Here is a 144,179-nt window from a genome sequence, read left to right as displayed (position 1 = left end):
TTGCATCCTGGGACACAAGATTAAGGACCCCAATGGAAATAAGTTAGACAGTCTTCGATGACACTGACTTTTTTGGGCTATCCTGGGTGGCAAATCCTCTGGGGTTAATTGTTTCTTGGTATTCTCAATAAGCCACACCAACAACAGTGCTACAGCAGCAGCAGCAGCAGCAGCAGCTGACGATGTTACAGCAGCAGCAGACGATGCTACAGCAGCAGCAGCAGCAGACGATGCTACAGCAGCAACAGACGATGCTACAGCAGCAGCAGACGATGCTACAGCAGCAACTGACGATGTTACAGCAGCAGCAGACGATGCTACAGCAGCAACTGACGATGTTACAGCAGCAGCAGACGATGCTACAGCAGCAGCAGCAGCAGACGATGCTACAGCAGCAGCAGCAGCTGACGGTGGTACAGCAGCAACAGACGATGCTACAGCAGCAACAGACGATGCTACAGCAGCAGCAGACGATGCTACAGCAGCAGCAGATGATGCTACAGCAGCAGCAGACGGTACTACAGCAGCAGGAGCAGCTGACGGTGGTACAGCAGCAGCAGCTGACAGTGCAGCAGCAGCTGACGGTGATAAAGCAGCAGCAGCAGCTGTACCACCAATAGTAGCGATGGTTGATTGGGGTTTATTATACAACCTGGCCAGCTCGGAGACACGCACTCCACTTTCATACTTATCAATGATCTTTTTCTTCATCTCCATAGTAATTCTCACCCTTATTGCTGTAGGGTTGGCACTAGAAGCTTTCTTGGGGCCCATGGTCACTTATTTTCCAGAAAAAAATCACCAAAAACATTGTAATAATACAAAATGTTCCGATTGTATGCTTGGATGTTACCGCGGAGGCTGGCTGGTAAACAATGCCACCCGCGGAACATGTGAACGTGGCTCAGGCCGCACATTGGACGCGTCTCGGACGAAGGCCGCTGAGCGGGTTTTTGGGCGCTATGCGGGGCAAAATTTTAGCGATCAAAGCGTCCGCTATGCGGATTGTCCATTATGCGGGGGTCCACTGTACTCACTCCAGCATAAACAAAGCCACACTGACGATGTGTCAACCACTTCCTCCACCACTGCTTCAACCCTCGTATTTTTGTACAATTTCCTTCTTCAATTCTATCGTATTATTATTATTATTATTATATTAATATTAATATTATTATTATTAGCAGTAGCAGAAATGTTTGATTCTTTGCTGTGTTCAAGAGTAAACACATGATGTCACCTTCCAATACCTGTCCGAATAGCCATTCTAATATGCAGTCATGGATGGGTTTACATTATTTATACTGTAGTTTAATAGCAAATAATGAACAGCAAATAATGAACAAACAAAACACTCACCACACAGTGGTGGGAGGGCTGGCTGCCAGTTGCAGGGGTCGGAGGGAGGGTAGTAAGGACTCGTGGCGGTAAACTTAAATATGATTTGGCAGTTGGGAATTTGGCGGTTGGGAGTTCGCGAATGTGTGAAGCCCGCGAAAGTTGGAAACACGAATGTTGAGGGAGACCTGTATTTAGTGCCACAGGTGTACAGTGACTCTCAAGCTGGTCCTAGCGGCATTAAAAAACAAAGAAGGGAAGTAACCCCGGAAAAGGACTTGGTACCTGAAGTATTTATGGATGGGGATTCTCCTTCCAAACAGTAATTAATCCAACCTCTCCCCTCCTCCAGTCTTCCATACACTAAAAAGAATCGCTAATAAAGGTAAGTGTTATGCTGTTAATGTTTCATTCTTCATGTCTCATTGTTTTCTGTGTATGTACATCTACAATTCAAGTAAAAAATTATTTTGTTTTAATACTTCTGGGTGCCTGGAACAGATTAATTGTATTTCCAGTACATTATTTCTTATGGGGAAAATGGTTTCGCAAATCGTCAATTTCAATAATAGTCACATTCTCTGGAACGGATTAATTACGAAAAACAAGGAACCACTGTAATCTGTTAAGTTTAGACTGCCCACAATGCCAAGGCATGAGAGTGGCTCTCTTTGCACTACAAATAATTATAAACCCTCACTGTAAACTACCTACGAATATAAACTTCCTACTATTGTCAACCACACTGTAAACTTGCAAGGAAATAAAAAAAATTCTAATTCTAAGGTAAAGTGGAAATAGTCAGATGAACTACAGGTCGGCCATCACTAATCCGGCAATCAGTTATCCAGTTCCGTCAGCAATCCGGCACTAATTTCAGCTAGCATAATTTCAAATTGCATCATTATACAGCTGCAAGCCGCAGCTGCAAGCCAGTGGAGGAGAAAGCAGTGATGAAAATGAGGAAGATGTAGCAGAAAGAGTCTCTATTGATAGGTTAAGTGCACTTTAACCTAACCACTCTGTAATCCGGCAAACTCACTGATCCGGCACACTACAGGTCCCAATGATGCTGGATTAGTGATGGCCGACCTGTACAATAGTATCAGTAGGCTAATTAACCTGTTTACCATCAAACCACCCGGTAATATTTTTGCTCACCTCAAATGATCCTGATATTAACCTTTTCAGTGTCGAGACCCCTGCTCTCAGACTTGCTCTCAGGGTTGAAGAATTTAAAAAAAAAAATTATTTTATCTTATGAAACGATAATCTCTTTTTGAAGGTAATAAAGAAAAAAGTATGAAATTCGATGGAAAACTTACGGAATTATGCTCTCACAAAGTTAGCATTCTCGGCAATGTTTACGCATTGGCAATTTTGCCCACTTTGCAATCTATTTTTGGCCAATTCCATTATTCCAGTCCACCATACTCAAAACTATTTTGGTAGTATTCCTTCTATTCTATTGACTGAGCACAAGAAATTGCCCATTTACCTATTTCAGTTATCCAATAAAGTGATCAGAAATTGGTAATTTGGCCAATTTCATACAAATTCAAAAACTGCTATTTTAAAAACAGGGTCCAGAATAAACAATGTAGACATTCCTAGCAAAAAAAAAAAAAAAAAATCCTCTGTTCCTTAGTCATGCCTCCTGGTCCTTCTTATATTACACTTGCTTTTCATCTTGAATTTTTATTCACACAAAAAAAATAGATTTACTGTTATGCAGACTACTGCATTATAATTGTATAAATAATGTCAGTGCATTCCTAAGTGCATATTAGACTGGCCAACTGGATGTGTATTGGACAAGTGACATCATTTGTGTACTCTGGAATATCAGCAAAAATTGAACACTGCAACATCATGGGATCTTGATACAAAGAATTCTTCAACTTGTCCAACCTTTGGATGAAGACCTACTTAGACTAGTAGATGGTTCCACTATGACCCCACCTCCTCCTACTTTGCCTCACCTGACTACAGTATACAGTGGGCCCTCGACTAACGCTATTAATCCGTTCCTGAGAGCTCATCGTTAGTCAAAATTATCGTTAGTCAAGTTAATTTTCCCCATAAGAAATAATGGAAATCAAATTAATCCGTGTAGGACACCCCAAAGTATGAAAAAAAAATTGTTTTTACCATATTAATTTTAATACACACAAACTGAAGAAGACATGCACAGTTACAGGACACTTACCTTTATTGAAGACCAGGTGATGATTGATGGGATGGGAGGAGGGGAGAGTGTTGATGGTCTTAGTGTTTAGAAGGGGAATCCCCTTCCATTAGGACTTGAGGTGGCAAGTCCTTTTCTGGGGTTACTTCCCTTCCCTTTAAATCTCTCAAACCAACCTTTGCTGGCCTTAAATTCACTCACATCACCACTAGTTGCTGGCATTTTTTTAATTAAATCATCATGCAACTTCCTAGCTTTTTCACATATGATCGCTTGAGAGATGCTATCTGTTTTTTGTTTATCCACACCAATAACAGTCTCTCAACATCTTCGAGTACTTGCAATCTCAGTTTCGAAAACTTAGTTGCACCTTTGGCAAGAACAGCTTCCTTGATTGCCGTTTTCTTGTCCACAATAGTAGTGATGGTTGATTGGGGTTTTGTGTACAACCTGGTCAGCTCGGAGACACGCACTCCACTTTCATACTTGGCAATGATCTCTTTCTTCATATCCATAGTAATTCTCACCCTTTTTGCTGTAGGGTTGGCACTAGAAGCTTTCTTGAGGCCTATGGTGACTTATTTTGCAGGTGTAATCACTAAAAAGGCTGTGATAATATGAAATGTTCAGATTGTATGCTTGGAAGTGACCGCGATGGCTGGCTGGCTTGTAAACACTGGCCAGAAGTGGATGCGTCTCAGATGGAACGAATAGTGTTGGTCGAGTTTTTTAGCGCTAGTCGAGGCAAAATTTTTGCGCTAACATGTATCACGTCGGATTTATCGTTAATCGATGCCATCGTTGGTCGAGGGTCCACTGTATAAGCCAATTCTACAGTCCTATGCTGTACTTTCTACAAGATTGATGGAGTGAACACATCGACTCCAGGCTGAGGGACTGATTACCTCAAACTCCTCCTCTCCTTACACCTTTCTGTTTTGTATTGGACCAATGAAGCCACTGTGTGACGAAACGTTTCTTCAATAAAGATTCCCGTATGTTGCATAAGTGTCTCAATCTTCAACTTGTCGGTTTTAAACCACTTATCACACTTAAAGCAGTCAATAAATATTTCCTCGGTCATCCATGCTGACTGGTTTGACTTCCAAATTAAGGTGTTTTTATCTACACCTTTCAAAGCACGAGGATTCTTAAGAGTGGTAAATAACCCTGGGCTTACACTTGAAATCACCTGATGCATTACTGCAAAGGAGCAAGGTGAAGCAATCCTTTGCTGCCTTGAAGCCTGGTGTAGCCCCACAGAGACAGTGGTCTCACCCACAGCCAGGCAGCAGCCTGAGGTAGGGAAATATCCCACAGGTGACACTCCAAATTTTATCCCCTCCCGCAAACCGAATCATGTTAAGTTGATTTTATGAAGTGTCATATAAAATTATGCCACAATTTTTCAATACTGTAATAACCAAAATGTGCCAAATAAATCTGTGTAATATGAAGGTTTACTGTGTATCTCTATGTAGTGGATTTTGTTGGAAATTTTCAAAGGAAATTTTCATACAAAATTATCTGATCAAAATTTGTAGCTTGTGAATAGTTATACAGTATTGTAGTTTTTTTTGTCATTGGGATCTTCATCTTTGAAAACCTGAATGATCCTAGATCACCTACGTATGTCTTAGAATGCCTTGGATTTGAGTGATTTGAATATTAAAAAGATTACACATTATATTTCTTAAATTATTTTATGAAATTTACTTCTGGGGGAGAGGCAGGAGGTAAGTACTGTACGTACCTTATAATAGTTAGAACAGTTGCCTGTAAGATCATTTCTGACATAAGTTTCACTGTCTGGGATGTACAAGAGAAAGTACCACCTACCTTTTGTTGGGCCTACAGTTGTGAATTGTTCCATATCCAGGAATGTTAACTGACTTACATGTAATAAGAAAGTATTAACAAAATTCATTATAAACATTTCAACATCTAATTGCTTATTTCAAAAGTATTGCATACCTGTGTGACCATGAAGTCTAAAAGTGACCTGAGAAGATATGATGACAGATCATCTGGCGGTGTTTTCTCTGTGCTGGGAGGAGGAATAACAGGCGATGGCTCCAAGCATGTAACTCCCCCATAGCCCAGGTCAGGTGGGAGAGCTGACGGAGGAGGTACTGGAAACCCTGGTACCAATGATGCAAACATGCGATCCATTTCTGCTGTTTTGCACTCCCCAACAATCATATACCAAATCACAAACAATCTGTTGAATTGATCATATATAATTATTCTCAGGTTCTTCATATCACTACATTCAAAACTATAACATTAACAACAAGGCATAATGGACACAGCTGAAGCTGAACATCATAAAGAGCAATCACAATGTTTCTAATGATGCACTGAAGTGCTGTATGTGCACAGCACAACAAATACTGCAATGGAAAGTTACATCAAATTCAACAGGAACAATGATTACCGCATGGCATCTCGTCGTAGGCGCACAATATTTCCAGGGTGAAGGATCTTCTTGAAAATGTGGGTAAGAGCATTGCACTGCCATCGTTTCTCAAACCTTTCTGGTAGAAGGCAAAGGAGGCGGTCCAACACATATAATGAACACTCCAAATCTTCTTTATGACTCTTTTGTACAGCAAATGTTCCTGTAAAACATGAAAAATATGAAAAAATATTTTATGTAAATTGCTAGGCTCCAGCCATATACTAAAAAATTTAAATATAATACTTTAGTTTTTTCAGACACAGTCATTTTTTTTTTTTTGTAAAACTAAAAAATGGTTATTCACAGAGCTCTAGACAATAGGCAGGCATATTTCTTACCCTTTTGTTTAAGATTTCCCTCAAAGGTGATGAATGCCTCATAGAAGACATGAAAAACTAGGCTGTAGTTAACATCTAGAAAAGACTTTAATTCACCAGCATCTGTATTGTCTAAAAGAAAACACAACAGTTACATGTTAGAATATATAAAGTATATGTTGTAATATTAATAAAACAATGTAAATTGTACATGGTAAAACTTTCCTTCATGTATTTTAATTAATTATATATTCAACTCTTTTTTAGATGCAAAACTGTGAAATGTCACAAGTGAGCACATCCAATACATTCATGTGATTTCATCTGTTTTGTACATAAACAACATACATCTCTTATATACATGGTCCTGCTCCTCCATGTGGCTTATTTACTCTATTATATCTATACAATATACATATATGGATAATGTTCTTTATCTTCACAGGTGCCTCAATGCACCATTCACCTTTTCCCCCTCATCAATTCTATGGTTCACCTGGTCATTCAGGGACCCATCTGCTGACATGTCCACTCCCAAATAACTGAACACATTTATTTCCTTTATATTCCCTCCCTCCAATCTGATATCTACTCTTTCATTACTGATATCCAATCTGATACACAATCTTTTTCCCCCCTCGTCAATTCTATGGTTCACCTCGTCTTTCATGGACTCATCTGCTGACAATTCCATTCACATATATCTGAACATATTCACTTCCTTCATATTACCTCCCTCCAATCTCATATCCAATTGTTCATTACCTAAATTTTTTGTTACCCTCATCATAGGAATGAGCACGGTGATGAGGGTGAGAAAAAATTTAGGAAATGAAAGACTGGATATCAGACTGGAGTTAGGGAGTATGGAGGAAGTGAATGTGTTTAGATATTCGGAAGTGGACTTGTCAGCAGATGGGGCTATGAAAAACGAGGTCAACTGACAAGGGAAAGAAGGCAAGAGGTGCACTGAGGCACCTGTAAAGTCAAGGAACGTTTTTCATAGAAGCAAAATGGGGAATGTATGAAAGTATATATAAGTGTGAAGTACAGATTATGAAAACTGAAGTAAGGAGGAGGTTGGAGGCAGTGAAGGTGTCATGTCTGAGGGCAATATGTGGTGTGAATATTACACAGAGAATTCATAACTTGGAGATTAGGAGGAGGTGAGCGATTACTAAAATTATTATCCAGAGGGCTGAAGAAGAGTTGTTGAAGTGGTTCAGACATTTAAAGAGGATGGAACAAAATAAGATGAGTTGGAGAATGTATAAATCAGTGGTGGACAAAAAGCAGGTTAGAGATCATCCTAGGAAAGGTTGGAGGGAGGGGGTGAAGGCAGTTTTGTGCGCTAGGGGCTTTGACATCCAGCAAGTGTGTGTGAGCATATTAGATAGGAGTGAGTGGAGGCAAGTGGTTTATATGACTTGACATGCTTGTGGAGTATGAGCAAAGCAACATTTATGAAAAGATTCAGGGAAACAAATTAGCTGGACTTAAGTCTTGGAGGTGGGCAGTACATTGCCTGCACTCTGAAGGAGGGGTGGGAATATATGCAATGTTGAACTGTAGTATCAGCTCCCCTCTGGCAAGACAGTGATCGAGTGAATGATAGCGAGTGTTTCTTCTTTTTTGTGGGTCGCCCTGCCTCTGTGGGAGATGGCCACTGTGTTAAAATGTAAATCTTTTCTTCTTTCAACAAACTGGCCATATCCCACCAAAGCAGGGTGGCCAAAAAAGAAAAACAAAAGTTTCTCTTTTTAACTTTAGTAATGTATACAGGAGAAGCAGTTACTAGTCCCCTGCTCCCAGCATTTTAGTTGCCTCTTTTGACACACATGGCTCATGGAGGAAGAATTCTGCTCCACTTTCCCATGGAGATAAGAGGAAACAAACAAGAACAAGAACTAGCACGAAAATAGAAGAAAACCCATTATGTAAAACAATTACAGGTTTCCGTTTTACACTCACTTGACAGGACAGTAGTACCTTCCTGGGCGGTTGCTGTCTACCAACCCACTACCTAGGTAGTAGGGAGTAAAGCAGCTGGGAATGATGGGATAAAGATAGAAATGTTTAAAGCAGGTGGAGATATAGTTTTGGAGTGTTTAGCATTTTTATTTAATAAATGTATGGAAGAGGGTAAGGTAACTAGGGACTGGCAGAGAACATGCATAATTCTTTTGTATAAAGGCAAAGGGGACAAAAGAGAGTGTAAAAATTATAGGGGAATAAGTCTGTTGAGTATACCCAGTAAAGTGTATGGTAGAGTTATTATTGAAAGAATTAAGAGTAAGACAGAGAGCAGGATAGCAGATGAACAAGGACGTTTTAGGAAGGGTAGGGGGGTGTGCAGACCAAGTGTTTACAGTGAAACATATAGGTGAACAATATTTAGATAAGGGTAAAGAGGTTTTTGTGACATTTATGGATTTGGAAATGGCATATGATAGGGTGGATAGGGGGGGCAACCTTTGAAGAGTTTCGAGGATTTCACTACTCTCAGAGCCCGGCCATGGGCCAAGCTCATCTGGTGTTTGCCTGATCAACCAGGCTGTTACTGCTGGAGGCCCACTGCCCAACATATCCATTACAGCCTGGTTGATCTGGCACCTGGTGAAGATTTATGTCCAGTTTCCTCTTGAAGGCTTCTACACTTGTTCCAGCCATGTTTCTGATAACTTATGGTAAGATGTTGAATAGTCTAGGACCCTGGAGCAATGTGGCAGATGTTGCACATGTATGGAATAGGAGGTAGGTTATTGAAGGCATTGAAGAGTTTTTACGAGGCAAGTGAGGCTCAGGGTAGAGAATGAAGGAGAGAGGGAGATTAATTCTCAGTAAAAGTAGGTTTTAGACAGGGATCTGGGATGTCACCATGGTTGTTCAATATATTTATAGATGGAGTTGTAAGAGAAATGAATGCTCGGGAGTTGGCAAGAGGTGTGGGGTTAAAAAATGAAGAATCTAACACAAAGTGGGAGTTGTCAAACTTGCTCTTTGCTGATGACACTGCTTTTGGGAGATTCAGAAGAGAAGTTGCAGAGGTTGGTGGATGAGTTTGGTAGGGTATGTAAAAGAAGGAAATCAAGAGTGAATATAGAAAAGAGTAAAGTGATGAGGATAACAAAATATTAGGTAACGAAAGATTGGATATCAGATTACAGGGAGAGCATATGGAGGAGGTGAATACTTTCAGTTATTTGCGAGTTGACTTGCCAGCAGATGGGTTTATGAAGAATGAGGTTAACCATAGAACTGAAGGAGAAAAGGTGAGTGGTATGTTGAGGTAACTGTGGAGACAAAGAACGTTATCCATGGAGGCAAAGAAGGGAATGTATGACAGTACAGTGGTACCAAAACTCTTATATGGGTGTGAAGCATGGGTTGTAAATGCTGCAGTGAGGAGGCAGCTGGAGGCAGTGGAGATGTTGTGTCCAAGGGCAATGTGTGATGTGAATATTATGTAGAGAATTCATAGTGTGGAAATTAGGAGGTGTGGAGTTACTAAATATATTAGTCAGAGGGCTGAAGAAGGGCTGTTGAGGTGGTTTGCTCATTTAGAGAGAATGGAACAAAGTAGAATCACATGGAGAGCGTATAAATCTGTAGGAGAAGGAAGGCGGGGTAGGGGTCGTCCCCGAAAAGGTTGGAGGGAGGGGGTAAAGAAGGTTTTGTGGGCAAGGGTTTTGGACTTCCAGCAAGCATGCATGAGCATGTTAGATAGGAGTGAATGGAGACAAATGGTTTTTGGGACCTGATGAGCTGTTGGAGTGTGAGCAAGGCAATATTTTGTGAAGGGATTCAGGGAAACCAGTTAGCCAGACTTGAGTCCTGGAAATGGGAAGTACAATGCCTGCACTTTAAAGGAGGGGTTTGGGATATTGGCAATTTGGAGGGACATCTAAGCTGTTGTATCTGAGCGCCTCTGCAAAGACAATGATTATATATGAGTAATGGTGAAAGTGTTGAATGATGATGTTAATTTTTTCTTTCTTTTGGGTCACCCTGCCTTGGTGGGAAATGGCCGATGCATTAAAAAAAAAAAGTTTACAACAATTTAATAATAAACAAACACAATGAAATATATTTTTTTCATTAGCATCAGAATGATTTTTGTGAAATTATTGCATACACAAATTTTCGCTTGCCTTATTCGGCAAGAAGAGCATCACTAGTTAAGCCAAAATAGCAAGTTTTACCTATTCGGCACAACATACACATACAGTGGAACCTCCACTTGCGAGCACATCCATGTGCAAGGTTTTTCAAATACAAGCAGTCGCTCGGTTGATTTTTAGCTTCCATACGTGAGCGAAATTTCCATAAGTGAGTGGGCCTCAAGGGAGGTTCCTTGACACCGGTGATGGGGTCATGCTCTTAATCTAGAGAACTGAATCTCATTTGTTTGTTGAGCTATCTTATTGAAACTTGGGCAATGTATGACAGAAAGATGCTTCTTAACGTACACCAAAAAATGAAAGAAATCGGACCATAAATAATGGAGTTCACTTCTAAGCCATTAGGCACCCCTTAGCGGTATTTTTGTATGGTTTTTATGGTTGTATTCTCATTTTTTTGGTCTCATTTGATAGAATGGAAGATATATTACAGAAACAGATATGATTTTGATTGGTTTCACAACGAAAAGTACAGTAGAACCTCAAATATCAAACTTTCTTCGTTCCAGATGGCTGTTCGAGTGCCATTACCAAACGAATTTATTCCCATCAGGAATAATGTAAATTAGATTAGTTCATTTTAGACCCTCAAAAATACACTTATAAAAGCACTATAAAAATACACTTACATAAATTGGTTGAGTTGGAAGCAGTTCAATATTTGATTTTCCACTGTACCTTGAAATTGAGCTCAAAGTAGCAGAAATGTTCGATTCTTTGGCGATGTTCAAGAGTAAACAAATGACATCACTGTCCATTCCAATGGTTTGACATTATTTATACAATTATTACAATAATGCAGTAGTCTGCATAACAGTAAATCTTCTATTTTTTGTGTGAATAAAAATTACAAATTATTTACTTTTTTTTTTATTAACACACTGGCTGATTCCCACCAAGGCAGGGTGGACCGAAAAAGAAAAACTTTCACCATCATTCACTCCATCACTGTCTTGCCAGAAGGGAGCTTTACACTACAGTTTTTAAACTGCAACATTAACACCCCTCCTTCAGAGTGCAGGCACTGTACTTCCCATCTCCAGGACTCAAGTCCGGCCTGCCAGTTTCCCTGAATCCCTTCATAAATGTTACTTTGCTCACACTCCAACAGCACGTCAAGTGTGGAGTTAATAAAAATATTAGTCAGAGGGCTGAAGAGGGGTTGTTGAGGTGGTTTGATCATTTAGAGAGAATGGATCAAAGTAGAATGACATGGAGAGCACATAAATCTGTAGGGGAAGGAAGGCGGGGTAGGGGTCGTCCTCAAAAAGGTTGGAAGGAAGGGGTAAGGGTGATTTTGTGGGCGAGGGGCTTGGACTTCCAGCAGGCGTGCGTGAACGTGTTCGATAGGAGTGAATGGAGACGAATGGTATTTGGGACCTGACGATCTGTTGGAGTGTGAGCAGGGTAATATTTATTGAAGGGATTCAGGGAAACCGGTTATTTTTATAAAGCCGGACTTGAGTCCTGGAAATGGGAAGTGCAATGCCTGCACCCTAAAGGAGGAGTTTGGGATATTGGCAGTATGGAGGGATATGTTGTATATTTTTATACGTATATGCTTCTAAACTGTTGTATTCTGAGCACCTCTGCAAAAACAGTGATTATGTGTGAGTGAGGTGAAAGTGTTGAATGATGATGAAAGTATTTTTTTTTGGGGGGGGGATTTTCTTTCTTTTTGGGTCACCCTGCCTCGGTGGGAGACGGTCGTATTGTTAAAAAAGAAAAAATAATAATAATAATACTATTAATACGTATAATAATAATATGTAAAATAATAATACAATAATAACAATACATATAATAATAATACATGTATAATAATAATGTACAATAATAATAATAATAATTATAATAATAGACGGCTTCAAAAGGCCGTCACTGGATGGCAGTGAATACCACAATAATGCAGGAGCGGTTGTGGCCATCTCCACCTGTCACATGACATATTTTATTCATTCTAGAGTATATATCAAGTTTCTATGTTATTTATATTGTTTATGTCTTTCTAGATGAATTTTGATAGATAAATGAGCCATAGAGTTCATATTAGTGAAATTATTTAACCCTTTCAGGGTCCATGCCGTAGATCTATGGCTTTACATTCAGGGTCCACACCGTAGGTCTACGCCATGAGCTCAGCTCACTCTTATAAGCTGAGAGTGGTAAATTTGGGCCTAGATATGAGAGAATACATCTATGTGGTATGTGTGCACCACATAAAACAAATCCTTCAGCACACAGTGTATAATGAGAGAAAAAAACTGAGACCGTGATTTTCGATTAAACCAGCGACTTTGCAGTGTTTTTTCGTATGTTTTTTATAGTTGTATTTGCAATTTCTTGGTCTCATTTGATAGAATGGAAGACATATTACAGAAATAGAGATGATTTTGATTGGTTTTAGCACTGGAAATGGCTTGAAACTGAGCTCAAAGTAGCGGAAATTTAAATGTTTGCCAATGTTCAAGAGTAAACAAACGACCTCACACGTCTAATACACGCCAGCTGGTGGATCTAATATACATTCACAAAGGTGGTGATGATATTTATACAATTACATGTATTACAATATTGCATAACAGTAAATCTTCTATTTTTTGGTTTGAATAAAAATTCATTATGTGAATAAAAAATAAAAATGGAATTCATTTGCAAAGCCTCAAAACATAACTAATGAACAGAGGAAATGTTAGTTTAGTGCCAGGAATACCTACATTGTTTATTCTGGACCCTATTTTGAAATTGGAATATTTTGAACTTTGTGTTAAATTGGCCAAATTACCAATTTCCGATCACTTTATTTTGTAGTTGAAACAGTTGACTTGGCGATTTCTTGTGCTTAATCAATAGAATAGAAGTAATACTAGTAAAATAGCCAAGAATTTGGTCGACTGGAATAATGTAATTGGCCTAAAATGGGAGCCAAAGTCAGCAAAATCGCCAATTCATAAATATCGCTGACACATCAAAATTTGCGAGAGCATAATTTCGTCAATTTTCCATCAAATTTCGTACTTTTTGTTTTATTACCTTCAGAAAAAGATTCTCTACCATTTCATAAGTAAAAATAACAATTTTTTTTTTTTTAAATTCTTGGACCCTGGTGCGCACTTTGAAATTTGGCCTCTGGACCCTGAAAGGGTTAAGGAGTATTTTGTCCGGTCTCCAGACAAACTCACGTCTGCCACAGACGATACCACTACATGAATGACATATTTTATGCATTTTAGAGTATATATCAGGTTTCTGTTATTTATTTTGTTTAATGTCATATTATTTGAATTGTGATAGATAAATAAGCCGTAGAGTTTATTATTATTAGCACACCGGCCGACTCCCACCAAGGCAGGGTGGCCCGAAAAAGAAAAACTTTCACCATCATTCACTCCATCACTGTCTTGCCAGAAGGGTGCCTTACACTACAGTTTTTAAACTGCAACATCAACACCCCCTCTTCAGAGTGCAGGCACTGTACTTCCCATCTCCAGGACTCAAGTCCGGCCTGCCGGTTTCCCTGAATCCCTTCATAAATGTTACTTTGCTCACACTCCAACAGCACGTCAAGTACTAAAAACCATTTGTCTCCATTCACTCCTATCAAACACGCTCACGCATGCCCACTGGAAGTCCAAGCCCCTCGCGCACAAAACCTCCTTTACCCCCTCCCTCCAACCTTTCCTAGGCCAACCCCTATGCCGCCTTCCTTCCACTACAGACTGATACACTCTTGAAGTCATTCTGTTTCGCTCCACTCTCTATACATGTCCGAACTACCTCAACAACCCTTCCTCAGCCCTCTGGACAAGTTTTGGTAATCCCGCACCTCCTCCTAACTTCCAAACTATGAATTTTCTGCATTATATATTCACACCACACATTGCCCTCAGACATGACATCTCCACTGCCTCCAGCCTTCTCCTCGCTGCAACATTCATCACCCATGCTTCACACCCATATAAGAGCGTTGGTAAAACTATACTCTCATACATTCCCCTCTTTGCTCCAAGGACAAAGTTCTTTGTCTCCACAGCCTCCTAAGTGCACCGCTCACCCTTTTCCCTTCGTCAATTCTATGATTCACCTCATCTTCCATAGACCCATCTGCTGACACGTCCACTCCCAAATATCTGAATACATTCACCTCCTCCATACTCTCTCCCTCCAACCTGAGTAAGGTTATGTTATCCTCATAACCTTACTCTTTCCTGTATTCACTTTTAATTTTCTTCTTTTACATACCCTACCAAATTCATCCACCAACCTCTGCAACTTCTCTTCAGAATCTCCCAAGAGCACAGTGTCATCAACAAAGAGCAACTGTGACAACTCCCACTTTATGTGTGATTCTTTATCTTTTAACTCCACGCTTCTTGCCAAGACCCTCGCATTTACTTCTCTTACAACCCCATCTATAAATATATTAAACAACCACAGTGACATCACACATCCTTGTCTAAGGCCTACTTTTACTGGGAAATAATTTCCCTCTTTCCTTCATACTCTAACTTGAGCCTCACTGTCCTCATAAACTCTTCACTGCTTTCAGTAACCTACCTCCTATACCATACACCTGCAACATCTGCCACATTGCCCCCCTATCCACCCTATCATACGCCTTTTGCAAATCCATAAATGCCACAAAAACCTCTTTTAGCCTTATCTAAATACTGTTCACTTATATGTTTCACTGTAAACACCTGGTCCACACACCCCCTACCTTTCCTAAAGCCTCCTTGTTCATCTGCTATCCTATTCTCCGTCTTACTCTTAATTCTTTCAATAATAACTGTACCATACATTTTACCAGGTATACTCAACAGACTTTATCCCCCTATAATTTTTGCACTCTCTTTTGTCCCCTTTGCTTTTATACAAAGGAACTATGCATGCTCTCTGCCAATCTCTAGGTACCTTACCCTCTTCCATACGTTTATTAAATAATAACACCAACCACTCCAAAACTATATCCCCACCTGCTTTTAACATTTCTATCTTTATCCCATCAATCCCAGCTGCCTGACCCCCCTTTCATTTTACCTACTGCCTCACGAACTTTCCCCATAGTCACAACTGGCTTTTCCTCACTCCTACAAGATGTTATTCCTCCTTGCCCTATACATGAAATCACAGCTTTCCTATCTTCATCAACATTTAACAATTCCTCAAAATATTCCCTCCATCTTCCCAATACCTCTAACTCTCCATTTAATAACTCTCCTCTCCTATTTTTAACTGACAAATCCATTTGTTCTCTAGGCTTCCTTAACTTGTAAATCTCACTCCAAAACTTTTTCTTATTTTCAACAAAATTTGTTGAAGTATTTTGTTATGCCTGGAATTCCACTGGAACGGATATATTGCAATTCAATTAATTTGAGGAAAATTCACTCTGCAAACGAGCAAATCTTGATGCAAGCAAGGTTATGGAACGGATTAAACTCGTGAGTAGAGGTTCCACTGTATACAGTGGAACCCCAGTTACAGGTCCTCATGGAAATCAGCCGATTCAGAAATCGAGGACTTTTATGGGACCATTGACAAAGTCACAGTGTGACTTTGTCAATGGTCCAAGTCGGACCGAAACGTCGTCGTAAGCTTCTCTCTTTTATGTGCGGGTTATTTGTGTATCGTTCCAGTCACGGTATTGTGCCTTTTTTGTTATTTAGAAAATGGAGTGTTTGTGAGGCTAACCACACTACATCACTAGTTTCATACAGGAACACTGAAAAAAAGTTATTTCTTCAGTGTTTAAGGACACGTGCAAAGTGGAGTAAGTTGTAAAGTTTTGTGGAGAATTATCACTCTAACAAAGCTGTTGCAAGTCGTGACAAAACCTTGTCCCACTTCAGGCAAATCTTAAAGACGCCAAAAACGGACCTCTCTGGACAGATTTTTTGTGTGACAGGGGTACAGTGACTCTCAAGCTGGTCCTAGTGCCAGTAAAAGACAAAGAAGGGAAATAACCCCAGAAAGGACTTTGATACCTGAAGTCCTTATTGAGGGGGATTCCCCCTCCAAACAATAATTAGTCCTCCCTCCCTCCTCCTCGCCTTATTCCATATGCCAACAAGTCTTTAATCCAATTAATCCATTTCAGACACCCAAAAATAGTATTAACAAAAAATACATTTTATAGAGAATAACTATAGTTTTATATTTAGAAAAATGAGAAATAAATATGAGTGACTAATTTTAATGGATAAATGAACATTTAAATCACTTTTACATTTATTGAAGAGACTTACTGGTGTATGGAAGACAGTGAGGAGGGGAGAGGGAGGAGAGGTTATTGCTTGGAAGGGGAATCCCCCTCTATAAGGACTTCATGTATCAACGCCCTATCCAGGGTTACTTCCCTTCTTTGTCTTTTATTGACACTATGACCAGCTTGAGAGTCACCAGACCATGCAGACACAGCTTGCAACAGCCTTGTTAGGGTGATATTTCTCCACCAACTCTTCCATATCCTAGCTATACGATATTTAATGCGACCCAGAGCCAAAGTATTACCATCAACATACCATGTTCACTGAGTTTAATCGTTTCTAATGACTACCTTTAGATGCCATCACAAACAAAGGGAGAAGTAATGAATAATTCATGCCGAGAATTGTAAACAAAAGCATTATGTATTAAGGGTGGTGACTGGGCCAACGCAGATTCGTACACATTTTCTCTGATGCTGGACCAGAGAAAACGTAATGTTTTCCCTTTGCCTGGCTAGCACACCACAGCATATAAACATTGCATGTTTATATGCTATGTAAAGTGTTTCTTTTATAATAATGAAGAAAATATCATAGATGGATTAATGAAAATGTCAATACAGTGGACCCCCGCATAACGATCACCTCCGAATGCGACCAATTATTTAAGTGTATTTATGTAAGTGCGTTTGTACGTGTATGTTTGGGGGTCTGAAATGGACTAATCTACTTCACAATATTCCTTATGGGAACAAATTCGGTCAGTACTGGCACCTGAACATACTTCTGGAGTGAAAAAATATCGTTAACCGGGGGTCCACTGTATTAACCTAAAATAAGACATTTAATGTGCCCAAGAGTGGTTATTATTATGTATTAGCATCACAAATGTATGAACGGCCCAGGCAGACGCATCTGGTACGGACAATTTCTGAGTGGATGTACGAAACCTGGGGTAAAAATTCACCAAAAAAAGTGGTTGAAATCCGAACTGTGCGATGTTCAGACTGGACGAAAACCAGGGCTCCACTGTATATATATAAGTGTTTTGCATATATATATCTCACCATCCAAAACATCTTTTGTACGTACCAGTATAGGGCAATAAGCCTACTGCAATGCACTGCTGTTTTTAGAATGTGTGCATCAATGAATGCTCCAAACACTTAATTTGCCTCGGTGAGGAGCCAACTCACATTTTATTCTTTATTTTTAAGAATAAGGGAGAATTTCGTTTCAACTACCATTGGAGATGTTAGGGTTTTGGTACTATATTATCTTGTAATTTGGCTCTAAGACTCTCATTTGTACAAATTCCTGATCTCTCCAGTACTAATAGTACTATAGGCTATTAGTTGCCCCTGGTGTGTGAAAAACTGGTTGGTTGTCTTGAATTTCCACATATCTCTGCACTCCTTTTTCTGTTTTCTTTTTTTTTAGATCACTTCTCCAAGTTTAAGTAAAATTTTTTGGCACCTATATTCTAATATTTTCTGGCCTGCAGTGATAATCTGCACATCTCAAGGTGAAAATAACTGCAATCTTTATCACAACAAAACTGTCCTATATGTAACATATTTAAACACTTCCTAATGTGTGGCTATCTGCATTCTACATTCAACAAATTCCTGGCAGAGTACCTACAAAATACACTTAAATCATTGCTTTTTTTTCTTTTTCTTTTTTTCTGTGGGAGTTATATACCGCTTTGTTTATTGTGGGATATTCTGAAACTTTCTCTTTATATTGCTCTGAATACAGAATTTCTTTTGTGTCACTATTTTGCATTACTTTTTCTGTCTCGCCTATGCTAATCTGCAAGTGTGATTCTACCTTATTGCTGTGTAATCTGTTTTTTAAATGTTTCCCATTTTTTATGCAAAGTAAGTAGCAACACATGGTATAGGAGAACAAATTCCATCACTGATTGAGGTATGGCTGACAAATATGCAGTAAAGCAGCAGGCCGACTGGTCTAAACATTTTATTAACGTTACAAAATATAAACAAAATGTTCAAGATAAAATACAATAAATTAATGATGACAACAAAACTGCTCAGTGCGGGAGGAAATGTGCAAGGCATTAAACAGATAGTTCAGTGTGTGTTTAAAAAAGAAGATATAGTACATGTATTTTATATACAGTAGATTTAAAATCAAATAGATAGTTGAATTAGAAGCCACAATAATGAGATAACTAAGGAAGTACAGTAGTATATAAATTATTACTTGATGTTGACAAAAATACAAATAAAAGGACCAGATGAGATATTACTACGGGTTATAAAAGAAATCAGAAAATCGAGCTATTCCTCTGGAAAATTTTAAGAATTCACTGAAAAAGGGTAAACTTAAAAACAAATGTAAGATGGCTAATACTGTGCCAATATTTAAGAAAAGTGACAGAGAAGATCCTCCAAACTATAGGTCAATTTTGCTGATATGTGTTACAATGACTTAACCTTGGCTATCCTTATCCTATATGTATTTGGTTATAATTGATGAATGCTCCTTGGCAGAAACCAGACATTTAAAATATTACAATGTGAACAGATAAAATAAGATTTTGTTCGGATTTTTAACCCCAGAGGGATAGCCACCCAGGATAACCCAAGAAAGACAGTGCATCATTGAGGGACTGTCTGTCTTATTTCCATTGGGGTCCTCAATCCTGTCTCCCAGGATGCGACCCACACCAGTCGTCTAACACCCAGGTACCTACTTGCTAGGTGAACAGGACAACAGGTGTAAGGAAATGCATCCAATGTTTACACCCCTGCCGGGAATCGAACCCGGACCCTCAGCGTTTGCAGCGAGAGGTTTGCCAGCCAGGTCACAGGGCCCCATCTACACTATGAAAAATAATAAATTTGCAGCCTGGTCAATCATGGCGAATATACTAAAAAATGCAGCAGAAGTGAACAACTTAACATTGTACAATTTAAACCAAAATAAAGTGTTGAAACTGGCTGAAGAGCAGTCTTCAATTAATGCCAAATTCTATACTATTTATAAGAACAGCTGAAGTGTCTATATATGTGATGTCATGTTTGCAATCTACTAGTAATGTTACAGGGAATTTAAGCTCAAAGCATGTGTATTCATTCCTCACAAGTAGCCTATAATGTAAATAAATTTTATATTTATATAATTAAAATTTATTAATGTGAAACGAACTTTAAAATATCACAAACAGTATAAGTTATCAACAAAAACTATCATATCAATAGATACTGAGTTACATTTCCATGAAAATATTTTTCTCAGTTTAAGAACACTTAGTAAAAAATCAAATAAGTAAGTTTATTTAGGCACAGGTACACATAAGTATTAATATCATATATTAAAAGCCAAAGTAACTTGCACATTCTAAAGTAACATACTACATGTCCCTTCATAATAAAGTGTTGGTGGCTGGCCAGTCTGAAAGCATTCTATGCAATTAAGTTTTTTGTTATACTACCCAATTTTTACTGTTATTAGTATAGCAGATATTGTGGTGAAAGAATCAAAGTGAACATGCGTTTCATTTGACATGTGTCATATTATTCAAGATGACACAGTTGTCTTAACAATGACTTCAGCAGATATAAGAGATAGATTAAAAATCAAAATTGCTGAAATCAAGTTGACTTTCCAGTACAGCATAATGATAAATGGTACACTGGCTGGTTGTCTACCCCTGGCTCCAGCCTACTAGGTGCCACAGTGACCTTTGGCACCAGAGTGCTTCTAGGGAGGATAGTGGCACTAGTAAAACAAGATGGTGATGGTATTAATAATGATGAAATAAGTCTCACCCAAGACTGTCCGCAGATGCTTGAGACGAGTGGGCGTATCTCTCTTAGTGTCCAGACATTTGCTTAGACTCTTCTTCACGTCCGACGATGTAGCGTTCTTTTTGAACATGTTTCAATGTTCATAGTAGGTGTTGGTGGTCATGAAGGCCGCAAGGAGCACCCAAACTGAAAGATGACCTAAAATTACGCGATAATCACCGTCCACAACAAAGGTTCACAAACACTTTGCTCCAGCGGATACTTCGACCAGACCCACACAATTTACATTTAATCCTACAAAAAACTATTATCTTAAATTTAAGCAAGTAAATTGAAACTGAAGCATATAAATTTCTAACGTATTTATGATTCTTCAACAAATAAGGAAATATACTCCGTTATGAAATTTATTAAGAGTATTGTAGTTGAATGCGCCTTTGATGTGCCTGGACCCAGACATCTACGGAATTACAAATCAGATTTTGTTATGTATATTTCATCTGTCTCTTGTGATATCTCAGACATGAAAACCAAACTTTAGTATATTATACCCTGTAGTCTTGTCTCATACTGCAACAAAGACATAACTAAACGGTGGTACTGTTAGAAAACTATCAGTACAAAATGTATATAAGAAAATAGCCAAAAAGTTATATTAAAATGTACCCCTGGATAGCCATACGTACATGTATATGTACATACGAGCGTGCGTACATACATAAATATACATATACACCCATACAAACAATCAGTAATAGAGACAATACTGGGTTTAACTACAATATCAGATCTTTAAGCAAACATTTCGATGACCTCATAGCATTACTAAATTCCCTGCATTCCAGTATATCCATCATTACACTAACTAAAACCTGGCTAAAGCCTGATACTACAGATGTCTATGCCATTCCTGGTTACACAGCCATACACAACTGTAGGCCAGACCAACAAGGGGGTGGCACAGCTATATACTACTCAGACCAACTAGAATGTATCACTAATACTTGCACAAGGGATGAACATGGGGAATATATATAATAGCTAAATTCAAATCCAAATACCTACAAAAACCTCTCACAGTGATAAACATCTACAGAGTACCACAGTCAAACATTAGTCACTTTAGTGAAAACCTAGGAAGTATGATAACTGATGCACGCATGAACAAAGATCACTTACTACTCTCAGGTGACTTCAATATAAATCTCCTGCAAGACCAGGTCCCACACGTTACTGAATTCACAAACACTATGAGTAACTGCATGTTGCTACCAACAGTAACAAAACCTACAAAAGTTACAGAGACTAGTGTTTCCCTACTTGACCACATCTGGACCAACACCATATCCCCCTTAAGATCATTACCTTTGTAACTTGTGAGCTCATTACCTTTGTACCTAGTTCAGCTATCAAAACTTTGGGGGCCCAGTCCCTGGACCCATTACGTACCTCTGTAATCTGTAAATACCTTTGTAACTTGTCATGATTGTGACCAGACTTACCTGGAGTTCATTACCTTTGTAAATTGTGAGTTCATTACCTTTGTAAATTGTGAGTTCATTACCTTTGTAAATTGTGAGTTCATTGCCTCTGTAACTTGCTCAGCTGTCAAAACTTTGGAGTCCAGTCCCTGGACCAATTATGTACCTCTGTAATCTTTTGACTACCGCCCACAGGATGGGTATGGGGTGCATAATAAACATATTAAACTAACTAAACTAACTTAAGATCAGGCATAATTACAGATAATACCACAGACCATTACCCTACCTTCCTCATAACAAACCTTGGCAAATTACCCCTAGACACTACTAGTCACTTTCCGACTTCACAATGAGGCAGCCATTAATAACTTCACAGCAGCAGTGACAAACATTGACTGGCACACTGAGCTAGAAATCTATACAGATATTGACGAATGTTTTAATAATTTTCTAAAAAAGACCCAATATCTCTATAACAAGCACTGCCCTAAAAAAAACTAAACAGATGACTGCAAAGAGACTGAACAGTCCCTGGCTAACACCCAGCATTCTCAAATCCATAAATACAAAGCACCTATACGAAAAACAGTACAGAATGGGTCACATAACCAGAGACCAAACAAAACGTTACTCGTCAATTCTAACCAGCCTAATAAGAAGGGCTAAAAAATTGTATTATGAGAACAGATTATCCAACTTACGAGGTGACATAAAAAAGACCTGGAAAACCCTATCAGAAATACTAGGAACAAAAAAGATATCACGAAATAGCGAAATTGAATTAACAAAACCAGTTGAACCCCAATTCCCACTTACTGAAACAGCAGACTCAATGATTTCTTCTCCACTATAGGAAAAAACCTTGCCAATAAAATCCCAAGCTCAGATACCCCACCCAATGACTACCTCACTGGCAACTACCCGAACACACTGTTCCTAGCTCCGACTAACCCAACTGAAGTCTCCCTTATTATCAACAAACTAAAAAACAAGACAGGAGATTTAAATACCTAACCACCCATTATATACAAAAAAGTGTCACAGGTACTATCACCAATCATTGCAACACTTTAACAAACCCATTGAATCCTCTAACTTTCCTACAGTTCTCAAAATAGCAAGGGTCACCCCGATCCATAAAGGAGGAGACCACACAGACTTGAATAACTATAGGCCAATATCCAACTTACACCCTCTCTCTAAAATCTTTGAAAAATTAATCCATAAGCGTATCTATTCCTACCTCATCTCCCATAACATACTCAACCCCTGTCAATTTGGGCTCAGGCCTAATAAAAATACTAATGATGCTATTATCCACATGCTAGAACATATTTATACACCAATAGAGAAAAAAGAAGTCCTACTGGGGATCTTCATTGACTTACGTAAAGCTTTCGATACAGTTGACCATGACTTGCTCCACGTAAAATTGTCACACTATGGTATAAGAGGGCACTCCCTCAACTACCTAAAGTCATACCTCAGCAACCGAAGCCAATATGTGTGCACAAATGGGGCAAACTCTTCCGCACAACCAATTACAGTTGGTGTCCCACAGGGAAGTGTCCTAGGCCCTCTTCTCTTTCTCATATACAAAAATGACCTACCAAATGCATCGCAACTACTCAAACCCACACTATTTGCAGATGACACTACATACGTCTACTTTCACCCGAGCCCAGTCATGCTAGCCAATAATGTAAATACCGAATTACAGAAAATATCAACCTGGATGAGGACCAACAAACTTACTCTTAACATTGACAAAACCTACTACATTCAGTTTGGTAACAGAGCTGCAGATGTTTCTCTTAACATAATGATAAATGGATCACCTATCACAAAACTCACAGAGGGAAAATTCCTAGGAATCCACCTTGATAATAGACTCAAATTTCAAACACATATACAACAAATTTCCAAAAAAAATTCCAAGACCGAAGGCATACTATCGAAGATACGGTAATATGTTCCACAGTCAGCCCTCCTGGCCCTATATCGCTCATTTATTTACCCCCTATCTCACCTATGGAATTTGCGCATGGGGCTCAACAACAATAAACCATCTCAGACCACTAATCACCCAACAAAAGGCTGTAGTCAGAATGATAACAAATTCCTACTACAGACAGCACACTCCACCAATATTCAAAACTCTAAACCTACTCACAATACAAAACATCCATACTCATTACTGCACCTGCTACATACATAGAACACTTAACTCTGACATAAACCCTCCCCTCAAACATCTTACCAACCTCAACAGAACACATGATAAACCATACCCCGGCCGGGATTGAACCCGCGGTCAGAGAGTCTCAAAACTCCAGCCCGTGTCATTACGATTTCGTGAGTCAGAACACATGACTATAACACAAGGCACAGATCACTCTTTGATGTTCCTCGTGTCCATCGCACGCTATGCAAAAACTCAATGCACATAAAAGGCCCAAAAACCTGGAATTCATTACCTGTGAATATAAAAGAAACACTGTCTGTTTATAAATTCAAGTCTCTTCTCAAAAATCACTTACTCACCCACAACTAAATAAATACTGAATAATTGTATCTCATAAATTGTATCTCATATATGTATCTCATTATTGTAGCTCATAAATGTCAACCTGTGACCTAATCAAACTTTGTTACTATTTAACTTCATTACCTAACAGAATACTCCATTCTCCTGATTACACAACAACACAGTAAATGACCACATGACCTGTCTTTGTAATACTCATTTGTATTAAATTGTTATCTGTTTTACAATAATTTTTTTACCACTGAATATATCATTGCTTAGTTAATCTTAAGTTAATTTTAAGCCTGCCCATAATGCTCTGCATATAAGGGGCTCTGGCATGCTGCACTTTAAAAATTGTATTCCTTGTACTTCTCTGTATCATGTTCAAATAAATAAATAAATAAATAAATAAATAAATAAATATTTCATATGTGAGTGAAAATGAAAAAAAAAAAACAGACGAGGACATGAAAAAGGCTGCAAATGTATCTAGACAAACTGCAAGACTTGGTCAGATACGTTGCTTGAATTCAACCCCAGCAAATAGATTATGAAGATCGGGGAATGAGATAGAAGACCGGACACGGAGTATAGTCTAGGATGGACAGAGGTTGCAGACCTCACTCAAAGAGAAAGACCTAGAGGTGAGCATAGTGTCTACCTTGTAGCCAGAGGATCCTGTTAACAGAATATCCTCTGCAGACAGTCCTCGTCTGGCAGATGTAAGTATGGCCTTCAGGCATCTCATCCAAGAATCTTTCCGGGGATATTATACAACATATGTCAGGCCCTTCTTGGAGTACGCAGAACCAGAATGGAATACACACCTTAGGAAACAAGTTAAGACGCTGGAAAAAGCAGTGCAGAAGTATGAAACGGTTTGTTCGTGAGTTAAGGGGCATGAACGTTGAGGAGAGGCTAATGGAAGTCAATTTATAAAGCAATCCTGGACGATAGAAGAACCAAGGGAGATATGATAATAACTTCCAAAATACTCAAGGGAATTAATAGGATAGATAGGAACAGGCTGTTTAAGAGGCAAGAAACAGTAATTAAGGGATATGGCTCTCAATTTATTTATTTATTGAAGTACACCTAACCAAAGATAAGCCACATGTAGATGGCCTTGTGAAAACATTTACTAAATTTGTAAATAATTATTTCTTACAAACTTGGTTATGGCTTGTGATGTAACATTGCTTTAAATTTCAAGTAATGATTTTTTCTTGAGAAAATTCATCATATACTCGTATGAAGAACTGTAAAAAAAAAAGTGAAATTTTTTTATTTATTTGATAAAAGCCAAGATATACTTATCATTTAATATGGATGTCAATTTCGCTTCCTCTCCCGCACTGTCTTGTTTGTATATCTGTCAACTTTTTTTTTTTTTTTTCCTGTAGTCTTGGGTTACAGAGATGTTATCCTTTGACTATTCTCTTTATTTTCCATGGGTCCTTTGTCTTTTGTACGTTTTTCCGTGTGTGTGTGTCTGCTTGCTTCTCTAACTCTGTGTACGTACCTATCTGTACTCACCTAGTTGTAGTTGCAGGGGTCGAGGGATTTATCATACCTCTTCTTAAAGCTATGTATGGATTCTGACTCCACTACATCATTTCCCAGACTGTTCCTCTTTCTGACAAGTCTGTGACTGAAGAAATACTTCCTAACACTACGAAAGCAAAAGACTTGGCAGACGATGCACCATCCCCCCAATGAAAAGCAGGGGTGTCACTAGCACGTTAAGAGACCATACAATAAGTGTCAGGGGCCCGAGACTGTTCAACTGCCTCCCAGCACACATAAGGGGGATTACCAACAGACCCCTGGCAGTCTTCAAGCTGGCACTGGACAAGCACCTAAAGTCAGTTCCTGATCAGCCGGGCTGTGGCTCGTACGTTGGTTTGCGTGCAGCCAGCAGCAACAGCCTGGTTGATCAGGCGCTGATCCACCAGGAGGCCTGGTCACAGACCGGGCCGCGGGGGCATTGACCCCCGAAACTCTCTCCAGGTAAACTCCAGGTAACATCCCTGTGATTCATCTGAGTCTTTAGCTTCCAATTGTGACCCCTTGTTACTGTGTCCCATCTCTGGATCATCATGTCTCTGTCCACCTTGTCAATTCTTCTCAAAATTTTATATGTCGTTATCATGTCGTCCCTATCTCTCCTGTCCTCCAGTATCGTCAGGTCGATTTCCCTTAACCTCTCCTCGTAGGACATGCCCCTTAGCTCCGGGACTAGTCTCGTTGCAAACCTTTGCACTTTCTCTAATTTCCATACGTGCTTGACTAGGTATGGGTTCCAAACTTGTGCTACATGCTCCAATAAAGGCCTAATGTACACGGTGTACAGGGTCGTTATTGAAAAGTCGGAATGTTATTCTTAGGTTTGCTAGGCGCCCGTATGCTGCAGCAGTTATTTAGTTAATGTGTTCCTCAGGAGATGTGCTTGGTGTTATACTCACCCCAAGATCCTTTTCTTTGAGTGAGGTTTGTAGGCTCTGGCCACCTAGACTGTACTCCGTCTGCGGTCTTCTTTGCCCTTCTCCTATCGTCATGACTTTGCACTTGGAGGGGTTGAACTCCAGAAACCAGTTTCTGGACCAAGCTTGCAGCCTGTTCAGATCCCTTTGTAGTTCTGCCTGGTCCTCGTTCGATTGAATTTTTCTCATCAACTTCACATCATCCGTGTGTGTTTGTCTGCTTGTTTCTCTGACTCTGTACTCACCTAATTGTTGTTGTAGGGGTCGAGACTCAGCTCCTGGCCCCGCCTCTTCACTGAGTGCTACTAGGTCCTCTCTCTCCCTGCTCCATGAGCTTTATCATACCTCGTCTTAAAGCTATGTATGGTTCCTGCCTCCACTACCTCACTTGCTAGACTATTCCACTTCCTGACTACTATTTGACTGAAGAAATACTTCTTAACATCCCTGTGACTCATTTGGGTCTTCAACTTCCAATTGTAACCCCTTGTTTCTGTGTCCCCTCTCTGGAACATCCTGTCTCTGTCCACCTTGTCTATTCCACGCAGTATTTTGTATGTTGTTATCATGTTTCCCCTAACCCTCCTGTCTTCGTAGGACATTACCCTTAGCTCTGGAACTAACCTTGTCGCAAACCTTTGCACTTTCTCTAATTTCTTGACGTGCTTGATCAAGTGTGAATTCCAAACAGGTGTACTCACCTAGTTGAGGTTGCAGGGGTCGAGTCCTAGCTCTTGGCCCCGCCTCTTCACTGGTCGCTATTAGGTCACTCTCCCTGAACCGTGAGCTTTATCATACCTCTGCTTAAAGCTATGTATGGATCCTGCCTCCACTACATCGCTTCCCAAACTATTCCACTTCCTGACTACTCTGTGGCTGAAGAAATACTTCCTAACATCCCTGTGATTCATCTGTGTCTTCAACTTCCAACTGTGTCCCCTTGTTGCTGTGTCCCATCTCTGGAACATCCTGTCTTTGTTCACCTTGTCAATTCCTCTCAGTATTTTGCATGTCGTTATCATGTCCCCCCTATCTCTCCTGTCCTCCAGTGTCGTCAGGTTCATTTCCCTTAACCTCTCCTCGTAGGACATACCTCTTAGCTCTGGGACTAGTCTTGTTGCAAACCTTTGCACTTTCTCTAGTTTCTTTACGTGCTTGGCTAGGTGTGGGTTCCAAACTAGTGCCACATACTCCAATATGGGCCTAACGTACACGGTGTACAGGGTCCTGAACGATTCCTTATTAAGATGTCGGAATGCTGTTCTGAGGTTTGCTAGGTGCCCATATGCTGCAGTAGTTATTTGGTTGATGTGTGCTTCAGGAGATGTGCCTGGTGTTATACTCACCCCAAGATCTTTTTCCTTGTGTGAGGTTTGTAGTCTCTGGCCCCCTAGACTGTACTCCGTCTGCGGTCTTCTTTGCCCTTCCCCAATCTTCATGACTTTGCACTTGGTGGGGTTGAACGCCAGTAGCCAATTGCTGGACCAGATCTGCAGCCTGTCCAGATCCCTTTGTAGTTCTGCCTGGTTTTCAATCGAATGAATTCTTCTCATCAACTTCACATCATCTGCAAACAGGGACACTTCGGATTCTATTCCTTCCGTCATGTCGTTCACAAATACCAGAAACAGCACTGGTCCTAGGACTGACCCCTGTGGGACCCCGCTGGTCACAGGTGCCCACTCTGACACCTCGCCACGTACCATGACTCGCTGCTGTCTTCCTGACAAGTATTCCCTGTTCCATTGTAGTGGCTTCCCTGTTATCCCTGCTTGGTCCTCCAGTTTTTGCACTAATCTCTTGTGTGGAACTGTGTCAAACGCCTTCTTGCAGTCCATGAAAATGCAATCCATCCACCCCTGTCTCTCTTGTCTTACTGCTGGCACCATGTCATAGAACTCCAGTAGGTTTGTGACACAAGATTTCCCGTCCCTGAAACCATGTTGGCTGCTGTTGATGAGATCATTCCTTTCTAGGTGTTCCACCACTCTTCTCCTGATAATCTTCTCCATGACTTTGCATACTATACGTGTTAGTGACACTGGTCTGTAGTTTAGTGCTTCATGTTTGTCTCCTTTTTTAAAGATTGGGACTACATTTGCTGTCTTCCATGCCTCAGGCAATCTCCCTGTTTCAATAGATGTATTGAATATTGTTGTTAGGGGTACACATAGCACCTCTGCTCCCTCTCTCAGGACCCATGGAGAGATGTTATCCGGCCCCATTGCCTTTGAGGTATCTAGCTCACTCAGAAGCCTCTTCACTTCTTCCTTGGTTGTGTGTACTGTGCCCAGCGCTTGGTGGTGTGCCCCACCTCTCCGTCTTTCTGGAGGCCCTTCTGTCTCCTCTGTGAACACTTCTTTAAATCTCTTGTTGAGTTCCTCACTTACTTCATGGTCATTTCTTGTTGTCTCTCCCCCTTCCTTCCTTAGCCTGATTACCTGGTCCTTGACTGTTGTTTTCCTCCTGATGTGGCTGTATAACAGCTTCAGATCAGATTTGGCTTTCGCTGCTATGTTGTTTTCATATTGTCGTTGGGCCTCCCTTCTTAGATAAGAAGGGAGGCATATTCATTTCTGGCTCTACGACTGTTCTCCTTATTCTCCTGGGTCCTTTGCCTTCTATATTTCTTCCATTCCCTAGCACACTTGGTTTTTGCCTCTTTGCACCTTTGGGTGAACCATGGGCTCATCCTGGCTTTTTCATTAGTCCTGTTACCCTTAGGTACAAACCTCTCCTCAGCCTCCTTGCACATTGTTGCTACATATTCCATCATCTCATTAACTGACTTCCCTGTCAGTTCTCTGTCCCACTGAACCCCGTTCAGGAAGTTCCTCATTCCCGTGTAGTCCCCTTTCTTGTAGTTTGGCTTCATTCGTCCTGGCCTTGCTGCTTCCCCCTCCACTTGTAGCTCTACTGTGTATTCGAAGCTTAAAACCACATGATCGCTGGCCCTAAGGGGTCTTTCATATGTGATGTCCTCAATATCTGCACTACTCAAGGTGAATACTAGGTCCAGTCTTGCTGGTTCATTCTCTCCTCTCTCTCTCGTAATGTCCCTTACGTGTTGGTGCATGAAGTTTTCCAGTACCACCTCCATCATCTTAGCCCTCCATATGTCTTGGCCCCCATGTGGCTCCAAGTTCTCCCAATCGATCTCCTTGTGGTTAAAGTCGCCCGTGATCAGGAGCTTTGCCCTGCATGCATGAGCTCTTCTGGCCACTGCAGCCAGTGTGTCAACCATCGCTCTATTGCTCTCGTCATACTCTTGCCTTGGCCTCCTGCTGTTCTGTGGTGGGTTATACAACACTGCAATTACCATCTTTGGATCTCCAGAGTGAAGTGTTCCCACTATGTAATCGCTTGCTTCTCCGCTGTCTCCTCTCTCCAGCTTATCAAAATTCCATTGGTTTTTGATCAACAGTGCCACTCCTCCCCCCTGTTACCTCTGTCTTTCCTCAGGATCTGGTATCCCGTTGGAAATATGGCATCTGTTATCACACCTGTTAGCTTGGTTTCTGTGAGAGCTATGATGTCCGGTGATGCCTCTTTGACTCTTTCGTGCCACTCCTCCCACTTATTTGTTATTCCATCAGCGTTTGTGTACCATACCTTCAGTTTCCTTTCCAACACTGTGGTTTGGGGGGCCTGTGAGGGTGGGAGACCTGGTAGCATACTGTAGGATTCTATAGCTGGGTGTTGGATGGAAGCTGTAAGTGTGGATTGTAGTTTGTGTTGGGATGGTGTTCTGAGGACAGTTCTGTGTGTGCTTGCTCTTGCTGCTCTGTTCTGCTCTGATTGACCTCTGCTGGTTCCATCCTTGTCTCCTTTCGTAGCTCCTTTCGCTTTTTTCTTCTCCCTCAGCTGCTGTCATTCTGTTTGTGTTCTGTCTCTGTCTAGGAACACCCTCATGTACTTTTCCGAGTATTTCAACCGCGGTTTCTCTTGGAGGATCCTGTTCCACACTGTTTCTGTCCTGAGAATCAGCTTGGTCGGTCGTTTTCTCCCCTTGAAGTACCCCCCTATTCTCTGAAAATTTACAATCTCGTCAATGTCTGCTTCACCTATTTCCTTGATGATGTTCTCAATCTCTTTTCTTTCTGCATGCTGTCTTTCAGTGTGTGTCCTTTCCTCTCTCTGTGTGTCTGTTTGCTTCTCTGACTGTGTACTCACCTAATTATATTCATCTAATTGTGGGTGCAGGGTCGATTCATAACTCCTGACCCCGCCTCTTCACTGGTCGCTACTAGGTCCACTCCCTCCCTGCTCCATGAGCTTTATCATACCTCTTCTTAAAGCTATGTATGGTACCTGCCTCCTCTAAATCACTCTCCAGGCTATTCCACTTCCTGACAACTATATGACCAAAGAAATACTTCTTAACATCCCTGTGACTCCTCTGAGTCTTTATCTTCCAGTTGTGACTCCTAATTGCTGTGTCCCATCTCTGAAACATCCTGTCTCTCTCCACCTTGTCAATTCCTCTCAGTATTTTATATGTCGTTATTATATCTGTCTGCTTCTCTGACTGTGTGTGTCTGTCTGCTTGTTTCTCTGACTCTGTACTCATCTAGTTGTACTCATCTGGTTATGGTTGCAGGAGTCGATTCACAGCTCCTGGCCCGGCCTCTTCACTAGCCGCTACTCTTCCTTCTCCATGAGTTTTATCATACCTCCTCTTAAAGCTATGTATGGATCCTGCCTCTACTACATCGCTTCCCAAACTATTCCACTTCCTGACTACTCTGTGACTGAAGAAATACTTCCTAACATCCCTGTGATTCATCTGAGTCTTCAACTTCCAACTCTGACTCCTTGTTGCTGTGTCCCATCTCTGGCACATTCTGTCTCTGTCCATCTTGTCGATTCCTCTCAGTATTTTATATGTCGTTATTATGTCCCCCCCTATCTCTCCTGTCCTCCAGTATCGTCAGGTCGATTTCTTTTAACCTCTGTTCGTAGGACATACCCCTTAGCTCCGGGATTAGTCTTGTTGCAAACCTTTGCACTTTCTCTAATTTCCGTACGTGCTTGGCTAGTTCATTCATTCATTAGAGGTTCGCCGGTACTTCCGGCCCGGGTCTTATGGATTCCAAACTGGTGCCGCATACTCCAATATAGGCCTAAACGTACACGGTGTACAGGGTCCTGAACGATCCTTTATTGAGATGTCGGAATGTAGGCTCTGGCCCCCTCTAGACTGTACTCCCTCTGCAGTCTTCTTTGCCCTTCCCTAATCTTTATGACTTTGCATTTGGTGGAATTGAACTCCAAGAGCCAGTTTCTGGACCAGGTCTGCAGCCTGTCCAGATTCCTTTGTAGTTCTGCCTGGTCCTCGTCCGATTGGATTCTTCTCATCAACTTCACATCATCTGCAAACAGGGACACTACGGAATCTATTCCTGCCGTCATGTCATTCACAAATACCAGAAACAGCACCAGTCCTAGGACTGACCCCTGTGGAACCCCACTCGTCACAGGCGCCCAATCTGACACCTCGCCAAGTGCATGTGTTTGTCTGCTTCTCAGACTCTGTGTGTGTCCGTCTACTTGCTTCTCTGTCTGTCAAACTGTTTGCATTTTACATGAATTGTGTAGTGTTAGGCTCCAGGTCTTGAATCCTTCTCTTTAACTTGAAGTTAGTTAATGTGGACTGCCTGCGTCGTATTTATTCTGGAATCCGTGAATAAATCTTGGGGTCTAATAAGAACATAAGAAAAAAACGGAGCACTGCAGTTTTTTGGTGTTGCATATTCCATTTGTATCACATATCACTGAGATTCCACTTCGTACCTGTGATACCTGTTATAACTGTGACTGGGTTTTTCGTGTGCTTACTTGGTCAACCCGACAGTTGTTGTTAGCAGCCATCACAGTCTGATTATCTGGCACTGGCGGAATTGTAATCCAGTTTCCTCTTGAAGGCTTTTGCACTTCTCACAATATTTCTGATATCTGCTGGTAGTTTACTGAATAATTTGAATAATGTACGCTAATGGACATGTTTTCGTATTGTTCCAGCGGCGCCCCTACTTTTAATAGGAAAACAACTTGAAGTTCAATGAAGAGAAATTTCAGTTTCTCCGATATGGAAAACTCTTGGAAATTAAAAGTGCATCAGAGTAAACAACAAATTCCACTCGCACAATAGAAAGAAAAACTAATGTGAAGGACCTGGGAGTGATAATGTCAGATGATCTCACTTTCAAAGATGAGAGTAAGATACATGTGCAACATCTGGGTATCTTTATTGTAGACGTTTCGCCATCCAGTGGCTTTATCAATACAAATTCTAGGACATAACTTGAAGACAGTAGAACTATGTACAGAAGATGGCGAAACGTCTACAATAAAGATACCCAGATGTTGCACATGTGTCTTACTCTCATCTTGTCGGTATTATATACCATTCGTACACAACTTTCAAAGATCACAATAATGTATCTATCACATCTGCTAGGAAAATGAAAAGATGGATAATGAGAATCTTCAAAACTAAAGATGCCAAGCCCATGATTCTCTTCAAATCGCTTGTCTTTTCTAGGCTGGAATACTGCTGTACACTAACTGCCCCCCTTTAAGACAGGTGAAATTGTTGACCAGGAGAATGTACAGAGAACCTTCATGGCACGTAAAAATACGATAAAGCACCTAACTTACTGGGAACGGTTGAAGTCCCTCGATTTGTACTCCCTGGAATGCAGGCGAGAAAGATACATGATAATATACACTTGGAAAATCCTAAACTGACTAGTCCCAAATTTGACACGAAAATCACTCCCTACGGAAGCAAAAGACCTGGCAGGAGATGGAACGTCCCCCCAATGAAAAGCAGGGGCGCCACTAGTACACTAAGAGACAATATAATAAGTGTCAGGTGCCCAAGACTGTTCATCTGCCTCCAAGCATACATAAGGGAGATTACCAACAGAGCCCTGGCTGCCTTCAAGAAGGCGCTGGACAGGCACCTAAAGTCAGTACCTGATCAACTGGGCTGTGGTTCGTACGTCGGGTTGTGTGCGGTCAACAGTAACAGCCTGAAGATTGAGACACTTATGCAGCATATGGGAATCTTTATTCAGGAAACGTTTCGCCACACAGTGGCTTCATCAGTCCAATACAAAGAGGAAGGCGTAAGGAGAGGAGGAGAATGAGGTAATCAGTCCCTCAACCTGGAGTCGATGTGTTCAGTCCATCAATCTTGTAGAATGTACAGCATAGGGCCGTAGACGTGGCTTATATACTGTAGTGAGGTGAGGTGAAGCAGGCGGAGCCGGGGTCATAGTGGTACCATCCACTAGTCGAACTAGGTCTTCGTCCAAAGGTTGAACAAGTGTTGAAGAATTCTTTGTAACAAGATCCCATGATGCTGCTGTGTCTGACAGTTGTGATGAATGGTTTGAAAAACCGACAAGTTGAAGATTGAGACACTTATGCAGCATATGGGAATCTTTATTCAGGAAACGTTTCGCCACACAGTGGCTTCATCAGTCCAATACAAAGAGGAAGGCGTAAGGAGAGGAGGAGAATGAGGTGCCAGTGATAACATAAAGCAGTCCCCCAGTGATAACACAACACAGTACGCCAGTGATAACACAACGCAGTACGCCAGTGATAACACAACGCACTACGCCAGTGATAACACAACGTAGTACGCCAGTGATAACACAACGCAGTACACCAGTGATAACACAACGCAGTACGTCAGTGATAACACAACGCAGTACGCCAGTGATAACACAACATAGTACGCCAGTGATAACGCAACGCAGTACGCCAGTGATAACACAACACAGTATGCCAGTGATAACACAACACAGTACGCCAGTGATAACACATCGAAGTACTCCAGTGGTAACACAACACAGTACACCAGTGATAACACAAAGCAGTACGCCAGTGATAACACAACACAGTACGCCATTGATAACACAACACAGTAGCCCATGATAACACAACACAGTGCACCAGTGATAACACAACACAGTACTCCAGTGTTAACACAACACAGTACGCCAGCGATAACACAACACAGTACGCCAGTGATAACACAACACAGTACTCCAGTGTTAACACAACACAGTACGCCAGTGATAACACAACACAGTACGCCAGTGATAACACAACACTGTACTCCAGTCATAACACTACATAGTACTCCAGTGTTAACACAACACAGTACGCCAGTGATAACACAACACAGTACGCCAGTGATAACGCAACACTACGCCAGTGATAACGCATCGCAGTACGCCAGTGTTAACGCAAAACTACGCTAGTGTTATCGCAACGCAGTACGCCAGTATTAACGCAACACTACGCCAGTGATAACGCAGCGCAGTACGCCAGTGATAACACAACACAGTACGCCAGTGATAACACAACGCAGTACGCCAGTGATAACACAACACAGTATGCCAGTGATAACTCAACGCAGTACGCCAGTGATAACACAACACTGTATGCCAGTGATAACACAACACAGTACGCCAGTGATAATACAACGCAGTACGCCAGTGATAACACAACGCAGTACGCCAGTGATAACACAACACAGTATGCCAGTGATAGCACAACACAGTACGCCAGCGATAACACAAAGCAGTAAGCCAGTGATAACACAAAGCGGTACCCCAGTGATAACACAACACAGTACGCCAGTGATAACACAACTCAGTACGCCAGTGATAACACAACGCAGTACGCCAGTGATAACACAACGCAGAACGCCAATGATAACACAACGCAGTGCACCAGTGATAACACAACACAGTACTCCAGTGTTAACACAACACAGTACGCCAGCGATAACACAACACAGTACGCCAGTGATAACACAACACAGTACTCCAGTGTTAACACAACACAGTACGCCAGTGATAACACAACACAGTACGCCAGTGATAACACAACACTGTACTCCAGTCATAACACTACATAGTACTCCAGTGTTAACACAACACAGTACGCCAGTGATAACACAACACAGTACGCCAGTGATAACGCAACACTACGCCAGTGATAACGCATCGCAGTACGCCAGTGTTAACGCAAAACTACGCTAGTGTTATCGCAACGCAGTACGCCAGTATTAACGCAACACTACGCCAGTGATAACGCAGCGCAGTACGCCAGTGATAACACAACACAGTACGCCAGTGATAACACAACGCAGTACGCCAGTGATAACACAACACAGTATGCCAGTGATAACTCAACGCAGTACGCCAGTGATAACACAACACTCTATGCCAGTGATAACACAACACAGTACGCCAGTGATAATACAACGCAGTACGCCAGTGATAACACAACGCAGTACGCCAGTGATAACACAACACAGTATGCCAGTGACAGCACAACACAGTACGCCAGCGATAACACAAAGCAGTAAGCCAGTGATAACACAAAGCGGTACCCCAGTGATAACACAACACAGTACGCCAGTGATAACACAACTCAGTACGCCAGTGATAACACAACGCAGTACGCCAGTGGTAACACAACTCAGTACGCCAGTGATAACACAACGCAGTACGCCAGTGATAACACAACGCAGTACGCCAATGATAACACAACGCAGTACGCCAGTGATAACACAACACAGTACACCAGTGATAACACAACACAGTACGCCATGGATAACACAACGAAGTACGCCAGTGTTAACACAACACAGTACGCCAGTGATAACACAACACAGTACGCCAGTGATAACACAACACAGTACGCCAGTGGTAACACAACTCAGTACGCCAGTGATAACACAACGCAGTACGCCAGTGATAACACAACGCAGTACGCCAATGATAACACAACGCAGTACGCCAGTGATAACACAACACAGTACACCAGTGATAACACAACACAGTACGCCATGGATAACACAACGAAGTACGCCAGTGTTAACACAACACAGTACGCCAGTGATAACACAACACAGTACGCCAGTGATAACACAACACAGTACGCCAGTGACAACAAAACACAGTACGCCAGTGATAACACAACACAGTACTCCAGTGTTAACACAACACAGTACGTCTGTGATAACACAACACAGTACGCCATTGATAACACAACACAGTACGCCAGTGATAACGCAAGACTACGCCAGTGATAACGCAGCGCAGTACGCCAGTGTTAACGCAACACTACGCCAGTGATAACGCAGCGCAGTACGCCAGTGTTAATGCAACACTACGCCAGTGATAACGCAGCGCAGTACGCCAGGGTTAACGCAACACTACGCCAGTGATAACGCAGCGCATTACTCCAGTCATAACACAACACAGTACGCCAGTGATAACGCAACACAGTACGCCAGTGTTAACGCAACACAGCACGCCAGTGATAACGCAGCACAGTACGCCAGTGATAACACAACACAAGACGCCAGTGATGACACAACGAAGTACGCCAGTGTTAACACAACACAGTACGCCAGTGATAACACAACACAGTACGCCAGCCATAACACAACACAGTACGCCAGTGATAACACAACGAAGTACGCCAGTGTTAATACAACACAGTACGCCAGTGATAATACAACACAGTACGCCAACCATAACACAACACAGTACGCCAGTGATAACACAACTCAGTACGCCAGTGATAACACAACACAGTACTCCAGTGTTAACACAACACAGTACGCCATTGATAACACATCACAGTACGCCAGTGATAACACAACACAGTACGCCAGTGATAATGCAACACTACGCCAGTGATAACGCAGCGCAATACGCCAGTGTTAACGCAAGACTTCGCCAGTGATAACGCATCGCAGTGCGCCAGTGATAACACAACACAGTACGCCAATGATAACACAACGCAGTACGCCAGTGATGACACAACTCAGTACGCCAGTGATAACACAACACAGTACGCTAGTGATAACACAACACAGTACGCCAGTGATAACACAACGCAGTACGCCAGTGATGACACAACGCAGTACGCCAGTGATAACACAACGCAGTACGCCAGTGATAACACAATGCAGTACTCCAGTGTTAACACAACACAGTACGCCAGTGATAACACAGCACAGTACGCCAGTGATAACACAACACAGTACGCCAGTTATAACGCAACACTACGCCAGTGATAACGCAGCGCAGTACGCCAGTGTTAACGCAACACTACGCCAGTGATAACGCAGTGCAGTACGCCAGTGTTAACGCAACACTACGCCAGTGATAACGCAGCGCCATACGCCAGTGATAACGCAACACTACGCCAGTGATTACACAACACAGTACGCCAGCGTTAACGCAAGACAGTACGCCAGTGATAACGCAGCGCAGTACGCCAGTGATAACGCAACACTACACCAGTGATAACACAACACAGTTCGCCAGTGATAACGCAGCGCAGTACTCCGGTGATAACACAACGCAGTACGCCAGTCATAACAGAACGCAGTACACCAGTGATAACACAATACAGTACTCCAGATATAACAACACAGTACGCCAGTGATAACGCAACACTATGCCAGTGATAACGCAACACAGTACGCCAGTGTTAACGCAAGACAGTACGCCAGTGATAACGTAGCGCAGTACGCCAGTGATAACGCAACACTACGCCAGTGATAACACAACACAGTACGCCAGTGATAATGCAGCGCAGTACGCCAGTGATAACTCAATGCAGTACGCCAGTGATAACAGAACGCAGTACACCAGTCATAACACAACACAGTACGCCAGTGATAACACAACACAGTACGCCAGTGTTAACGCAACACAACACGCCAGTGATAACGCAGCGCAGTACGCCAGTGATAACACAACACAAGACGCCAGTGATGACACAACGAAGTACGCCAGTGTTAACACAACACAGTACGCCAGTGATAACACAACACAGTACGCCAGCCATAACACAACACAGTACGCCAGTGATAACACAACGAAGTACGCCAGTGTTAATTCAACACAGTACGCCAGTGATAATACAACACAGTACGCCAACCATAACACAACACAGTACGCCAGTGAGAACACAACTCAGTACGCCAGTGATAACACAACACAGTACTCCAGTGTTAACACAACACAGTACGCCATTGATAACACATCACAGTACGCCAGTGATAACACAACACAGTACGCCAGTGATAACGCAACACTACGCCAGTGATAACGCAGCGCAATACGCCAGTGTTAACGCAAGACTTCGCGAGTGATAACGCATCGCAGTGCGCCAGTGATAACACAACACAGTACGCCAATGATAACACAACGCAGTACGCCAGTGATAACACAACTCAGTACGCCAGTGATAACACAACACAGTACGCTAGTGATAACACAACACAGTACGCCAGTGATAACGCAAAGCAGTACGCCAGTGATAACACAACACAGTACGCCAGTGATAACACAACGCAGTACGCCAGTGATAACACAATGCAGTATGCCAATGATAACACAACGCAGTACGCCAGTGATAACACAACACAGTACACCAGTGATAACACAACACAGTACGCCATGGATAACACAACGAAGTACGCCAGTGTTAACACAACACAGTACGCCAGTGATAACACAACACAGTACGCCAGTGATAACACAACACAGTACGCCAGTGACAACAAAACACAGTACGCCAGTGATAACACAACACAGTACTCCAGTGTTAACACAACACAGTACGTCTGTGATAACACAACACAGTACGCCATTGATAACACAACACAGTATGCCAGTGATAACGCAAGACTACGCCAGTGATAACGCAGCGCAGTACGCCAGTGTTAACGCAACACTACGCCAGTGATAACGCAGCGCAGTACGCCAGTGTTAATGCAACACTACGCCAGTGATAACGCAGCGCAGTACGCCAGAGTTAACGCAACACTACGCCAGTGATAACGCAGCGCATTACTCCAGTGATAACGCAACACTACGCCAGTGATAACGCAACACAGTACGCCAGTGTTAACGCAACACAGCACGCCAGTGATAACGCAGCACAGTACGCCAGTGATAACACAACACAAGACGCCAGTGATGACACAACGAAGTACGCCAGTGTTAATACAACACAGTACGCCAGTGATAACACAACACAGTACGCCAGCCATAACACAACACAGTACGCCAGTGATAACACAACGAAGTACGCCAGTGTTAATACAACACAGTACGCCAGTGATAATACAACACAGTACGCCAACCATAACACAACACAGTACGCCAGTGATAACACAACTCAGTACACCAGTGATAACACAACACAGTACTCCAGTGTTAACACAACACAGTACGCCATTGATAACACATCACAGTACACCAGTGATAACACAACACAGTACGCCAGTGATAACGCAACACTACGCCAGTGATAACGCAGCGCAATACGCCAGTGTTAACGCAAGACTTCGCCAGTGATAACGCATCGCAGTGCGCCAGTGATAACACAACACAGTACGCCAATGATAACACAACGCAGTACGCCAGTGATGACACAACTCAGTACGCCAGTGATAACACAACACAGTACGCTAGTGATAACACAACACAGTACGCCAGTGATAACACAACGCAGTATGCCAGTGATGACACAACGCAGTACGCCAGTGATAACACAACGCAGTACGCCAGTGATAACACAATGCAGTACTCCAGTGTTAACACAACACAGTACGCCAGTGATAACACAGCACAGTACGCCAGTGATAACACAACACAGTACGCCAGTTATAACGCAACACTACGCCAGTGATAACGCAGCGCAGTACGCCAGTGTTAACGCAACACTACGCCAGTGATTACGCAGCGCAATACGCCAGTGTTAACGCAACACTGCGCTAGTGATAACGGAGCGCAGTACGCCAGTGTTAACGCAACACTACGCCAGTGATAACGCAGTGCAGTACGCCAGTGTTAACGCAACACTACGCCAGTGATAACGCAGCGCCATACGCCAGTGATAACGCAACATTACGCCAGTGATTACACAACACAGTACGCCAGCGTTAACGCAAGACAGTACGCCAGTGATAACGCAGCGCAGTACGCCAGTGATAACGCAACACTACACCAGTGATAACACAACACAGTTCGCCAGTGATAACGCAGCGCAGTACTCCGGTGATAACACAACGCAGTATGCCAGTCATAACAGAACGCAGTACACCAGTGATAACACAATACAGTACTCCAGATATAACAACACAGTACGCCAGTGATAACGCAACACTACGCCAGTGATAACGCAACACAGTACGCCAGTGTTAACGCAAGACAGTACGCCAGTGATAACGTAGCGCAGTACGCCAGTGATAACGCAACACTACGCCAGTGATAACACAACACAGTACGCCAGTGATAATGCAGCGCAGTACGCCAGTGATAACTCAATGCAGTACGCCAGTGATAACAGAACGCAGTACACCAGTCATAACACAACACAGTACGCCAGTGATAACACAACACAGTACGCCAGTGTTAACGCAACACAACACGCCAGTGATAACGCAGCGCAGTACGCCAGTGATAACACAACACAAGACGCCAGTGATGACACAACGAAGTACGCCAGTGTTAACACAACACAGTACGCCAGTGATAACACAACACAGTACGCCAGCCATAACACAACACAGTACGCCAGTGATAACACAACGAAGTACGCCAGTGTTAATTCAACACAGTACGCCAGTGATAATACAACACAGTACGCCAACCATAACACAACACAGTACGCCAGTGATAACACAACTCAGTACGCCAGTGATAACACAACACAGTACTCCAGTGTTAACACAACACAGTACGCCATTGATAACACATCACAGTACGCCAGTGATAACACAACACAGTACGCCAGTGATAACGCAACACTACGCCAGTGATAACGCAGCGCAATACGCCAGTGTTAACGCAAGACTTCGCGAGTGATAACGCATCGCAGTGCGCCAGTGATAACACAACACAGTACGCCAATGATAACACAACGCAGTACGCCAGTGATAACACAACTCAGTACGCCAGTGATAACACAACACAGTACGCTAGTGATAACACAACACAGTACGCCAGTGATAACGCAAAGCAGTACGCCAGTGATAACACAACACAGTACAGTAGTGATAACACAACACAGTACGCCAGTGATAACACAACGCAGTACGCCAGTGATGACACAACGCAGTACGCCAGTGATAACACAACGCAGTACGCCAGTGATAACACAATGCAGTACGCCAGTGATAACACAACACAGTACGCCAGTGATAACACCACACCGTACGCCATTGATAACACAACGAAGTACGCCAGTGTTAACACAACACAGTACGCCAGTGATAACTCAACACAGTACGCCAGTGATAACACAACACAGTACGTCAGTGATAACACAACACAGTACGCCAGTGATAACACAACACAGTACTCCAGTGTTAACACAACACAGTACGCCAGTGATAACACAGCACAGTACGCCAGTGATAACACAACACAGTAGACCAGTTATAACGCAACACTACGCCAGTGATAACGCAGCGCAGTACGCCAGTGTTAACGCAACACTACGCCAGTGATTACGCAGTGCACTACGCCAGTGTTAACGCAACACTACGCTAGTGATAACGGAGCGCAGTACGCCAGTGTTAACGCAACACTACGCCAGTGATAACGCAGCGCAATACGCCAGTGTTAACGCAACACTACGCCAGTGATAATGCAGCGCCGTACGCCAGTGATAACGCAACACTACGCCAGTGATTACACAACACAGTACGCCAGCGTTAACGCAAGACAGTACGCCAGTGATAACGCAGCGCAGTACGCCAGTGATAACGGAACACTACGCCAGTGATAACACAACACAGTTCGCCAGTGATAACGCAGCGCAGTACTCCGGTGATAACACAATGCAGTACGCCAGTCATAACAGAACGCAGTACACCAGTGATAACACAATACAGTACTCCAGATATAACAACACAGTACGCCAGTGATAACGCAACACTACGCCAGTGATAACGCAACACAGTACGCCAGTGTTAACGCAAGACAGTACGCCAGTGATAACGTAGCACAGTACGCCAGTGATAACGCAACACTACGCCAGTGATAACACAACACAGTACGCCAGTGAAAACTCAACGCAGTACGCCAGTGATAACAGAACGCAGTACACCAGTCATAACACAACACAGTACGCCAGTGATAACACAACACAGTACGCCAGTGATAACGCAACAGTAAGCCAGTGATAACGGAACACTACGCCAGTGATAACGGAACACAGAACGCCAGTGTTAACGCAGAGCTACGCCATTGATAACACAACACAGTTCGCCAGTGTTAACGCAACACTACGCCAGTGATAACGCAACACAGTACGCCAGTGTTAACGCAACACTACGCCAGTGTTAACGCAACACTGCGCCAGTGTTAACACATCACAGTACGCCAGTGATAACACAACACATTACGCCAGTGTTAACACAACATAGTACGCCAGTGTTAACGCAACACTTCGCCAGTGTTAACGCAACACTACGCCAGTGATAACACAACGCAGTGTGCCAGTGTTAATGCAACACAGTACGCCAGTGTTAATGCAACACAGTACGCCAGTGTTAATGCAACACAGTACGCCAGTGTTTACACAACACAGTACGGCAGTGTTAACGCAACACAGTACGCCAGTGTTAACGCAACACTACGCCAGTGTACCTCCATACACAAACATACAACGCACACTTCAGTCAGTAACTGGAGAACTCGGCTATATGTAATAATACAAGTCGTGCTGTAAGACAGTACATCATCACAGTGATAACACGACACAATACGCTAGTGATAACACAACACAGTACGCCAGTGATAACGCAAAGCAGTACGCCAGTGATAACACTAAGCAGTACCCCAGTGATAACACAACACAGTACGCCAGTGATAACACAACACAGTACTCCAGCGATAACACAACACAGTACGCCAGTGATAACACAACACAGTACTCCAGTGTTAACACAACACAGTACGCCAGTGATAACACAACACAGTACGCCAGTGATAACACAACACTGTACTCCAGTCATAACACTACACAGTACTCCAGTGTTAACACAACACAGTACGCCAGTGATAACACAACACAGTACGCCAGTGATAACGCAACACTACGCCAGTGATAACGCAGCGCAGTACGCCAGTGTTAATGCAACACTACGCCAGTGTTATCGCAGCGCAGTACGCCAGTATTAACGCAACACTACGCCAGTGATAACGCAGCGCAGTACGCCAGTGATAACACAACACAGTACGCCAGTGATAACACAACGCAGTACGCCAGTGATAACACAACACAGTATGCCAGTGATAACTCAACGCAGTACGCCAGTGATAACACAACACAGTACGCCAGTGATAACACAACACAGTTCGCCAGTGATAATACAACGCAGTACGCCAGTGATAACACAACGCAGTACGCCAGTGATAACACAACACAGTATGCCAGTGATAACACAACGCAGTACGCCAGTGATAACACAACGCAGTGCGCCAGTGATAACACAACACAGTACGCCAGTGATTGCACAACACAGTACGCCAGCGATAACACAAAGCAGTACGCCAGTGATAACACAAAGTGGTACCCCAGTGATAACACAACACAGTACGCCAGTGATAACACAACTCAGTACGCCAGTGATAACACAACACAGTACGCCAGTGATAACACAACGCAGTACGCCAGTGGTAACACAACTCAGTACGCCAGTGATAAAACAACGCAGTACGCCAGTGATAACACTACGCAGTACGCCAATGATAACACAACGCAGTACGCCAGTGATAACACAACACAGTATGCCAGTGATAACACAACGCAGTACGCCAGTGATAACACAACGCAGTACGCCAGTGGTAACACAACTCAGTACGCCAGTGATAACACAACGCAGTACGCCAGTGATAACACTACGCAGTACGCCAATGATAACACAACGCAGTACGCCAGTGATAACACAACACAGTACACCAGTGATAACACAACACAGTACGCCATGGATAACACAACGAAGTACGCCAGTGTTAACACAACACAGTACGCCAGTGATAACACAACACAGTACTCCAGTGATAACACAACACAGTACGCCAGTGACAACAAAACACAGTACGCCAGTGATAACACAACACAGTACGTAAGTGATAACACAACACAGTACTACAGTGTTAACACAACACAGTACGCCAGTGATAACACAACACAGTACGCCATTGATAACACAACACAGTACGCCAGTGATAACGCAAGACTACGCCAGTGATAACACAACACTGTACGCCAGTGATAACGTAACACTACGCCAGTGATAACGCAACACAGTACCCCAGTGTTAATGCAACACTACGCCAGTGATTACGCAGCGCAGTACGCCAGGGTTAACGCAACAATACGGCAGTGATAACGCAGCTCAATACTCCAGTGATAACGCAACACTACGCCAGTGATAACGCAACACAGCACGCCAGTGTTAACGCAACACAGCACGCCAGTGATAACGCAGCGCAGTACTCCAGTGATAACACAACACAGGACCCCAGTGATAACACAAGGAAGTACGCCAGTGTTAACACACAGTACGCCAGTGATAACACAACACAGTATGCCAGCCATAACACAACACAGTACGCCAGTGATAACACAACGAAGTACGCCAGTGTTAATACAACACAGTACGCCAGTGATAACACAACACAGTACGCCAACCATAACACAACACAGTACGCCAGTGATAACACAATGCAGTACGCCAGTGATAACACAACACAGTACGCCAGTGATATCACAACACAGTACGCCAGTGATAACACAACACAGTACGCCAGTGATAACACAACACAGTACGCCAGTGATAACACAACACAGTACGCCAGTGATAACACAACACAGTACTCCAGTGTTAACACAACACAGTACGCCAGTGATAACACAGCACAGTACGCCAGTGATAACACAACACAGTACGCCAGTGATAACGCAACACTACGCCAGTGATTATGCAGCGCAGTACGCCAGTGTTAACGCAACACTACGCTAGTGATAACGGAGCACAGTACGCCAGTGTTAACGCAACACTACGCCAGTGATAACGCAGCGCAGTACGCCAGTGTTAACTCAACACTACACCAGTGATAACGCAGCGCAGTACGCCAGTGATAACGCAACACTACGCCAGTGATAACACAACACAGTACGCCAGCGTTAACGCAAGACAGTACGCCAGTGATAACGCAGCGCACTACGCCAGTGAAAACGCAACACTACGCCAGTGATAACACAACACAGTTCGCCAGTGATAACGCAGCGCAGTACTCCGGTGATAACACAACGCAGTACGCCAGTCATAACAGAACGCAGTACACCAGTGATAACACAATACAGTACTCCAGATATAACAACACAGTACGCCAGTGATAACGCAACACTACGCCAGTGATAACGCTACACAGTACGCCGGTGTTAACGCAAGACAGAACGCCAGTGATAACGCAGCGCAGTACGCTAGTGATAACGCAACACTACGCCAGTGATAACACAACACAGTACGCCAGTGATAACGCAGCGCAGTACGCCAGTGATAACTCAACGCAGTACGCCAGTGATAACAGAATGCAGTACACCAGTGATAACACAACACAGTACGCCAGTGATAACACAACACAGTGCGCCAGTGATAACGCAACAGTAAGCCAGTGATAACGCAACAGTAAGCCAGTGATAACGCAACACTACGCCAGTAATAACGGAACACATATCGCCAGTGTTAACGCAGCGCTACGCCAGTGATAACACAACACAGTTCGCCAGTGTTAACGCAACACTACGCCAGTGATAACGGAACACAGTACGACAGTTTTAACGCAACACTACGCCAGTGTTAACGCAACACTGCGCCAGTGTTAACACAACACAGTACGCCAGTGATAACACAACACAGTACGCCAGTGTTAACACAACATAGTACGCCAGTGTTAACGCAACACTTCGCCAGTGTTAACGCAACACTACGCCAGTGATAACACAACGCAGTGCGCCAGTGTTAATGCAACACAGTACGCCAGTGTTTACACAACACAGTACGACAGTGTTAACGCAACACAGTACGCCAGTGTTAACGCAACACAGTACGCCAGTGTTTACACAACACAGTACGACAGTGTTAACGCAACACAGTACGCCAGTGTTAACGCAACACTACGCCAGTGATAACACAACGCAGTGCGCCAGTGTTAATGCAACACAGTACGCCAGTGTTAACGCAACACAGTACGCCAGTGTTTACACAACACAGTACGGCAGTGTTAACGCAACACAGTACGCCAGTGTTAACGCAACACTACGCCAGTGTACCTCCATACACAAACATACAACGCACACTTCAGTCAGTAACTGGAGAACTCGGCTATATGTAATAATACAAGTCGTGCTGTAAGACAGTACATCATCACAGGTGCCACCATAACCTACACAAAATCTCAAATAATAAATATTCCTTCCTTCTTTTAGCCAACATTCTGGGTTTAAAAACAGAAAAATACCCAATTAACTACATAATTTAGCTCATAAAAGTATACGTAATGTTTGAAAAATTAACAGAAACACGTCCAGGGGATATTATAGACAGTGAGATGTGGATGAAAATATAATGTTTTTACAAATGTGAGAAAATAAATTATACAGTAGAGGAGTTAAATATTAAAGTGAACAACAAGAATACAGTAATTATTCTAGTGCATACGTTACCGTCAGCAGCGGCTGAGAAAGTCTTGAAAAGTTTAAAATGATATATAGCTGTCTTCAATCCTGAAAATCATATACTAAATATCATCCTTGTCGGAGATTTCAATCCTCCAAATATATAATGGAAAATTGTGAACATCACTGTGGTTCTAGAAACAGAACCGTGAAGCACGTTATCCCAACACATACTTAACACAGTCATACTGCGACTGTAAAAAATTTGTTGTGTATTATCATACGTGGAGTATACTGGAGGGTATTTCGGGGGTCAATACCCCCACGGCCTGGTCAACGACCAGGTCTCAGGGTTTGATTAACCAGGTACGAGGGAACCTACTAGAAATGGATATGCGCCTAACATGATCCTCACGAACAATAAGGACCTCATCAGAGACATGACAATCTTAGACAATATGCTCAGACAACAGCTCCATAGAAGAGGTGTTGAAAATTCTAGAAACAGCTAACAAGAAGTAATATTCAATAAATTTAACTTCAATAATCGTATAATTAACTGACACAAAATAAACAAAGAGCAATCAGATATAGTTTAAGAAATTCACACTGGTATGACAGTGCATGACAGTGTCCTCCATTGAAGACACTGCAAGACTCAGGTGGACATCAATCAAATCTTTAAATGGGCCGCAGAAAACAATATGAAGTACAATTATGAGAAATTTCAATTACTCCGATTTGGAAAACGTGAGGAAATTAAAACTAGAGTATAAAATAAATTCCATCCACACAATAGTGCGAAAAACTATTGTAAAAAAACTGGGAGTGATTATGTCAGAGGATCTCACTTTCAAGGACCATAACATTGTATCAGTCGCATCTACTAGAAAAATGACAGGATGGATAATGAGAACCTTCAAAACTAGGGATGTCAAGCCCATGATGACACTCCTTAGGTCGCTTGTTCTGTCTAGGCTGGAATATTGCTGCACACTAACAGCACCTTTCAAGTCATGTGAAATTGCTGACCTAGAAAATGTAAAGAGAACCTTCACGGCACGCATAACTGCTTGAAGTTGGTCAACCTGTACTCCCTAGAACGCAGGTGGGAGAGATACATGATTATACGCACTTGGAAAATCCTAGAGGGATTAGTGCCAAACTTGCACACGAAAATAATTCCCTATGAAAGCAAAAGACTCGACAGACGATGCAACATTCCCCCAATGAAAAGCAGGGGTGTCACTAGCATGATAAGAGACAGCACAATAAGTGTTAAGGACCCAAGACTGTTCAGCTGCCTCCCAGCATACATAAGGGAAAATACCAATAGACCCCTGACTGTCTTCAAGAAGGAGCTGGACAAGCACCTAATGTCAGTACCTGACCAGCTGGGCTATGGTTCGTACGTCGGTTTGTGTGCTGCAAGCAGTAACAGCCTGGGTTATCACTCCCCTCGGGAGTGTTGATCCCCGAAACTCTCTCCAGGTATACTCCAGGTGGTACATGGAAAAATTAATACAGAAGCATGAAAGTTTATATATATGTTCTACCGAGGAAGATAACAGTTAGATCAACTACCTGGAGAGTGTTTTGGAGAGCAACGCCCCCGCCTGGCCAGCCCTGGTGCTGGATTAGAGCTTGATCAACCAGGCTGTTATTTGTGTGATGAATGGTTTGAAAAACCGACAAGTTGAAGATTGAGACACTTATGCAGCATATGGGAATCTTTATTCAGGAAACGTTTCGCCACACAGTGGCTTCATCAGTCCAATACAAAGAGGAAGGCGTAAGGAGAGGAGGAGAATGAGGTAATCAGTCCCTCAACCTGGAGTCGATGTGTTCAGTCCATCAATCTTGTAGAATGTACAGCATAGGGCCGTAGACGTGGCTTATATACTGTAGTGAGGTGAGGTGAAGCAGGCGGAGGCGGGGTCATAGTGGTACCATCCACTAGTCGAACTAGGTCTTCGTCCAAAGGTTGAACAAGTGTTGAAGAATTCTTTGTAACAAGATCCCATGATACTGTGTTGAGTTATCACTGGCGTACTGTGTTGTGTTATCACTGGCATACTGTGTTGTGTTATCACTGGCATACTGTGTTGTGTTATCACTGACGTACTGTGTTGCGTTATCACTGGCGTACTGTGTTGTGTTATCACTGGCATACTGTGTTGTGTTATCACTGGCGTACTGTGTTGTGTTATCACTGACGTACTGTGTTGTGTTATCACTGGCGTACTTTGTTGTGTTAACACTGGCGTACTGCGCTGCGTTATCACTGGCGTACTGTGTTGCGTTAACACTGGCGTACTGTGTTGCGTTATCACTGGCGTAGTGTTGCGCTATCACTGGCATACTGCGCTGCGTTATCACTGGCGTAGTGTTGCGTTAACACTGGCGTATTGCGCTGCGTTATCACTGGCGAAGTGTTGCGTTATCACTAGCGTACTGTGTTGTGTTATCACTGGCGTGCTGTGTTGTGTTATCACTGGCGTACTGTGTTGTGTTAACACTGGCGTACTGTGTTTTGTTACCATGGCCTACTGTGTTGTGTTATCACTGGCGTACTGTGTTGTGTTATCACTGGCGTACTGTGTTTTGTTATCATGGCCTACTGTGTTGTGTTATCACTAGCGTACTGTGTTGTGTTATCAGTTGCATACTGTGTTGTGTTATCACTGGCGTACTGTGATGTGTTAACACTGGCGTACTTCGTTGTGTTATCAGTGGTGTACTGTCATTTGTTATCACTGGCGCTCTGTGTTGTGTTATCACTGGCGTACTGCGTTGTGTTATCACTGGCGTACTGCGTTGTGTTATCACTGGCTTACTGCGTTGTGTTATCGCTGGCGTACTGCGTTGTGATATCACTGGCGTACTGTGTTGTGTTATCACTGCCGTAATGCGTTGTGTTATCACTGGCGTACGGTGTTGTGTTATCACTAGCGTACTGTGTTGCATTGACACTGGCGTACTGCATTGCGTTATCACTGGCGTAGTGTTGCGTTATCACTGGCATACTGCGCTGCGTTATCACTGGCGTAGCGTTGCGTTAACAAAGGCGTGTTGTGCTGCGATATCTCTGGCGTAGTGTTGCGTTAACACTGGCGTACTGCGCTGCGTTATCCCTGGCGAAGTGTTTCGTTATCACTGGCGTACTGAGATGTGTTATCGCTGGCGTACTGTGTTGTGTTATCACTGGCGTACTGTGTTGTGTTAACACTGGAGTACTGTGTTGTGTTATCACTGGCGTACTGTATTGTGTTAACACTGGAGTACTGTGTTGTGTTATCACTGGCGTACTGTGTTGTGTTCTCATGGCCTACTGTGTTGTGTTATCACTGGCGTACTGTGTTGTGTTATCACTGGTGTACTGTGTTGTGTTATCACTGGCGTGCTGTGTTGTGTTATCACTGGCGTACTGTGTTGTGTTATCACTGGCGTACTGCGTTGTGTTATCACTGGCGTACTGCGTTGTGTTATCACTGGCGTACCGAGTTGTGTTAACCATGGCATACTGTGTTGCGTTTTCACTGGCGTACTGTGTTGTGTTATCACTGGCGTACTGCGTTGTGTTATCACTGGCGTACTGCGTTGTGTTATCACTGGCGAAGTGCGTTGTGTTATCACTAGCGTACTGTGTTGTGTTATCACTGGGGTACCGCTTTGTGTTATCACTGGCGTACTGCTTTGTGTTATCGCTGGCGTACTGTGTTGTGCTATCACTGGCGTACTGTGTTGTGTTATCACTGGCGTATTGCGTTGTGTTATCACTGGCGTACTGCGTTGTATTATCACTGGCGTACTGTGTTGTATTATCACTGGCGTACTGTGTTGTGTTATCAATGCGTACTGCGTTGTGTTATCACTGGCGTACTGTGTTGTGTTATCACTGGCGTACTGCATTGTGTTATCACTGGCGTACTGTGTTGTGTTATCACTGGCGTACTGCGCTGCGTTATCACTGGCGTAGTGTTGCGTTAACACTGGCGTACTGCGCTGCGTTAACACTGGCGTAGTGTTGCGTTAACACTGGCGTACTGTGTTGTGTTATCACTGGCGTACTGTGTTGTGTTAACACTGGAGTACTGTGTTGCGTTATCACTGGCGTACTGTGTTGTGTTACGACTGGCGTACTGTGTTGTCTTATCGCTGGCGTACTGTGTTGTGTTAACACTGGCGTACTTCGTTGTGTTATCACTGGCGTACTGTGTTGAGTTATCACTGGCGTACTGAGCTGCGTTATCGCTGGCGTACTGTGTTGCGTTAACACAGGCGTAGTGTTGCGTTATCACTGGCGTAGTGTTGCGTTAACACTGGCGTACTGCGTTGTGTTATCACTGGCGTACTGTGTTGTGTTATCACTGGCGTTCTGTGTTGTGTTAACACTGGAGTACTGTGTTGTGTTATGACTGGCGCACTGTGTTGCGTTATCATGGCCTACTGTGTTGTGTTATCTCTGGCGTACTGTGTTGTGTTATCACTGGAGTACTGTGTTGTGTTATCACTGGCGTATTGTGTTGTGTTATCACTGGCGCGTGTTGTTGTGTTATTACTGGCGTACTGCGTTGTGTTATCACTGGCGTACTGCTTTGTGTTATCACTGGAGTACTGTGTTCTGTTATCACTGGCGTACTGTGTTGTGTAATGACTGGCGTACTGTGTTGTCTTATCGCTGGCGTACTGTGTTGTGTTAACACTGGCGTACTTCGTTGTGTTATCACTGGCGTACTGTGTTGAGTTATCACTGGCGTACTGAGCTGCGTTATCGCTGGCTTACTGTGTTGCGTTAACACAGGCGTAGTGTTGCGTTATCACTGGCGTAGTGTTGCGTTAACACTGTCGTACTGCGTTGTGTTATCACTGGCGTACTGTGTTGTGTTATCACTGGCGTACTGTGTTGTGTTAACACTGGAGTACTGTTTTGTGTTATCACTGGCGCACTGTGTTGCGTTATCATGGCCTACTGTGTTGTGTTATCTCTGGCGTACTGTGTTGTGTTATCACTGGAGTACTGTGTTGTGTTATCACTGGCGTACTGTGTTGTGTTATCACTGGCGCGTTGTGTTGTGTTATTACTGGCGTACTGCGTTGTGTTATCACTGGCGTACTGCGTTGTGTTATCACTGGCGTACAGCTTTACGTTATTACTGGCGTACTGCGCTGCGTTATCACTGGCGTGCTGTGTTGCGTTAACATTGGCGTACTGTGTTGCGTTATCACTGGCGTAGTGTTGCGTTATCACTGGAGCATTGCGCTGCGTTATCACTGCCGTATTGTTGCGTTAACCCTGGCGTCCTGCGCTGCGTAATCACTGGCGTAGTGTTGCATTAACACGGGCGTACTGCTCTGCGTTTTCACTGGCGTAGTGTTGCGTTAATACTGGCGTACTGCGCTGCGTTATCAGCGGTGTAGTGTTGCGCTATCACTGGCGTACTGTGTTGTGTAATGAGTGGCGTACTGTGTTGTGTTATCACTGGCGTACTGTGTTGTGTTATCACTGGCGTACTGTGTTGTGTTAACACTGGTGTACTTCGTTGAGTTATCACAGGCGTACTGTGTTGTGTTATCACTGGCGTACTGCGCTGCATTATCACTGGCGTGCTGACTTGCGTTAACACTGGCGTACTGTGTTGCGTTATCACTTGCGTAGTGTTGCGTTAACCCTGGCGTACTGCGCTGCGTTATCACTGGCGTAGTGTTGCGTTATCACTGGCGTACTGTGTTGTGTTATCACTGGCGTACTGTGTTGTGTTATCACTGGCGTACTGTGTTGTGTTAACACTGGAGTACTGTATTGTGTTATCACTGGCGTACTGTGTTGTGTTATCAATGGCTAACTGTGTTGTGTTATCACTGGCGTACTGTGTTGTGTTATCACTGGCGTGCTGTGTTGTGTTATCACTGGCGTACTGTGTTGTGTTATCACTGGCGTACTGCGTTGTGTTATCACTGGCGTACTGCGTTGTGTTATCACTGGCGTACTCAGTTTTGTTATCCATGGCATACTGTGTTGCGTTTTCACTGGCGTACTGTGTTGTGTTATCACTGGCGTACTGCGTTGTGTTATCACTGGCGTACTGCGTTGTGTTATCACTGGCGAACTGCGTTGTGTTATCACTAGCATACTGTGTTGTGTTATCACTGGGGTACCGCTTTGTGTTATCGCTGGCGTACTGCTTTGTGTTATCGCTGGCGTACTGTGTTGTGCTATCACTGGCGTACTGTGTTGTGTTATCACTGGCGTATTGCGTTGTGTTATCACTGGCGTACTGCGTTGTATTATCACTGGCGTACTGTGTTGTATTGTCACTGGCGTACTGTGTTGTGTTATCAATGCGTACTGAGTTGTGCTATCACTGGCGTACTGTGTTGTGTTATCACTGGCGTACTGCGTTGTGTTATCACTGGCGTACTGTGTTGTGTTATCACTGGCGTACTGCGCTGCGTTATCACTGGCGTAGTGTTGCGTTAACACTGGCGTACTGCGCTGCGTTAACACTGGCGTAGTGTTGCGTTAAAACTGGCGTTCTGTGTTGTGTTATCACTGGCGTACTGTGTTGTGTTAACACTGGAGTACTGTTTTGCGTTATCACTGGCGTACTGTGTTATGTTATGACTGGCGTACTGTGTTGTCTTATCGCTGGCGTACTGTGTTGTGTTAACACTGGCGTACTTCGTTGTGTTATCACTGGCGTACTGTGTTGAGTTATCACTGGCGTACTGAGCTGCGTTATCGCTGGCGTACTGTGTTGCGTTAACACAGGCGTAGTGTTGCGTTATCACTGGCGTACTGCGCTGCGTTATCACTGGCGTAGTGTTGCGTTAACACTGGCGTACTGCGCTGCGTTAACACTGGCGTAATGTTGCGTTAAAACTGGCGTTCTGTGTTGTGTTATCACTGGCGTACTGTGTTGTGTTAACACTGGAGTACTGTTTTGCGTTATCACTGGCGTACTGTGTTATGTTATGACTGGCGTACTGTGTTGTCTTATCGCTGGCGTACTGTGTTGTGTTAACACTGGCGTACTTCGTTGTGTTATCACTGGCGCACTGTGTTGAGTTATCACTGGCGTACTGAGCTGCGTTATCGCTGGCGTACTGTGTTGCGTTAACACAGGCGTAGTGTTGTGTTATCACTGGCGTACTGCGCTGCGTTATCACTGGCGTAGTGTTGCGTTAACACTGGCGTACTGCGTTGTGTTATCACTGGCGTACTGTGTTGTGTTATCTCTGGCGTACTGTGTTGTGTTAACACTGGAGTACTGTGTTGTGTTATCACTGGCGCACTGTGTTGCGTTATCATGGCGTACTGTGTTGTGTTATCTCTGGCGTACTGTGTTGTGTTATCACTGGAGTACTGTGTTGTGTTATCACTGGCGTACTGTGTTGTGTTATCACTGGCGCATTGTGTTGTGTTATTACTGGCGTACTGCGTTGTGTTATCACTGGCGTACTGCGTTGTGTTATCACTGGAGTACTGTGTTCTGTTATCACTGGCGTACTGTGTTGTGTTATCACTGGAGTACTGTGTTCTGTTATCACTGGCGTACTACGTTGTGTTATCACTGGAGTACTGTGTTCTGTTATCACTGGCGTACTGCGTTGTGTTATCACTGGAGTACTGTGTTCTGTTATCACTGGCGTACTGCGTTGTGTTATCACTGGAGTACTGTGTGCTGTTATCACTGGCGTACTGCGTTGTGTTATCACTGGAGTACTGTGTTCTGTTATCACTGGCGTACTGCGTTGTGTTATCACTGGAGTACTGTGTTCTGTTATCACTGGCGTACTGTGTTGTGTTAACACTGGAGTACTGTGTTGTGTTATCACTGGAGTACTGTGTTGTGTTATCACTGGAGTACTGTGTTGTGTTATCACTGGAGTACTGTGTTGTGTTATCTCTGGCGTACTGTGTTGTGTTATCACTGGAGTACTGTGTTGTGTTATTACTGGTGTACTTCGTTGAGTTATCACAGGCGTACTGTGTTGTGTTATCACTGGCGTACTGCGTTGTGTTATCACTGGCGTACTGCGTTGTGTTATCACTGGCGTACTGCGTTGTGTTATCACTGGCGTACTGCGTTGTGTTATCACTGGCGTACTGAGTTGTGTTATCACTGGCGTACTGTGTTGTGTTATCACTGGGGTACCGCTTTGTGTTATCACTGGCGTACAGCTTTGCGTTATTACTGGCGTACTGCGCTGCGTTATCACTGGCGTGCTGTGTTGCGTTAACATTGGCGTACTGTGTTGCATTATCACTGGCGTAGTGTTGCGTTATCACTGGAGCATTGCGCTGCGTTATCACTGCCGTATTGTTGCGTTAACCCTGGCGCACTGCGCTGCGTAATCACTGGCGTAGTGTTGCATTAACACTGGCGTACTGCTCTGCGTTTTCACTGGCGTAGTGTTGCGTTAATACTGGCGTACTGCGCTGCGTTATCAGCGGCGTAGTGTTGCGCTATCACTGGCGTACTGTGCTGTGTTATGAGTGGCGTACTGTGTTGTGTTATCACTGGCGTACTGTGTTGTGTTATCACTGGCGTACTGTGTTGTGTTAACACTGGTGTACTTCGTTGAGTTATCACAGGCGTACTGTGTTGTGTTATCACTGGCGTACTGCGCTGCATTATCACTGGCGTGCTGACTTGCGTTAACACTGGCGTACTGTGTTGCGTTATCACTGGCGTAGTGTTGCGTTAACCCTGGCGTACTGCGCTGCTTTATCACTGGCGTAGTGTTGCGTTATCACTGGCGTACTGTGTTGTGTTATCACTGGCGTACTGTGTTGTGTTATCACTGGCGTACTGTGTTGTGTTAACACTGGAGTACTGTATTGTGTTATCACTGGCGTACTGTGTTGTGTTATCACTGGCGAACTGTGTTGTGTTATCACTGGCGTACTGTGTTGTGTTATCACTGGCGTACTGCGTTGTGTTATCACTGGCGTACTGTGTTGTGTTATCCATGGCGTACTGCGTTGTGTTATCACTGGCGTACTGTGTTGTGTTATCACTGGCGTACTGCGTTGTGTTATCACTGGCGTACTGCGTTGTGTTATCACTGGTGTACTGATTTGTGTTATCACTGGCGTACTGCGTTGCGTTATCACTGTCCTAGTGTTGTGTTATCACTGGCGTACTGCGTTGTGTTATCACTGGCGTAGTGTTGTGTTATCACTGGCGTACTGTGTTGTGTTTTCATTGGCGTAGTGTTGTGTTATCACTGGCGTACTGTGTTGTCTTATCACTGGCGTAGTGTTGTGTTATCACTGGCGTACTGTGTTGTGTTATCACTGGCGTAGTGTTGTGTTATCACTGGCGTACTGCGTTGTGTTATCACTGGCGTAGTGTTGTGTTATCACTGGCGTAGTGTTGTGTTATCACTGGCGTAGTGTTGTGTTATCACTGGCGTACTGCGTTGTGTTATCACTGGCGTACTGCGTTGTGTTATCACTGGCGTACTGTGTTGTGTTTTCACTGACGTACTGTGTTTTGTTATCACTGGCGTACTGTGTTGTGTTATCACTGGCGTACTGTGTTGTGTTATCACTGGCGTGCTGCGCTGCGTTATCACTGGCGTAGTGTTGCGTTAACACTGGCGTACTACGTTGCGTTATCACTGGCGTAGTGTTGCGCTATCACTGGCATACTGCGCTGCGTTATCACTTTCGTAGTGTTGCGTTAACACTGGCGTATTGCGCTGCGTTATCACTGGCGAAGTGTTGCGTTATCACTGGCGTACTGTGTTGTGTTATCGCTGGCGTACTGTGTTGTGTTATCACTGGCGTACTGTGTTGTGTTATCGCTGGCGTACTGTGTTGTGTTATCACTGGCGTACTGTGTTGTGTTATCACTGGCGTACTTTGTTGTGTTAACACTGGCGTACTGCGCTGCGTTATCACTGGCGTACTGTGTTGCGTTAACAGTGGCGTACTGTGTTGCGTTTTCACTGGCGTAGTGTTGCGCTATCACTGGCATACTGCGCTGCGTTATCACTGGCGTAGTGTTGCGTTAACACTGGCGTATTGCGCTCCGTTATCACTGGCGAAGTGTTGCGTTATCACTAGCGTACTGTGTTGTGTTATCACTGGCGTGCTGTGTTGTGTTATCACTGGCGTACTGTGTTGTGTTAACACTGGAGTACGGTGTTGTGTTATCACTGGCGTACTGTGTTTTGTTATCATGGCCTACTGTGTTGTGTTATCACTAGCGTACTGTGTTGTGTTATCAGTTGCATACTGTGTTGTGTTATCACTGGCGTACTGTGATGTGTTAACACTGGCGTACTTCGTTGTGTTATCAGTGTCGTACTGTCATTTGTTATCACTGGCGCTCTGTGTTGTGTTATCACTGGCGTACTGCGTTGTGTTATCACTGGCGTACTGCGTTGTGTTATCACTGGCTTACTGCGTTGTGTTATCGCTGGCGTACTGCGTTGTGATATCACTGGCGTACTGTGTTGTGTTATCACTGCCGTAATGCGTTGTGTTATCACTGGCGTACGGTGTTGTGTTATCACTAGCGTACTGTGTTGCATTGACACTGGCGTACTGCATTGCGTTATCACTGGCGTAGTGTTGCGTTATCACTGGCATACTGCGCTGCGTTATCACTGGCGTAGCGTTGCGTTAACAAAGGCGTGTTGTGCTGCGATATCTCTGGCGTAGTGTTGCGTTAACACTGGCGTACTGCGCTGCGTTATCCCTGGCGAAGTGTTTCGTTATCACTGGCGTACTGAGATGTGTTATCGCAGGCGTACTGTGTTGTGTTATCACTGGCGTAATGTGTTGTGTTAACACTGGAGTACTGTGTTGTGTTATCACTGGCGTACTGTGTTGTGTTAACACTGGAGTACTGTGTTGTGTTAACACTGGCGTACTGTGTTGTGTTAACACTGGAGTACTGTGTTGTGTTATCACTGGCGTACTGTGTTGTGTTATCACTGGTGTACTGTGTTGTGTTATCACTGGTGTACTGTGTTGTGTTATCACTGGTGTACTGTGTTGTGTTATCACTGGTGTACTGTGTTGTGTTATCACTGGCGTACTGTGTTGTGTTATCACTGGTGTACTGTGTTGTGTTATCACTGGCGTACTGTGTTGTGTTATCACTGGCGTACTGTGTTGTGTTATCACTGGCGTACTGCGTTGTGTTATCACTGGCGTACTGCGTTGTGTTATCACTGGCGTACTGAGTTGTGTTATCCATGGCATACTGTGTTGAGTTTTCACTGGCGTACTGTGTTGTGTTATCACTGGCGTACTGCGTTGTGTTATCACTGGCGTACTGCGTTGTGTTATCACTGGCGAACAGCGTTGTGTTATCACAAGCGTACTGTGTTGTGTTATCACTGGGGTACCGCTTTGTGTTATCACTGGCGTACTGCTTTGTGTTATCGCTGGCGTACTGTGTTGTGCTATCATTTGCGTACTGTGTTGTGTTATCACTGGCGTATTGCGTTGTGTTATCACTGGCGTACTGCGTTGTATTATCACTGGCATACTATGTTGTATTATCACTGGCGTACTGTGTTGTGTTATCAATGCGTACTGCGTTGTGTTATCACTGGCGTACTGTGTTGTGTTATCACTGGCGTACTGCATTGTGTTATCACTGGCGTACTGTGTTGTGTTATCACTGGGTACGTACTGCGTACTGTGTTGTGTTATCACTGGCGTACTGCGTTGTGTTATCACTGGCGTACTGCGTTGTGTTGTCACTGGCGTAGTGTTGTGCGTTAATCACTGGCGTACTGTGTTGTGTTATCACTGGTGTACTGTGTTGTGTTATCACTGGCGTACTGTGTTGTGTTATCACTGGCGTACTGTGTTGTGTTATCACTGGCGTACTGTGTTGTGTTATCACTGGCGTACTGTGTTGTGTTATCACTGGCGTACTGTGTTGTGTTATCACTGGCGTACTGTGTTGTGTTATCACTGGCGTACTGAGTTGTGTTATCACTGGCGTACTGTGTTGTGTTAACATACTGTGTTGTGTTATCACTGGCGTACTGTGTTGTGTTATCACTGGCGTACTGCGTTGTGTTATCACTGGCGTACTGTGTTGTGTTATCACTGGTGTACTGTGTTGTGTTATCACTGGCGTACTGTGTTGTGTTATCACTGGCGTACTGTGTTGTGTTATCACTGGCGTACTGTGTTGTGTTATCACTGGCGTACTGTGTTGTGTTATCACTGGCGTACTGTGTTGTGTTATCACTGGCGTACTGTGTTGTGTTATCACTGGCGTACTGTGTTGTGTTATCACTGGCGTACTGTGTTGTGTTATCACTGGCGTACTGCGTTGTGTTATCACTGGCGTACTGTGTTGTGTTATCACTGGCGTACTGTGTTGTGTTATCACTGGTGTACTGTGTTGTGTTATCACTGGCGTACTGTGTTGTGTTATCACTGGCGTACTGTGTTGTGTTATCACTGGCGTACTGTGTTGTGTTATCACTGGTGTACTGTGTTGTGTTATCACTGGCGTACTGTGTTGTGTTATCACTGGCGTGCTGTGTTGTGTTATCGCTGGCGTACTGTGTTGTGTTATAACTGGCGTACTGTGTTGTGTTATCACTGGCGTACTGTGTTATGTTATATCACTGGTGTACTGTGTTGTGTTATCACTGGCGTACTGTGTTGTGTTATCACTGGCGTACTGTGTTGTGTTATCACTGGCGTATGTGTTGTGTTATCACTGGCGTACTGTGTTGTGTTATCACTGGCGTACTGCGTTGTGTTATCACTGGCGTACTGTGTTGTGTTATCACTGGCGTACTGCGTTGTTATCACTGGTGTACTGTGTTGTGTTATCACTGGTGTAATGTATTCTGTTATCACTGGCGTACTGCTTTGTGTTATCACTGGCGTACTGTGTTGTGTTATCACTGGCGTACTGCGTTGTGTTATCACTGGCGTACTGCGTTGTGTTATCACTGGCGTACTGCGTTGTGTTATCACTGGCGTACTGTGTTGTGTTATCACTGGTGTACTGTGTTGTGTTATCACTGGTGTACTGTGTTGTGTTATCACTGGTGTACTGTGTTGTGTTATCACTGGTGTACTGTGTTGTGTTATCACTGGCGTACTGTGTTGTGTTATCACTGGTGTACTGTGCTGTGTTATCACTGGCGTACTGTGTTGTGTTATCACTGGCGTGCTGTGTTGTGTTATCACTGGTGTACTGTGTTGTGTTATCACTGGTGTACTGTGTTGTGTTATCACTGGCGTACTGTGTTGTGTTATCACTGGCGTACTGTGTTGTGTTATCACTGGCGTACTGTGTTGTGTTATCACTGGCGTACTGTGTTGTGTTATCACTGGCGTACTGCGTTGTGTTATCACTGGCGTACTGTGTTGTGTTATCACTGGTGTACTGTGTTGTGTTATCACTGGTGTACTGTGTTGTGTTATCACTGGTGTACTGTGTTGTGTTATCACTGGTGTACTGTGTTGTGTTATCACTGGCGTACTGTGTTGTGTTATCACTGGTGTACTGTGCTGTGTTATCACTGGCGTACTGTGTTGTGTTATCACTGGCGTGCTGTGTTGTGTTATCACTGGTGTACTGTGTTGTGTTATCACTGGTGTACTGTGTTGTGTTATCACTGGCGTACTGTGTTGTGTTATCACTGGCGTACTGTGTTGTGTTATCACTGGCGTACTGTGTTGTGTTATCACTGGCGTACTGTGTTGTGTTATCACTGGCGTATTGTGTTGTGTTATCACTGGCGTACTGTGTTGTGTTATCACTGGCGTACTCTGTTGTGTTATCACTGGTGTACTGTGTTATGTTATCACTGGCGTACTGCGTTGTGTTATCACTGGCGTACTGTGTTGTGTTATCACTGGCGTACTGTGTTGTGTTATCACTGGTGTACTGTGTTGTGTTATCACTGGTGTACTGTGTTGTGTTATCACTGGCGTACTGTGTTGTGTTATCACTGGTGTACTGTGTTGTGTTATCACTGGCGTACTGCGTTGTGTTATCACTGGCGTAATGTGTTGTGTTATCACTGGCGTACTGTGTTGTGTTGTCACTGGTGTACTGTGTTGTGTTATCGCTGGCGTTCTGTGTTGTGTTATCACTGGCGTACTGAGTCGTGTTATCACTGGCGTACTGTGTTTTGTTATCACTGGCGCACTGTGTTGTGTTATTACTGGCGTACTGTGTTGTGTTATCACTGGCGTTCTGTGTTGTGTTATCACTGGCGTACTGTGTTGTGTTATCACTGGCGTACTGTGTTGTGTTATCACTGGCGTACTGTGTTGTGTTATCACTGGCGTACTGTGTTGTGTTATCATTGGCGTACTGTGTCGTGTTTTCACTGGCGTACTGTGTTGTGTTATCACTGGCATACTGCATTGTGTTATCACTGGCGTACTGTGTTGTGTTATCACTGGCTTTCTGTGTTGTGTTATCACTGGCGTACTGTGTTGTGTTATCACTGGCGTACTGCGTTGTGTTTTCACTGGTGTACTGTGTTGTGTTATCTCTGGCGTACTGTGTTGTGTTATCACTGGCGTACTGTGTCGTGTTATCACTGGTGTACCTAACCTAACCTAACCTAGCCTAACCTAACCTAACCTAACCTGACCTAACTTATCCTAACCTAACCTAACCTAACCTAACTTATCCTAACCTAACCTAACCTAACCTAACACCTTCAAACACCTCCGAATACTCCCAAAACACTACTGATTACTACCAAATCACCACTGAATACTACCAAATCTACGTCAAAATCACCAGAAACTAAGTTTATCATCACCATCCAACATCCTTTTTATATAATGAATATTCTTACCGCATTTTATGTTGCATATCACATTTCCTCTTCCACATCATCCCTAAACATCCTTCCTTATTCATTCCGTATATCTCCTAGAGTTGTTTTAAGCCCCGACGGGCCCATCATGACATTAGGTGCGAGAGTGTAGTAGGTGGTGTTGGAGTGGTGATGGTTGCTCTGGCTCCTACGTCGTGATGGGCCCGTCGGGGGTTAAAACAACTCTAGGAGATATACGGAATGAATAAGGAAGGATGTTGAGAGATGATGTGGAAGAGGAAATGTGATATGCAACATAAAATGCGGTAAGAATATTCATTCTATAGAAAGGATGTTGGATGGTGATGATAAACTTAGTTTCTGGTGATTTTGACGGTGATTTGGTAGTATTCAGTGGTGATTTGGTAGTAATCAGTAGTGTTTTGGGAGTATTCGGAGGTGTTTGAAGGTGTTAGGTTAGGTTAGGTTAGGTTAGGATAAGTTAGGTTAGGTTAGGTTAGGTTAGGCTAGGTTAGGTTAGGTTAGGTAAGGTTAGGTTAGGTTAGGTTAGGTTAGGTTAGGTTAGGTTAGGTTAGTTAAGTTAGGAACGGTTAGGATAGGATCGGCTAGGTTAGGTTAGGTTAGGTTAAGATAGGTTAGGTTAGGTTAGGATAAGTTAGGTTAGGGTAGGTTAGGTTAGGTTAGGTTAGGTTAGGTTAGGTTAGGTTAGGTTAGGTTAGGTTAAGTTAGGTTAGGTTAGGTTAGGCTAGGTTAGGTTAGGTTAGGTAAGGTTAGGTTAGGTTAGGGTAGGTTCGGTTAGGTTAGGTTAGGTTAGGTTAGGTTAGGTTAAGTTAGGTTAGGTTAGGTTAGGCTAGGTTAGGTTAGGTTAGGTTAGGATAAGTTAGGTAAGGTTAGGTTAGGATAGGTTCGGTTAGGTTAGGTTAGGCTAGGTTAGGTTAGGTTAGGTTAGGTTAGGATAAGTTAGGTTAGGGTATGTTAGGTTAGGTTAGGTTAGGTTAGGTTAGGTTAGGTTAGGTTAGGTTAGGTTAGGTTAGGTTAGGTTAGGTTAGGTTAGGTTAGGTTAGGTTAGGTTAGGGTAGGTTCGGTTAGGTTAGGTTAGGTTAGGTTAGGTTAGGTTAGGTTAGGTTAGGTTAAGTTAGGTTAGGTTAGGCTAGGTTAGGTTAGGTTAGGTTAGGATAAGTTAGGTAAGGTTAGGTTAGGATAGGTTCGGTTAGGTTAGGTTAGGCTAGGTTAGGTTAGGTTAGGATAGGTTAGGTTAGGTGTGTGTGTGTGTGTGTGTGTGTGTGTGTGTGTGTGTGTGTGTGTGTTAGGTGGTCATAGAGTTTTGTGAATATCTTGATTATAGTGATTTTAGTGGATTTGAGATGCATTTGTGGATGTGAAATGTGATTTTTTTGTGTGTGTTCAGAAGAGGTGTGTTGGGAGATGGGTGAGTGGATGTGAAGAAAAATGCGGGCGAGATGGAGAGGGGTATGGGGAGGGTTGTAATTAGAAATATGGGGAGATTTTACTGAATATAAAGGTAATGTGTGAATATTTTAAAAAGAAATTATAGAATTGAAAAGTTATGATATATTGGAAAAAGAATGGAGGGGTGTTGAAAACATGTCGCAATAGTTGGGTAGTTGATGCGAGTATAATATTAATTTATGTGGATACAAGGAGATGGGTATGGAGAGGATTTTATTAGAATTTTAGTACTGTAGGGAGGAATGTGTATTACTTTTAAGATTCAGTAAAAAGAAGGGGAAAAAAATGTGAATAAATTGGTAATTGATGAGGGTTGTGGGTAATGTAGTCGAATTAGAGATACCGAAAAAGATGATATAAGTGGGTTGTTTTTGTGACTTTTTCTGATGAAATTAGTTAAAACGAGAAAAAAATTGTGGGATGTGGGTGATGTGGGGTGTTGTGGGGTGTGGGTGAAGTGGGTTGTGGGTGTTGTGACTTTTTCTGATGAAATTAGTTAAAACGAGAAAAAATTGTGGGTTGTGGGGTGTTGTGGGTTGTGGGTGTTGTGGGTGCTGTGGGTTGTGGGTGTTGTGGGTGTTGTGGGTTGTGGGTGTTGTGGGTGTTGTGGGTTGTGGGTTGTTGTTGTTGTGACTTTCTGATGAAATTAGTTAAAACGAGAAAAAATTGTGGGTTGTGGGTGTTGTGGGTGTTGTGGGGTGTGGGTGAAGTGGGTTGTGGGTGTTGTGGGATGTGGGTGTTGTGGGTGTTGTTGTCGAACTAGAGATACCGAAAAAGATGTTATAAGTGGGTTGTTGTGACTTTTTCTGATGAAATTAGTTAAAACGAGAAAAATATTGTAGGATGTGGGTGCTGTGGGTTGTGGGTGTTGTGGGTGTTGTGGGTTGTGGGTGTTGTGGGTTGTGGGTTGTTGTTGTTGTGACTTTCTGATGAAATTAGTTAAAACGAGAAAAAATTGTGGGTTGTGGGTGTTGTGGGTGTTGTGGGGTGTGGGTGAAGTGGGTTGTGGGTGTTGTGGAATGTGGGTGTTGTGGGTGTTGTTGTCGAACTAGAGATACCGAAAAAGATGTTATAAGTGGGTTGTTGTGACTTTTTCTGATGAAATTAGTTAAAACGAGAAAAATATTGTAGGATGTGGGTGTTGGGTGTTGTGGGATGTGGGTGTTGTGGGTGTTGTTGTCGAACTAGAGATACCGAAAAAGATGTTATAAGTGGGTTGTTGTGACTTTTTCTGATGAAATTAGTTAAAACGAGAAAAATATTGTAGGATGTGGGTGTTGTGGGATGTGGGTGTTGTGGGTTGTGGGTGTTGTGGGATGTGGGTGTTGATCTTAGTTTATGGTGATTTTGGTGGTATTTTGAGTGTATTCAGTGGTGTTTTAGTAGTATTCAGTGGTGTATTTGGGAGTACTCAAATGGTGTTTTGGAAGTGTTTCAGTGTTGTTTGGAAAATGTTCAAAGGTGTTTTGAAGGTGTTCAAATGATGTGCAAAAGTATTTATGAAGGTGTTCTGGGAGTATTCAGAGGTGATTTGGGGGTGTTCGAATGATGTTTTGGAGTATTTCAGTGTTTTTTTTTTTTTGGTGATGTTCAAAGTAAAGTGATTGAGTTAGTTTTTGTGATAATGTTGTGAAGTCTGGAGACTGAGGGAGGAGTTTGGAGGGATGAGTTGTAATTTAATGAAATGTGTAAGTGTAGATAAATTAGAGCTGTCAAATCTTATTTGGGAGTATTCAAAATGTTATTTTGGAAGTGTTTCAGTGTTGTTTGGAAATGTTCAAAGGTATTTTTGTGAGTATTCAAATGATTTAAGAGAGTGTTTTGAAGGTGTTCAAAGTGAGGTGTGTGTGCGTATTAACTTTGTAATATGTAAAATTGTGACTAGTGAATTTATCGAAAAGTGGTTATAAGTGTTGTGGTGACTTTCTGATGAAATAGTTAAAACGAGAAAAATTGGGGGTTATGAGTGAAAATTGTGAGGTGTTGGTGGGAGTGTGAGGGTTCGGGAGGGTGGGGAGGAGGAGAGAGAGAAGGTTACTTCGTGGGGGAGTGACCTGAGATGAAATAGTTAAAACGAGAAAAATGTCTAGACTTGTGTTGTAAAGAAATTGTGGGTATTAACGAAAAAATGTGAAATTATTTGGATTAACCTGGGTTAAGAGTGAAAATGTTTTCCCTATGTTGTGGGTACTATGTCCCCTTATTAACTTTAATGAACTAAAAGGGTCGACAAGATTCAGCCTGTGTGTGTGGGGTCATCGCGTGACGTCACTGTCATAGGGGGTAGTTCATTTTAAAATAATAAGGGGAAGATGTTTAGACCTGTAGTAAGCATGCTTACCCCCCAGAGGGGGGGAATCCAAAAAACTTGATCCGAGGAGATAGAGGAGAAATACATGGACATAGAGGGTAGAAGTGGATGGTGGGGGAAATCTTTGTAATATTGATATCGAGAAAACTTGATCCGAGGAGATCATAAGAATTTCGAAACCCCCATAGGGGGGAATCCAAAAACTTGTATTATCGAGAAAAATTTGAGGTGGGGGGTGGGTGAAAGTGGGAGGGGTAATCCAAAAATTTGATCCAAGGTGATGGAGACTTTGATTTCGAAAAATAATTGATCCGAGGAGATCATAAGAATTTCGAAACCCCCATAGGGAGGAATCCAAAAACTTGTATTATCGAGAAAAACTTGATCCGAGGAGATGGAGACTTTGATTTCGAGAAATTTTTGGGGTTGGGGGTGAAAGTGGGAGGGGGATCCGAGGAATTGGAGACTTTGATTTCGAGAAATTTTGGGGTGAAAGTGGGAGGGGGAACCTTAAAAATTTGATCCGAGGAGATGGAGAGCACAAGAAAATGAAATTCAAAAAAAATTCGAAAAAAATCGGAAAAAAATTCGAGGCGCTGGGGCGATCCGGACGACGCTGCAGAAGGCGCAGCAGAAGGCGCGGGCGGGGGTCGCGAAGGGTGCGGGTGGGGGTCGCGAAGGGCGCGGGCGGGCGCGCAGGGTGGGCGCGCGGCGCGACGGGGGGTCGCGAAGGGGGGTCGTGGGCAGGGGTATTGGTTGGGGGGTCAAGGGTGAGGTAGTCTCGAGGGCGAGGTCAAGGTCAAGGTCAAGGTCATTAGCATATAGGTGTGAAAAGGGGGAGACTCCAGCTGCTGGTCCTAACCGGAAGGAGTCGCTCAGTGGAAGGCCTTTTCCGGAAGGAGTCGCTCAGTGGAAGGCCTTTTCCGGAAGGATTCGCTCAGTGGAAAAAATGACTACTTATATATATATATATATATATATATATATATATATATATATATATATATATATATATATATATATATATATATATATAAATATATATATATATATATATATATATATATATATATATATATATATATATATATATATATATATATATATATATTTTTTATCACACTGGCCGATTCCCACCAAGGCAGGGTGGCCCGAAAAAGAAAAACTTTCACCATCATTCACTCCATCACTGTCTTGCCAGAAGGGTGCTTTGCACTACAGTTTTTAAACTGCAACATTAACACCCCTATATATATATATATATATATATATATATATATATATATATATACAAACAATGATCTCTGGCTGAAGGAGACTCGAAACTACGAACCTTAGGACAAGGTACGCAGTGCTTTACCAATCTACCCACACTGCGGTAAAGCACTGCGTACCTTGTCCTAAGGTTCGTAGGTTCGAATCTCCTTCAGCCAGAGATCAGTGTTTGTGTATATTTCGCCTGCTCTCGCGAATTCCTTGCATTGTTAAATCTCTAGTAAGGCTGATGCATGCAGGGGACGAGATGAAAAGCTGTAAGCCTTCTCCCTGAAAGCTGGCTGCCTTGGATCAAACGTGTAGCGCAAGCTACACGCCAAAGTATTGTCCAGTGTGGGTAGATTGGTAAAGCACTGCGTACCTTGTCCTAAGGTTCGTAGGTTCGAGTCTCCTTCAGCCAGCTCTCGCGAATTCCTTGTATATATATATATATATATATATATATATATATATATATATATATATATATATATATGCAATAAGATCACAGTAAACAGGTGATTTCAGAATATGCAAAACAACCACTCTGAAAGAATAAAGAAATTCCAAGCGCTTTCGTGACTACTCACATTATCATATATATATATATATATATATATATATATATATATATATATATATATATATATATATATATATATATATTGTAGTACACTCGGTGGTCAACATCACCGCGTTCAGTATTATCTTCCTTATCGACCTTATTATGACTGTTTCACAATATATCTGTACCTTCCAGGTACTCGTTATATTCACTCATTTCATGGTCCCCAAATTTTGCCTATACTCTTTCTATCGGCCTCGATGACTCAAGATTAAATTCTGCGACACTCGTTAGCTAATGTTTACATTCGGCCTTTTTTTTCTTTCTCCCAAACTATTGTATTGTACACATATTTTTAATTATATTCAGTGACATTTCCAGGTGTGTAGTACATTTTCCTTATCAGAATAATAATTTCTTCTAAATACACTGATTACATTTTACTTAACAGATTACAGTAAATAAGGAAACTGTAGGAAATATAGGTTCTCATATGACTTAACACCTTTTAAAAGTTTAATTCAAGATACACACATACACTTTTGCATTATTATTTTCCTATCAATTTCCACACACAATTCACAGGAAAATTTTCCACAGGACTGTTAACGTGCCCACTTGAACCAAAGACTCACCAGGTTTTTGCCATAGGGCAGTAAACTGTGCCCATTGTAGAAAAGACCATTTTCAGAACTTCGTTTCTCACTAATATATTATCATGATATTGACAGTCTCTGCTTTAGGCTCTGGGACTGACCACCAATCAAGGCTGAGGGACTGATTACCTAAAAAAAAACTTTGTTTTCCATGTACAGGCTATAAAATTACCCATGTGTTGTAAGTGTTTCTTATTCATCAGTATGATGATGAGATCTATGGAGCTTTCGGTTACATGACCGCTCCACTCAGAACATAAATAAACTCGTTGTTAGACGAAAAAAATACTTTTTCCACCCCGTATTCAAACAAGGACATACTATTTATTATTTGATAATAAGATACTTATTCTATAATAATATTTGTATTACCAATTATTCCTATTTAAACACTGTTATAATTCTCTTACAATTTGACCAAATTTTCCCTTTGCTCCCAAACTACAAATAACCAACTAGTGTATGTTTATTCTCTATAAGGGTTACAATGTGGGGTTTACAGGTTTTGGATATTGTGTGGTTTACATGTTATAAAATACTAATTACAGAGGGGGCCACTAGGACACCTAGCATGGCTAGGCATTTCGAGCAGACTTAGATTAATTCTTAACATTAAATCCTTACAGATTATGGTATTAAGGCTAAGTGACTACATCATAATTTGTGAGTTTAGCAATGTGAATGCTTTTGTTTTGGCACAATACAAAGTGTCTATATTGAAGTATCATAGGTAAACTTATGACTAGTTAGGATTTATTATTTTAAGATTAAGATTAGTATTTCTGGGTTTATAGTCAGTGGATGAGTGAGTGTAATTGTGAACCACCAGGTGGTTATCATGTAGTTAGTTGTCGGGGTGGATCAGGGAGATAAGATGTTTTCTAACTGTAGTTTTGAAAGTGATGAATGTGTCTGCAGTTCCAGAGTTTTCAGGTAGTGTGTTCCAGATTTTAGGTCCTTTGAAATACAATGATTTTTTGTAAAGGTTTAGTCGAACACGGGGAATGTCATAGAGATGTTTGTGTCTGGTGTTATGCTTTTGGATCCTGTCACAACTATCAAGAAAGCGTTTTAGGTCAAGGTTAATATTGAAATTTAAGGTCCTGTAGACATAGATTGCACAGTAGTAAGTGTGGATGTTCTGAACAGGGAGTAAGTTTAGATCTATGAAGAGTGGGGGGGGGGTGTTACCAGGGATGGGATTTAGTGATTATTCTTACTGCAGCTTTTTGTTGGGTTATTATTGGCTTTAGGTGTGTTGCTGCAGTTGAACCCCAAGCACAGATAGCATAGGTGAGGTATGGATATATAAGTGAATGGTATAGTGTGAGAAGGGCAGTTTGTGGCACGTAGTATCGTATCTTGGAAAGGATCCCCATCGTTTTGGATACTTTTTTTGTCATGTGTTGGATATGGGTGCTGAAATTTAGGTTGTTGTCGAGGTATAGGCCAAGGAATTTGCCCTCATTACGTCTGGCAATTAGAGTGTTGTCGATCTTAATGTTAAGTTGCGCAACACCTGTTCTGCTACCAAACATAATATAGTAGGTTTTGCCAGTGTTAAGTGTAAGTTTATTGGCTGTCATCCAAGTCGATATTTTGAGCAGCTCCTCATTAACAATGGTGTTGAGGGTGGCAAGATTAGGGTGGGAGATGACATAAGTCGTGCCGTCAGCAAAGAGAATGGGTTTCAGGTGTTGGGATATGTTTGGAAGATCATTGATGTAAATGAGGAAGAGCAGGGGTCCAAGGACACTTCTCTGCGGAACTCCAGTATCAAGTGGCCGTATTGATGAGGCTGTGTCTTTAATGGTGACATACTGATACCTGTTAGAAAGGTAGGATTTAAAATATGCAAGCGCATGGCCTCTTATACCATAGTGGTCAAGTTTGTGGAGTAGGATGCCGTGGTCTACTGTGTCAAACGCTTTTCTTACCTGGAGTTTACCTGAAGAGAGTTCCGGGGGTCAACGCCCCCGCGGCCCGGTCTGTGACCAGGCCTCCTGGTGGATCAGAGCCTGATCAACCAGGCTGTTGCTGCTGGCTGCACGCAAACCAACGTACGAGCCACAGCCCGGCTGATCAGGAACTGACTTTAGGTGCTTGTCCAGTGCCAGCTTGAAGACTGCCAGGGGTCTGTTGGTAATCCCCCTTATGTGTGCTGGGAGGCAGTTGAACAGTCTCAGGCCCCTGACACTTATTGTATGGTCTCTTAACGTGCTAGTGACACCCCTGCTTTTCATTGGGGGGATGGTGCATCGTCTGCCAAGTCTTTTGCTTTCGTAGTGAGTGATTTTCGTGTGCAAGTTCGGTACTAGTCCCTCTAGGATTTTCCAGGTGTATATAATCATGTATCTCTCCCTCCTGCGTTCCAGGGAATACAGGTTTAGGAACCTCAAGCGCTCCCAATAATTGAGGTGTTTTATCTCCGTTATGCGAGCCGTGAAAGTTCTCTGTACATTTTCTAGGTCGGCAATTTCACCTGCCTTGAAAGGTGCTGTTAGTGTGCAGCAATATTCCAGCCTAGATAGAACAAGTGACCTGAAGAGTGTCATCATGGGCTTGGCCTCCCTAGTTTTGAAGGTTCTCATTATCCATCCTGTCATTTTTCTAGCAGATGCGATTGATACAATGTTATGGTCCTTGAAGGTGAGATCCTCCGACATGATCACTCCCAGGTCTTTGACGTTGGTGTTTCGCTCTATTTTGTGGCCAGAATTTGTTTTGTACTCTGATGAAGATTTAATTTCCTCATGTTTACCATATCTGAGTAGCTGAAATTTCTCATCGTTAAACTTCATATTGTTTTCTGCAGCCCACTGAAAGATTTGGTTGATGTCCGCCTGGAGCTTTGCAGTGTCTGCAATGGAAGACACTGTCATGCAGATTCGGGTGTCATCTGCAAAGGAAGACACGGTGCTGTGGCTGACATCCTTGTCTATGTCGGATATGAGGATGAGGAACAAGATGGGAGCGAGTACTGTGCCTTGTGGAACAGAGCTTTTCACCGTAGCTGCCTCGGACTTTACTCTGTTGACGACTACTCTCTGTGTTCTGTTAGTGAGGAAATTATAGATCCATCGACCGACTTTTCCTGTTATTCCTTCAGCACGCATTTTGTGCGCTATTACGCCATGGTCACACTTGTCGAAGGCTTTTGCAAAGTCTGTATATATTACATCTGCATTCTTTTTGTCTTCTAGTGCATTTAGGACCTTGTCGTAGTGATCCAATAGTTGAGACAGACAGGAGCGACCTGTTCTAAACCCATGTTGCCCTGGGTTGTGTAACTGATGGGTTTCTAGATGGGTGGTGATCTTGCTTCTTAGAACCCTTTCAAAGATTTTTATGATATGGGATGTTATGGTCTGTAGTTCTTTGCTGTTGCTTTACTGCCCCTTTTGTGGAGTGGGGCTATGTCTGTTATTTTTAGTAACTGTGGGACGACCCCCGTGTCCATGCTCCCTCTCCATAGGATGGAAAAGGCTCGTGATAGGGGCTTCTTGCAGTTCTTGATGAACACAGAGTTCCATGAGTCTGGCCCTGGGGCAGAGTGCATGGGCATGTCATTTATCGCCTGTTCGAAGTCATTTGGCGTCAGGATAACATCGGATAGGCTTGTGTTAATCAAATTTTGTGGCTCTCTCATAAAAAATTCATTTTGATCTTCGACTCTCAGTCTGGTTAGCGGCTTGCTAAAAACTGAGTCATATTGGGACTTGAGTAGCTCACTCATTTCCTTGCTGTCATCTGTGTAGGACCCATCTTGTTTAAGTAGGGGCCCAATACTGGACGTTGTTCTCGACTTTGATTTGGCATAGGAGAAGAAATACTTTGGGTTTCTTTCGATTTCATTTATGGCTTTTAGTTCTTCCCGCGATTCCTGACTCCTAAAGGATTCTTTTAGCTTAAGTTTGATGCTTGCTATTTCTCTGACCAGTGTCTCCCTACGCATTTCAGATATATTGACCTCTTTCAGCCGCTCTGTTATTCTTTTCCGTCGCCTGTAAAGGGAGCGCCTGTCTCTTTCTATTTTACATCTACTCCTCCTTTTTCTTAGAGGAATAAGCCTTGTGCATACATCGAGTGCCACCGAGTTAATCTGTTCTAGGCATAAGTTGGGGTCTGTGTTGCTTAGTATATCTTCCCAGCTTATATCGGTTAGGACTTGGTTTACTTGGTCCCACTTTATGTTTTTGTTATTGAAGTTGAATTTGGTGAATGCTCCCTCGTGACTAATCTCATTATGTCGGTCTGGGGCTCCGCGCATACATGACTGAACCTCAATTATGTTGTGATCTGAGTATATTGTTTTTGATATGGTGACATTTCTTATCAGATCATCATTGTTAGTTAAGATGAGGTCTAGTGTATTCTCCAGTCTAGTAGGCTCTATTATTTGCTGGTTTAAATTGAATTTTGTGCAGAGATTTAAAAGCTCGTGTGAGTGTGAGTTTTCATCAGAGCTGCCTCCTGGTGTTATTTCTGCAACAATATTATTTGATATATTCCTCCATTTTAGGTGCCTTAAGTTGAAATCCCCCAGGAGCAAGATGTTGGGTGCAGGAGCTGGAAGATTTTCCATACAGTGGTCAATTTTTAACAGCTGTTCCTGGAATTGCTGGGATGTTGCATCCGGAGGCTTGTAGACTACCACAATGACTAGGTTTTGGTTCTCGACCTTTACTGCTAAAACTTCCACTACATCATTTGAGGCATTTAGCAGTTCTGTGCAAACAAGTGACTCTGCAATGTACAGGCCAATAAAAGGTCAATAAAAATTCCTAGCGGATATTCCTTATTTTCCAATGCTGTGTAAAGCAGGTCTAGCATTTTCATAATTGCATCATTAGTGCTTTTATTTTTCCTAAATCCAAATCTTCAGTGGTTGAGTATGTTTTGTGACGTTATAAATGAATATAGTCTCCTGTGCACGAGTTTCTCGAAGATTTTGGATAGCAATGGTAAGTTTGATATTGGCCTATAGCTGTTTACGTCTGTAGGGTCACCACCTTTATGTATTGGTGTAACCCTTGCTGTCTCGAGTAGTGTCGGGAAAGTGCTAGTTTCTAGTGATAATAGCATGCGAAAGGACATGGGCCGCTCGCTTTTGTGATATTAATTGCTCAAACTTTATGCTATAAGTCAAATCTTACTCTCAGGTTAATTTCATATCATAGTGACTATCTATCCTTTAAAGGTTGTTTACCACTACTTAATTTAGTCCCTTTTTACATTTCTCCTGAAATAATTTTCTATATACCAATACATTGTACCGCCCTTTATTCAGTAACTGCTATACTCATTAGTTTTAATAACAATTAAAGGGTCAGTTTCAGGTGTTTTAATATTTTTCCCTCTTGTCCATATAGTCACATTTATTAAAATAATCCAGGTGCTATTGACTATCTCAGGTGCTACTGTTTTTGTTTTTTTAATTCATTCTTTGATTATTATATTCACTAGCTCCTTTATTTTAGCTGTAAATATCTACCGTAGTTCATAAGCTCACATTTTTTAAAATAATTAAGGTGCTATTTAGATCCCAAAATGTATAACTGAATTATCTATTCTATAATAATCCATAGTTGTTCTATATTTTTAAAAGTTTTAGAATAATTACATAGTATTATTCCTAAGTCTAGTTGTAGATTCAGTATAACTCTTATATTATTTTACTCAGAAAATCTAGTTTGTAAAATTACTCTCATCTTATGACTACAGACATAGATCCTGATGTAAACTTTTTACAAAATGAATTACATGAATCAACCAGTAACTGTAATTACTACACAGCAGACCAAGCAAAGACATTACTCAGTGCAAACAATAACATAACCATCTTTAACTACAATGTCAGATCCTTGAGCAAACATTATGACGACCTCACAGCATTACTCAATTCCCTTCATTCCAATATATCAATCATCACACTCACAGAAACCTGGCTTAAGCCTGATATTACAGATTTCTATACCATTCCTGGCTACATGTCCATACACAACTGTAGAACAGACCAGCAAGGGGGAGGAACAGCTATATACTACTCAAATCAACTCGAATGTATCAATAAATCTTGCACAAGGGATGAACATGGAGAATATATCATAGCCAAATTTAAATCAAAAGACCTGCAAAAAGCCCCTCACAGTTATAAACATCTACAGAGTACCACAGTCAAACATTTACCACTTTAGTTACAAACTAGGAAACATGATTACTGATGCACACATGAATAAAGACCACCTGCTACTAACAGGTGATTTCAACATAAACATACTATACGACCAGGACCCACAAGTAACCGAATTCACAAACACTATAAGCAACTGCCTGTTGCTACCAGCAATATCTAAACCTACAAGAATCACCGAGACAAATATCTCCTTAATAGACCACATCTGGACAAATGCCATATCCCCTTTAAAATCAGGCATAATCACAGACAACACTACAGACCACTACCCAACCTTTCTCATAACTAATCTGGGCAAATTGCCACAAGACATTATTAAAGCAACCTTCAGACTACATGACAAGACAGCTGTTAACAACTTTATAGCAGCTATGAATAACATCGATTGGCAAAATGAGCTCGAAACATATACAGACATAAATGAATGTATAAATAATTTTCTAAAAAAGCCCAATGCCTCTACAACAAACATTGCCCCCAAAAACAAAAAGTATATGGGTGGAAGGTAAAGTAGTGTGGAATGAACAGACAAATTTTACATTAAGTTAATAAGTAAGTTTATTCAGGCATACACAAATACAATTGCACAGATTATCATACATAGCAGCATATGCATAGGGAATCTAGGATAACCCAAAAAAGCCAGACAAAGTGACTTATTTCCATTGGGGTCCTTCATATTAAACCCAATTTAATATTATCCATTGCTAAATAATAAAAGTTGTTTCTATATTCTATGTACTCTAGATTATATTCTATAAACTGTAGTTTATATTTGAAACTGGACACATTGTATGTTGATTAATATAATATATTGCTGTGCATGAAGACTTGATAAAACACGGCAGTAATAAGAGTACGAAATAATTATCACAGTAACTTATATAGTTCAGCAGGGAACCACACTATAACTCATAACAATTTCAAAGATTGTTATTATAATCATGGAAGAGCGCTACACCCGTACAGACTAAGATTACCTTCACTGGAGAATTCTGTTCATGATCACATTCTCTGACAGTCTCCCTCATCAAGTTTGTTGACAGAATGAGTCATATGAATCATAAATGCTGTTGTTGCTAGTGTGGCTACCAGGTGATACTTCATAGTCTGTAACACTCTCATATACATGGTCATCGAGAGAAGAGCGTATCTGCACCTTGGTTGCTGATGGCTGCACACCAGTCTTCCTTGGAAGTGTTCTGTATTCAAAATTTCCACATCGTACCGTTGTGCTTAAATTCCCACTACTAATATTTACATCATTGCTCTCTCCAGCACCATCAAATTCAGGTAGAAACCGGACCGCTTTGTACTGTAGAAGCAAACGGTCGTTTAATACACAACACCGAGGTGCACAAGGTGATTCTGAGAGGATGGTTCTGATGCCCAGTGATCCAAGATGCAAGACTTGACTCTCAGTGCCTAACCCAGGTGTTGAAGGAGATGCTTCGGGAGATGTAGGTGCAGGTGTGTGCATGATGTTGGAGGCAGAACACTGTAGGTTCTCTTGCTGCCTGTGTGTTTTGATAATGATCTCTTTGATGACGAACTTCAGTCCCAACAACACCATAGCGATGGCTCCGGCGACACCACAGAACATCCACACAACATTGTTGTTACCTTCGTTATTGTCACTGTCGGTATCCTGGAGCGAATCACTGCTGTTAGTCACTGGCGTCTGTGTTCCTTCTCCTGCAATGGATATTATTATAGTTTTTATAAGATTATCATGTAATAAAAAGGATCAAGAAATTGCCAAGAATTTTCTTTCAGATTCCTTTCTAAAACAGAGGACAAATAAATCTATGAACCTTATTTCACAAGATTTATATATGAGGCATTTGAAGTTAAATATTATTAATAAATACAATATACAAAAGACTACCCATTAAAAAGCAATTTATTATTATATGAAATAATTAAAGAAAATTTCTCTTGTGAAATATAGTGGAAAATAGTTTTTAGCAGTAGACACTTTGGGAATACTTTCAGCAGCAACTGGAAAGTTCATTTAGACGACGTTTCCTTTTCGCAGCAGACTTTTTCAAGTCTGCTGCGAAGTAGTGCATTTAAATTTTTAGGTAGGAGAGAGCATTAAAAGGTGGTACAAAAAACAGTGGGTTAGTATTTGAGAAACACCCCGGTACGTCTACTGGTCACGTTAGGAAGATCTTGAGACTCGCTGGCATGTTAATGAATAAAACATATTTGCAATATTTGGTTATCTTCATTGTGGAAACATTTCGCCTGCACAACGGTCTTCTTACGAGGCGCCTCAGTTTCCCTGTCTCCTAATACCATTATTATTTTCCCCTATAATCTACCTTGTTCCTAATTACTATCGCATTTGGTTTGTCTACAACACAATCGTCCTCAAAGATTTGTTAAATTATACCATGAATTAAGGAAAGATCCTGGACTTCACCTTATGAAATCAGACAAAACAAATGAGATAGTAATCATGGACAAGGTAGATTACAGGGAAAAAATAATATATTATTAGAAGACAGGGAAATTGAAGTGCCCCTTAAGTCGAATGCTGAAAAATGGTACTGACTTATATGATTACAATATGGTTAGTTTTGATGTCACATCGTAATTCACAAACGTCCCAGTTGATGATTTACTAAGTTTCCCATCAGAAGACTTCTGTAATTATGATGACCAATGTTCGTATCAACAGTTATTGATTTATTAAACGTTGTGTTGTTGATGTAAAGTGTGTTTAATGGAGAGTTTTACATTAAAAAATTGGTATGGCAACGGGAAATCTTCTCTCACCAGTCCTCAGCAAACCAGACTGCTTAACAGAATTTTTCCTGATAAAGCTAAATGGTACAGATATGTGGGTGGCGTTCTATGTTTAATGCCTAAGAATATAGATATAAATCAATTCCTACTAAAATAAGCTATCCTAGCTCCATCCATAAAATTTGCTGCTTGAACAAAGTAACTCACTGTCATTTTTAGATACTTTAATTATTAAAAGAAACCAATAATTTAAATTCAAAATATACAAAAAATCAACAAATAACTGCTGTTATGTACACTATTATTCATCACTTTTGGACAGAGTTAAACGTTCTGTGTTCTCCTCCATGTTCTTGAGAACTCTGCGCATTTGCAGCTCAGATTTAGATTTTGCCACCGAAGTGGCAAGTTTATTGTGGACCCCATATCCATCCTGTTGACGGTAGGGCAAGAGCATATGGATACACAAAAGGCCTAGGAACTAGGCCCCAAAGGGTTAACAGGAATACGTATGGATTTATATCTACATATCTATAGTTCAATTATCTGTTACAGGCAAATTTAGGAAATTTGCTTTGTATATCTGGTATCTTATTTTCATTAATAAGATATCTTGACATGTCACGTGGGTTATTATATTGTCTATCTCCGTCTTCCTCAATAAGTGGACAATTAAGCACATTGTGTTCAAGACAGTGACCATATGCCTGATCACATAATTTACATTTAGTTTGATCATCTGTGTGTCTCCCAAACTGCCAGAAGTACTTATAACCAAGCCTAAGTCTGGCCACTACAACATCAGTCAGTCTGTTCACATTGCAAGTTGCTCCATAAACATACTTATCTATAACAATCATTTTCATTATTTACTTCTCCCCTAATATTATTCCTAATGCTAGACACAGATATACCAAAGTTATATTCTACACTCTCCGTCTAGGTACTCTTCTTAGCTAACATATCAACTTTATCATGAAGGAGTAATCCAGTGTGTGATGGGATCCATAGCAATTGTACAATAGCAATTGTACATTAATTCCTTTGTCCCTGATTTTTGAGTATCTATACCTGGCTTCTCCAATGAGCATGTTGTTGGAGTCATTATATGAGTTAAGAGCCTTCAGTGATGACATAGAATCAGCAATGATGATAGAGTCTAGCTCAGTGTCATAGGTTAGCTTTAGCGCCATTAGGATAGCAAACAGTTCAGTTTGCAATGTAGACGCCCAGTTGTTAATTCTTATGCCTAGTTCAACAAGTCTATTATCGTTCTTAACTAGGGAAGTGGCAGCAAGAGCAGATGCAGCCCTGCCAGAAGACTCCTGTTTAGATTCATCAGTGTATATTACTTGTGATAACTTATTACTACCAGCTAGGCGAGAAATTTCTTCTTGAGCAGTTGCTTTAACAAGTGATTTAAGGAAGGGATTAATAGCAATGAGCTTCTTGGGAGGGACTTGCAGGTATGTGATATTAAATGAACACATCTTTCATGGAGGGGTGAAATGCTCTTGTTGTCTACAGTGATACAGTTCATACAGGTTATAAAACTTAATGCAATTGCACGTTTTCACAATCCATTTAGATCTGTGTGTATTTACTTCTAGACACTTGGTAAGGTTCATTATGACAGTGTCTGGTTCATTGTGACAGTGTCTGGTTCATTTCTTAACATTATAATACCGAGTACAGTGTTAATCTCAACAATCCTATCATTGATACTAGAAATACCTAGCTTCTTCCTCATATTAAGAACCTTTGTAGATTTGGGACAACCGAGAATAATTCTGAGAGCTTCATTTTGCATTAACTCCAAATGTCGGAGGGAACTTTTTCTAGCTAATATCAATATGGGAGCAGCATAATCAATTAAGGACCTAACATAGGCTATGTACATCATTCTCACGATTCTCACATTAGCACCATAGTTGGGGTTGTAACCAGCAACAGTTTTGAGAGCATTTAGCCTATCTTTGCATTTCTTATTTAGTTGTGGTATAGTGGATTTGTTAAAGGGTACATCTACACCAAGATATCTGTAAGTTTTAACGTAGCTGATGTTTTCACCCTGCAAATAGATGGGTGGGGGATGTCGTTTGCTTGTTAATATCTTTGTTTTAGAGGAAGATATTATGAGACCTAGTTGATTACAAATTGCTTGAACTTCATTAAGTATTGTATTCATCTTCTTATGCCCTGTTGTGTGGATCATGATGTCATCAGCATAGCTTATAGCTATATGTTTAGGTGAGGCAGGTAGAACATTTAGGAGAGCATTAATCAGAATATTAAATAGCATGGAACTGAGAACTCCTCCCTGTGGTGTACCTAGGGACACTTCTCTAGACTCACTTTTAAAGTCTTGGTAGAGGACAGAGGATACTCTATTTGATTTTCAGCTCAGAGTTCATAGATGAGGAAATACTGAAGAGTTATGAAATAGCATTTGATGTAAAATATCCAATTTTCATTGGCTTTTTTTTTTTAAATTACAATACATTTTATAATCCTAGAATGGATAAGGAACTATATTCAACCAAGAATATGATGGTTCTGCCATGTCCTGAAAACTTTCTTGATATACCTTCTCTATTTAAGAACTGCAAAATTCTAGTTGCATTTAAAATTCTTGATATAGTAATACAAAACAATATAAATATATATATATATATATATATATATATATATATATATATATATATATATATATATATATATATATATATATATATATATATATATATATACATATATATATATGTAGGCGACTAGTATGAGGCGACTAAAATGCCGGGAGCAATGGGCTAGTAACCCCTTCTCCTGTATACATTTACTAAAAAAGAGAAGAAGAAAAACTTTATAAAACTGGGATGCTTAAATGTGCGTGGATGTAGTGCGGATGACAAGAAACAAATGATTGCTGATGTTATGAATGAAAAGAAGTTGGATGTCCTGGCTCTAAGCGAAACAAAGCTGAAGGGGGTAGGAGAGTTTCAGTGGGGGGAAATAAATGGGATTAAATCTGGAGTATCTGAGAGAGTTAGAGCAAAGGAAGGTGTAGCAGTAATGTTAAATGATCAGTTATGGAAGGAGAAAAGAGAATATGAATGTGTAAATTCAAGAATTATGTGGATTAAAGTAAAGGTTGGATGCGAGAAGTGGGTCATAATAAGCGTGTATGCACCTGGAGAAGAGAGGAATGCAGAGGAGAGAGAGAGATTTTGGGAGATGTTAAGTGAATGTATAGGAGCCTTTGAACCAAGTGAGAGAGTAATTGTGGTAGGGGACCTGAATGCTAAAGTAGGAGAAACTTTTAGAGAGGGTGTGGTAGGTAAGTTTGGGGTGCCAGGTGTAAATGATAATGGGAGCCCTTTGATTGAACTTTGTATAGAAAGGGGTTTAGTTATAGGTAATACATATTTTAAGAAAAAGAGGATAAATAAGTATACACGATATGATGTAGGGCGAAATGACAGTAGTTTGTTGGATTATGTATTGGTAGATAAAAGACTGTTGAGTAGACTTCAGGATGTACATGTTTATAGAGGGGCCACAGATATATCAGATCACTTTCTAGTTGTAGCTACACTGAGAGTAAAAGGTAGATGGGATACAAGGAGAATAGAAGCATCAGGGAAGAGAGAGGTGAAGGTTTATAAACTAAAAGAGGAGGCAGTTAGGGTAAGATATAAACAGCTATTGGAGGATAGATGGGCTAATGAGAGCATAGGCAATGGGGTCGAAGAGGTATGGGGTAGGTTTAAAAATGTAGTGTTAGAGTGTTCAGCAGAAGTTTGTGGTTACAGGAAAGTGGGTGCAGGAGGGAAGAGGAGCGATTGGTGGAATGATGATGTAAAGAGAGTAGTAAGGGAGAAAAAGTTAGCATATGAGAAGTTTTTACAAAGTAGAAGTGATGCAAGGAGGGAAGAGTATATGGAGAAAAAGAGAGAGGTTAAGAGAGTGGTGAAGCAATGTAAAAAGAGAGCAAATGAGAGAGTGGGTGAGATGTTATCAACAAATTTTGTTGAAAATAAGAAAAAGTTTTGGAGTGAGATTAACAAGTTAAGAAAGCCTAGAGAACAAATGGATTTGTCAGTTAAAAATAGGAGAGGAGAGTTATTAAATGGAGAGTTAGAGGTATTGGGAAGATGGAGGGAATATTTTGAGGAATTGTTAAATGTTGATGAAGATAGGGAAGCTGTGATTTCGTGTATAGGGCAAGGAGGAATAACATCTTGTAGGAGTGAGGAAGAGCCAGTTGTGAGTGTGGGGGAAGTTCGTGAGGTAGTAGGTAAAATGAAAGGGGGTAAGGCAGCCGGGATTGATGGGATAAAGATAGAAATGTTAAAAGCAGGTGGGGATATAGTTTTGGAGTGGTTGGTGCAATTATTTAATAAATGTATGGAAGAGGGTAAGGTACCTAGGGATTGGCAGAGAGCATGCATAGTTCCTTTGTATAAAGGCAAAGGGGATAAAAGAGAGTGCAAAAATTATAGGGGGATAAGTCTGTTGAGTGTACCTGGTAAAGTGTATGGTAGAGTTATAATTGAAAGAATTAAGAGTAAGACGGAGAATAGGATAGCAGATGAACAAGGAGGCTTTAGGAAAGGTAGGGGGTGTGTGGACCAGGTGTTTACAGTGAAACATATAAGTGAACAGTATTTAGATAAGGCTAAAGAGGTCTTTGTGGCATTTATGGATTTGGAAAAGGCGTATGACAGGGTGGATAGGGGGGCAATGTGGCAGATGTTGCAAGTGTATGGTGTAGGAGGTAGGTTACTGAAAGCAGTGAAGAGTTTTTACGAGGATAGTGAGGCTCAAGTTAGAGTATGTAGGAAAGAGGGAAATTTTTTCCCAGTAAAAGTAGGCCTTAGACAAGGATGTGTGATGTCACCGTGGTTGTTTAATATATTTATAGATGGGGTTGTAAGAGAAGTAAATGCGAGGGTCTTGGCAAGAGGCGTGGAGTTAAAAGATAAAGAATCACACACAAAGTGGGAGTTGTCACAGCTGCTCTTTGCTGATGACACTGTGCTCTTGGGAGATTCTGAAGAGAAGCTGCAGAGATTGGTGGATGAATTTGGTAGGGTGTGCAAAAGAAGAAAATTAAAGGTGAATACAGGAAAGAGTAAGGTTATGAGGATAACAAAAAGATTAGATGATGAAAGATTGAATATCAGATTGGAGGGAGAGAGTATGGAGGAGGTGAACGTATTCAGATATTTGGGAGTGGACGTGTCAGCGGATGGGTCTATGAAAGATGAGGTGAATCATAGAATTGATGAGGGAAAAAGAGTGAGTGGTGCACTTAGGAGTCTGTGGAGACAAAGAACTTTGTCCTTGGAGGCAAAGAGGGGAATGTATGAGAGTATAGTTTTACCAACGCTCTTATATGGGTGTGAAACGTGGGTGATGAATGTTGCAGCGAGGAGAAGGCTGGAGGCAGTGGAGATGTCATGTCTGAGGGCAATGTGTGGTGTGAATATAATGCAGAGAATTCGTAGTTTGGAAGTTAGGAGGAGGTGCGGGATTACCAAAACTGTTGTCCAGAGGGCTGAGGAAGGGTTGTTGAGGTGGTTCGGACATGTAGAGAGAATGGAGCGAAACAGAATGACTTCAAGAGTGTATCAGTCTGTAGTGGAAGGAAGGCGGGGTAGGGGTCGGCCTAGGAAGGGTTGGAGGGAGGGGGTAAAGGAGGTTTTGTGTGCGAGGGGCTTGGACTTCCAGCAGGCATGCGTGAGCGTGTTTGATAGGAGTGAATGGAGACAAATGGTTTTTAATACTTGACGTGCTGTTGGAGTGTGAGCAAAGTAACATTTATGAAGGGATTCAGGGAAACCGGCAGGCCAGACTTGAGTCCTGGAGATGGGAAGTACAGTGCCTGCACTCTGAAGGAGGGGTGTTAATGTTGCAGTTTAAAAACTGTAGTGTAAAGCACCCTTCTGGCAAGACAGTGATGGAGTGAATGATGGTGAAAGTTTTTCTTTTTCGGGCCACCCTGCCTTGGTGGGAATCGGCCAGTGTGATAATAAAATAAAAAAATAATATATATATATATATATATATATATATATATATATATATATATATATATATATATATATATATATATATATATATATATATATATATATATATATATATATATATATATATTCTTCACTACCAACAAGAACACCATGTTCGCCAAAGACTCTGCAATGGAACTGTCAAATACACCTGCGTTGACCCAGATAACTTCATACCATGACAAGTCCAGGATTTTGTAAAACAATTCATCGAAGAATTCGACAACTATGCACAACTCACGTCCTTACCGAAAGTAGTGTTTAAAAAGTTAAAGAATGGATCGGTCCAAATATGACAGTAAAATAAACTCCACGTGAACTCCTGCGCCTTTCTTCGCTCCCCATCTCCATCAAGCTTTCCGCTGCTAAATTAAGCCCTGGCTCTGGGGAGAATTCTTATTCATATATATATTGTTACGTTGTATCGTAATATTTCTTTGCTTTTATCATCCAGATAATATTACCTCGCTAGCTGCTTCGGTAATAGCTAAACAGAAGCCGCTGGATCGTCATAGTATTATCAGTCATCCTTCATCATTTGTGTATGTATGTACGGTTAAGTATAACAAGCTCGACTTTGTCCAAGAGTTGGGTTGTTTATGGCGTCATGATTTGGCGCCTTCTGTTTACCTGCCATTCACGAGGGTTGTTCCCGGCAGTCTCTCTCGGGCAAGCTCTGAGAACAGTCCTACTTAGCTTTGGCTCTTCCTCGTCTACCCTGTGAATGGGGAAACGGACCAACTCATCTATTCGAGGATTATTTTACAGTGTTCGCATACACCTCCCTAATGCAAGGACGAGCTTGGGAAATTGGTGTTTTCTCAGTTATTGGAAAAGTGGTACCTCTATCTGAGCTGTAAGGAAGTATATATAGTAATTTAAATAGTATGTACAAAGATTATTAAATTGGTATATTTTAAGCATTGAAATTGCTTAGTATTTAATGGGCCCAATTCATAAGAATTTGAATATACCATTATTGTATACTCTGAATGAAGATAAACATGTTCATTAAAGTTAACATAGTATAGACGGCTTTGTCTTGAGTTACCCCTTTTGATTAAGATTGATATAAACGAAACGTCAAGGAATTTGTTTCAATAACTGTATTAGAATAAAAGGAGACCCCCCCCTTTTTCTCCTTGAGAAGAAAACGTAACCCGGGGTAATTCTGAACCTTTTTAAAAAAGATCTATTCGTAATATATATATATATATATATATATATATATATATATATATATATATATATATATATATATATATATAAATATTATTTATTATTATTATCACACTGGCCGATTCCCACCAAGGCAGGGTGGCCCGAAAAAGAAAAACTTTCACCATCATTCACTCCATCACTGTCTTGCCAGAAGGGTGCTTTACACTACAGTTTTTAAATTGCAACATTAACACCCCTCCTTCAGAGTGCAGGCACTGTATTTCCCATCTCCAGGACTCAAGTCCGGCCTGCCGGTTTCCCTGAATCCATTCATAAATGTTACTTTGCTCACACTCCAACAGCACGTCAAGTATTAAAAACCATTTGTCTCCATTCACTCCTATCAAACACGCTCACGCATGCCTGCTGGAAGTCCAAGCCCCTCGCACACAAAACCTCCTTTACCCCCTCCCTCCAACCTTTCCTAGGCCGACCCCTACCCCGCCTTCCTTCCACTACAGACTGATACACTCTTGAAGTCATTCTGTTTCGCTCCATTCTCTCTACATGTCCGAACCACCTCAACAACCCTTCCTCAGCCCTCTGGACAACAGTTTTGGTAATCCCGCACCTCCTCCTAACTTCCAAATTACGAATTCTCTGCATTATATTCACACCACACATTGCCCTCAGACATGACATCTCCACTGCCTCCAGCCTTCTCCTCGCTGCAACATTCATCACCCATGCTTCACACCCATATAAGAGCGTTGGTAAAACTATACTCTCATACATTCCCCTCTTTGCCTCCAAGGACAAAGTTCTTTGTCTCCACAAACTCCTAAGTGCACCACTCACTCTTTTTCCCTCATCAATTCTATGATTCACCTCATCTTTCATAGACCCATCTGCTGACACGTCCACTCCCAAATATCTGAATACGTTCACCTCCTCCATACTCTCTCCCTCCAATCTGATATTCAATCTTTCATCACCTAATCTTTTTGTTATCCTCATAACCTTACTCTTTCCTGTATTCACCTTTAATTTTCTTCTTTTGCACACCCTACCAAATTCATCCACCAATCTCTGCAACTTCTCTTCAGAATCTCCCAAGAGCACAGTGTCATCAGCAAAGAGCAGCTGTGACAACTCCCACTTTGTGTGTGATTCTTTATCTTTTAACTCCACGCCTCTTGCCAAGACCCTCGCATTTACTTCTCTTACAACCCCATCTATAAATATATTAAACAACCACGGTGACATCACACATCCTTGTCTAAGGCCTACTTTTACTGGGAAAAAATTTCCCTCTTTCCTACATACTCTAACTTGAGCCTCACTATCCTCGTAAAAACTCTTTACTGCTTTCAGTAACCTACCTCCTACACCATACACTCGCAACATCTGCCACATTGTCCCCCTATCCACCCTGTCATACGCCTTTTCCAAATCCATAAATGCCACAAAGACCTCTTTAGCCTTATCTAAATACTGTTCACTTATATGTTTCACTGTAAACACCTGGTCCACACACCCCCTACCTTTCCTAAAGCCTCCTTGTTCATCTGCTATCCTATTTTCCGTCTTACTCTTAATTCTTTCAATTATAACTCTACCATACACTTTACCAGGTATACTCAACAGACTTATCCCCCTATAATTTTTGCACTCTCTTTTATCCCCTTTGCCTTTATACAAAGGAACTATGCATGCTCTCTGCCAATCCCTAGGTACCTTACCCTCTTCCATACATTTATTAAATAATTGCACCAACCACTCCAAAACTATATCCCCACCTGCTTTTAACATTTCTATCTTTATCCCATCAATCCCAGCTGCCTTACCCCCTTTCATTTTACCTACTGCCTCACGAACTTCCCCCACACTCACAACTGGCTCTTCCTCACTCCTACAAGATGTTATTCCTCCTTGCCCTATACACGAAATCACAGCTTCCCTATCTTCATCAACATTTAACAATTCCTCAAAATATTCCCTCCATCTTCCCAATACCTCTAACTCTCCATTTAATAACTCTCCTCTCCTATTTTTAACTGACAAATCCATTTGTTCTCTAGGCTTTCTTAACTTGTTTATCTCACTCCAAAACTTTTTCTTATTTTCAACAAAATTTGTTGATAACATCTCACCCACTCTCTCATTTGCTCTCTTTTTACATTGCTTCACCACTCTCTTAACCTCTCTCTTTTTCTCCATATACTCTTCCCTCCTTGCATCACTTCTACTTTGTAAAAACTTCTCATATGCTAACTTTTTCTCCCTTACTACTCTCTTTACATCATCATTCCACCAATCGCTCCTCTTCCCTCCTGCACCCACTTTCCTGTAACCACAAACTTCTGCTGAACACTCTAACACTACATTTTTAAACCTACCCCATACCTCTTCGACCCCATTGCCTATGCTCTCATTAGCCCATCTATCCTCCAATAGCTGTTTATATCTTACCCTAACTGCCTCCTCTTTTAGTTTATAAACCTTCACCTCTCTCTTCCCTGATGCTTCTATTCTCCTTGTATCCCATCTACCTTTTACTCTCAGTGTAGCTACAACTAGAAAGTGATCTGATATATCTGTGGCCCCTCTATAAACATGTACATCCTGAAGTCTACTCAACAGTCTTTTATCTACCAATACATAATCCAACAAACTACTGTCATTTCGCCCTATATCATATCTTGTATACTTATTTATCCTCTTTTTCTTAAAATATGTATTACCTATAACTAAACCCCTTTCTATACAAAGTTCAATCAAAGGGCTCCCATTATCATTTACACCTGGCACCCCAAACTTACCTACCACACCCTCTCTAAAAGTTTCTCCTACTTTAGCATTCAGGTCCCCTACCACAATTACTCTCTCACTTGGTTCAAAGGCTCCTATACATTCACTTAACATCTCCCAAAATCTCTCTCTCTCCTCTGCATTCCTCTCTTCTCCAGGTGCATACACGCTTATTATGACCCACTTCTCGCATCCAACCTTTACTTTAATCCACATAATTCTTGAATTTACACATTCATATTCTCTTTTCTCCTTCCATAACTGATCATTTAACATTACTGCTACCCCTTCCTTTGCTCTAACTCTCTCAGATACTCCAGATTTAATCCCATTTATTTCCCCCCACTGAAACTCTCCTACCCCCTTCAGCTTTGTTTCGCTTAGGGCCAGGACATCCAACTTCTTTTCATTCATAACATCAGCAATCATCTGTTTCTTGTCATCCGCACTACATCCACGCACATTTAAGCATCCCAGTTTTATAAAGTTTTTCTTCTTCTCTTTTTTAGTAAATGTCTACAGGAGAAGGGGTTACTAGCCCATTGCTCCCGGCATTTTAGTCGCCTCATACGACACGCATGGCTTACGGAGGAAAGATTCTTTTCCACTTCCCCATGGACAATAGAAGAAATAAAGAAGAACAAGAGCTAGAAAAAGGAGAAAAACCTAGATGTATGTATATATATATATGCATGTGCGTGTCTGTGAAGTGTGACCAAAGTGTAAGTAGGAGTAGCAAGATATCCCTGTTATCTAGCGTGTTTATGAGACAGAAAAAGAAACCAGTAATCCTACCATCATGCAAAACAGTTACAGGTTTTTGTTTCACAGTCATCTGGCAGGATGGTAGTACTTCCCTGGGTGGTTGCTGTCTACCAACCTACTACCTATATATATATATATATATATATATATATATATATATATATATATATATATATATATATATATATATATATATATATATATATATATATATAACTCATTGCCTTTTCTAGATGTTTTAATTATTAAGGGTAATAATGAATTCAAATTTAAAATTTACAGAAAACCTACAAATAACTGTTCCTATGTCCACTATTATTCCTCGCATCAAGATAGAGTCAAACTGTCTGTTTTCTCATCAATGTTTTTGAGAGCTTTACGAATTTGTAGTCCAGAGTTCATAGATGAGGAAATATCCAAAATTTATGAAATTGGTAATGATTTAAAATACCCAAGAAATGTAATTGATAAATCTTTTAAAGTTGTTAGAAATACTTTTTACAATCCAAAAAGGGACAACCAGCCTTATTCAACTAAAAATATGTTGGTTCTCCCTTACCATGAAAACTTGGTTGATATGCCTTCTCTTCTTAAGACTTTTAATATTAAAGTTGTATTCAAAAATCTTGATACAGTAAAAAAACTTTTGATAAAGAATTCCCTCCAAAATGCTGATGGATGTGTCTATAAGATTCCTTGTAAAATTTGCGATAAAGTTTATTACGGTCAAACTGGTAAAAATCTCGAACTAAGATTAAAACAACATAAATATAGCATTAGAACTGGACAAGATTCCAATGCTCTATTTATTCATGTAAGAGATTTTAACCATCCAATTGATTTTCAAAAAGTTGAGAAAGTAGTATCAAGCAAGTCCATGGTCGACAGGAATATAATTGAATCTTGTTTCATAAAAAGCAGTTTTGACAATAATATGAATATTTCCTTTGGTTTATATAAATTAGATCCATTTATAATTAATAGAATTTGGGAAGAATTTAATAATACACTGGACAAATAATTTTTAAATTTTCTTGGGTAGAATAGTTTGTGGGTGAGTTGTGCAAAGGACCTGTCCAGTTGGGTCGGCGCGCGTCAGGTGTTTAACCATTGTGGGATCTGATAGTGAGGTGCTGGCCAGACCCTTTATATAGCTTCCTTGGATGCTTTACTTTCATAGTTCCTTGATAATGTGAGTAGTCACGAAAGCGCTTGGAATTTCTCTGTTCTTTCAGAGTGGTTGTTTTGCATATATATGTGTGTGTGTGTGATAGTCGACTTTAATTTCCTTTTCAGAGGTGTGAGAGTCTTACTCTTAATTAGTGGTTAAACGAAAAGCCTAAAGCCTACCGTGAAAGCAAAATGTATCAAAAACAATGATCACTGGTGATGTAGATTTGCCTCTGTCAAGACATAATTAGTGTGCTATCCGTTCTTAGCTACCTGAGATTGTGATGTTGGTTTCCCTCGACTATGAGCACCTACATCTTCAACATAAGGCAGAGTTAAGGGAATCAAGAAGAGAAATTCAACGACTGGATGCTAGTTGGAACCGAAGAAATGAAGCTGAAGAAGGTCCAGGAGACTGTTGTGTGAAGACCAGCAACTCTTTTTCCTTGTTATCAGACGAATGTGAATCGACCATCCAAGATTTTCCAACGAAGCCAATTCTAACAAGGACCATTGTTAACAACACAGCAAAGCCAGCCAGTGAAGACATGCCAGCAAAGACCATCTCTACAAAGACCATCGAGAACGTCATGATGAACACTGTCACTGAAGGTAAGAGCATTGCTATAGTTGGGGACAATCAGGTTAAGTATATGTATAAGGCGTTTTGTCTTAGAGATAGGAAGAGGAGGGTGTGTTTTCCTGGGGCTGGGATGGAGGATATTGTTAGCCATCTGGATAACATCATAAGAGGTAATGGGAGCAATCATATTATGTCTCAGCTGGAGGCAACGATGTTGACAGGCATAAGAGTGTGGACCTGATTAGCAGGTACATGTCAGCAATAGACATAATTAGGAAGATGGGAGGGCGCTCTGTAATATGTGGCATTTTGCCATGGAGAGTAGTTGGAAATGAATGGTTGTCAAGGGTAATTGGTGTTAACTGCTGGCTAGAAAAACACTGTCAAGAAAATGCAGCACCATTTATAGACAGCTGGGACCTCTTCTATGGCAGAAATGACATGTATGCCAGGGAAGGGGTCCACTTATCTAGGTCTGGGGTGAGGGCACTGGCCAATGCAGTGAAGGGAGCTGTTAGGACTTTAAACTAGAAATAGTGGCATGGGTTTTTGTGGGAAAACAATGAACTATGATACAATAGAAATGAGCAGGAAGAACTCTCAGTGTAGCTATAGTTTTAGCTTCCCAGAAACCAGCTGTAGGCAGAATAAGGTAGAGTTATTCATGAATATTGGAAAGCCAGTGGGACTAGGTGATAAGGACAGTAATATAGTGACAGAGCAGGACTGAGCAGGGAGGGGAAAAAAAGAAGGGGGGTTCTAGAAATGTATTATACAAATAGTCGTAGCGCTACAAACAAGATGGACGATTTGAGATTAATTGCAAGTGTGATTAACATTGATTTATTTGCCACAATTGAGATGTGGTTTGATATGAAGAACCGGGACATGCCTGCTGAATGTCACATTCAGAATTTCTAGTTATTCCACGTTGATAGAAGACACGGGAAGGGGATTGGGATGACTATATATGTGCTACATACATGTGGGTACTAAAACTGAAAGAACACACAGAGTCTGTGTAGAATTTTCGTTAGGGTATGAAAATTAATTTTAGGTGTGATTTACCGTCCCCCAAACTTGGATAGGAACCTAGGGAGACTCTGGAAGGAAACTGTTAGGGCCTTAAGGCAAGATAACGTAGTAATTTTGGAAGACTAATTTTAGTCAAATAGATTTGAATTCATTGACTGGGAATCTTGAGTCAAACGACTTCCTGGAGGTAGTTCAAGACTGTTTTTTGGAGCAGTTTGTGACAGAACCAACGAGGGGAAATAACCTCCTTGATCTAGTTTTGGCTAACAAGAATACCTTTATTCTTAATCTAGAGATAACAGAGGAACTTGGCGCAAGTAACCACAAATCAATTGCCTTTATTATCGATTAGAAGTATGAAAGTAGGGAAAATTCAGTAACAGACCTAGATTTTCGCTTAGCAGATTACAATGGGCTTAGAGAATACCTTTCATCTTTGGATTGCGGTATCGAAGAGAACTATCAATATGAGTTTTCTCAGCACTATATACACCGCCCAAAGAACATTTATTCCGTTTAGATAAATGAAATCGAATAAAAATGCCTGAAATGGATGAACAATAGGCTTAAATATCTTTTAGGGCAGAAGCAAGAGTTTATAGATGTACCAAAATAGGTAAGGACCATCTCGTAGACCAATATACACACTAAACAGGGAACTTAAAAAAAGGATAAGAAAAGCAAAACGGGACTATGAAATTAAAATGGCGAATGAATAAAAAGCGAACCCGAAAGTTTTTTTCCAGGTATATAGAACAAAAGTTAGAGAAAATATAGATCCCTTAAAAATAACTCTGGGCAACTTACTGACAAGGAGAATGAGATGTGCACGACGTTTAGTACTTTATTTCCTCTCGGTTTTCACACAGGAAGACACTAACAATATCCCAGTAATTAATTTTTATAGTGGGTCTGAAGAAAAAAATTGTATAATATCACAGTCACTAGAGATATGGTAATCAGATTGACCGATTGAAGCAAAATATATCCCCGGGCCTTGATGAACTTTTTTTCAAGGTTCTTAAGGAGTGCAAAATGGAACTTTGTGAACCATTAGCTCACATTTTTAATATATCTCTTCAAACAGGCGTAGTGTCTGATATATGGAAGATGGCTAAGGTAATTTCTATTTTTAAAGTAGGGGAAAAGTTGCTACCGTCAAATTACCGGCCAATAAGCCTGACCTCAACTGTAGGCAAATTACTAGAGTCAATTATGACTGATATTATAAGAAGCCATCTTGATAAGCATAATTTGATCTATGATACTCGGCATGGATTCACGAGGGGCCGTTCCTGCCTAACAAATTTACTAACTTCAGTAAAGTTTTTGAGGATGTTGATCTCGAAAAAAAATTCAATATTATTTATTTGGATTTTAGTAAAGCGTTTGATAGAGTACCACATAAAAGACTGTTAAAGAAAGTGGCAGCTCATGGCACTGGGGAAAAAGTACAGTCATGGATCGAGGCGTGACTGACCAACAGGAAGCAGAAAGTGTGCATATATGGGGTAAAATCTGAATGGGGATCTATAACAAGTGGAGTTCCACAGGGAACAGTTTTATGCCCAATGTTGTTTATAATATACATTAATGGCGTTGACGAGGGAATAAATTCGCTGATAACATGAAGATAGGTAGGATAAGTGATTCAGAGAAAGATGTCACTGAACTTCAGGAGGATTTAAACAAACTCATGTCGTGGTCAGAGAAGATACAATTAGGTATCTTTCTGAATAAAGATACCTAACTGTTGCACATGTGTCTTACTTATTAATCTGTCGGTATTGTATACTATTTTGATATTCACTCTGCCAGACACTGCGACAATGGTATCCTGGTACAGAAAACACCTTCGACAACTCTTTCAAGTGAGAAGGGATGGATTTAAGTGGTGATCTGTACTTAGCTTTGTCAAGACGTGACTAATTTGCTCTCTGTTCTTAGCTGCCTGAGATCGTGATAATGGCTTCCCTCGACTATAAGCAGCTATATCTCCAGCTTAAGGCAGAATTAACAAAAGCAAGAAGAGAAATTCAATGACTGAAGGGTATGTGAAAGGATTATCCCCGAAACAGTGTCGCTGATGATCGGACTAATGAATGGATGCTAGTCGGAACTGAAGGGACGAAGCTGAAGATGAAGGCCCAGGAGACCGCTGTGAAAACCATTAATCTTTTTCCTTCTTAACAGACGAATGTGAATCGACCATCCATGATATTCCAATGAAGACAGTTCCAACAAGGACAATTGTTAACGATACAATGAAGCCAGCCAGTGAAGACATCCCAGCGAAGACCTTCTCTACTAGGACTGTCGAGAACGTCATGCACACCGCCAGTCGAAGTAAGAACATTGAGTTGGGACAATCAGATTGAGTTTATGGATAGGGCTTTTTGTCTTAGAGATAGAAAGAGAAGGCAGAGGGTATGTTTTCCTGGGGCTGGGATGAAGGATATTCTTAGCTGTCTGGACGACATCATGAGAGGAAATGGGAGCAATCCTATTATTTGTCTCAGTGCTGGAGGCAATGATATTGGCAGACCTAGGAGTGAGGATTTGATTAGCAGGTAAAGTTCAGCAATAGAAATAATTAGGAAGAAGGGTGGGAACCCTGTTATATGTGGTATTTTGCAAAAGAGAGGAGTTGGAAATGAATGGTTGTCCAGGGTAATTGGTGTTAATTGTTGTCTGGACAAACACTGTAAGGTAAATGCAGTAACATTCATTGACAACTGGGACCTCTTCTATGGCAGAAATGACATGTATACCAGGGATGGGGTTCACTTATCTAGGTCTGGGGTGGGGCCACTGGCCAATGCAATGGAGGGAGCTGTTAGGGCTATAAACTAGAAATAGTGGTACGGGTTTTGGGGGGCAAATAGTGAAGTCCCAGTGTAGTAATATTGCGACTTTTAGGCAGAATGAGGTAGATATTGGAAAGCCAGTGGCCCTAGGTGACAAGGACAGTAATATGTATAGTGGAAAAGCAGAAATGAGCAGCAAGGGGAAAGAGAAAGGAGGGTCTTCCAACTTATATTATACTAATAGTTGTAGTGCTAGGAATAAGATGGACGAGTTGAGATTAGTTGCAAGTGCGGGTAACATTGATGTATTTGCCATAACTGAGATGTGGTTTAATATGAAAAAATCGTTACATGCCTATTGAATGTCACCTTCAGGGTTTTAAACTGTTCTAAGTAGACAGAAGTATCATGAAGGGGGGTGGGGTGGCACTGTATGTCCTAGATCGCTTGAACTGTTGCATAAAAATGGTATAAAATCTGAAATAACACATACAGAGTCTGTCTGGATAGAATTTTCAGAGGGGCATGAAAAATTGATTTTAGGTGTGATATACTGTCCCCAAACTTAGATAGGAACCAAGGGAGACTACTATGGGAGGAAACTGTTAAGGCCACAAGACACGATAATGCAGTAATTCTAGGGGGCATTAACTTTACTCAGATTGATTGGAATTCCTTGACTGGGAATTTAGAATCTAACGACTTCTTAGAGGTAGTTCAGAATTGTTTTTTGAAGCAGTTTGTGACAGAATCTACAAAGGAAAATAAACTGCTTGACTTGGTTCTGGCAAACAAAGAAACCCTTGTTAATAGTTCAGAAATTACAGAGGAACTTGGCACAAGCGACCACAAACCTTTAACATTCAATTCAATTCAATTCAATTCAAGTTTATTCTCTATAAGGGTTACAATGTGGGGTTTACAGGTTTTGGGTATTGTGTGGTTTACATATTATAAAATACTAATTACAGAGGGGGCCACTAGGACACCTAGCCTGGGTAGGCATTTCGAGCAGACTTAGATTAATTCTTAACATTAAATCCTTACAGATTATGGTATTAAGGCTAAGTGACTACATCATAATTTGTGAGTTTAGCATTGTGAATGCTTTTGTTTTGGCACAATACAAGGTGTCTATATTGGATCATAGGCAAACTTATGACTAGTTAGGATTTATTATTTTAAGATTAAGATTAGTATTTCTGGGTTTATAGTCAGTGGGTGAGTGAGTGTAATTGTGAACCACCAGGTGGTTATCATGTAGTTAGTTGTCGGGGTGGATCAGGGAGATAAGATGTTTTCTAACTGTAGTTTTGAAAGTGATGAATGTGTCTGCAGTTTTAGAGTTTTCAGGTAGGGTGTTCCAGATTTTAGGTCCTTTGAAATACATTGAATTTTTGCAAAGGTTTAGTCGAACACGGGGAATGTCATAGAGATGTTTGTGTCTGGTGTTATGCCTGTGGATCCTGTCACAACTATCAAGAAAGCTTTTTAGGTCAAGGTTAATATTGGAATTTAAGGTCCTGTAGATATAGATTGCACAGTAGTAAGTGTGGATGTTCTGAACAGGGAGTAAGTTTAGATCTATGAAGAGTGGGGGGATGGGGTGTTGCCAATGATGGGATTTAGTGATTATTCTTACTGCGGCTTTTTGTTGGGTTATTATTGGCTTTAGGTGTGTTGCTGCAGTTGAACCCCAAGCACTGATAGCATAGGTGAGGTATGGATATATAAGTGAATGGTATAGTGTGATAAGGGCAGTTTGCGGTACGTAGTATCGTATCGTGGAAAGGATCCCCACCGTTTTGGATACTTTTTTTGTTATGTGTTGGATATGGGTGCTGAAATTTAGGTTGTTGTCGAGGTATAGGCCAAGGAATTTGCCCTCATTATGTCTGGCAATTAGAGTGTTGTCGATCTTAATGTTAAGTTGCGCAACACCTGTTCTGCTACCAAACATAATATAGTAGGTTTTGCCAGTGTTAAGTGTAAGTTTATTGGCTGCCATCCAAGTCGATATTTTAAGCAGCTATACACAAATAACCCGCACATAAAAGAGAGAAGCTTACAACGACGTTTCGGTCCGACTTGGACCATTTACAAAGTCACAGTGTGACTTTGTAAATGGTCCAAGTCGGACCGAAACGTCGTCGTAAGCTTCTCTCTTTTATGTGCGGGTTATTTGTGTATCGTTCCAGTCACGGTATTGTGCCTTTTTTTGTTATTTAAGCAGCTCCTCGTTAACAATGGTGTTGAGGGTGGCAAGATTAGGGTGGGAGATGACGTAAGTCGTGTCGTCAGCAAAGAGAATGGGTCCTATTTTTTAACATTGATTGGAAGTATGATAGTAGGGATAACTCACTAACAGTTCCAGATTTTTGCTTAGCAAATTACAATGGGCATAGAAAACACTTATTATCTGTGGACTGGGTAACAAAGAGAGCTATCAATATGATAGCTTCCTCAACACTATACATGCTGCCAAAGAAAGTTTATTCTATATGAAGAAATAAGATCGAAGAGAAATGGCCCGAAATTGATGAATAATAGGCTCAAATATCTTATAGGGCAGAAGAAAGGAATTTATAAGTGCATCAAAAGAGGTGAAGGTCATCTTATAAATCAATTTAATCACATTAAGAGGGAGGTTAAAAAGGGAATAAGAAAAGCAAAATAGGACTATAAAATTAAAGTTTCTAGGGATTCGAAAAGTAACTCAAAAAGTTTTTTCCAGGTTTATGGAACAAAAGTTAGAGAAAAGATGGTCCCTTTAAAAATAAGTCAGGGCATCTTACTGACAAGGAGAATAAAGTGTGCTCGATTTTTAATAATTATTTACTCTCAGTTTTCACACAGGACACTAACAATATCCCAATAATTAATTTTTATAGTGGGCCTGAATAATATAAATTATGTAATATCACAGTCACTAGTGATATGGTTATCAAACAAGTAGACCGATTGAAGCAAAATCCCCCGACCGTGATGAGCTTTTTTCAAGTTTTTTAAGGAATGTAAAAAGGAACTTTGTGGACCACTGACTAATATTCATAATATATCTTTTCAAACAGGTGTAGTGGTTGATATGTTGAAGATGACCAATGCAATTCCTATTTTTTTAAAGCAGGGGACAAGACGTTACCGTCCAATTACCGCTCAGTAAGCCTGAGCTCAGTTGCAAGCAAATTACAAGAGTCATTAATAGGTGATATTATAAGAAATCATCTTGATAAGCATAAATTGATTAATGATACTCAGCATGGATTCACGAAGGACCGTTCCTACATAACTAACTTACTAACGTCCTTCAGTAAAACTTTTGAGGCTGTTGATCATGATAAAGAATTTTTATATTGTTTATTGGGATTTTAGTAAGGCTTTTGATACAGTTCCGCACGAGAGGCTGTTAAAGAAGGTGGCATCTCATGGCACTGGGGGAAAAGTGCTGTTATGGATCGAGTCATGGCTCACGAACAGAAAGCAGAGAGTGTGCATAAATTGGATTAAATCTGGGTGGGGATTTGTAACAAGCGGCATTCCACAGGGATCAGTTTTAGGCCCGTTGTCGTTTATAATATACATGGTATAAACCTTGGTAATAAATACCGTCAAGTTGATTTAGAAAAACACTTAAGCAAACACTAGAACATATTTATTAGAAAACTTTTCGGTCCTGGTATCTTGATCAGTTCTGACAGACAGAGATTGAAAGACAGTATATACGAGCCCCGTGAGGGCGTGGACTATGACTAGGCCTGGGGACAGTTGGTCCCAAAGATGATGGGGTACTTGTACCTCCTCCCATGGGAGACTTAGGTCTCGAGACACTCCCCAGATAGGGAGCCAGGGCCGGGTCACCACTACTTGGAAAAGACCCGGGCCGGGAGAATACCGGCGAATAAGAAAAAAAAAGTATATATAGGCGGATAGTGAGGTGTGAGTGATTCATGGTGACCTGAAGAATGCCACAGAAGAAGACGAATGTCACAGCCCTCTTTACCAACGTTCCTACTGATGCTGCAATAAATATTCTGAGACAGAGGCTCACTGAAAACCATGACCTCCCTTTACCTCTTCTAGATTTAATCAGTCTAGTGGATCACTGTGTTAATTTCAACTTCAAGTATCAGGACAACTGTTATAAACAAAGCTTTGGGATGGCAATGGGCAGCCCGCTCAGTGCTGTGCTTGCCAACCTCTTCATGGAAAACCTAGAGACAGAGAAATTCAGCAGCCTCATTCCCAACACCGTTACCTGGCTAAGATACGTTGATAATATATTGATTTTCTATCCGAGGCGTCTCAATATCCAGGCCTTTCTCAATAAGATCAATGCAGCCGAACCATCAATAAAGTTTACACCTGAACTCGAAAAAGATGGCAAACTTCCTTTCCTCGACGTTCTCCTGTGCAGATCTCCCGACATTGACAAACTTCTCTTCAAAGTGCATAGAAAACCTACCAACAAGGACGATCATAATTATACACTTCCATTCACACCAAGACACCCGCACTAAAAGAGGAGTCCTCATTGGCTTCTTTTTGAGAGCTCTTCGCATCTCCAGCCCTTGTTTTCTTGAAGATGAATGTATTCACATAACACAAGTCTGTACATGTCTTCAGTTTCCATCTTTCTTCATCCGAGACTGCAGACTCAAGGCACAAACTATCTTCAACAAGCCGCCCATGGAACAGCCCTCTAAGTAGTTCATAGTGCTTCCATGTGGTGATGTTGCCACGAATACTCACCGGGCACTTGCTAAGAGTAACGTAAATGTTTCCACCATAAACACACCATCTATCAAAGACCTCACTACGAAACGCAGCCCCACACCTCTAACTTCCACAGTAGGCGTCTACACCATCCCCTGTGGATTCTGTCCTAAGAAATATGTAGGCGAAACAGGCAGAGATTTTGCGGTCCGCCTGAACGAGCATCGAAATGCCAGTAACAGAGACGACTTAAGGTACGCCTGTGTCCTCCACAGAGACTCCACGGGGCATTTGATGAACTGGGATGAGGCACAGCTCGTTCTCACCGAACAAGACCTTAGATGCCGACAGTGTCTAGAAGCCTCGCTAATCACCGTCACCGACACAATAGAACGTAACAAAATTTCTAAAATATTAGCATACATGATACTCAAGCAGGCAAAGCACCACCTACCTAGCAACACAGGAGTCACATTATCTCACCATCGTCTACCCGTCCTCATCTCAACATGTCATTCTTCAGGTCACCATGCGTCACTCACACCTCACTCTCAGACTATATATACTGTCTTTCATCCTCTGTATGTTAGACGTGATCAAGGTTCCAGGACCTAAACGTTTTTCAATATATATGTCCTAGTGCTTGCTTACGTGTTTTTCTAAACCAACTTGTCGATATTTATTACCAAAGTTTATACAATCACAGTTTTACTACAAAAAATTAAAATTTTAATTCTTTCTTTTTATTAATTCTTTCTTTTTATTATTATTATTATTATTATTATTATTATTATTATTATTATTATTATTATTCCTACTACTACTACTAAAATAATAATAATTATTATTTTTTTATAATAATATTTTTTTACACATTGGCCGTTTCCCACCGAGGCAGGGTGACCCAAAAAGAAAGAAAAATACTTTCATTATCATTTAACACTTTCACCATCACTTATACATAATCACTGACTTTGCAGAGGAGCTCAATTACGACAGTTTAGAAGTCTCTGTAAACTGCCAATGTCCCAAACCCCTCCTTTAAAGTGCAGACATTGTACTTCCCATTTCCAGGACACAAGTTCGGCTAACCGTTTTATCTGAATCCCTTCACTAAATATTACCCTGCTCACACTTCAACAGCTTGTCAGGTCCCAAAAACCATTCGTCTCCTTTCAATCCCATCTAACACGCCCAAGAAAGTAGAGATTAGGTTCAATATCTCGGAAGTAGAACTAGCTATTAACCAGCAAGGAGGTGCTCCTCTAGAAGGAACACCGCATTAGAGCAAAACAATTTTGATAATATAATTTCTATGTTACTTTACCTTCTGCAGGATAATGACAAATATTGAAGTTTTCGCCGCCACTTAATTTGAAAACATTGAGATTTGCTTCATTGATGACGCTACGATGACGCAGTGGCCAAGTATTGTTTTTACAAGTGGAAGATGTACACAACTGGAGTGTAAGCTCGGTGCTGGACACCATCACCAATAGTTTGGAGGTCTGGCCAGGAAGAAAATGTGTATGAGGAGGCCAGGGTGACTGTAATTCTTCAGTTTCTGTATCTGTTGTCCATGATAATTTCTGCCAAGTATCAGTACTAGTGATAATAAGATTTATGATGCTTTTCTTGTTGGTGTAAACAGTGATGCTTAGTGTCCAGATGTTGTTGTCAGGTCTCACGCCCACACTGGCCGCCCACACACCTTCCTTGGGCGTCAGAGGAAGTGTAATATTGGTCTGCCAGGGTGGTGACTCCTGACAACCTGAAAAACACAGAGATGAAACACAATTACTCAACAAAACTCAGCCTTCCAGCATGAAACACTGACAAGTGTTTTATAAGACGCAATATTTTTGATAGTTAAGGTAAACTATAATAAAATACGAGAGCAAGAAGAACAGACTTGCCTTGTGTCGTCAAAGGTGATAATGCCGTCATTATCAACACCATAATGACACTTATATGCGAATTATTGAGGAACATATTGTAGTGGGTGTACACTGTGGTGGTGGTGGATTTAGACCGTTCTGGTTGTGAGGGGTGAAGAGAGTGGTGGTAGTGATGGGTGTAGACAGTGGTGGTAGTGATGGGTGTAGACAGTGGTGGTAGTGATGGGTGTAGACAGTGGTGGTAGTGATGGGTGTAGACAGTGGTGGTAGTGATGGGTGTAGACAGTGGTGGTAGTGATGGGTGTAGACAGTGGTGGTAGTGATGGGTGTAGACAGTGGTGGTAGTGATGGGTGTAGACAGTGGTGGTAGTGATGGGTGTAGACAGTGGTGGTAGTGATGGGTGTAGACAGTGGTGGTAGTGATGGGTGTAGACAGTGGTGGTAGTGATGGGTGTAGACAGTGGTGGTAGTGATGGGTGTAGACAGTGGTGGTAGTGATGGGTGTAGACAGTGGTGGTAGTGATGGGTGTAGACAGTGGTGGTAGTGATGGGTGTAGACAGTGGTGGTAGTGATGGGTGTAGACAGTGGTGGTAGTGATGGGTGTAGACAGTGGTGGTAGTGATGGGTGTAGACAGTGGTGGTAGTGATGGGTGTAGACAGTGGTGGTAGTGATGGGTGTAGACAGTGGTGGTAGTGATGGGTGTAGTCAGTGGTGGTAGTGATGGGTGTAGACAGTGGTGGTAGTGATGGGGTAGACAGTGGTGGTAGTGATGGGTGTAGGTGGTAGTAGTAGTGATGGGTGTAGACAGTGGTGGTAGTGATGAGTGTAGACAGTGGTGGTAGTGATGGGTGTAGACAGCGGTGGTAGTGATGGGTGTAGACAGCGGTGGTAGTGATGGGTGTAGACATGGTGGTAGTGATGGGTGTAGACAGTGGTGGTAGTGATGAGTGTAGACAGTGGTGGTAGTGATGGGTGTAGACAGTGTGGTGGTAGTGATGGGTGTAGACAGTGGTGGTAGTGATGGGTGTAGACAGTGGTGGTAGTGATGGGTGTAGACAGTGGTGGTAGTGATGGGTGTAGACAGTGGTGGTAGTGATGGGTGTAGACAGTGGTGGTAGTGATGGGTGTAGACAGTGGTGGTAGTGATGGGTGTAGACAGTGGTGGTAGTGATGGGTGTAGACAGTGGTGGTAGTGATGGGTGTAGACAGTGGTGGTAGTGATGGGTGTAGACAGTGGTGGTAGTGATGGGTGTAGACAGTGGTGGTAGTGATGGGTGTAGACAGTGGTGGTAGTGATGGGTGTAGACAGTGGTGGTAGTGATGGGTGTAGACAGTGGTGGTAGTGATGGGTGTAGACAGTGGTGGTAGTGATGGGTGTAGACAGTGGTGGTAGTGATGGGTGTAGACAGTGGTGGTAGTGATGGGTGTAGACAGTGGTGGTAGTGATGGGTGTAGACAGTGGTGGTAGTGATGGGTGTAGACAGTGGTGGTAGTGATGGGTGTAGACAGTGGTGGTAGTGATGGGTGTAGACAGTGGTGGTAGTGATGGGTGTAGACAGTGGTGGTAGTGATGGGTGTAGACAGTGGTGGTAGTGATGGGTGTAGACAGTGGTGGTAGTGATGGGTGTAGACAGTGGTGGTAGTGATGGGTGTAGACAGTGGTGGTAGTGATGGGTGTAGACAGTGGTGGTAGTGATGGGTGTAGACAGTGGTGGTAGTGATGGGTGTAGACAGTGGTGTAGTGAGTGATGGGTGTAGACAGTGGTGGTAGTGATGGGTGTAGACAGTGGTGGTAATGATGGGTGTAGACAGTGGTGGTAGTGATGGGTGTAGACAGTGGTGGTAGTGATGGGTGTAGACAGTGGTGGTAGTGATGGGTGTAGACAGTGGTGGTAGTGATGGGTGTAGACAGTGGTGGTAGTGATGGGTGTAGACAGTGGTGGTAGTGATGGGTGTAGACAGTGGTGGTAGTGATGGGTGTAGACAGTGGTGGTAGTGATGGGTGTAGACAGTGGTGGTAGTGATGGGTGTAGACAGTGGTGGTAGTGATGGGTGTAGACAGTGGTGGTAGTGATGGGTGTAGACAGTGGTGGTAGTGATGGGTGTAGACAGTGGTGGTAGTGATGGGTGTAGACAGTGGTGGTAGTGATGGGTGTAGACAGTGGTGGTAGTGATGGGTGTAGACAGTGGTGGTAGTGATGGGTGTAGACAGTGGTGGTAGTGATGGGTGTAGACAGTGGTGGTAGTGATGGGTGTAGACAGTGGTGGTAGTGATGGGTGTAGACAGTGGTGGTAGTGATGGGTGTAGACAGTGGTGGTAGTGATGGGTGTAGACAGTGGTGGTAGTGATGGGTGTAGACAGTGGTGGTAGTGATGGGTGTAGTAGACAGTGGTGGTAGTGATGGGTGTAGACACGGGTGGTAGTGATGGGTGTAGACAGTGGTGTGTAGACAGTGGTGGTGATGGGTGTAGACAGTGGTGTGTAGTGGATGGGTGTAGACAGTGTGGTGATGGGTGTAGACAGTGGTGGTAGTGATGGGTGTGACAGTGGGTGTAGTAGACAGTGGTGGTAGTGATGGGTGTAGACAATGGTGGTAGTGATGGGTGTAGACAGTGGTGGTAGTGATGGGTGTAGACAGTGGTGGTAGTGATGGGTGTAGACAGTGGTGGTAGTGATGGGTGTAGACAGTGGTGGTAGTGATGGGTGTAGTCAGTGGTGGTAGTGATGGGTGTAGACAGTGGTGGTAGTGATGGGTGTAGACAGTGGTGGTAGTGATGGGTGTAGACAGTGGTGGTAGTGATGGGTGTAGACAGTGGTGGTAATGATGGGTGTAGACAGTGGTGGTAGTGATGGGTGTAGACAGTGGTGGTAGTGATGGGTGTAGACAGTGGTGGTAGTGATGGGTGTAGACAGTGGTGGTAGTGATGAGTGTAGACAGTGGTGGTAGTGATGGGTGTAGACAGTGGTGGTAGTGATGGGTGTAGTCAGTGGTGGTAGTGATGGGTGTAGACAGTGGTGGTAGTGATGGGTGTAGACAGTGGTGGTAGTGATGGGTGTAGTCAGTGGTGGTAGTGATGGGTGTAGACAGTGGTGGTAGTGATGGGTGTAGACAGTGGTGGTAGTGATAGGTGTAGACAGTGGTGGTAGTGATGGGTGTAGACAGTGGTGGTAGTGATGGGTGTAGACAGTGGTGGTAATGATGGGTGTAGACAGTGGTGGTAGTGATGGGTGTAGACAATGGTGATAGTGATGGGTGTAGACAGTGGTGGTAGTGATGGGTGTAGACAGTGGTGGAAGTGATGAGTGTAGACAGTGGTGGTAGTGATGGGTGTAGACAGTGGTGGTAGTGATGGGTGTAGTCAGTGGTGGTAGTGATGGGTGTAGACAGTGGTGGTAGTGATGGGTGTAGAGAGTGGTGGTAGTGATGGGTGTAGACAGTGGTGGTAGTGATGGGTGTAGACAGTGGTGGTAGTGATGGGTGTAGACAGTGGTGGTAATGATGGGTGTAGACAGTGGTGGTAGTGATGGGTGTAGACAGTGGTGGTAGTGATGGGTGTAGACAATGGTGGTAGTGATGGGTGTAGACAGTGGTGGTAGTGATGAGTGTAGACAGTGGTGGTAGTGATGGGTGTAGACAGTGGTGGTAGTGATTGGTGTAGTCAGTGGTGGTAGTGATGGGTGTAGACAGTGGTGGTAGTGATGGGTGTAGACAGTGGTGGTAGTGATGGGTGTAGACAGTGGTGGTAGTGATGGGTGTAGACAGTGGTGGTAGTGATGGGTGTAGACAGTGGTGGTAGTGATGGGTGTAGACAGTGGTGGTAGTGATGGGTGTAGACAGTGGTGGTAGTGATGGGTGTAGACAGTGGTGGTAGTGATGGGTGTAGACAGTGGTGGTAGTGATGGGTGTAGACAGTGGTGGTAGTGATGGGTGTAGACAGTGGTGGTAGTGATGGGTGTAGACAGTGGTGGTAGTGATGGGTGTAGACAGTGGTGGTAGTGATGGGTGTAGACAGTGGTGGTAGTGATGGGTGTAGACAGTGGTGGTAGTGATGGGTGTAGACAGTGGTGGTAGTGATGGGTGTAGACAGTGGTGGTAGTGATGGGTGTAGACAGTGGTGGTAGTGATGGGTGTAGACAGTGGTGGTAGTGATGGGTGTAGACAGTGGTGGTAGTGATGGGTGTAGACAGTGGTGGATGGGTGTAGACAGTGGTGGTAGTGATGGGTGTAGAGAGTGGTGGTAGTGATGGGTGTAGACAGTGGTGGTAGTGATGGGTGTAGACAGTGGTGGTAGTGTGGGTGTAGACAGTGGTGGTTATGGGTGTAGACAGTGGTGGTAGTGATGGGTGTAGACAGTGGTGGTAGTGATGGGTGTAGACAGTGGTGGTAGTGATGGGTGTAGACAGTGGTGGTAGTGATGGGTGTAGACAGTGGTGGTAGTGATGGGTGTAGACAGTGGTGGTAGTGATGGGTGTAGACAGTGGTGGTAGTGATGGGTGTAGACAGTGGTGGTAGTGATGGGTGTAGACAGTGGTGGTAGTGATGGGTGTAGACACTGTGGCTGTGGTGGTGGGTGTACAATGGGTGGTATTGTTGGTAGTGATGTGTAAAGACTGGTGGTGATGGGTGTAGACAGTGGTGGTAGTGATGGGTGTAGACAGTGGTGGTAGTGATGGGTGTAGACAGTGGTGGTAGTGATGGGTGTAGACAGTGGTGATGGTTGTGGGTGTAGACAGTGGTGGTAGTGATGGGTGTAGATGGTGGTATGGGTGTGATGGGTGTAGTAGACAGTGGTGGTAGTGATGGGTGTAGACAGTGGTGGTAGAGATGGGTGTAGACAGTGGTGGTAGTGATGGGTGTAGACAGTGGTGGTAGTGATGGGTGTAGACAGTGGTGGTAGTGATGGGTGTAGACAGTGGTGGTAGTGATGGGTGTAGACAGTGGTGGTAGTGATGGGTGTAGACAGTGGTGGTAGTGATGGGTGTAGACAGTGGTGGTATGGGTGTGATGGGTGTAGACAGTGGTGGTAGTGATGGGTGTAGACAGTGGTGGTAGTGATGGGTGTAGACAGTGGTGGTAGTGATGGGTGTAGACAGTGATGGTAGTGATGGGTGTAGACAGTGGTGGTAGTGATGGGTGTAGACAGTGGTGGTATGATGAGTGTAGACAGTGGTGTAGATGAGTGTAGACAGAGGTGGTAGTGATGGAGTGTAGACAGTGGTGTAGTATGGGTGTACACAGTGGTGGTAGTGATGGGTAGACAGTGGTGGTAGTGGTTGTGGTGGTGGGTGTGAGTGGTTGTGTGGTGGGTATAGACAGTGGTTGTGGTGGTGGGTGTAGCAATGTTGTGGTAGTAGATGGGTGTAGACACACTGTGGCTGTGGTGGTGGTAGTGATGGGTGTAGACATTGGTGGTAGTGATGGGTGTAGTGATGGGTGTAGACAGTGGTGGTAGTGATGATGGGTGTAGACAGTGGTGGTAGTGATGGGTGTAGACACTGGTGGTAGTGATGGGTGTAGACAGTGGTGGTGTGGTGGTAGTGATGGGTGTAGACAGTGGTGGTATTGATGGGTGTAGGCAGTGGTGGTAGTGATGGGTGTAGACAGTGGTGGTAGTGATGGGTGTAGACAGTGGTGGTAGTGATGGGTGTAGACAGTGGTGGTAGTGATGGGTGTAGACAGTGGTGGTAGTGATGGGTGTAGTCAGTGGTGGTAGTGATGGGTGTAGACAGTGGTGGTAGTGATGGGTGTAGACAGTGGTGGTAGTGATGGGTGTAGACAGTGGTGGTAGTGATGGGTGTAGACAGTGGTGGTAGTGATGGGTGTAGACAGTGGTGGTAGTGATGGGTGTAGACAGTGGTGGTAGTGATGAGTGTAGACTGTGGTGGTAGTGATGGGTGTAGACAGTGGTGGTATTGATGGGTGTAGGCAGTGGTGGTAGTGATGGGTGTAGACAGTGGTGGTAGTGATGGGTGTAGACAGTGGTGGTAGTGATGGGTGTAGACAGTGATGGTAGTGATGGGTGTAGACAGTGGTGGTAGTGATGGGTGTAGACAGTGGTGGTGATGATGAGTGTAGACAGTGGTAGTAGCAATGAGTGTAGACAGAGGTAGTAGCAATGAATGTAGACAGTGGTTGTGGTGGTGAGTGTAGACAATGGTGGTAGTAGTGATGGGTGTACACAGTGGTGGTAGTGATGGGTATAGACAGTGGTTGTGGTGGTGAGTGTAGAGTGGTTGTGGTGGTGGGTGTACAGAGTGGTTGTGGTGGTGGGTATAGACAGTGGTTGTGGTGGTGGGTGTAGGCAATGGTTGTGGTGATGGGTGTAGACAGTGGTTGTTGTGGTGGGTGTAGACAGTGGTTGTGGTGGTGCGTGTAGACTGTGGCTGTGGTGGTGGGTGTATACAATGGTTGTGGTGGTGGGTGTAGAGAATGCTTGTGGTGGTGGGTGTAGACAGTGTTTGTGGTGGTGGGTGTAGAAATTGGTGGTAGTGATGGGTGTAGAGACTGGTGGTAGTAATGGGTGTAGACAGTGGTTGTGGTAGTGAATGTAGACAGTAATGGTAGTGATGGGTGTAAAGAGTGGTGGTAATGATGAGTGTAGACAGTGGTTGTGATGATGAGTGTAGACAGTGTTTGTGGTGGTGGGTGTAGACAGTGTTTGTGGTGATGGGTATAGGCAGCGGTTGTGGTGGTGGGTGTTAGCAGTGGTTGTGGTGGCTAGAGTAGATAGTGGTGGTAGTGATGGGTATAGACGGTGGTTGTGGTGGTGAGTGTGGACAGTGGTTGTGGTGGTGGGAGTAGACAGTGTTTTTGGTGATGGGTGTAGGCAGTGTTGTGGTGGTGGGTGTAGGCAGTATTTGTGGTGGTGGGTGTAGGCAGTGGTTGTGGTGGTGGGTGTAGACAATGTTTGAAGTGGTGGGTGTAGGCAGTGGTTGTGGTGGTGGGAGGAGGCAGTGGTTGTGATGGTGGGTGTAGACAGTGTTTGTGGTAGTGGGTGTAGGCAGTGGTTGTGGTCGTAAGTATAGGCAGTGGTGGTAGTGATAGGTATAAAAGTGGTTGTGGTGGTGAGTGTAGACAGTGGATGTAGTGGTGGATGTAGACAGTGTTTCTGGTGGTGGGTGTAGGCAGTGGTTGTGGAGGTGGGTGTAGGCAATGATTGTGGTGGTGGGTGTAGGCAGTGGTTGTGGTGGTGGGTGTAGGCAGTGGTTGTTGTGGTGGGTGTAGACAGTGTTTGTGGTGGTGGGTGTAGGCAGTGGTTGTGGTGGAGGGTGGAGACAATGGTTGTGGTGGTGGGTGTAGGCAGTGGTTGTGGTGGTGGGTGTAGACAGTGGTTGTGGTGGTGGGTGCAGACAGTGTTTGTGGTGGTGGGTGTAGGCAGTGGTTGTGGTGGTGGGTGTAGACAGTGGTTGTGGTGGTGGGTGTAGACAGTGTTTGTGGTGGTGGGTGTAGGCAGTGGTGGTAGTGATGGGTGTAGACAGTGGATGCGGTGGTGGTTGTAGACAATGGTTGTGGTTGTGGGTGAAGACCGGTTGAGTGGTGGGTGTGAATTGCGGCGGTGTTGGGAGTAGACAGTGGTGGTGGGAGTGGACAGTTGTGGTGGGTGTGGACAGTTGTGGTCTGTGTGGACAGTGGTGGTGGTGGGTGTGGAGGCAGTGGTGGTGGTGGGTGTGGACAGTGGTGGTGGTGGGTGTGGACAGTGGTGGTGGTGGGTGTTAACAGTGGTGGTTGTGGAGACAGTGGTGGTGGTGGGTGTGGACAGTGGTGGTGGTGGGTGTTAGCAGTGGTGGTTGTGGGTGTGGTCAGTAGTGATGGTGGGTGTGGACAGTGGTGGTGGTGGGTGTTAGCAGTGGTGGTTGTGGGTGTGGACAGTGGTGGTTGTGGGTGTGGTCAGTAGTGATGGTGGGTGTGGACACTGGTGGTGGTGGGTATGGACAGTGGTGGTGGTGGGTATGGACAGTGATGGTGGTGGTGTGGACAGTGATGATGGTTGGTGGAGACAGTGGTTTTTGTGGTGGTGGGTTTAGACAGTGTGGTTGTGATGGTGGGTGTTGACAGCGGTGATTGTTTAGATTAGTGTTGACAGTGGTAGTTGTGGTGGTTGGTGTAGACAGTCGTGGTTGTTGTGTTTAGTTGGTGTTGAAAGTGGTAGTTGTGGTGATACATACTGACAGTAGTGGTTGTGGTGGTAGATGTTGATAGTGGTGGTAGATGTTGACAGTTGTGGTTGTGGTGATGGATGTTGACAGTGGTGGTTGTGATCGTTGTTGTAGACAGTGGTGGTAGTTGTGGTTGGTTGGTGTTGACAGTGGTGGTTGTGGTGGTGGATGCTGACAGTGATGGTTGTTGATAGTGTTGGTTATGGTGGTGGATGTTGACAGTGGTGGTGGACGATGAAAGTGGTGGTTGTGGTGGTGGGTGTTGACAGTGGTAGCTGTTGTGGTTGGTGTTGACAGTGGTGATGGGTTTAGACAGTGGTGGTTGTAGCGGTGGGTTTAGACAGTGTTTGTTATCAGGAGTGAGTTTAGACAGTGGTGGTTGTGGTGGTAGGTGTAGACAGTGGTGGTTGTTGTGGTGGGTGTAGACAGTGGTGGTTGTGGTGGATGTAGACAGTGTTAGTTGTGGTAGGTGTAGACGGTAGTGGTAGTGGGTGTACACCGTGGTTGTGGTGGTAGTGGGTGTACACCGTGGTTGTGGTGGTAGTGGGTGTACACCGTGGTTGTGGTGGTAGTGGGTGTACACCGTGGGTGTGGTGGTAGTGGGTATAGACCGTGGTTTCGGTGGTAGTGGGTGTAGACCGTGGTTGCGGTGGTAGTGGGTGTAGACCGTGGTTGTGGTGGTAGTGGGTATAGACCGTGGTTGCGGTGGTAGTGGGTGTAGACCGTGGTTGTGGTGGTAGTGGGTGTACACCGTGGTTGTGGTGGTAGTGGGTATAGACTGGTTGTGATGATTGATGGACACTGGAGACAGGTACACCACAACCACCTTCTTCCTCGTCTGTTTCTCAAGAACTGTTGTCTTTCCGTTAGTCGCTGCTTCACTGATGGCGGAAGTGAATGATAGCGACTGATAACACTATTCTGGGAACAAACTTTGACGCCGCTGCTGGTAAATATCAGTAACTAAAGATCATCTTTATTTAGACGAGGGAAAGGATTATCCCTCCTACTGTTGCTACTTCGCTGAGCACTATCATGTATTGAAGATACCGTCCAATATTGTCAATTACATACTTGTTGATACAGTGAGGGAGGCCTTAGGAAGCAGCCATTTTTTTTTCTCTTGTCATTAAAAAATGCAGAATATAAGTTCAAATGTATATTTTTTCTACATACAGAACATAGCCTAAGTATTTTTGTGTATTTCGGCGACTCATCACCTAGGCTGAGATAACCTGTAGTTCTCTTATAACAGGCGCGACGCCAACACAACCCTCATCTCAGATAAATAATATTTCTAATAACACTGCTTCAAAACAAGTCTCTTTGCTTTCCTTCCTACCAGAGAGCCGCCCCTAAGCTTCCCAGTATAGAAATTCTGGCACTGCTGCCTATAATTAGGCAGAGGAGTCACCAGCAGCTATGAACTTCAATCATTCATTCTTAGAGTACAGAAGAACTCTTGTAAAACCCAAGGACTAGCATGGACGTAGAGAGCCTCGCCATCTCGCAAGTTAGTGAATCTAGGTAACTGATGCGAATGAGAAGTGATCTATAACATCATCTAGGCCTGGGTTAAGTCTCTCTTTGATGTGCTGTGAAGCCATCTGCTGATCAAGGAAGGAAAGACATTGTAGCTTTATACGTTTATGACTCTTTAGGATGAGGATCGTTAATGTTAGTGAAGGACTCTAGATCAGTTATACAACCCAGGGCAACATGGGTTTAGAGCAGGTCGCTCCTCCCTGTCCCAACTTCTGGACCACTATGACAAGGTCCTGGATGCTCTAGAAGACAAACAAAACTATTGTAGTATACACAGACTCTGTAAAAGCCTTTAACAAGTGTGACAATGATGTAATAATGGACAAAATGCGTCTTAAAGGAATGGTAGATGGATCTATTATTTTTTTAATAAATAGAGCACAAAGAGTAGTAGTAAACAGAATAAAGTCTGAGGCAGCTAGGGTGACAAGCTCTGTTCTACAAGGCACAGTACTCGCTCCTATCCCGTTCCTCATCCTCATGTCTGATATAGACAGGGATGTAAGGCACAGTACCGTGTCTTCCTTTGCAGATGACATCCGTATTTGAATGCCAGTGTCCTCCACTGAAGACACTGCAAGACTTCAAGCGGACATCAACCAAATCTTTAAATGGGCCACAGAAAACAATATAAAGTTCAATGATGATATATTTCAGTTACTCTGATATAGAAAACGTGAGGAAATTAAAACTACATCGGAGTATAAAACAAATTCCTACCATACAATAGAGCGAAAAACTAATGTAAAAGACCTGAGAGTGATAATGTCAGAGGATCTCACTTTCTAAGACCACAACAATGTATCAATCACACCTGTTAGAATAATAACAGGATTTATAATGAGAACCTTCAGAACTAGGGATGCCAAGCCCATAATGACACTCTTCAGGGGCCCTCTCAGGTTTCTATGAAGGAAAACAAAATTGAAACTGAAAAATTCTGGATAACAATGTTTTCTTATAAAAATATAGTGCATAATTCTGGCAACATGTTGATGCATTCAGCTTGTTTTTATCATATTTCTAAGTATGGTTTTACAAAAATGAATTTTTTTTTGTTTTTGCTGTCATCAAGAGGACATGTGGGTAATTTTTTTTTTTTTACTCCCAAATTTACGATTTTTATGATTGTTTCATTCTGAATACTCAACCTGGCAACTTCTGTGAGGACTAAAGGGAAGAACACGGAGTGTTCTGGCTCAGTAGCCTGAGAACTGTCGACAAGGATAGGATGTGCAACATTCTCAGATTTGGCGTTCCGTGACCATACGGTTTTATAGAAAACAAAAATATGAATAACTCAGGAATAAGTTATTGACATTTGTTTTCAGTTTTTGCGAAGAGTATTAATAGGAGTGTCATGATTTTTTCACACATTATTGAGGAATGATGGTTCTATTCAATTTCAGCTTTGATTTGCAATATTTTTTTATCATTTTGTTTTTATTGAATTTTATTCTCCCACAAAACTCCTTAAAAAAACACACAAATTTCAACATTTTTTATAATGCAGTCTATTGACATTTCGCTCAAAAGACTTTGAAATTAAGATTATCTAGCTCTTTATTTTTCATCTGATGTTGACTAAAACATTGTACATCTTACCAATTTTGTAGAGGAGGGAGGGTTTTTATGTCATATACAATTTTGCAATATCCTGCAATTTTGCAACATGAAGCCAGCACAAACACAGTGCATAGGTCGCAAATGCTGGTTAAACCACAGTTTAAACTTTCATTGAAATTCGATCAAAAAAAAAAATTATTTAAAAACTGTCCATGCCCCTTCAGGTCGCTTGTTCTGTCTAGGCTGGAATATTGCTGCACACTAAAACACCTTTCAAGGCAAGTTAGATTGCTGACCTAGATAATGTACAGAGAACCTTCATGGCACACATAACTGCGATAAAGCACCTTAGTTACTGGGAACACTTGAAGTTGCTCAACCTGTACTCCCTAGAATGCAGGCGAGAGAGATACATGATTATATACACTTAATAAATCCTAGAGGGATTAGTACCAAATTTGCACACGAAAATCACTCCCTATGAAAGTAAAAGATTCGGCAGACGATGCAACATCCCCTCAATGAAAAGCAGGGGTGCCACTTGCACGATAAGAGACAACACAATAAGTGTTAGGGGCCCAAGACTGTTCAACTGTCTCCCAGCATATATAAGGGGAATTGCCAATAGACCCCTGGCTGTCTTCAAGAAGGCGCTGGACAAGCACCTAAAGTCAGTACCTGGCATATATATGCTGCACTATTTTCATGATTGATGATTACCTCAAACTCCTCCTGATCTTCAAATATTCTTCTCTGTATTGAACTAAGGAAGCCGTTGGACGGCAAAATGTTTCAACAATAAAGATACCCAAGTGCTGCACAACTGTAACTCATCATAATTTGTATGACAAGATGGATGAAGGAAGGTGAAGCGAGGGATTACTGGGAGTATGAAGAACCAGCCATGATGGATGGAGAGTAGAATGAAGTGGTGTACATTATTATTATAATCAAAAAGAAGAGTTAAACCTACGAGGGTCACACAGTGCAGCAGGGCAGGGGATAGTGCAGGGGTATAGAGTAAAAAGAGGGAGAGGTAGAAAGGGCTGTGAAGAGTGCTAGAGGCAGTATCATCAAAGTTTGTGCAGTAAATCAGTTGCAATCAAAAAAGTCAAAGAGAGTCTGAGTCAAAGGTAGGTCCATCACCATGAAAGGAAGGTAAAGTAAGATCAGTAGAGTGGTGACGACGGCAGAGGTAAATTCTGCGAGTTCGTTGATAGAGTGGACAGTCCAACAGAATATGGCTAACAGAAACTGAAACCTGACAATTCTCAAAGAGTGGAACAGGGAGTCTCTCCATGTGATACCCATGAGTAAGACGAGTGTGTCCGATGAGAAGACGGGAGAGTGTGGACTCCCAACCTCAGCACTGATGATAAGAAGGCCAGAAACCTATACGTATTTGGTTTAATAGAATGTAATGTGTTATGTATCAGATCAGACCAACGTTGCTGCCAACGGTTGCAAAGGTGGTTAGAAATTACAGCAAAATAGTCTGAATGGAACACTTCTATATGAAACTGGGAGGTCATGTACTGTTGACCACGCAGAAGTGTCTGCCTGTTCATTGCTCTGTACGTCAACATGACCAGGGACCCAACAAAAAACAATATCTTTGTTTTTGCTAGAGATACGGTGTAACCAAAGTTGGATACGAAGAATTGGGGAATGAGGGGAATCAAATTTTTTTTTATAGCCTGCAAAGCACTAAGGGAGTCTGACACTACCACAAATGGCGACACAGGCATTGATGCAATACGGATATTTGCTACGAGAATTTCATACAATTCAGCTGTAAAAATGCTAGCAGAGTCTAACAAATGCCTTCGCACGACGCTGTCCCGAAATACTGATGCAAACCCGACACCGTCAGAAGATTTAGAGTCATCGGTGTACACTGTGAAGGCATGAGAATGAGACCGGAAGGGATTAACAAAAAGAGCGAAAAGCAACTGTCGGTATTTGGTTTTTCGCTCATGGCAGTGGGGAAGAACAGACACGAACAGTCATCGGAACTTCCCAAGGGGAAGAGAGAAAGTTACATGAACATGTAAAGGTGGCAACTGAAGAGAAGACAAGACAAGAGCGAATGTAGACGAAGAGAAAAGGAATGGAGTAAAAAGGGGCGAAGAACAAACAATGAGCTTCTACTAACATTCGTTACCATCCTATATATGGAAGGATTGCGGAGGTCATGAGAGCGAACAAAATAGCAGAGGAAATGAGCATCATGGCGATCGTTCAGGGATGGAATATTCGCCTCTGCATGTAGGCTCTCTACAGGTGAAGAGCGAATAGCACCGAGGCATAAACCTGTTGATGGATGGAATCAAGGGTTGAAGGAGAGGCAGCTGAATATATTTGGTCTCCATAATCTAGTTTCGATAAAATCAGGACAGAATGCAATTGAAGGAGAGTTCGACGATCAGCCCCCATGAATGATGACCGAGGGTTTTAAGGAGGTTCAGCCGGCTATGACAAGTTGCCTTCCAGGATATAATGTAAGGTTTCCAGGATAACCGACGGTCAAACAGAAGGCCGAGAAACCTGACAGTATCACGTTCTGAGATACGGGATCCAAACAGGTACAATGGATTATCAGGGACGACAGAAAGTCTAGTGAAAGTAATTTGGTGTGTTTTAGTACTAGAAAATTTAAACCCATAAGCAGTAGCCTAATTGGAAACTTGCTGGACTGCATGCTGGAGAGAAACTGCAATAAGGCGACAGTCAGCGCCTGCACAAGCTATAGCAAAGTCATGAACTGTTACACCCTTTTGTTCATTTTGTTAATTTTCTTCTTATTATTACAATGGTATACTATTACATGTTATTTTTGCTATTTCACTTAATATTATATTCAGGAGTAATTCCATTAGTAGCTAAAATGGATTTACTCGACTTTATAATATTATCTGGTCGTATTACTTAGCTCTGTATTTAGGTAGGGCATTTAATTAGTGTCAACTGCTGGTGACCTGGCCAAGTACCAGTAGGTGTTTTGAGCTGCTCGACCCCTGCTCCGACCGAGGCAAAGTGGGCTGGTAAAGCCTCACAGAGTTCAGTTCTTACCTTCCTCACCTCTCGTGAGGGAAGCTCCCTGATTCCTGGATTTAAACTTCTGGTCCCACATGAGGTTCCCTAGTGACCCTCCAGTACCTCGGACGGTATCTGACAGAAACGTCTCGGACGAAGTGTGTGTTGCTGTTTTGGAGACACTGGTGATTGTCCCTAGCTCTGCTAGGAGTGAATTTAAGCAGTATTGGTTCAAAAAAGACGGTGAAAAAGTCATGGGAGACAGACTCGCCTCAAAATTCCTTTAAGTGTAAAATATTCCTAATCTCACTTAGTATATTATGAAAGTTGAATAAGAGTGAATTATTATTGAAGTGTTACGTCTTCTGTCTCATTTGGATTGAGTTAAGTAAAGTGTTATTATGTGAAGAGAAGGTGTTATGATACTAGAGCCGTTCAGTACTATAATCAAGATAATACTGTGTATTATCTTTTAAGTGAACTTAAGTGTAAATTTCATGAGTACTCTGTTTTATGGTGCGACCTTTTTAGAGTTAATATAAAACCCTTCTATGGTTTATTAAGAAACTTAATAAAAAACCGGAAAGAAACATTGTGATTGTTTACTACTGAAGCCTTGAATGATTTCATCTAGAACAGGATATTCAGTCCTGTTTATTTGTTGCAAGAAAGGGCTAAACAGGCTTAAGTAGTGGCCCTGTACGCAACACGAACATAGAGTGATGACCAAATATAAGATGGAAGAATTGACGCCAGACCATTTATAGAAAGGAGAAAAAGTGTGGTGCTCAGGACGTCCCTGGAGGACACCTTCAGCTTGGACAAAGTCCGGAAAAGCATATTATTAACTCGAACACGGAAACGTCTCTCAGATAAGTTCTTAAGGAAAAATGGCATATTGCCTCTTAGGCCTAAGGAGTGAGTCTGAGTCAAAATGTTATATCTCCAAGTTGTGTCATATGCCTTCTCAAGATAAAAAAAAAGATGGCGAAAACTGAGTAGTTATTGGCAAAGGCATTACGAACATAAGTATCTAAAATGAGTAAGGGGTCAATAGTAGAACGGTCCTTACGAAAGCCATGTTGACTAGTGAAGAGACTATTGTGTCTCTAAGTACCACATCAAACGTACCACATCAAACGTCTATTTACCAGACGTTACATCACCTTACAAACTGCACTGGTAAGGGCAACAGGACAATAGTGGGAGGCATCATGTCCCGAAGTACCCGGTTTACGAAAAGATAGAACAATAGCAGATTTCCACAGCTGGGGAAGAACTCCTTGTGACCAAATAAGATTAAATAGTCGTAAGAGGACAGCAAGGGCTGACGGATGCAAATGCTGGAACATACGAGTATGAATGCAGTCAGGCTCAGTATTGACTAATTCCAGAAGTGTAAAAGGCACAGTATAAGACTCTTCTCTGCTAGAAGAAAAGTCTAAGGGATCTAACTCTCTGCCAGACTTGGAGGAAAGAAACGAGGGGCATACAGATACAGACAAGATGATTACCAATTTCGGTGGCAGTTTCAAGAGGGTTTGCTAGAGTGACACTGGAAACTTGAAGAACGGGAGCCGGGTTTGGAGAGTATTTGCCACTGTGGCATGCAAAGAGTACGTAACCTTTATTCGGCGCATGTACACACCCTCATTCACAGGCTATCTCCCCCAACCAGCGAACCAGTTAACTGAGGGTTGACGATGGGGCCCCGTCGTTCAACCAGTAACCAGGTTCCAGCCAATAAGAAGATGGTTTTGGCAATCGCAGAGGTTATGTGGGTACCACTCTCCTGTCTGCCCTTGTCATTCCCATTCTAGAGCTGGTTGAAGCACGGTCTGCTCTCTAGTGGCTTCTATTCTGCCTTGCATACCGTGGAGTGCACTAATACCTATCACTGTACATAGTGTATACAGTGTACATACTGCTGTTCTAAAGTGGTGAAGGATAATATAAGTCAAAACTTTTCTGCTGTGTTTATTTTGCTCCCTTTACACCCAGGATAACAGGCCATTTGGACTCCTGGGTTGTAATAGCCACTCAATTTCCGTACCTTTTTTCCAGACTGCACTCACAGAGGAAGTCGAAGTGACGGCAGAAACATAATCCCGCCAACAAGTGCGTTTAGCTTCACAGATAACATGGCGGACGACCGCTCTCGTTTGCTTAAAATCAAGGAATCGCTCTGTGGTCTTATTGTAGCGATATCTGCCCCATGCAGCGAGTTTCAAATGTACTGCACGAGCACAAGTAGTCCACTAAGGCACGCACTTCTGAGAATGCCTTCCCCAGGTCTCGAATAGGTATAACAGTTCATCAATGGAGGACGAAGAAGGATCCTCACTAAAAGCAGTTCGACGCGAGTACAGGTCCCGACGTGCTCGGTCAAGTTGCCAGCATGGGCTTCGAGGAGGTGGAGAATACGAATGAGAAGTATGGATGATTTTTGCCATTTATGTCCGGGATTACAGACCAGTTGATGAAGAGCAAACTGAGAGATCGATGCAAGAGAGATTGAGTACGAGGGTCAAAATGGGTGGGGGTACCCGTATTTAAAACATGGAGAGAGAGAGAGAGAGAGAGAGAGAGAGAGAGAGAGAGAGAGAGAGAGAGAGAGAGAGAGAAGTGAGCCTCAAACTGAATTCCGTGAGTCACAGTGAGATCCCCACAAAGGAAATGATGAACATTAAAATCACCTAATAACAGAATAGGTGGCGGTGGTAACGAAGAAACTAGAAATGCAAAATCTGGGATAGATAATGCCCAAGAAGGAGAGAGATACAAAGAACAGGCCGTATACCACTTATTCAAGCAGATGCGTGCTGCAGTGTAATGCAGCGAAGTATGAACAGAGTCGATGATATGGTATACCGGTGCGTATAAGGAGCGCACTTTCATTAATGGTTCCATCGGGAAAAGGATCCTATGAATATAATATAACATAGCACGAGATGGGATGGATAACAGCGGAGCATAATTTGGGTTCTTGTAAACAAGCACAAACAGGGGAAAACTGGGAGAGCAACACCTGAAGCTCATCCTGGTTACCTCTGAGGCCCCGGATATTCCACTGTAAACAAGTCATTATTTGCGAAGAGGATACATGTGGAGGCAACGGAAAACGAGTAAGTACCGAAGGATTGGAACTCTACAAAGAAAAGAGTTGTGTAGGAGTAGAATAGTGAATAACGAAGGGAGGTGGATCAGTGTTCATCAATGGTTTAGTCTCAGTATATTCGGAGATAGCTTCAAGCGTTTCAGAGGAAAAAGACGTGGAATGCGGGACGATATTGGAGATAGAAGGGAGGAGGGTGAGTAAAGATCGGGGCGATGATGGGAGTTACCAAAGTAGGGGGAGAAGAAAGGTTAGAGTTAACCTGGGAAGAAGCTTGGGAGGGAACAGGAGAGGAAGCAACCTAGGAGAGGACAGAAGAGGAAGCAACCTAGGAGAGGACAGAAGAGGAAGAAACCTGGGAGGGGAGGATGAACCTCCACTCTCGTAACAGAACTAGTAAGAGGTAAAGAACTAGGTACAGAGACTGGGAAGGTACAGCGTGTGGGTACGATAAGTGAAGGATAGGTTAAAGGAGATTTATACATTGGGGATTTTTTGGGCTTCGGAGTAGTTGCTGTGCGAGATCTTGTAGACATAGAAACTTGTGAGCAAGAAGATGAAGAGTTGAGAGCAGTATCAGGTGACGAGGCAGTGACCTTGGAGTATAAGACTTGAAGCTTTAATAGAAACTATGTATCGTACCATAACAAAACCATTCACATTGCTAAATTTACGAACTGTAATGCTGTTACCTAGCATTAATATCAACATGCTCCATAATCTGTACCAATATAGTTTGAATTAATCTTAGTCTGCCTGAAATGCCTAGTCATGCTAGGCGTGATAGTGGCCTCCTCTGTAATTAGTATTTTATAATATGTAAACCACACATTGTAACCGATATCCTATAATATGTAAACTCCGTATTGCAATCTTTATAGAGAATAAACTTGATTGATTGATTGATTGATTGATTGATTGACTGCAAAAGAGTTAGATACAGAGGTAACTGTAGAAGGCGTGACCACAGGGGTGACTGCGAGAGTTAGGACCCCAGAGGTTGGGGGCTCTATTAGTAACTCGAGAACAAGAAATACGGGAAAGTCTCCCCTGGAGGTGTAGATGAGAGACTGCCATGGCATAAGGAAAGCCTTCTGTCTCTTTGAGACAGGTATACTTGGCAACGATGAGAATAAGATGGGTGAACTTCATTACAATTAAGGCAAGAGGGAGGTAGACTGTAAGATGTATTGGTATGGTCGACGGCACCACAGACTGGGCATTCTGCCATGGACCTGCTATATTTCACTGGATGGCCAAAATGCCAGCAATTTCTATATTGTTGTGGTGTAGGGATCAACTTTCAGACTTGTAAACGGTGTCTCGCGATATACACCGAGGAAAGAAGCTCACGGTAATCAAAAGTTAAGCATCTCCGTCCGCAGGCTACTAGGATGTATGTGACTACTTTGAGAATTGGGAGGTCTTGGAGCTCAAGCTGTTCCAGTATGTAGTTACCACATATCTGGAAATTACGCTGAACACTGGTACAAGGTAGAATGACGGTACAACTACAAGAATTTAGAGAATGGTGTTTTTCAATTGTTACAGATACAGCGTTATTACGGTTTCAGGTAATCAACGCCTGTTAACCTGGCTGTAATGGGAGCTTGGAGAGAAAATAAACACAGCAGTAGTCTTGAAATTATATTTTCCTTCACCAAGTATGATTAGAGGTATTTACAACTATGTACACTATGTACAAGTTTGGAAAATAATAGTATCACGGTGATCAAGAGGCAAGGGCAAAAGGAAGAGACAGAGACCACCGCTTTCAACCAGCAGCTGGATGAATCTGGCAAGAGTGAATCGTGAGTGCTACCACATCACCTTCGCAATTGTCAGACCCACAGTATGATTGGCTGAACCAAGGTACTGATTTAACGATGGGGCCCCCTGAATCGTTCAACCCTTAGCACCTGGTTCGCTGGTTGGGAGGCAGCCTCTATGAGAGTGTGTACATACGCCGAATAAATGTAACATACTCTTTACATGCCGCACCCCCACCCCAAAAGGGCTCTAATGGCCAAGACCAGGCTTCCACCTCCATGGGTAAAATGCCACCATGGCACGGTACAATAATGGAATCGCCTTTACTCTCAACCTTCCAACTCATTAAATAGAGTTCATCTTTTCTCGAGACATAAAGCCAAACTCTAAACTTAGAGTGAGACAGCAGACAGTTGGGTTAACGTAGGTTCAAGACACCTGCGGACGGTAGTAGAATATCCTCTCAATAAAAAAACCCAACATCAATTAAATATTTTACCCATAGTCCCTAATGCATCCTAACCTAATAAAATTTAATTTTATATTCAAGAAAGAATATCAGCTAGCTTATTATCTTTGCCAGCTATATGCAGTATTTTAATGTTATAGGGTTGAAACCTTAGACTCCACCGAATGAGTCTTGTGTTGTGGTTCTTCATTTTATACAGGTAAACCAGAGGGTTGTGGTCACTGTAGACTGTGACCTCTTGAGATGACTGGCCCACGTAGATTTCAAAATGTTCTAATACCAATATCAGAGCGAGGGCTTCTTTCTCAATTGTGGAGTAGGCCTCTGGTGAGGTTGGTATTTGGCAGAGTAGTAAGCCACAGGTTGCAACCCATCGTCCCCAGTTTGTAGAAGTACTGCCCCCACCCCTGACTCACAACCATCAACCTCTAATGTAAAAGTTTTTGAGAAATCCGGAGACAGAAGAACGGGTTCAGTACAGAGGATGCACTTTATTTTTGTAAAAGCGTCGTGACATTCGGGGGACCATTGAACATGGGATTTGTGACTGGTAAGGGAGGTTAGAGGGACTACGACATCTATAAAATTCTTACTGAATCTTCTATAAAACCCTATCATACCTAGGAAACATTGGAAGGATTTTCTATCACGATGTACTGGATAATTTTTAATAGCAAGAACTTTAACAAATTTAGAAGCCACTTTGCCACAACCTACTTCATGGCCAAAAAATTTAACAGTAGACTGACCAAAGGATGACTTAGATAAGTTGACAGTTAAGTAGAAACTATGACAAGTCTCAGAGAGAACCTTAAGCCTAAATAGGTGTTGGTCCCAAGTGTCGGACACCACCACAAGATCATCTAGGTAAATAGGCATGCCTTTAAGTCCTTTAATAGCCTGATGGTTCAGTGTCTGGAATGATGCCGGCGAGTTTTTCATTCCGAAGGGGGTTACTGTATATTGATAATGACCTGGAATTTTGAAGGCAGAGATTTCCTTCGCCTTATCTGTTAAAGGTGCCTAATAGTAACCTTTAAGTTGGTCTGGTTTAGATACAAAAGTAACCTTACCCATGAAGTCAATTACATCATCCAGATCTGAAATAGTGACCTCATTCACCTTACGGTAGTCTGTACACATTCGAAAACCTCTATCAGCTTTCTTAACAAGGATGCATGGTGAAGCCCATGGACTAGTTGACTCCTCCACTAACTCATGCTCTAATAGAAATTAACCCTCCTGCTGAAGTAGCCTGTTTTTCAAAGTTAGAGACATTTGCGAGTGTTTGAGACATCTCAGTTTTCAGTGAATTTCTTAGTGACATTCAGTAACTTGTGATTAATTGCAGACTCAGTGTTACTTAGATTCTGTTTGCAATAGTTTTTTTTCTAGTGTTCTCTTGTTCAATTTTCGTGTCTTATTATATATATATATATATATATATATATATATATATATATATATATATATATATATATATATATATGTGTGTGTGTACTCACCTATTTGTACTCACCTATTTGTGTGTGTGTGTGTGTGTGTGTGTGTGTGTGGACATGCTCGGTGTTATACTCACCCCAAGATCTTTCTCCTTGAGTGAGGTTCGCAGTCTTTGGCCACCTAGCCTATACTCTGTCTGTGGTCTTCTGTGCCCTTCCCCTATCTTCATGACTTTGCATTTGGCAGGATTAAATTCGAGAAGCCATTTGCTGGACCAGGTGTCCAGTCTGTCCAGGTCTCTTTGAAGTCCTGCCTGGTCCTCATCAGATTTAATTCTCCTCATTAACTTCACATCATCTGCAAACAGGGACACTTCTGAGTCTAACCCTTCCGTCATGTCGTTCACATATACCAAAAATAGCACTGGTCCTAGGACCGACCCCTGTGGGACCCCGCTCGTCACAGGTGCCCACTGTGATACATCATTACGTACCATGACTCGTTGTTGCCTCCCTGTCAGGTATTCTCTGATCCATTGCAGTGCCCTTCCTGTTATATGCGCCTGATGCTCTAGCTTCTGCACTAATCTCTTGTGAGGAACTGTGTCAAAGGCCTTCTTGCAGTCCAAGAAGATGCAATCAACCCACCCCTCTCTCTCTTGTCTTACTTCTGTTATTTTATCATAAAACTCCAGAAGGTTTGTGACACAGGATTTGCCTTCCGTGAATCCGTGCTGGTTGGCATTTATACTCCTGTTCCGTTCCAGGTGCTCCACCACTCTCCTCCTGATAATCTTCTCCATAATTTTGCATACTATACACGTCAATGACACAGGTCTATAGTTTAGTGCCTCTTTTCTGTCTCCTTTTTTGAAAATGGGAACTACATTTGCTGTCTTCCATACCTCAGGTAGTTGCCCAGTTTCCAGGGATGTGTTGAAGATTGTGGTAAGTGGTACGCACAACATATCTGCTCCCTCTCTAAGGACCCATGGAGAGATGTTGTCCGGTCCCATTGCCTTTGAGGTATCGATGTCCCTTAGCAGTTTCTTCACCTCCTCCTCATCTGTATGTATGTCGTCCAACACTTGTTGGTGTATTCCTTGTTGGTGTCCCCATCTGGTCTGTCCCCCCAGAGTCCTTCCTGTCTCTACTGTAAATACTTCCTTAAATCTCGTGTTGAGCTCCTCACATACCTCTTGATCGTTTCTTGTGAGTTCTCCACCTTCTTTCCTCAGCCTTATCACCTGGTCCTTGACTGTTTATGTGTGTGTGTGTGTGTGTGAATTTGTATGTGTGTGTGTGTGTGTGTGTGTGTGTGCTCACCTATTTGTACTCACCTATTTGTGGTTGCAGGGGTCGATTCACAGCTCCTGGCCCCGCCTCTTCGCTGATTGCTACTAGGTCCTCTCTCTCCCTGCCCCATGAGCTCTATCATACCTCGCCTTAAAACTATGTATGTATGGGAACCAAAGCAATCATAGTACTAGGGAGAGAGAGCACAACTTTGTAGTACCCACAGTCAGTGGCCAGGCGTCAAACACCTTTTATTGTACAGCAATAAAGGATTGGAACAGACTACCCGCACATGTCAAAGCCAGTCATAGCATGAACCAGTTCAAGAAGACTGCCAAAAAGTGTCTGATGAATGAAGCTACAGAAAGGGAGGGGAATGATTTTCTATTTTTTAGCTAAAATACGTGTAAATTTTACCTTATCCCTAGTAATGACCCTCGTGTAGTAGATAGTCTTTTTAGTATGATAATAAGATGTTATCTTCATTGTAGAATAATAAGAAAATATTATAACCTTTATATTATAATAATAAGGTAAAAGGACCCCAATGGAAATAAGTCACTCTGTCTGACTTTTTTGGGTTATCCTAGGTTCTCTACACATATGCTGCTGTGTATGATAATTCTATGTAACTGTATTTGTGTATACCTGAATAAATTTACTTACTTACCCGCCTCCACTACGTCACTTTCTAGGCTATTCCACGGCCTGACTGAAGAAATACTCCTAACATCCCTTTGATTCATCTGAGTCTTCAACTTCCAATTGTGACCTCTTGTGTCTGTGTCCCTTCTCTGGAACATCCCGTCTTTGTCCACCTCGTCTATTCCGCGCAGTATTTTATATGTCGTTATCATGTCTCCCCTGACCCTCCTGTCCTCCAGTGTCGTCAGGCCGATTTCTCTCAACCTTTCTTCGTAGGACAATCCCCGTAGCTCTGGGACTAGTCTTGTTGCAAACCTTTGCACTTTCTCTAATTTCTTGACGTGCTTGACTAGGTGTGGATTCCAAACTGGTGCTGCATACTCCAGTATGGGCCTGACGTAAATGGTATACAGAGTCTTAAACGAATCCTTACTGAGGTATCGGAACGCTATCCGTAGGTTTGCCAGGCGCCCGTGTGCTGCAGCAGTTATCTGATTGATGTGCGCCTCAGGAGATATGCTCGGTGTTATGCTCACCCCCAGATCTTTTTCCTTGAGTGAGGTTTGCAGTCTTTGGCCATCTAAACTATATTGTGTCTGCGGTCTTCTTTGCCCTTCCCCAATCTTCATGACTTTGCATTTGGCAGGGTTAAATTCAAGGAGCCAGTTGCTGGACCAGGCTTGTAGCCTGTCCAGGTCTCTTTGTAGTCCTGCCTGATCCTCATCCGATTTGATTCTTCTCATTAACTTCGCATCATCTGCAAACAAGGACACTTCTGAGTCTATCCCTTCCGTTATGTCGTTCACATATACCAAGAACAGCACAGGTCCTAGGACTGACCCCTGTGGAACCCCGCTTGTCACAGGCGCCCACTCTGACACCTCTTCGCGTACCATGACTCGTTGTTGCCTCCCTGTCAGGTATTCTCTGATCCATTGCAGTGCCTTTCCAGTTATGTGTGCCTGATCCTCTAGCTTTTGCAGTAACCTCTTGTGAGGAACTGTGTCGAAGGCCTTCTTGCAGTCCAAAAATATGCAGTCGATCCACCCCTCTCTCTCTTGTCTTACTTCTGTCACCTTGTCATAAAACACTAGTAGGTTTGTGACACAGGATTTTCCTTCCCTGAAACCGTGCTGGTTGTCAATTATACACTTGTTTCTTTCCAGGTGCCCCACCACTCTCCTCCTGATGATCTTCTCCATGACCTTGCATACTATACACGTTAGTGATACAGGTCTGCAGTTTAGTGCCTCATGTCTGTCTCCCTTTTTAAAAATTGGGACTACATTTGCCATTTTCCATACCTCAGGGAGTTGCCCAGTTTCAAATGATGTGTTGAAGATCTTTGTTAATGGCTCACACAATATCTCTGCTCCCTCTTTAAGGACCCATGGAGAGATGTTGTCTGGTCCCACCGCCTTTGAGGTGTCAAGTTCGCATAGCAGCTTCTTCACCTCCTCCTTGGTTATATGTACCTCATCCAGCACTTGCTGGTGTGCCCCCCTGTTCTGATTTCCTGGAGTCCTACTGCTTTCCACTGTAAATACCTCTTTAAATCTTGTGTTGAGCTCCTGACATACCTCTTGGTCGTTTCTTGTGAATTCCCCATCACTCTTCCTCAGTCTGATTACCTGGTCCTTGACTGTTGTTTTCCTCCTGATGTGGCTGTACAACAGCTTCGGGTCAGTCTTTACTTTTGATGCTATGTCATTTTCATATTGTCTCTGAGCCTCCCTTCTTATCTGTGCATATTCGTTTCTGGCTCTTCGGCTGATTTCTTTATTTCCTGAGTTCTCTGTCTTCTGTACCTTTTCCATTCTCTAGTACACCTAGTTTTTGCCTCCCTACACCTTTTGGTGAACCAAGGACTCGTTCTGTTCTTCCCATTATTTCTGTTTCCCTTGGGAACAAACCTCTCTTCTGCCTCCTTGCATTTTGTTGCCACATAGTCCATCATTTCTTGTACTGGTTTTCCTGTCAGTTCCCTCTCCCACTGAATGTCTTGAAGGAAGTTCCTCATGCCTGAGTAGTTCCCCCTTTTGTAGTTTGGTTTTTTCCCATCCTATTCCTGCTACTCTCTCCACTTGGAGCTCAACTATGTAGTCGAAGCACAGAACCACATGATCATTAGCTCCCAGGGGCCTTTCATACATGATACCCTCGATGTCCGAACTACTCATGGTGAATACAAGGTCCAGCCTTGCTGGTTCATCCTCTCCTCTCTCTCTGGTAGTGTCTCTAATATGTTGATGCATGAGGTTTTCCAGTACCACATCCATCATCTTGGCTCTCCATGTTTCGGGACCCCCATGGGGCTCCAGGTTTTCCCAGTCAATCTCCTTGTGATTGAAATCACCCATAACTAGTAACTTTGCTCCCCCATGTGTGCTCTCCTGGCCACCTCGGCTAGTGTGTCGATCATTGCTCTGTTGCTCTCACCGTATTCTTCTCTTGGCCTCCTGCAGTTCTGTGGTGGGTTGTACATTACTGCAATTATCACCTTATGTCCCTCAGACTGGATTTTTCCTACTAAGTAGTCCTTTTCGCCCATGCCATCCATTCCTTCCATTTTCTCAAAATCCCACTGGTTTTTAATGAGTAGTGCAACTCCTCCTCCCCCTCTCCTCCCTCTGTCTTTCCTGAGGATTTGGTATCCGGATGGAAAGATTGAATCTGTTATTATTCTGGTGAGTTTTGTTTCTGTGAGTGCTATTATGTCTGGGGATGTCTCTTTGATTCTTTCGTGCCACTCCTCATACTTGTTTGTTATTCCATCTGCATTTGTATACCACACCTTCAACTTCTTTTCTAAGACTGTGGTCTGGGAGGTATATTGGGGTTGGGGAAGTGGGAGACCTGGTAAGGAACTATGGGCTGTTGCTGTGGAGGTGGAGTTTGTAATGTAGTGGGTGGGGGCATTGGATGTGGCATGGGTGTTTTGATTTAGAGTGTTTGGTTGCACTGGGGTTGACCTGGTTGGGAGGCTTCTATAGGAAGTTGTGAGGGAGGCTGTATTTGATCTTCTTCCTGAGTCTGGGATCTCCTGTCTGTCTGTGTCTCCTGTGTGTGTGTGTGTGTGTGTGTGTGTGTGTGTGTGTGTGTGTGTGTGTGTGTGTGTGTGTGTGTGTGTGTGTGTGTGTGTGTGTGTGTGTGTGTGTGTGTGTGTGTGTGTGTGTGTGTGTTGTACTGTGTTCCTTCCTTATATCTGAAGTAAGTAATATTTTCTCTGTGTTGTGTGCAATATATATTTTGTGTTAATTCTCTGCACTGCCACAAGCATTATAAACTTGTGTCTACATTTATTATTTGTGTCTTGTGTGCAGTAATGTACTCATTGCTCAGTCATACATTCAGTGAAGTGCTTCATTATTTTTCTTATTTTGTGTTATTTCAGTATTGTGTATTATTCATTTTCTCCAGTACTTACATCGTTATTTTACTTTTCCCCAGCATTTTCTTTGTATTTTCCTGCTAATGTTGTGTTAATTCATTCAAAGACTCCTAGACATGAGAGATTGTCCCTCTGACGATTTTATGAGAATTATTCTTCAGAAACATATTGAAATTACTAAAATACAGGAGAAGGAAGTATTCAAAATATTGAGAAACAAAAAATACTCCTTTAATCAGGCCATTCCATCAGAATGGAAACACAGTATGTTAGATCATTGCTATAATAAACTCAGAAGAATTTGTAATGAACTCAAAAGCAAACTACATAGAAAGTTAGACATTTTAATCGAAAATAGTGATTGGACAAAGCATGCTAATAACAATTTTGTAATTAACTAATCAGATGAAATATTACATAAAAATACAACTGCTGCTTTAAGTTACGGTCTAAGTTTTACAAATACAAAAAAACTTAATAACGTTGAAACTGCAAAAGTTTTTTGTAACTTAGAAAAATCCTCTGATTTACCCACTGATGAAATTAATATTAATAAGGGATGGTATATAGTTCTATGTTAAAACAAAATATTATCAATTTCCCTCAAAGATTCTTTAAGTCTTATGATAAACTTATCAATATTAAAAAATTGCGCCTTACTAAAGCAGATAAACGCAATACTAATTATGAAAGAAAATGGTTACTAAGATAAAATATATAATTTCCTAGATGATACTGAAACCTGTTCTAAACTTACAAACCCCTTATGGAAGGTTCCTTGATGTTGGTGAGGGGCTCTTGATTTAGGGAATTGAATCTGTGCTCCAGTTCCCCGAATTAAGCCTGAATGCCTTCCACATCCCCCCCTGGGCGCTGTATAATCCTACGGGTTTAGCGCTTCCCCCTTGATTATAATAATAATAATCTAAACTTACAAAGAATTCCTTAGAAACCGTTAACAGTAATTTCAATAAAACAATAAAACTTTTACTGAAAGGCAAAGATGAATTAATTAAAAAGATTACTTCCACTAATCCATCTTTACCTTATATGTATATATTAATAATAACACACAAACCAGGTAATCCAGTCAGATCAATTATTAGCTCCATAGGTTCAGTTTCCTATAAAACATCTAAAAGTCTTGTTGATATTTCAGGCCCAATTGTTGGAAAAATTTCTAACTTTAATGTTAAAAACAACATAGGTTTAGTTGATAAATTAAGCTCCTTGACTGACTTAAATGATTTTAGTATAGTTAGTTCTGATGTTACTTCCTTGTTTACAAAAGTTCCAGTTGATGATCTATTAAGTTTCTTATCAGAAGAACTTGTTAATTACGATTTACTATTGTCTGTTTATACTGTCATTAAACATATTAAACTTCGTATTGTTGATGCAAAATTTGTATTTAAAAATGAGTTTTACACTCAGAAGTTTACACTCAGAAGTTTTACACTCAGAAGTTTTACACTCAGAAGTTTTACACTCAGAAGTTTTACACTCAGAAGTTCTTAGTAATTTATACATAGAATTGTTTGAAACAAGATTGTTTAACACAATGCTTCCTAACAGAGCTAAGTGGTATAGATAAGTTAATATTGTGTTTTATGCATAAGAATGCAGATTTAAACCATTTTCTTGTTAAATTAAATAGCTTACTTCATTTTCTCTCTCTCTCTCTCTCTCTCTCTCTCTCTCTGTATATATATATATATATATATATATAATATATATATATATATATATATATATATATATATATATATATATATATATATATATATATATTTTATATGTGCAGGTAAGAGATGAAGGCGAGTGAGAGTATAACGATGCTAAGTAATACTTCAGCCAAGACAATGAACAATATTATTATGAGCAAATTCTTATTCACATTAAGGTGGTCGGTGATGGTGCGTGATGCTGCTCCAACATTACAAGTGTGATGAACCTCGTTGTAAATCCCTGTCAGTAAACACTTTATTATTGCATGTTATTGTTTAAGAGTTGAAACTCAGTCAAGCAAATCTAAAGTCTTAGAAAAATATGACTTAATATTTTAATTAACATCTGGAAATACTAAAGGTAAGCTAGGTTAAAAGTGCTATTTTAAAAATATCTGGTAAATATTAATCAATATGAATTAGAAATCACATAACAGAGGAATTTTTCATAAATTTTTTCACACTATGAAACTGTTTTTTCATTATTTTACTTATAATTCCGCGCGCAGCTGTTCCAGAGTACAGGAAGTGTGCCACTTATACTCTACATGGAGTTTATCTGCAGAGGGTTCGGGGGTCAACGCCCCAGCGGATCAGTCTGAGACCAGGCCTCATGGTGGATCAGGGTCTGATCAACCAGGCTGTTACTGCTGGACGCACATAAGCTGACGTAAGAACTACAGCCCGGTTGGTCAGGTACTGACTTCAGGTGCCTGTCCAGCGCTTTCTTACAGACAGCCAGGGGTCTATTGGTAATCCTCCTTATGTATGCTGGGAGGCAGTTGAACAGTCTTGGGCCCAGGACACTTACTGTGTTGTCTCTATGTACTCGTGGCGCCCCTGGTTTTCATCGGAGGAATGTTGAATCTCTTGCCGAATCTTTTGCTTTCATAGGGAGTGATTTTCGTGTGCAGGTTTGGTACCAATCCCTCCAGGACCTTCCAAGTGTATATTCTACAGAACGAAAACTGACACAACAGTACATGAAGCTACCAGATACATCATTTTGCAGGTCAAAATATCCGCCAACTCTTTATCATCAATCAAAAATTTGGCGCAGAAACTCGAGCGCTAGAGTAAACAGTACATATTGCTGAGTGGGGAATGTGATAAAAAGTACGAGAAAAAGGCTGCTTAATCTTTCAAAAATAGAACTCGTGAACACAAGCAACTGCAGCCAGGATGACTGCAACAATGCCTGTGTACAGCAAATAGATAATTATGGACACCTAATGACGTATATATAATAATGATCAATTAGTCATCAATGAGAATGACCAACAGAGGCGGAAGATGCTGAAAGATGCCTTAATTGCCACCACTAGCACCATCCAACAAACATCTGTAAACTTCATTGTTTCTAAACTTTTAGTCAACAGATTATGACCCGTGAAAGGATTTTTGTCACGGAATACCCACTTATTATACCTGCCTCACTTTGCCTCTTGTAACAGTATCCTCGCTTCCGCACATTCCTTCTAAATTCATTATAAAAGTCTGCATTGTCATACCTCCGCTTCACACTGATAGAAGCCATGGAGAGAAATACTTACCATAACATAGGGAGTGACCACGTGATCACATCGTGTCTTCCTCTTCACTACTACTGTCTACACTATTTAAAGCACTTCTGTAATTTCACTGAAGAGACGCGCTACACAGGCGAAACCTCTCGTCAATAATGATCCCAAATATTGCACGGGTGTCTTACTCATATTCTTGTCAGTATTTTATACAATTAATCCAATTGCACATTCAAAAGTTATTAAATGGAAACCAGAAACCTGAGTTATTAAACAAAATAGGAAACTGGTACCTACACAACCCTTGGCCATTCAAAACTTTCCTTTAAACAAGATACACCAAAGCTAAAAATTTATTACCTAAGAGAAGAAACATTCAGTAGTTATCACAAGAACAAGAAAATAAATCCTGATTCATTTGAAATAATTGTTAGATTGAAACTTGCACAATTCAGAGTAATGTGAACCTTCATATGAATAAAATGAGAACATAAGAATGGAGGAACCTGGCAGTAGGCCTCTGAACCCTCTATAGGAAGGTCCTTCTCATATTTAACGATTGTCACTCATATATTTGTTTAATTTATTTTTTAAATCTTTCTAGGACTTAAGGAATGTATCATAGGATACACAAATACGGTTAAACACTGTAACTTATTTCTCATCAGAAGAGACATTATCAAACTGTTTCACAGAAGCTTATTTAATCTGATTAATAAAATTAGAAAATCATAACTTACACAACCTAACGTCGAGAGATTGTTTCACTTGAGAAAAACACCAGTACTAAAAGTTTAAAACCGACCAGAAGATGCATTTTCCAGTTATTGTACAGAATCTAATAAATCTGTGCCTACACAGTCTAAACTCATGAAACGATTCATCTATTTCATACGATGCATCAACCACCGAAGACTGATGCCGTTCACTATTGTTATACTTTAATCAGAAAAAAACGGTAAACCCGTAGGAGCTGTGGAAAAAGACACTTATGTACATGTAGATAAACGGTTCAGAGAACCGACAAGTTGATAAATTAGACACATGTGCAACACTTGGGCACCTTTATTGAGGAAACGTATCGCCACACAGTGGTTTCATCAGTGCTCTACAAAGAAGAATGGTGAAGATCAGAAGGAGTTTGAGGTAATCAGTCCCTCAGCCTTGAGTCGATGTAATCAGTCCATCAGTTTTGAAAAAAAAAACATAGCATATGTGCGAAGAAGTGGCTTTATACTGTACACAGGTGAAGTGAAGCAGTCGTAGGTGGTATTATGTTTGACAGATCCACATGTGGAAGTAGGTCATGCCTAAAGGTTAGGCAAGTGAAGAATTCCCCTATTCTTTGTAGAAGACTGATGAAGCTACTGGGGCGAAACGTTTCCTCAAAGATACCCAAGTGTTGCACATGTGTCTAATTTATCAACCTGTCGGTTCTCTGAACCATTTATACAGTCCTGTCAGACACAGCAACATTTTGGGATCTTGATAGAGAGAATTTTTCACTTGCCTAATCTTAAGGCATGATTTACTTCCACATATGGATTTATCAAATGTGATATCGGGGGACGGTATATCACGCCTAAAATTAAATTTTTAAGCCCCTCTGAAAATTCTACCCAGAGTTTATACCAGTTTTTATGCAGCAATTCAAGTGATCTCGGACATACAGTGCCAACCCACCTCCCATTTCCTATGCTTCTATCTGCGTGGAACAATTTAAAACCCTGAATATGACGTTCAACAGGCATGTTTCCATTTTTTATATTAAACCACGTCTCAGTTATAGCAAATACCATAACTGATCTCAACTCGTCCATCTTATTTCTAGCACTACCACTATTTGCATAATATAAATTTAGAAACCCTTCCTTCTTTTTTCCATTCTGCTCATTTCTGTTTTTCCACTATCCCTATTACTGTCCTTGTCACTTAGTGCCACTGGCTTTCCAATATTCACCATTAACTCTACCTTATTCTGCCTATAACTGGCTTCCCTAAAACTCACAATATCACTACATTGAGACTTCATTGCTTTCCCACAAAAACCTATACTACTATATCTAGTTTAAGCTCTAATAGCTCCCTCCACTGCACTGGCCAGTGCCCCCACCCCAGGCCTATATAAGTGAACACCATCCCTGGCATACATGTCATTTCTACCATAGAAGAGGTTCCAATTGTCTTTGAATGTTACTGTATTTTCCTTATGGTGTTTGCTCAGCCAGCTTTTGACACCAATTGCCCTGGGCAACCATTCATTTTTAACTTCTTTCCTCGGCAAATTGCAATATATCGCAGGTCTCTCTCTCTTCTTCCTAATTATATTTATTGCTGAACTACTAATGCTAACCAGGTCCTCACTCTTACGTCTGCCAACATTGTTGCCTCCAGCACAGAGACAAATAATACGATTCCTTCCATTACCTCTCATAGTGCCGTCCAGATGGCTAACAATATCCTCCATCCCACCCCTTGGAAAACGAACCCTTCACCTCCTTTTCCTATTTCTAAGACAAAAAGCCCTATCCACAAGCTTGACGTGACTGTCCCCAACTAAAACGATGTTCTTACCTTGACTGGTGATGTGCATGGCGTTCTGGACCGTCTTTGTAGCGATGGCCTTCGCTGGGATGTCTTCACTGGCTGGCTTCGCTGGGCCATTAACATTGTTCCTTGTTGGAATTGTTTTCGATGGAAGGTCTTGGGTGATCGATCTACATTTGTCTGCTAACAAGGAAAAGGAGTTGCTGGTTTTCACAGCAGTCTTCTGGACCTTCTTCAGCTTCAGCATCGTCCCTTCAGTTCCAACTAGCATCCATTCGTTGGTCCGATTATCGACGATGTTATTCTGGGAATAATCCTTGTACATACGCTTCAGTCGTTGAATTTAATTTCTTGCTTCTCTTAACTGTGCCTTAAGCTGGAGATATAGTTGTTCATAGTAGAGAAAACTATGAAAACGAGTATATATACTGGCAGTAGTCAGGTGAAATGTCGCGTGGGTAGCACTAGTAGTGGGAGTAGTAGAAACAGTAGTAGTGGTGGGAGTAATTGTGGAGAGACGGGTTGGGTTGGATAGGGACTTTTCGACATGTTACACTCTCCACCCAAAATGGTAATCAACAGGATTTTACCCATTCTGGAGACCGCTGTAACATGATGTCGACATGTCCTTCTCCAACCCAATCCGTCTTTCCACAATTACTACCACCACCACCATTACTACTACTGCTACTACTACTACTACTACTGCTACTACTATTGCTACTACTATTACTACTACTACCACTATTAGTGCTACCTACGCGACATTTGACCTGACTACTGTCACTGTATATACTTACTTTCTTAGTTATCTCTGTATTAGGATTGAAGAAGTCGCTCGTGGCGATACTTTTCCTCTAATAAATGTCCGGAAGTGTACATAAATGTCTTTTTCCACATCCTGTCGGCATCACCATAATATTTCTCTACCCAGCATTCTCCACCTGACTCTCCATCCTATAAATACTCACGTACTATTCACCCAGATAGATCTGTTTGGGTCTTAATAAAGTCACAGACCACTTTTGTGTTTATTTTTCCATTTTCTTAAGTGCATGTAATTGAGTGTCTAGACTCCATTTTGCAACTTAATCTTGATGCTGGTGAGGGGCTCTTGATCCAAGGAAATAGACCTATCCCTTACTTGGATCGAATTTGAATGCCTCCCATTATTCAAGCGCTATATGACCCTAATGGGTCATATTGCTGTGTGACCCATAGGGGTGATAGAGCGAGCGTCTGTGAACGTCATTAATCTTCAACTCTTGACTCATAGTATGAAATGGATGGATCTTTTCACGGGTTAAGACTATTTAGGCATAAATTTTGTTGGGTTTTGTGAAGAAACTGGAAAATGCATCTTTTGATCGGCTTTAAACTTTTAGTGTTGATGTGTTTCGCTCAAAGGAATAAATCTCTTGATGTTAGGTTGTGTAAGTTATTATTTGCCAGTTTTATTAATCAAATTGTTTTCTGTGAATTAATTGGAATGGTACAGTGGAATGAGGTTATGGGATGCTGGGGATACCTCTCTCCTATCACTGAAGTGATGGGATTAATGGGATCCTGGAACTGGTACAGTGGAATGAGGTTATGGGATGCTGGGGATACCTCTCTCCTATCACTGAAGTACAGGGGAATGAGGTTATGGGATGCTGGGGATACCTCTCTCCTATCACTGAAGTACAGTGGAATGAGGTTATGGGATGCTGGGGGATACCTCTCTCCTATCACTGAAGTACAGGGGAATGAGGTTATGGGATGCTGGGGATACCTCTCTCCTATCACTGAAGTACAGTGGAATGAGGTTATGGGATGCTGGGGGATACCTCTCTCCTATCACTGAAGTACAGGGGAATGAGGTTATGGGATGCTGGGGGATACCTCTCTCCTATCACTGAAGTACAGGGGAATAAGGTTATGGGATGCTGGGGGATACCTCTCTCCTATCACTGAAGTACAGGGGAATAAGGTTATGGGATGCTGGGGGATACCTCTCTCCTGTCACTGAAGTACTGGGGAATGAGGTTATGGGATGCTGGGGGATACCTCTCTCCTATCACTGAAGTACAGTGGAATGAGGTTATGGGATGCTGGGGGATACCTCTCTCCTATCACTGAAGTACAGTGGAATGAGGTTATGGGATGCTGGGGGATACCTCTCTCCTATCACTGAAGTACAGGGGAATGAGGTTATGGGATGCTGGGGGATACCTCTCTCCTATCACTGAAGTACAGTGGAATGAGGTTATGGGATGCTGGGGATACCTCTCTCCTATCACTGGGGGATACCTCTCTCCTATCACTGAAGTACAGGGGAATGAGGTTATGGGATGCTGGGGATACCTCTCTCCTATCACTGAAGTACAGGGGAATGAGGTTATGGGATGCTGGGGATACCTCTCTCCTATCACTGAAGTACAGGGGAATGAGGTTATGGGATGCTGGGGATACCTCTCTCCTATCACTGAAGTACAGGGGAATAAGGTTATGGGATGCTGGGGGATACCTCTCTCCTATCACTGAAGTACAGGGGAATAAGGTTATGGGATACGGGGGATACCTCTCTCCTATCACTGAAGTACAGGGGAATAAGGTTATGGGATACGGGGGATACCTCTCTCCTATCACTGAAGTACAGGGGAATAAGGTTATGGGATACGGGGGATACCTCTCTCCTATCACTGAAGTACAGGGGAATAAAGTTATGGGATACGGGGGATACCTCTCTCAAGAGAGAGCTGGACAGATACCTAAAGTCGGTGCCGGATCAGCCGGGCTGTGGCTCGTACGTCGGACTGCGTGCGGCCAGCAGTAACAGCCTAGTTGATCAGGCCCTGATCCATCGGGAGGCCTGGTCGTGGACCGGGCCGCGGGGGCGTTGATCCCCGGAATAACCTCCAGGTAACCTCCAGGTATCACTGAAGTACAGGGGAATAAGGTTATGGGATACGGGGGATACATCCCTTGGATGGTGCAGCTACCAAAGCACATCCATTTACTATATCTTTTAGGAGTGACAACCAAGATCAGAACTTTACTGCCATAGTTCACAACAACAAATGATGATTCACTGCAAATATTATTGTCAACTGTCTTTAAACTAAAATTTATTTCTGAGCTTAAATATTTTGCAACCCGGAATATATTAAGGCAAACTCTGTACATTCTATGTTACTTTACCTTCTGCAGGATAACGACAAATATTGAAGTTTTCGCCGCCACTTAATTTGAAAACATTGAGATTTGCTTCACTGATGACGCTACGATGACGCAGTGGCAAAGTAATGTTTTTACAAGTGGAAGATGTACACAACTGGAGTGTAAGCACGGTGCTGGACACCATCACCAATAGTTTGGAGGTCTGGCCAGGAAGAAAATGTGTATGAGGAGGCCAGCGTGACTGTAATTCTTCAGTTTCTGTATCTGTTGTCCATGATAATTTCTGCAAAGTATCATTAGTACTAGTGATAATAAGTTTTATGATGCTTTTCTTGTTGGTGTAAACAGTGATGCTTAGTGTCCAGATGTTGTTGTCAGGTCTCACGCCCACACTGGCCGCCCACACACCTTCCTTGGGCGTCAGAGGAAGTGTAATATTGGTCTGCCAGGGTGGTGACTCCTGACAACCTGAAAAACACAGAGATGAAACACAATTACTCAACAAAACTCAGCCTTCCAGCATGAAACACTGACAAGTGTTTTATAAGACGCAATATTTTTGATAGTTAAGGTAAACTATAATAAAATACGAGAGCAAGAAGAACAGACTTGCCTTGTGTCGTCAAAGGTGATAATGCCGTCATTATCAACACCATAATGACACTTATATGCGAATTATTGAGGAACATATTGTAGTGGGTGTACACTGTGGTGGTGGTGGATTTAGACCGTTCTGGTTGTGAGACAGTGGTAGTGATGGGTGTAGACAGTGGTGGTAGTGATGGGTGTAGACAGTGGTGGTAGTGATGGGTGTAGACAGTGGTGGTAGTGATGGGTGTAGACAGTGGTGGTAATGATGGGTGTAGACAGTGTAGTGACGGGTGTAGACAGTGGTGGTATGAGGGGTGTAGTCAGTGGTGGTAGTGATGGGTGTAGACAGTGGTGGTAGTGATGGGTGTAGACAGTGGTGGTAGTGATGGGTGTAGACAGTGGTGGTAGTGATGGGTGTAGACAGTGGTGGTAGTGATGGGTGTAGACAGTGGTGGTAGTGATGGGTGTAGACAGTGGTGGTAGTGATGGGTGTAGACAGTGGTGGTAGTGATGGGTGTAGACAGTGGTGGTAGTGATGGGTGTAGACATGGGTGTAGACAGTAGTGGTAGTGATGGGTGTAGACAGTGGTGGTAGTGATGGGTGTAGACAGTGGTGGTAATGGGTGTAGACAGTGGTGGTAATGATGGGTGTAGACAGTGGTGGTAGTGATGGGTGTAGACAGTGGTGGTAGTGATGGGTGTAGACAGTGGTGGTAGTGATGGGTGTAGACAGTGGTGGTAGTGATGGGTGTAGAGAGTGGTGGTAGTGATGGGTGTAGACAGTGGTGGTAGTGATGGGTGTAGACAGTGGTGGTAGTGATGGGTGTAGACAGTGGTGGTAGTGATGGGTGTAGACAGTGGTGGTAGTGATGGGTGTAGACAGTGGTGGTAGTGATGGGTGTAGACAGTGGTGGTAGTGATGGGTGTAGACAGTGGTGGTAGTGATGGGTGTAGACAGTGGTGGTAGTGATGGGTGTAGACAGTGGTGGTAGTGATGGGTGTAGACAGTGGTGGTAATGGGTGTAGACAGTGGTGGTAATGATGGGTGTAGACAGTGGTGGTAGTGATAGGTGTAGACAGTGGTGGTAGTGATGGGTGTAGACAGTGGTGGTAGTGATGGGTGTAGACAGTGGTGGTAGTGATGGGTGTAGACAGTGGTGGTAGTGATGGGTGTAGACAGTGGTGGTAGTGATGGGTGTAGACAGAGGTGGTAGTGATGGGTGTAGACAGTGGTGGTAATGATGGGTGTAGACAGTGGTGGTAGTGATGGGTGTAGACAGTGGTGGTAATGGGTGTAGACAGTGGTGGTAATGATGGGTGTAGACAGTGGTGGTAGTGATGGGTGTAGACAGTGGTGATAGTGATGGGTATAGACAGTGGTGTTGGTGGTAGTAGGTGTTGACTGTGGTGTTGGTGGTAGTAGGTGTTGACTGTGGTGTTGGTGGTAGTAGGTGTTGACTGTGGTGTTGGTGGTAGTAGGTGTTGACTGTGGTGTTGGTGGTAGTAGGTGTTGACTGTGGTGTTGGTGGTAGTAGGTGTTGACTGTGGTGTTGGTGGTAGTAGGTGTTGACTGTGGTGTTGGTGGTGGTAGGTGTGGACTGTGGTGTTGGTGGTGGTAGGTGTTGACTGTGGTGTTGGTGGTAGTAGGTGTTGACTGTGGTGTTGGTGGTGGTAGGTGTTGACTGTGGTGTTGGTGGTAGTAGGTGTTGACTGTGGTGTTGGTGGTAGTAGGTGTTGACTGTGGTGTTGGTGGTGGTAGGTGTGGACTGTGGTGTTGGTGGTGGTAGGTGTTGACTGTGGTGTTGGTGGTGGTAGGTGTTGACTGTGGTGTTGGTGGTAGTAGGTGTTGACTGTGGTGTTGGTGGTGGTAGGTGTTGACTGTGGTGTTGGTGGTAGTAGGTGTTGACTGTGATGTTGGTGGTGATAGGTGTTGACTGTGGTGTTGGTGGTAGTAGGTGTTGACTGTGGTGTTGGTGGTAGTAGGTGTTGACTGTGGTGTTGGTGGTAGTAGGTGTTGACTATGGTGTTGGTGGTAGTAGGTGTTGACTGTGATGTTGGTGGTGGTAGGTGTTGACTATGGTGTTGGTGGTAGCAGGTGTTGACCGTGGTGTTGGTGGTAGTAGGTGTTGACTGTGGTGTTGGTGGTAGTAGGTGTTGACTGTGGTGTTGGTGGTAGTAGGTGTTGACTGTGGTGTTGGTGGTGGTAGGTGTTGACTATGGTGTTGGTGGTAGTAGGTGTTGACTGTGATGTTGGTGGTGGTAGGTGTTGACTATGGTGTTGGTGGTAGCAGGTGTTGACTGTGGTGTTGGTGGTAGTAGGTGTTGACTGTGGTGTTGGTGGTGGTAGGTGTGGACTGTGGTGTTGGTGGTGGTAGGTGTGGACTGTGGTGTTGGTGGTGGTAGGTGTGGACTATGATGTTTGTGGTGGTAGGTGTGGACTGTGGGGTTGGTGGTGATGGGTGTAGAACGTGATAGTGGGTGTACACCGTGATTGTGGTGGTAGTGAGTGTACACCGTGGTTGTGGTGGTAGTGGGTGTACACCGTGGTTGTGGTGGTAGTGGGTGTACACCGTGGTTGTGGTGGTAGTGGGTGTACACCGTGGTTGTGGTGGTAGTGGGTGTACACCGTGGTTGTGGTGGTAGTGGGTGTAGACCGTGGTTGTGGTGGTAGTGGGTGTAGACCGTGGTTGTGGTGGTAGTGGGTGTAGACCGTGGTTGTGGTGGTAGTGGGTGTAGACCGTGGTTGTGGTGGTAGTGGGTGTAGACCGTGGTTGTGGTGGTAGTGGGTGTACACCGTGGTTGTGGTGGTAGTGGGTGTACACCGTGGTTGTGGTGGTAGTGGGTGTAGACCGTGGTTGTGGTGGTAGTGGGTGTACACCGTGGTTGTGGTGGTAGTGGGTGTAGACCGTGGTTGTGGTGGTAGTGGGTGTAGACCGTGGTTGTGGTGGTAGTGGGTGTACACCGTGGTTGTGGTGGTAGTGGGTGTAGACCGTGGTTGTGGTGGTAGTGGGTGTACACCGTGGTTGTGGTGGTAGTGGGTATAGACTGGTTGTGATGATTGATGGACACTGGAGACAGGTACACCACAACCACCTTCTTTCTCGTCTGTTTCTCAAGAACTGTTGTCTTTCCGTTAGTCGCTGCTTCACTGATGGCGGAAGTGAATGATAGCGACTGATAACACTATTCTGGGAACAAACTTTGACGCCGCTGCTGGTAAATATCATCTTTCTCAAGACAAAGGAGAGGATTTTCACTCTTACTGCTGCTACTTCGCTGAGCACTGTTATGTACTGAAGGCACCGGAACCGTCCAACGTTATCAGTCACATACTTGTTGATACATGTAGTGAGGCCTCAGGAAGCAGCCATTTTTTGCTGTTGTCATTAAAAAATGCAGAATACATGTCCTAACGTATATTCTTCCTACATTCAATACATAGGGTAAATATTTTTGTGTATTTCGGCGACTCATCACCTAGGCTGAGATAACCTGTAGTTCTCTTATAACAACAGGCGCGTCGCCAACACAACCCTCATCCCAGATAAATAATATTTCTAATAACGCTGCTCCAAAACAAGTCTACGTCCCTTCCAACCAGAGCCGCCTCTAAGCTCCCCAGTATAGAAATTCTGGCACCGCAGCCTATAACTAGGCAAAAAAATCACCATCAGTGATGAGAATTCATTGACCTCATCGCTCTAGGGCCGTGAGGTTGTGCTGCGCCTTGCTCCTGCATTCGTCACTCAGCCTTGGTGGAGGACGGACGTTGGCAGTTGAGCTAGCACCTGTTGGTAGCACTGAGTGATTTTCACAAGATGGCGCAGGCTATCAGGCGGAGAATCAACACTGTGTGTATTGAGGTGTTGAAAGGAGCAGTATATCAAACCAATGCCTCTGTTATGCTGCCTGCTATACTACGGGATACCTACTGCATCAGCAAAGACGATCTGTATGGTATTGCCTTAAATGGAGCAACAAGGATATTTGTGAAATTTGTGACGGCTGCGACTTATGACAAGATGGTGGAAAAATACCAAGACGTGTGTATGACGGTTAATCCTGGTCTGGAAGTACGCATGAGGGACGTATCCAAGTATTATACTTGGGTAAAGTTACGGAATGTCCCATTTGAAGCGGATGAAGAAGATATAAAAGCAACATTCAACGAGTATGGTGTTATACATCAGGCAACAGTTGGAAGGTGGTCTGATAATATGTATGGTGGACTGCGTGAGGGCTCCTTTACCCTCAAAATGTCTTTGCGCAAATCTATACCATCATATGTGACTCTGAGTGACTTTAGAATACAGGTATATGTAACATATGCGGGGCAAAGACGAACCTGTAGACTATGTGGAGCCTTTGATCATATAGCAGCAATGTGTCCTCGTCGATCAACACCTGAGAAAAATGGAGAGGGAAAAGGTGTGTGGAAGGAGAGAGAGGTGACGACCCAGTCTACAGGGGAGCATCTTCAAGATCAGAGAACATGGAGTGAAATCGTGGAAGACAATCCGGAAGAATGTGTAACATTACCGGAGGTGTCTCAGGTTATTGAGAATATGCGTTTGGAGGATGAGGTGAGAAGAGAGGATTTGGGTAGTCAGGTTACGGCTACTATAGATAATGTTATTCAAGAATTCTTAGGTAATCAGAATGAGGGCGAGACACTAAGCATGGTGTCAGAAGGGAAACTTATAGGTGAGGAAGGAATTGAAGAGGTGAGTAATGTGGGTGTTGGGGATAAGCAATTAAACAGGATTAGTGAGGTTGTGGTTGAAGTACACAACGTAGATTGTGGAGATGAGGGAATGCACATAGTAGAGGCATCACGTAAGAGAGAGGCAGGGGCTTCTGATAGTGATGATGTCCTCACACCAGCGCAACGAACTGGTAAGAAACTATCAGTGGATGTAAAAAAAAAAATAACAGGGGGGGGAGGAAAGGGGCAGAGGAAAGGTGAGGCAAAAAATGGACAATGCGATCAGAATGTTCAGCAAAAACGTAAGGAAAGGCAAGGATATCGGTCGATTGGTAAGCCCCCGATAGCATTTTTAAGTGTCTAACCTTAAATGTTAACGGCCTAAGGGCTGATGTAAAGCGTAAGATATTTAGTGTTTTTTTAAAGAGACTTGGCATACAAGTAGTATTTTTACAAGAGCATAATTTCAGGTATGGAAGGGATTTGTCGGTAGATGGATATAAAGTTTATGCTGGGTATACTGGGAAGCTTAAGGGAGGTGCTGCAGTTTTAATAGCTGAGACCAGTCCGTTCCAATTGTTACATTGGGAAGAAGGGGGAGATGGGAGAGTAGCGAGGGTGGATGGGACATGGGGTGGGGTACGTGTGTGTTTTGTGAGTGTATACATGCCGGCGGACAGTAATAGACGTGTTAAAGAGGAATTTGTAAGGGACACACTAATTTATCATATGCGGGGTTTACCTGTTTATTCATTATTTGGAGGGGATTGGAATAGTGTGATACGTAGAAAAGATGTGGAGCCGAGGGATGCAGGGTGTGTTCTGGGGGTTCTACGAGATGTTTTAGGGGGAGTTGGCTTAACGGATGTTGTGAGGGGGGAGGGGTGGAACGTGGAGCATACATATGTGAGGAGAGGATACGCGGCACGACTAGATCGTATTTATGCTTCTCCCGGGTTACAGGTGGCTACTACAGAAACTATAAATGTAGTGTTTTCAGATCATAGAGGAGTGGTCGTGGATGTGGGATGGGGAGGTTTACCAAAGCGTTACATGAGTTATTGGAAACTTAATGTGAGATTGTTAGACGAGCAGGAAGACGGTGATAGTTTTGTTGAGTGGTGGACAAAGGAGTGGAACAAGGGGAGAAAAGGAGGTGATATCCTACGATGGTGGGAGGAATATGCCAAACCAGGAATCAAAAATTTTTATATGAGGAAAGGAAAGGAGGTAAGTCAATGGAAATATGGCTTACAGAGATATTTGGAAGGGCTGCTGAAACAGTGCTATGAAGGTTTTAGTGGGGTTTATCCAGTACAAGAGATTGAGGGCATCAAAGCGCAATTAATGGAAATGCAGAATGCAAGATTTGATGGTGAGAGAATGAGAGGTGGATTGGAAGATGTTTTATGGGGAGATAAGCCATCTGCCTGTGTTTTGCGGCGATTAAAGACGCGACAGAAGACAATGACTATGATGAATTTGGACGTACATACGGATGTGGGAGGGTATACGACGGGACAGAGGTTAGTAACTACGGAAAGTATGAGTGGTTATGCTGATAAGTGGTTTGAGATATATATGAGAGGGGGAAACAGAAAGATAGCGGATATGAAGATTTTAGAGAAGGGGATACAGAGCAACCTAGAGTCAGCAGATAGAGCGATGATAGAAGGGCCTATAGATGAAGAGGAAGTGTGGACGGCATTAAAAGGGATGAGTGTCGGGAAAGCACCTGGGATAGATGGAATCCCAAATGAATTTTATTTGAGCAACTGGGATGTAATGAAGGAATTCTTGGTGCAGTTGATGAATGTAATGAAGGATAAGGGAAGCATGAGTCTAACACAAAGGACAGGTGTAGTAGTTATGGTTCCAAAGGGGGAAGTACAGAATAGCATCCTAGATTATAGAGGTTTATCATTAATGTGCGGGGATTATAAATTGTTTGCCAGGGTGTTAGGTAATAGATTGCGTAAAGTAATTGGGAAGGTTATAGATGGGGGACAGATGGGTGTGCCAGGGAGAACAATGTTTAGTGGGCATGGGAGGATAAAAGGTTATATAGAGGAGCGTAGGATGGATGGTGGAGGTGTTCTTGCGTTGGATTGGAAGGCGGCTTATGATTGTGTAGAGAGAGAGACATTATGGATGATTATGAGGAAGATTGGGTTTGGTGAGGAAATCGTGCAGTGGGCGGAAACTTTATATAGAGGTGCAGAAATACGAGTGCAAATTAATGGAAGGGTGGGGAAGATGGTTAGTATGGGTAGGGGGCTGAGGCAGGGATGCCCCATGTCTCAGATCCTATTTGCATGTCTGCAAGACCCATTATATAGGTTGATAAATGTTGGTGTAAGTGAGGGAGAGGTAAGATTTAGGGGTGCTACGGGTATAGTTGGCTATGTAGATGACACGACGGTCTTAGTGGGGGGAGAGGAGGGGTTAAAGAATGTAAGTAGAATTGTTGAAATATTTAGTGGAGCAACAGGTATGAATGTTAATAGTGAGAAGTCGAAATTACTGGAGGTGGGGTCATGGGTGGGAGGGGAACTGGGAAAAAAGTTTGGATGGCAGGTAGTAGAGCAGTTAAAAATTTGTGGAGTATTGTACAGAGGGGCAGCGCAGGAGACTCGAGAGGCAAATTCTAAAAGGGTAGTGCAAAGAGTATTGCTTAGGTTAGGGGGAATAAGAACGAGTGGTTTAACTATACAACAGAGAGTCATTGTAGTTAATACACTCATTT

General features: G+C 42.5%; 2 protein-coding genes across 2 annotated transcripts in view; both read right to left on the bottom strand.

Moving 5' to 3' along the window:
• Nucleotides 1–20,722, bottom strand: part of LOC128703704 (ral GTPase-activating protein subunit alpha-1) — a 271,349-nt gene extending 250,627 nt beyond the window's left edge. The window contains exons 1-4 of the mRNA XM_070086908.1: nucleotides 20,495–20,722; nucleotides 6,326–6,436; nucleotides 5,964–6,147; nucleotides 5,501–5,747 (exon numbers count right to left, since the gene is read on the bottom strand). Of these exons, the coding sequence (XP_069943009.1) occupies nucleotides 5,501–5,747; nucleotides 5,964–6,147; nucleotides 6,326–6,436; nucleotides 20,495–20,603 (651 nt within the window). The 5' untranslated portion in view covers nucleotides 20,604–20,722. The remainder of the gene's footprint in view (nucleotides 1–5,500; nucleotides 5,748–5,963; nucleotides 6,148–6,325; nucleotides 6,437–20,494) is intronic.
• A 53,681-nt stretch (nucleotides 20,723–74,403) lies between these two features.
• LOC128700104 (uncharacterized) lies at nucleotides 74,404–137,003 on the bottom strand. Its single transcript, XM_053793059.2, has 4 exons — nucleotides 136,751–137,003; nucleotides 136,159–136,605; nucleotides 100,173–100,616; nucleotides 74,404–76,670 (listed from the first exon to the last, which is right to left on the bottom strand). The coding sequence occupies exons 1-4, from the start codon at nucleotides 136,824–136,826 to the stop codon at nucleotides 76,006–76,008; spliced, it is 1,632 nt and encodes a 543-aa protein (XP_053649034.2). The 5' UTR covers nucleotides 136,827–137,003; the 3' UTR covers nucleotides 74,404–76,005.
• Between the last annotated feature and the right edge of the window lie 7,176 nt (nucleotides 137,004–144,179).

This window comes from Cherax quadricarinatus, chromosome 20 (genome assembly GCF_038502225.1).
Source record: "Cherax quadricarinatus isolate ZL_2023a chromosome 20, ASM3850222v1, whole genome shotgun sequence".
Taxonomy (NCBI): domain Eukaryota; kingdom Metazoa; phylum Arthropoda; class Malacostraca; order Decapoda; family Parastacidae; genus Cherax; species Cherax quadricarinatus.
The sequence above is the reverse complement of the archived record's forward strand: the minus strand, read 5'-3'. Positions and strand labels throughout refer to the sequence as shown.

Coding starts and splice junctions, on each gene's coding strand:
- LOC128700104 (XM_053793059.2), bottom strand. CDS start 136,826: ATGTTCCTCAATAATTCGCATATAAGTGTCATTATGGTGTTGATAATG. Junction 100,617..136,158: donor TTGTCGTTATCCTGCAGAAG/GTAAAGTAACAT, acceptor TGTGTTTTTCAG/GTTGTCAGGAGTCACCACCC. Junction 76,671..100,172: donor TTGTCATTATCCTGCAGAAG/GTAAAGTAACAT, acceptor TATCCATTGCAG/GAGAAGGAACACAGACGCCA.